General features: G+C 50.2%; 10 protein-coding genes and 1 non-coding gene across 28 annotated transcripts in view; 8 read left to right on the top strand and 3 right to left on the bottom strand.

The window, feature by feature from the left end:
• Nucleotides 1-8,654, bottom strand: part of LOC147221924 (voltage-dependent calcium channel subunit alpha-2/delta-3-like) — a 24,205-nt gene extending 15,551 nt beyond the window's left edge. Inside the window, exons 1-5 of one of the 2 annotated variants that reach the window (XR_015107823.1) lie at nt 7,675-7,884; nt 7,392-7,473; nt 4,409-4,630; nt 2,635-2,751; nt 2,038-2,097 (exon numbers count right to left, since the gene is read on the bottom strand). Coding sequence is in view for 1 of the 2 variants with exons in the window: in XM_086169061.1 (XP_086025187.1) it covers nt 2,038-2,097; nt 2,635-2,751; nt 4,409-4,630; nt 7,392-7,473; nt 8,432-8,580 (630 nt within the window). In the remaining variant the exon portion in view is untranslated. Of the gene's footprint in view, nt 1-2,037; nt 2,098-2,634; nt 2,752-4,408; nt 4,631-7,391; nt 7,474-7,674; nt 7,885-8,431 lie in introns of those variants that run through there. The other variant, XM_086169061.1, reaches the window with a different exon arrangement.
• A 3,742-nt stretch (nt 8,655-12,396) lies between these two features.
• Nucleotides 12,397-14,834, top strand: LOC147221923 (parapinopsin-like). The gene is made up of 4 exons (XM_086169060.1): nt 12,397-12,727; nt 12,798-13,126; nt 13,778-14,020; nt 14,705-14,834. Exons 1-4 carry the CDS (start codon nt 12,412-12,414, stop codon nt 14,819-14,821), a joined length of 1,005 nt encoding a protein of 334 aa, XP_086025186.1. The 5' UTR covers nt 12,397-12,411; the 3' UTR covers nt 14,822-14,834.
• A 119-nt stretch (nt 14,835-14,953) lies between these two features.
• On the bottom strand, nt 14,954-63,309 carry cacna1da (calcium channel, voltage-dependent, L type, alpha 1D subunit, a). 7 transcript variants are annotated; one of them, XM_086169056.1, is made up of 48 exons: nt 62,424-63,309; nt 61,733-62,132; nt 61,094-61,199; nt 50,752-50,891; nt 48,681-48,850; nt 48,439-48,591; nt 48,169-48,365; nt 47,922-48,025; nt 47,034-47,203; nt 43,180-43,267; nt 43,049-43,075; nt 41,925-42,085; nt 40,741-40,966; nt 40,454-40,661; nt 40,254-40,374; nt 39,061-39,148; nt 38,951-38,981; nt 38,710-38,864; nt 38,499-38,628; nt 35,486-35,545; nt 35,347-35,406; nt 33,903-34,009; nt 33,737-33,824; nt 33,535-33,642; nt 33,393-33,445; nt 33,172-33,318; nt 32,898-33,099; nt 32,666-32,824; nt 32,485-32,595; nt 30,699-30,782; nt 28,336-28,368; nt 27,646-27,774; nt 27,502-27,567; nt 26,859-26,950; nt 26,629-26,788; nt 24,644-24,771; nt 24,469-24,565; nt 24,289-24,391; nt 22,532-22,633; nt 21,978-22,111; nt 19,461-19,577; nt 18,951-19,351; nt 18,721-18,747; nt 18,213-18,341; nt 18,001-18,140; nt 17,805-17,911; nt 17,411-17,728; nt 14,954-17,339 (listed from the first exon to the last, which is right to left on the bottom strand). In XM_086169056.1, the coding sequence occupies exons 2-48, from the start codon at nt 62,014-62,016 to the stop codon at nt 17,046-17,048; spliced, it is 6,315 nt and encodes a 2,104-aa protein (XP_086025182.1). In that variant the 5' UTR covers nt 62,017-62,132; nt 62,424-63,309; the 3' UTR covers nt 14,954-17,045. The 7 variants fall into 7 exon arrangements, with proteins under 7 accessions (XP_086025182.1, XP_086025183.1, XP_086025184.1 ...); XM_086169057.1 differs by lacking the exon at nt 28,336-28,368; XM_086169058.1 differs by lacking the exon at nt 35,486-35,545.
• A 4,596-nt stretch (nt 63,310-67,905) lies between these two features.
• LOC147221921 (transketolase-like) lies at nt 67,906-73,586 on the top strand. Its single transcript, XM_086169051.1, has 14 exons — nt 67,906-68,227; nt 68,702-68,819; nt 68,900-69,007; nt 69,114-69,211; nt 69,494-69,685; nt 69,754-69,872; nt 69,949-70,145; nt 70,221-70,385; nt 70,873-71,029; nt 71,318-71,448; nt 71,522-71,605; nt 71,796-71,889; nt 71,964-72,086; nt 72,551-73,586. The coding sequence occupies exons 1-14, from the start codon at nt 68,121-68,123 to the stop codon at nt 72,736-72,738; spliced, it is 1,881 nt and encodes a 626-aa protein (XP_086025177.1). The 5' UTR covers nt 67,906-68,120; the 3' UTR covers nt 72,739-73,586.
• A 2,065-nt stretch (nt 73,587-75,651) lies between these two features.
• bicd2b (BICD cargo adaptor 2b) lies at nt 75,652-81,026 on the top strand. The gene is made up of 8 exons (XM_086168799.1): nt 75,652-76,155; nt 76,796-77,008; nt 77,089-77,241; nt 77,312-77,770; nt 78,806-79,798; nt 79,860-80,011; nt 80,095-80,320; nt 80,401-81,026. The coding sequence occupies exons 1-8, from the start codon at nt 75,913-75,915 to the stop codon at nt 80,401-80,403; spliced, it is 2,442 nt and encodes an 813-aa protein (XP_086024925.1). The 5' UTR covers nt 75,652-75,912; the 3' UTR covers nt 80,404-81,026.
• A 204-nt stretch (nt 81,027-81,230) lies between these two features.
• On the top strand, nt 81,231-86,613 carry card19 (caspase recruitment domain family, member 19). The gene is made up of 6 exons (XM_086168804.1): nt 81,231-81,279; nt 81,710-81,849; nt 83,954-84,110; nt 84,188-84,241; nt 84,355-84,420; nt 84,499-86,613. The coding sequence occupies exons 1-6, from the start codon at nt 81,273-81,275 to the stop codon at nt 84,606-84,608; spliced, it is 534 nt and encodes a 177-aa protein (XP_086024930.1). The 5' UTR covers nt 81,231-81,272; the 3' UTR covers nt 84,609-86,613.
• Nucleotides 85,550-85,677, top strand: LOC147221919 (U6atac minor spliceosomal RNA). The gene has a single exon (XR_015107827.1). It is a non-coding gene; the product is annotated as a U6atac minor spliceosomal RNA (small nuclear RNA).
• Nucleotide 86,614: 1 nt separating the features above from the next.
• Nucleotides 86,615-93,781, bottom strand: ninj1 (ninjurin 1). The gene is made up of 3 exons (XM_086168805.1): nt 93,400-93,781; nt 89,418-89,646; nt 86,615-87,560 (listed from the first exon to the last, which is right to left on the bottom strand). Exons 1-3 carry the CDS (start codon nt 93,454-93,456, stop codon nt 87,388-87,390), a joined length of 459 nt encoding a protein of 152 aa, XP_086024931.1. The 5' UTR covers nt 93,457-93,781; the 3' UTR covers nt 86,615-87,387.
• A 4,886-nt stretch (nt 93,782-98,667) lies between these two features.
• On the top strand, nt 98,668-116,759 carry wnk2 (WNK lysine deficient protein kinase 2). Of its 9 annotated transcripts, none has more exons than XM_086168789.1 (29): nt 98,668-99,804; nt 101,088-101,260; nt 102,497-102,717; nt 102,792-102,949; nt 104,757-104,845; nt 104,956-105,175; nt 105,392-105,671; nt 105,781-106,058; nt 106,160-106,735; nt 106,954-107,076; nt 107,864-107,962; nt 108,061-108,306; nt 108,378-108,767; nt 109,035-109,114; nt 109,197-109,359; nt 110,576-110,692; nt 110,757-110,927; nt 111,007-111,049; nt 111,122-111,280; nt 111,359-112,203; nt 112,275-112,332; nt 112,408-112,472; nt 112,574-113,187; nt 113,265-113,491; nt 113,580-113,792; nt 113,941-114,039; nt 114,464-114,505; nt 114,589-114,878; nt 115,443-116,759. In XM_086168789.1, the coding sequence occupies exons 1-29, from the start codon at nt 99,262-99,264 to the stop codon at nt 115,698-115,700; spliced, it is 6,840 nt and encodes a 2,279-aa protein (XP_086024915.1). In that variant the 5' UTR covers nt 98,668-99,261; the 3' UTR covers nt 115,701-116,759. The 9 variants fall into 9 exon arrangements, 8 of the variants coding, with proteins under 8 accessions (XP_086024915.1, XP_086024912.1, XP_086024911.1 ...); XM_086168786.1 differs by having other exon boundaries at nt 108,378-108,935; XR_015107808.1 differs by having other exon boundaries at nt 108,378-109,114; nt 113,941-114,301.
• Nucleotides 116,760-116,981: 222 nt separating this feature from the next.
• Nucleotides 116,982-125,616, top strand: itih3b.2 (inter-alpha-trypsin inhibitor heavy chain 3b, tandem duplicate 2). The gene is made up of 22 exons (XM_086168797.1): nt 116,982-117,111; nt 117,775-117,935; nt 118,099-118,203; nt 118,284-118,446; nt 118,525-118,635; nt 118,704-118,832; nt 118,929-119,045; nt 119,140-119,308; nt 119,379-119,489; nt 119,653-119,834; nt 119,896-120,075; nt 120,169-120,290; nt 121,027-121,232; nt 121,310-121,333; nt 123,367-123,498; nt 123,717-123,773; nt 123,868-123,933; nt 124,526-124,630; nt 124,756-124,924; nt 125,038-125,186; nt 125,259-125,343; nt 125,410-125,616. Exons 1-22 carry the CDS (start codon nt 117,040-117,042, stop codon nt 125,522-125,524), a joined length of 2,730 nt encoding a protein of 909 aa, XP_086024923.1. The 5' UTR covers nt 116,982-117,039; the 3' UTR covers nt 125,525-125,616.
• Nucleotides 125,617-128,390: 2,774 nt separating this feature from the next.
• The window catches only part of il17rc (interleukin 17 receptor C), a 7,428-nt gene continuing 3,386 nt past the window's right edge, over nt 128,391-132,432 (top strand). For 2 of the 3 annotated variants that reach the window (XM_086168802.1, XM_086168801.1), the window contains exons 1-5: nt 129,040-129,387; nt 130,147-130,366; nt 130,486-130,586; nt 130,662-130,773; nt 130,855-130,896. In XM_086168802.1, coding sequence (XP_086024928.1) covers nt 129,280-129,387; nt 130,147-130,366; nt 130,486-130,586; nt 130,662-130,773; nt 130,855-130,896 — 583 coding nt within the window. In that variant the 5' untranslated portion in view covers nt 129,040-129,279. Of the gene's footprint in view, nt 129,008-129,039; nt 129,388-130,146; nt 130,367-130,485; nt 130,587-130,661; nt 130,774-130,854; nt 130,897-132,432 lie in introns of those variants that run through there. The other variant, XM_086168800.1, reaches the window with a different exon arrangement.

Raw genomic sequence — 132,432 nt, 5'->3', positions numbered from 1 at the left:
ACGTGAGGGATGAACGTTGCGTTCTGGTCGCCCCCTCCTGCGGCTTCGCGGGGGAAACCTTGAGGAGCTGGCAGTAATAAAACAAAAAAAAAAAAAAAAAAAAAAAAAAAGAAGGGCTGACAGCCCTCTTGCCCCGTCCTTCACCGCCGAAGAAGAAGAAGTGGCTCATCGAGGCCTCGCCGCGGCCTCCGGTCCTCATTGTCTGCAGCCGGGGTGAAAAAGTGTGTGTGTGTGTGTGTGTGTGGAGGGGGTTCGGGGTGGGGTGGGAGCACGCGGGCATCGCCATCAAGCAGCTCCTGACAGCTCATACCACGCCTGAGCGGCTCTCTGACGAGGTGCAGCGGGGCGGGGCTGCAGAACTGTGGAAAGGTGGGGGTCGGGTGGGTGGGAGTGGGTGGGTGGAGTGGGGAGCGCTCCCTCAGCAGAAGCGATAGCGGCGGCGTAGAGAGGCGGGTTAACCAGCGGGGTTATTGCTGTCGAGCGGGCCACGGGACACTGCAGCGCTCCGACACTTTTACACCACTGCAGTCTGTGGGCTGCAGGCCCCACTGCAGAACACACACCCACAGCGGCGGGCCTTCGCTGCATGAGCACCAACACCTGCAGGGGGCCGCCTCCCGATTCCAGTCAGTTTAAGGACAAAATATATTTACAAAATTCAACGCTGAGTCATTTGGATTGGTTTTTAAGGAATTTACATCCGTCGTGTGTTTTCACACTTTAAAATCCCAATCCAGACCTCCATGGGTTTGATTTACGTTGATCGGCACATTCAACTATGTAAACCACAAAGTATTTCCTACAAATATTTCAGATCTGGGATGTGTTATTTTACTGTTCCCTTTATTTTTTATTTTTGGAGCAGTGTACACACATGATGAAAAGCAGCAGGGCACTAAAATATATTAAAAACATATCTATAAATATGCAGGCCTTGTAAAGGCAGCTGTTAACATTTGAATTTTCATTCTAAAAAAAAATAGAAATTAAAAAAAATTCTGTATTAAACATTTTTATGATAAGTGTAAGAGCTGGATGATAGATAACTGGAATTTTTTTTTTTTTAGTTAAATAATCATTAAATTCTCCTGTTTTTTTTTTAAGCGTGGACATGGATGTGGAGGGAAGTCCTCCTCCTCCTCCTCCTCCTCCGCGGTGAAGGAGCCCGGCTGTCCGGACCCCAGATAAGCGCTTATCTCGGGCGCCGCTGGCGTGGAAAAATGCGCGGCGTCAGCTTCACCCTGACGGGTGGATGCTCGCCTCGGATCTCCGCACCTCCACCTCCTCCTGGGATGAAGTATGGGCCTGCCCGGTGCGCGTCAGGAGGAAAATAAAAAAAAAAAAAAAAAAAAAAAGCCGCCTGTTTTGTTTTTTGTTATCAGTGACATCCCATAATATTACAGGAGAATTGGACTTTTTTTTTTTTTATTTATATCTGTCGGTTTATTTATTTATAAATAACAAATCACCCATTTGAAAACCCCGTTTGGACAATTTCATTTAATAAAAGCTCGTCTCTTTGCGCCTGCGCAGTAGCACGGAATACCTGCTCCGGTTCAGTAAACGCTCCCGTTAACCGTAAATTACCGACGCGCGGCTGCACGCCCGCGTTTCCAATCCGGAATCACGACAGTGAGACAACCGTGCAAAAGACTTTCATTTGTCTTTGTCCTCTGGAGGAGGAGGAGGGAGAAGGTGGAGGAGGAAGAGGAGGAGGAGGAGGGGAAGAAACGACCGAAGCGCTGCATCCTCACTGCGGACTGAGGAGCATCAGCAAGGCCCGGACACCAGAGGAGGAGGTGGAGATGGGGGTGGAGGTGCAGGAGATGAAGGTGGAGGTGCAGGAGATGAAGGTGGAGGTGCAGGAGATGAAGGTGGAGGTGCAGAAAGTGGAGCAACAAACGTCAGAAGCCCTGCATCCTCACTGCGGACGGACATGCAGCCTCCTCTTCAAGGTGCGGAAGACGGTGTTTGACCGTCACACACACACACACACACACACACACACAACTTCTTACCCTGTTTTCCCGCGCTCACCTGCAGCTCTGGGTTCTCCTCGTGCTGATGGTGCGCCTCCTCCGCCGCCTCCACCAGCCGCTGCGGGCGGAGAGGAGAGTTAGATCCCCCCGCAGCAACGGACACGCGTGGAACCCCCACTACCACCACCACCACCACCACCACGACATTTATATTTTTCCACGGTTGGACACACACAATCACACACACACACACCTCTGCAGCCTAAGCAGATAATTAGCATCTGTCACGTTTGTCAAACTTGCCGCGAGGGAGACGCGGAAACCTGCTGACAATAATAAAAAAAATACATTACATTTTTTAAACAAATGCATAAAAAAATAGAAGGATAGCAAAAGCCTATTTTTGTTGTAATTATCAGTGATGAGTATGACTATTATGGTGATTATTTATCATTATTGTAATTGTTATATCTATATCTGCGGGAATGACCGCATTTATGTGATTTCCACGATAACTCCCGTGGGAGTGGAATTACTCCCCGAGGTGTCGCAGATAAAACCTTATCATTCCCCCGCAGTGAGCGGCCCCCGCGGATCCCATCTGCGGGGTCCCTGACCGACCTGTTCGGAGAAGAAGAAGAAGAAGACGACCCACCCTGGTGGCCTCCGCCTTCCTCCGGAACATCTCCTCCATCTTCACCGCCAGGTTCTTCACCAGTTTCACCCCGTCGATCTCCTCCACACGCACGGACTTCTCCTGCTCCTTGTATTTCTGCGGGAGGAAAAAAAATCAGGAATACAAACAAAAAAAAAAAGATAACAAAAAAAAAAAAACAGCAGCAAAAATTAATAACAACAAAAAACAACAGCAATAAAAAAGCAACAACAATTAATAACAACAAAAAACAACACCAGCAACAAAAATAATAGCAACAAAAATTAATAACAAAAACAACAGTAACAAAAACAACAGCAAAAACAATAACAAGAAACAGCAACAAAAATAATAACAAAAACAACAGCAAAAACAAAAAGAAACAACAGCAACAAAAATAATAGCAACTAAAATTGATAACAGAAAACAACAGTAACACAAAATAATAACAAAAACAACAACAAAAAACAACGACAGCAACAAATATAATAACAAAAACAACAGCAAAAACAATAACAAAAATCAACAACAACAGCAACAAAAATTAATAACAAAACACAACAGTAACAAAAATAATAACAAAAACAGCAGCAAAAATTATAACAAAAAACAACAACAGCAACAAATATAATAACAACAACAAAAACAACAGCAACAAAAATAATAACAAATATAACACCACAAAATTAACAACAACAACAACAAAACATAACAAAAGCAACAATAACAAAAACAACAACAACAAATATAATAACAACAAAAACAACTGCAACAAAAATAATAACACAAAATTAACAACAACCACAACAAGACATAACAAAAACAACAACAACAAAAGCAACAATAACAAACAACAACAACAACAACAAACAGTATGGCGGCTGAGAGGGACAACGCACGCGCTCTGCTACGTTTGTTTTGGTTCCGTGTTCCGCGCATGCGGGTTCATAACCAGGGCGCGCGGCTCTCCCCCGCTCGATGATTGGTCGAAAGAGGGCGGGGAGGGACGAGGCCCCACGCGCGTGGCTTCGGAGCGTAATTGAAAGGGAGATAATGGCGCGTGTCAGGCTTCAGCGCTTCCGGATAATGAACTCCCGCGCAGCTTTTTAAATTTATTTTATATATTTTTTTCTTTTGTGTGTGTGTGTGTGTGTGTGTGTGTGTGTGTGTGTGTGTGTTACTCCCAAAACACATTTTTGTGTATATATTTGTTAATAAAAAAATTAAATTAAACTTAGAAAAAAAACCACCGGGACCGGTGACGGCGGTGACGTACACACGGGACCGCTCACACGCACGGACGCGCACGCAAGTACATGAGGCGACAAATTACCTCTTGAAAGGAAGAGTGTGGGCCTGCAGCCGAGCGGAACACTTCATTTCACGCCTATCCTGCTCGCCGCTGCACCCCGAGAGCCCCCCACTCCACGCCAAGCACACACACACACACACACACACACACACACACACAGTCATCAAGCGGAGGTCGAGCCCCATCCATCAGTGGAACTGATAGAACTGATCACGACTATTGATTAGATTCATCATCCATGCGGGGAGGGAGGAGTACCTGCAAGGGCCCCCCCCACACAAACACACACACACACACACACACACACACACACACACCAATCCGATTCGCCACAGAAAGCATCTAATGACAAGCCCAGATGTCCGTCTCGCTCACGGCCGGCTGCTTTGCGCTGACTCGCCCTCCTCGCCGGAGTGCTAACGCACGCACAAAAACCCGAGCGTTCCCAACTTCGGGGGTCACCTCGGGGCAGGGGGGCCCCAGGCTCGGGCCCTGGAGGCGCCTCCGCAGGGCCGTTTGGACGCTTTCTCCGTGTTTGCGCGGGGGGCCGCGGGCGCCGCCCTCCCAGCCTCCCGGGCACGCCGCCGATATCTTGGAACCCGGTCTTCCGCCGCCTTTGGCCGGGGTCGTGCCCTCGGAGCTGGAGTTGCCCCCCGGCCTCGGCGCCGTGATGCCCCACAGCTCCTGGAAGGCAGACGGAGGAACGGTTAATTCACTTCCTGGTAGATGTGGAGGTTTGTTGGGTCGCTTTTTCACGAGACTTCTACGTTTTCTCAGCGAGCGCGAGGGGTTTTTTCTCACGCCGAACCCTTCAGGAAGTTGTTTGCGGCGCCGGCGGGAGCGTCGATTCGCTGATTCACAGCCACATTTTTGCATGAAATGGGCTGAATCATCACATTTTCACCGGTTCATCATATCTCTCTCTCTCTCTCACACACACACACACACACACACACACATACACACACACACACACCCCGGACACTGATTTAATTTGTCTCCTTGTCGCCTTCATATCCAGAGGTTGGAGCTCTGGACTCCAGAGAGTTAGCAGGAGGGATGAGAGAGGAATCAGAGCTGGGGTTAATGGGCCGTATCAGGAGCACACACACACACACACACACACACACGCAAACACTGACACACTCACTGTCGAACACACACACACACACACACACACACACAAACGCAAACACTCACACACACACACACACACACACACACACACACACACACAAATACACTGACACGCATACACACACACGCACACTGACACACACACATACACACACACATATGTAGGCACACATTCTGACACACGCATACACATTCACACATGCACATACACACACAGACTGACACGCATACACGCACACACACAATGCCACATGTACACGGGAACTCACTGACACAACACACATATATAGATACACACACACAGACATGTACACACAATGACGGATGCACACACACACACACACACAGACACACACACAGACTGACAGATGCATTCACAGACACATACAATGACACACTCACTCATTCACATACACACACAAACACACACACACACATTTTCACCGACAACCAGCACATACACACATTCACCTCTCACTGACACACACATACACAAATAAACACATTACATGCAAACACATACACCCAAATACACAGAAACACAGCGCACACACACAGATGGAAACCCAGAGACAAACACACTTGCACAATTGCACACACGCACGTTGTCAGTGATACACACATATTTTGTGAGACACAAAGACGAACGTTTTCATTGAAAACCAGCACACACACTCTCACTGATGCACACATACTGAATACAGGCAGACCCACACATACAAGTAGACACATACATGCACCCAAAAACACACACATACTCACACACTCACTCACTGACACACAAATACATGCAGACACACATACGGAAAACCAAAGTTGAATACACTTGCACAAATACACACACACACACACTCTCACACACACACACATACACACACACACACACACACACACACAGACATAAAGAAAATTTTTCATTGACAATCAGCACAAGCATTCTCATGACACACACACACGTTTTAACCAATAAGCAGTATACACATTCTCACTAACACACACACACACACACACAAAGAAACTCAATGATACACTCAAAAATACACACACACATATTCACTGACAACCAGCATACATATTTTCACAGACACACACACACATGCGGATACACACAAACATGCACATGCACACACACATTCAAACACATAAACTCACACTCTCACGTACACACCCACATATATGAACATATATGCATACATGAAGGCATACAGATACACACAAACACACTGAAACACATACATTCAGTGACATATATACATGCACAGAAACACACAGACACACACACACACACACACACACACACACATACACATACATGCAGACACAGGTTCACTGGCACACACTTTCACAGACAGAAAGCGGACACATTCTCACACACACACATACACAAACACACACATTGACTAACATACACACACACGCACACACAAACACACACACACTCAAACACTGATAAACATACACATAAACACTAGCAGCCAAACACTTGAACACACACGCACACACACATACAAATGCACATCGTACACGCATACATTCATTCACATACACACATGCACGGCAGACACACACTTGGATAGATGTACGTGCGTGCACACACACACACTCATGTTTTTGCAGTGTGTGTGTGTATGTGTGTGTGTGTGTTCTGTTGTGACAGCAAGTGTTATTTAACTGAGGGCACTTTTCTTGGTTTTAATCTGTTCCTTGATTACGTGTGTGTGTGTGTGTGTGTGTGTGTGTGTGTGTGTGTCCTGGACATGTAACACAAACACACCCGCAGGAATCCTTTTTAAAATGTTATATAAGCAGGCTTTTAAAAAGACAAGTGTTTGTTGAATAAGGTTTCTCTTCCTGTGGCCTTTTTCTCAGCCCAGATCCAAACACTGTTTGTCACTGTAACCCTCAACCACACACACACACACACACACACACACACACACACCGAGTCTTAGCAATCATTCACATTGCGGGTTCCTGCTTAAAAAAACGGCAAAAGGAAGCAGATCTGCAGCTCCACAAAATAGGGTAATATCTGTCACACACACACACACACACACACACACACACACACACCTGGGTCTCCTCCAACATAACACATCAGCATTCAGCAGAGACACAAATGTCTCTGCAGCCATTGGGGGGGTTGCAGCATTACATCGCACAAAGTGTGTCACCACGTGAACATCAGACAAAAGACTGAAAGACTGGAGGCCTTTGTTTTTATGAAATGCACAGAAATAAAAATAATGACAATAATATATTATAATAATGAAAATAATGATAACAATAATAATGATAATAATAATACCTTTTGCAGGAGCTGAGATCCGGAGTATTTTGCAGAAATGGATTTTATTTCTCCGCCGAAAGCCGAAGCCCAGAGCTTCACACTGAAACACACACACACACACACACACGCACGTACAAATAAATGTTTATATTTAATGAACAACCATCACAAAATCAATTTACACAAAAGGTGAGGGACCAACAACACAGAAGGGAAAGGAGATTCAACGTTAGATATTGTCCTGCAGCTGTTTAAACTATCACACACACACACACACACACACACACACACGCATACATACACACACACGGGTGCAGGACCTGATCTTCGCTCGACCCAGGTGTTGTGAGCTGCGGTCTCACCGGGAGCCGAAAAGTCATAAAAACTACAAATATGGACGCCTTTGTGGAAATCTGACGATACGAGTCCTTTTCTGTCCTCCGCAAGAAAACACTGCTTCATTAATGAAACCGCTTGTTTTATTTAATCTCAGATTAAAATGTATTTTCTATTCCTCTTCACCAATACGATGATAATTATTACTTTTTGGTGAATAACTTTGAATCCGTTTGCATCGCGAGTCGCAGGGAGTTAAATAATCTAGACTCAAACATAAACATCGGATTTTAAATGAACATCTTAATTCTCTGTTTTCCGCTTTTACAAATAAACGGCAAATAAAACGCAAACAAAACAAGACTATGTCGGATTAGGATTTAAAAGTGTTGATATGGATTAGAAGAGCGGATAATCCGGGTCCTCCGCGGCGGCCCCGGTGTCCGCAGCCCGTCAGCCCGGATCCCGTCAGGTCTCCGCCGGGGGGGAGGAGAAGGAGAAGCCGCTCCCCAGATGTTCCTCCTCTCCGGCGGATTAAGGAGTTCCGACAACCCTCCCCCCCTCCGGAGGAGGAGCCCGCGTTTGCGTCTCCCCTCCCCGGGATCGGGCTTCCATCTCCGGGATAGTCGCGCCGCGGACGCCCCGGTGGCTCCGGAGCGTCCCGCAGAAAGAAAAAAAAAAAAAAAAAAAAAAAAGTTGCGGGGCGGCTCGTAAAAACTCACACCGACAGCGGGATTCCCTGCGGGGAGCCCGCCACGCAGGAGGAGGTCCACAGGAGGAGGAGGAGGAGGCCCACGCTGCGGGGGCGCCGCGGCGAAACCCGCATCTTCGACCGGCAGGATGGATCCCGCACCCCGCCGCGCTCCCGCATCCCGGTGCACCGGGGAGGACGGCGAGCAGCCCGCTGTTATAGACCCCCCACACCCCACGAGAGTGGGAGGGAGTGTGGGGTGGAGGAGTGTGTGTGTGGGAGTGTGTGTGTGTGTGCGTGTGTGTGTGTGTGCTGGAGAAAATAAACCCACTTTTATTTATCTTTTCTTTTTATTCACGTGTTTTTGCCCCGTGGGTTTTGCGGCGGGACGGTGTTTTTTTTTTGCGTGGAAACGCCCCCCCCCCCCCACCAACCCCTTTACACGCACACACACACATCGGATTTCTCCGCCGCAGTGCACCTCTCACGCACGGAGGCGCGCGTTCACATCTGGGCAGCGCGTGGAGTCGCTGCGGCGCGTCCACGGAGAAACACGCGTGTTTTTTTTTTTGTTTACGTGTGCTCGCGGTCGGGATGATCACGCGTATCGGGGGGAAAAAGCCGCGCGAAGTTTTGACGCTTAGGTGGAAATTAAAAAAAAAAAAAGCTTTCCACGAGGCTTTCCACGCACGTCGGTGCCCCCGCGTGGAATTGAAGCGGGAGGACAAAGCGCGTTTTTCTTTAGATATGTTCCGTGGGGCAGAAGGGGGGAACGTCCAACCCCCACCCCCACGCCATCAACCCACAACTCACCACCCCACCCCACGCTGGCCCCCCCCCCCACGCAGCCCCACCAGCCGCCGCCATGTTTCCACTTGAGGGTTTTATTAGTCCGGTAATTACATCATACATCACGGCCGTGAGGAGCCGCAGCGCCTGGCACGAGCTGATAAGGACGCGGGACAAAATCACCCCCCTCCCCCCCGTGACCACCCCACGCACTCTCAACCGCCCTCCCCGCCCGCTCCACAGCCTTCAACCCACCCACCCACCGCCTCCCACGGGTGGGACGTGCCCTTGAGCAAGGCGTCTCTGGGAACCCACCCCCTCCACGCGACCGTGACAAGTTCTTTCTCGTGACGTCACGACCCACGCAAGGTTTGGAAGATGTCCAATGAAGGTTTTTTTTTTGTTTGTTTTTTTTTATTTCACATCCCGCATTATGAAGAACTTAGATAGTATCTGTAGTACTGCAAAGAAGATACAAGAAGCTACAGTCCAGAGAAGGATCAGGAACGAGTCCATCAGAGGAACATGGTAGATGTTTTGGAGACATTGGAGGTCCAGAGGACGACCAGAGAGAAGGTTGATGGACGTCGTGAGAGAAGATATAAAGTTAGTTGGTGTGAATCCAGAGAATAGGGTTAATGGAGAAGGTTGATTCACTGTGGAGGTCCCTGAAGGGACAGAAGAAGAGATGACATAGAGTACAAGGAGTACACAGAGTACACAGAGTACACAAATACATGAAGTATGTGGAGTAGACGGAGTATGCAGACCCGGAGCAAGACGGTTGTAATCTGCGTCTCCACTTAATTGGACATAAACCTCTTAGAGGGTCAAACAGCGGACATCTGTTGTGACAGCGTCTGTGGTTAATCCCTTGGATTAACACCTCACCCCCCCACTCTCTCTCACACACACACACACACACATATATACAAGTGGCTAATTCAACTGAAAGCGCCAACTTTTCCACATCTCCTCCATCGACTATGTTTACCAGTGAGGTTCATGAGGCAGCAGCACTGCGTGCCTCACTTGGTGGATCTTTGCAGCTGTTTTCTGATCGCTCAGCACAAGAAACTGGAAACACACATGCGGATGTTGACAAACTGGAATTATAGTTCATCCAGCTAAAGTGATTAAACATTTTAATAGCGATGTACAGAGACAGCAATCCGGTCTTAGCGCATAGCATCAACGGGGAATCTACGTTGAGGCTCGACAGTCGGCTGCCTCACCGCACGTCTCTTCTCAGTATTTGAACAGTGCATGCTAAATCCAGCCATTTTGAATAAAAAACAATCTAAAACCGGGGGTGTGAAATGAAAGATACCTTTATTGGGCAAATGACTGATCCTTTTTTTCATTTGACATTTTTTTCTTTCCAAGATTGGCAGGTGAGGCACAGCGTCTTCTGCCTCCCCTGACTGTACCTCGCTGCTTTATACATATAAATACATACATATTTACATTTTGTCTTCCCTGCCCTCCCTCTCTCTATCACTCTGTCCTCCCTCCCTCCATCCATCCCTCCCTCCATCACCCTGTAACCCCAATTAAAGAACCTTCTTTGCAGTAACTAAACTCTACCTCCCCTTTGCTGCAGGTCAAAGGTCACCCCGTCCTCCAGGGCACCTCCTAGAGCAGGGGTGTCAAACTCAAATACAAAGTCACAGGCCAACATTGATATTCATTGAAAAAAAAATCTCCCTCCATATAAAACATTTGCTTCAAGCCTGACTATGGAACAAGCAAAGCTTCATTCAATAATAAACCAATAAACTAATACTAATATCCTGCCCATGTCTTGGAGTAGCAAGAAAAAGTGCATAAAGAAAAGGCTAAACATTGCTCAGTTTGATCTTTTCTGATCTTCTGCCTTTCTTTTTACCATTTTTCTAAGGGGTAGCATTAGCGCCAGTATTAGCATAAGGTCGCTATGACTGCTGTCAGCAGAGGAGACGGCGTTTCTGGGTCCAAAACACCAGCAAAGCATTCTGGGATTTGTAATCGGCTCTAATAATCATTTGGTACAGCTTTGCGGGCCGGCGGGCCAACGAGAATGTCTTAAAACTTCAGATTTTTCTTCAAATACGTAAATCAAACGCGTAAACGACATTTCCCACAATTCATGTTACCCGTGACTTAGATCGCAGTGAATCCACATCAATGCTATTTCAACAAGTGGAATTGGGAAATGCAAAAAAGATCCCTAAATGTCCACAAAGACAAAGGTTGATGCAGATAGAAGGCTGTTTCAGCGCTAGTATTAGCATAAGGTCGCTAGGAGTACTGTATATGCTAAAGAACACAAGTGTCAACCTCTGGTCCGCGGGCCAAATGTGGCCCGCAGGGTGGTTCTGTTTGGCCCGCGAAGCCACACCAAGACTATTACAGCTGGCGAGCTGGAATTCTAGCCTGCATGTACCGCTAATACTACAACTTCCAGAGTACTCTGCTGGTGTTTTGGACCCAGAAACGCCGTCAGCAGTCGACGGCAGTCGTAGCGACCTTATGCTAACACTGGCGCTAATGCTACCCCTCCGAAAAACGGGGAAAATAAAAGGCAGAAGATCAAACTGAGCGATAATTAACCTTTTCTTCATGCACTTTTTCTTGCTACTCCAAGACATAGGCAGGATACGAGTATTAGTTCATTAGTTTATGATTGTATTTTTATTTTTACATTTATTATTAGCTTTCATAATTCAGAAGTCTGCAAATAAGAAGAGGCACATGATTTTTATGACACTTTTATTTAAAAAAAAAAATGAATGCCATTTTTTCATTTGAATTGCATGTGTGCAATACGAAGTTATATTGTATAATATGAAGCTTCGCTTGTTCTATATTCAGTTTTTAAGCGTCCACTCGGAAAGGTTGGTTGTTACATCTGGATTTTTTTCACTAAATATCAGCGTCGTTCCCGCGACTTTGTCCCGGTTTTGAATTTTGTCCCGCTGCGTATTTGAGCTCTAGAAGATCGTAGATTTCCCTCCACGGGTTCTCGGTCATCTTGTCTTGTAACTTCTTATCTAAAGCGGCGGATTCATCCTGTTAGAGTGCTTCCATAATCAATCCGAAGGTGAGGGTTGAGGGATCTTCCTCCGGGGTGATTACGCTCAAATCCAGATCCCGGGGATTTATTTAGACCCCGGAGGCTTAAATTTGTCCAGTTGACCCGGGACGCCGGCGCGAGAAGATCCAGGAGCACCTCGGCGTCCCATGCAGCGCTCGGCTCTCGACCCCAACACCTCCTCCTCCTCCGGCCCGTTGCCGCGGGGGGGGTTCGTGGCGCTCTCCGTCGTCATGGCGCTCTTCACCGGGCCGGCCATCGTGCTCAACGCGGCGGTGATCGTCGTCACCGTCCGGCACAAGCAGCTGCGGCAGCCGCTCAACTACGCCCTGGTCAACATGGCGGCGGCGGATCTGGGCACCGCCATGACGGGAGGGGTGCTCGCCGTCGTCAACAACGCGCTGGGCTACTTCTCCCTGGGGAGGACCGGCTGCGTGATGGAAGGTTTCGCAGTTTCCCTTTTCGGTGAGTGATCGAGCGGAGGGAGGATGCTTCTTGATTGACAGGCGTGGGTGTGACGGCGCCGTGTCCCCAGGCATCACGTCGCTGTGCACGGTGGCGCTGATCGCGGCGGAGCGGATGCTGGTGGTGTGCCGGCCCCTGGGGGCCTTCGCTTTCCAGCGGCACCACGCGCTGCTCGGCGTGGCGCTGTCCTGGCTCTGGTCGCTCGTCTGGAACCTGCCGCCGCTCTTCGGCTGGGGCGATTACGCCCCCGAGGGCGTGGGGACGTCCTGCGGGCCGGACTGGAACGGCCGCCAACCCGGGAACGCCTCCTACATCCTGGTGTACTTCGCCGTTTGCTTCGCCGCGCCCTTCGCCGTCATCCTGGCCTCCTACGGCCGCCTCATGTGGACGCTGCACCAGGTGACCACCCGGCGTCGCCACGGCAACGCATCACAAACCAGGGGTTTTATACCAAGCAAGGGAATCTCGACTTTGGAGTTTTCCAAGCCGCGAGGCGTCGCTCTGTCGGTTTCTTGCTTTGTGATCCGAGATTTGGCGTTTTAAGACAGCGTTACGCGCCGCCGCCGCGACCTAGCATTGAGAAACACGGACGGACGAGGAAGAGTCGTAGAACGCGTTCAAAGCGGTTTGATGAATTTAAAAAGATTTGCGTCTTAACTCCGTCCGTAAAAGGAGTTTAAACATAAAGTGTAGCAGAAGCTACATTTAGCATAGCATTGTAGCATTCAAGGTGTAGCCGGTAAGATCTTTGTCTGATCTTCCAGTTATTTACATTTTCTATCATGTATTATTTGTTTTACACTAATTGTTGTTTTATACACTAATTCCTGTTGAAATATTCTTGTCGTGGAAACTGGACTTGAATTTTTTCACTTCTTAACAAGAATATTCAACTGTTATACATAAAGTACAATTTTCTAATCTAAAAGCATGTAAGAAAACCCCCTAAGTGAAGGTATTTCTGAATTAATATGCATTTTTAGCAACCGATTTGTGTGTGTGCTTGCTCAGCTGAAAGTAATCTCACCTGAGAGGTTTGAAATCCGGCAGGTGACGCGGATGGCGTGCGTGGAGGACGGCGCCGTGGCCAAAGGCGAGGTGAGGGTGGCCTGCATGGTGGTGCTGATGGTCGTGACCTTTCTGCTCAGCTGGATGCCCTACACCGTCCTGGCCCTGCTGGTGGTCCACGACCCGGAAGTGGAGCTCCACCCGCTGGTCGCCGCGGTTCCCGTGTATCTCGCCAAGAGCAGCACCGCCTACAACCCCATCATCTACATCTACTTCAACAAGCAGGTCCTACAAGCAGATCTTTTGGAGGGGAGGAAACAGCGCCATCTAGTGGCGGATTAGCGGAAGTGCAAGTTGGAAACAAGACAAGCGTTTTCATGCATTTTAACTCCTTAAAATGAACCAAATTACAAGCAGGTCCTACAAGCAGATCTTTTGGAGGGCGGAACAGCGCCATCTAGTGGCGGATTAGCGGAAGTACAACTTGGAAACCAGACCAGCGTTTTCACGCATTTTAACTCCTGAAAATGAACCAAATTGCAGATCTTTTGGAGGGGAGAAAACAGCGCCATCTAGTGGCGGATTAACGGAATTACAAGTTGGAAACCAGACAAGCGTTTTCATGCATTTTAACTCCTTGAAATGAACCAAATTAGCCGTCAAGTGTAATTTACGACTTATCGATCCTCAATTCTAATCGGATGCATTATTGATTGCACCCCCCTGCCTCGGGAGGACGGCAGCTATAAGCCTCCGAACGTCTTGATCCAGAATTAACATTCAGCATGTTAAATAATATCACTTAAAAGGTAAACAGGGGTGCATTACGTGTATATATTTATATTTACGCGTTTGCATTTTTTCCCCCTTTCGCATCCGACCGTGACCTTTGACCTGCGACACCTGCGGCGGATCGGACGAATCCCCTCCGCCGGACTGACTTTTCCTTTTTCCTTCCCTCTGTTGCAGTTCCGCAAATACGCCGTTCCCTTCCTGCTCTGCGGGCGGACGCCGTGGCCGGAGGAGGACGAGGCCTCGGAGGCCGTGACCACCGTGGAGACGGCCAACAGGGTGACCCCGAGCTGAAACACGTTCTCGCCGCTGTATCTCGAAAAAAAAAACAAAACCGTGTGTTTGTGTGCAGACACCTTTCTGGAATAAAACAAACAAACAAACAAAAAAAAAAACGTCTTTTCCACCAGGAGACACACCACCACGATAAGTCGGCATACCTTTATTGAACGGTGATTGATAGAAAAAAAAAAAAAAACGCCGGCGCGACGGCTCAAACAAGAGCCGAGGCCCGGAAAGTCAAATAAATATTTTTTTTTTTAAAAAAAAAGAAGGTATTACTAGACCCCCCTCCCCCCCGGGGGGGTTGTAAAGCATCTGCTACCAGGAGGAAAGAGGTGAAAGAACAGCAAAAGAGCAAATATCAAGACTTTTCAAGTGGAGGACGTCACCACGGGGTCTCATCTGTACATATGTTACAAGATCTTCTACTTTGACACCAGAACACCGACGGCTGTAATAAGTAACCGGAACAATATGAAGGAATCTATAGAAATGCTCAAAACGGGGCGCGTTTCTCCGCGTACGGCGCACCTCAAATGCATATACACATATATATATATGCATATAAATATATATGACCCGATCTTTCCCGGCGTTGCGAGGTGAGAATGACACACATCAGCGTCCACTGAACCATACGCACGGTCACAAAGAGTACAAAAACTCGTCTCACCTCGATACACAAAAAAAGGTCTTTTTAGAAAAAAGGGGGGAAAGTAAAGGAAAAGCACTGAAACACTCGGGGAGGAAGAAGGAAGGAAGGAAGGGAAAGGGGTTGTTGTGCAAAGACAAAAAACAGCTAACGTGTGCTAATATTTAAATACCACTGGAATCCGCGTGTTTTTTTTTTTTTTTTTTTTATATATATATATTTTTTTTTTTTCTGGGACCCCTGCAGGAGCTCCCGGACGTGAGGTAAGTTCTTCTCAGCCGAACGCGACCTTTAAATTTTTTTTTTTTGTTCTTAAAAGTGTTTTAGAAAAAGAATGCATATCTTCAGTTCAAGAAGGAGGGGAAGAAGAAGAAGAAGGGGGGTTGCTACAAAGAGGAAGGGCGTGGAGGAGGAGGAAGAAGAAGAAGAAGAAGAAGAAGAGGAGGCGGCGACGTCGGTCACCAGCAGCAGGACGACAGCGTTTTTTTTCCAAACGCGCAAACGTGTCGAAGAGCCCTTTCGGTGTGCACACAAAGTGGGAAACCCATGGCGTCCACATAGAAAATGTGTCTTCTTTTTTTTTTTTTTTTTTTTTGTAGTCGCTCCGATCCAGACGCTCCGCCACGGGATGGGACGACGAGACGATGATATGTCGGCGCCTCGTTGGCGAGGAGGGTTTAAGGGGACGTATTGCTTAGCCTTTCTCAGGAGACGGGCGTCTCCTGCCTCCTGGGAAGGCCCGTCTTCTGTCCGTCGGCGGCGAGGAAAACCGAAAAAAAAAAAAAAAAAGGCGAACCGTGAAAAGATGTGGGGTGGAAAAAAAACAAGTGCATATATTAGCAAAACACACACACACACACACACACACACACGCAGGAAAAGGCGGACGTGGCTCCTCAGAGAAGAATGCTAGCTAGCTCCGGCGGCGCAGCAGGAGTCCCGGCGGACCGTAAATGTATTGCTGATCTTCTCGAACGAGATTAGAAAATATAGATTTATCTCTTTACAAAGGGCGGAGGAGAGGGGGGCTGAAAAACCGGGCTTGCGTTTGGCTCGGCGGTCGTCACGGCGATCTGCTGAAAGGGGGGTCGAACGACGACTACGGGGGGAGGAGGAAGAGGAGGAGATATGCCTTTTCTATGCTTGCATTGAAAACTTGCATGATATGCCAACCCTTAGTAAAGTGACTGAGGTCATGACATCGTGCAGCTGATTGTCATCACCCCGAGGAGGATCTGCCCCCCGTCCTGGTCTCGGATCCAGGACAAGCCCTTGGACAGGAGGGTCAGGTCTGTCCCCCTGTGCTCAGATGGGAGCCGGATCTCGGCTACGACCCCCAAACCCTCCCTCCCTCCCCGAGAGAATCCAGGAAATAGACGGCGCCGAAGAGCCTCCCCTTCCCTTCCCTTCCCTTCCCTTCCCTTCCCTTCCCTTCCCGCGTGCCTTTTTCTCTCCGGCGTAAAAAAAGGCACTTCTTTTGGTCGGATCTGTTTTTTTTTTTTGTTGTTGTTGTTCTGATTGATTGACCGCAGCCGGACGGAGTCGGGTTCTGCCGGCCGATGGAGGCGTCCCTTCCAGCCGCCGCTATAAAGTCGTGATGCAGATCATCTCGTCGGCCAGGTCCTCCTCGTACGGAGCCCCGGGTTCGGCGTCCGGCTCCTCGTCGCTGTAGCTCGCCGCCGTGTCCTGCAGCTCGTAGTCCCTCGGCGCCAGCAGGGGGAAGACGCTGACCCCGTTGATGCCGCCGTTCAGCAGGTGGCTCGCCGCGCTCTCCATCTCGTCGATGGTCATCTCGCAGGCGTCCGCGATCTCGTGCTTGGTCGCGGCGACGAACTTGGGGTCCTTGGCGTACCTCCCGAGGCCCTCCGATATCAAAACCTGCGCGGGCGGGGAAGACACCGGTTGACTAGCGGCTCTACCTGGGCGACTCGCCGGCGCCCAAAACTCACCGCCTCCACCAAGCTAGTAGCGCTGCCTCTCTTCTGGTGGTACTGGTTGTGGTACTCCAGCGGCACCTGCAGGTGAACCGGCGAGTAGGACCTCTGGGAGAAGTCGGGGTCGTCGGTGTACCAGGAGCTCTTGCGCACCGACACCTGGCTGCTGGCGGCGCTGCCCCGGTGCGGCCGGTCCACGCGGATGAGCGGGGTGTAGTACGGCGACTGGTCCTTACTGGCCGGCGTGGCCGGCGGCGTAGCCCAGGAGCGGGTGGAGCGGGTCGGGGAGAGGCGGTGGGCTCGGCTGGAGTCCAGACCCGCCACGGCCATCACCTGGGAGGGGGAAGGCGCGAGTCAGAACCGCGTCGGACGTCGACGTGCGGGGGAGGTGAGCGGGTTCGGGGGTTACCTGGTGCTGCATGAGGTGCAGGGGAAGGGCGGTGCGCTGGTGCGGGAGCTCGTCTTGGCTACTCTGTCGGCGCAGACACTCGAAGTTGAATGACGGTCGCCTGTGACCTGGACAAGCCGGGGTGCGGACGGCGTGAGTGATCGTCGTCGGCGTGCGCATGCGTGCTCTGGTGCGAGGCGACCGGGCGGCGACCGACCTTGAGGCGTGGCGGGAAGCAGCCGTCTCTTGGGCGACCTCCTGGAGTTGCGGTACAGCGGCTGCTCGTCGTCCTCGTAGCAGCTGTCCGGGTGATGGTAGCCTTTGGGCGTCTCGTACTCGGCGTCGCTGTTCTGGTACCTTGGCAGGGGAGGCGGGGTAAGAACCGGCGTGTCGCACGGGGGTCGACTTCAACGGCGGCGGGACTCTCACCTGTCGCCCGATAGCATGCTGTCGTCCTCGTAGAACTCCTCGCCGCTGTAGTACTCCCCAGAGAGGCGGTCGTCGTCGAACTCCTCCTCCCGGCGGATGGTGGGGTGGCGGCGTTCCCCTCCGTGGGACCTGGCGTGGAAGGAATGGCGTTCAGGGAACGGCTCGGCGAGGGGGTCGCCATCCCGGGGCCATGCGGCGCCATGCAGATGCAAGCCGAGGGGTGTCGCGGCCGCGAGGCAAAACCGAAACCCGGCGTCGTCGTCGTCGTCGCCGCGGCGGCATTCTCCGGAAGCTTCCCGCGAGGGAGGAGCGTGTCGGGAAGGGGGTTCTGAAGCCATCGGCATCATCTCCAGAGCAGGCACTCGGGGGGGGGACGCATGCAGGGAAGCAGCGCCGCGATGCTGGCCAATCACAGAAGGGGGGCGGGAGCAGCGACGCCACAGGACAAACAAACAAACAAACGAAAGTCCGTCCGCGAGCCGCCGAGCCAAACCTAGAAAGGACGTACCTAACATAGGTCTCATAGTAGCGCCTTCTGTCCAAGAGAGCGGGAAGGTTGGGGGGTCAAGAGAGAGCAAGTTGGTTAGGACGGAGTAAAGGGGTAGTAAAGGGGTAGTTAGTTAAGGACGGGTCGGCGGAGGCGCGACTGCTGGCGCGGAGGGCGTCCCCTTCAGGCGCCGCTGGGGAATTCAAGTTATTTCATTTCCAGCCAGACGTTCCCCCTCGGGAAACACGTACCTTTGACCTTGCGGCGTGCGCGCCTTTTCGTAGTCGTAGTAGGCGCCGCGGAGCCCCGGGTAGCCGTTGGGCGGCGCGTGATCGTAGTAGCGGCGGTGGCCGCCGTTGGGGAGGCTGGACGCGTTGGCGTTGTTGAGGTTGATGTTGGTGGATTTGGGCGACTTGGCGTAGGAGTTGTGGTGGCGGCGGTGGTGGTGATGGTGGTGGTGGTGGTGGCGGTGGTGGTGGTTGGCGTGCGACATGGCGTTGGCTCGGGATAGACGCCCCACCGGCTGCTCCATGTGGGCGTAGTGCGGCGGCGGCTGCACCTGGAGCGGCCGCTGCGTGGCGTTGGTCTGGCGGCCGTCGGAGCGCCGGTGGCCGCCGTTCATCAGGTGGTTGCCGAAGAGGCCGCCGTTGCGCTGCGGGACGGGAAAGCGGGGAAAGCGGGGTCGTGAAACGGCGCTTTTTTTTTGGGCGACGGCGCCCGGAAACGAGAGAAAACGTCTCCGGCGGACGGGAGTCGGTTACCCGGTAGATTTCCTCGTCCTCCTCGGGGATGAAGTCCACCAGCTCGTCGTCCTGCAGGTCACATGATATGGCTCGGCGAATCTCCGGCCCGATATCATGCAGGGTGCGGAGGCCGGCCTGTAACCATGACGACAGAGAGGCTAAGCGGCGGGGCGAACACACACACACACACGCACACACACACACCAAGATGGCGGCTTTTTAGGGTTATTTTATCGCCCTCCGCCTCCTCTAAAATAAGCTTTTATTCACAAACACCCTCTTTTTCCATTTATTTTTATTACTTTATCCATTACAAAATGTTTGCGTCTTTTTTTTATACGCCCCTCCTGCCGGACGTCACGATTGAATTATGTAGATCGAAAATATAAACTCTTATAATAAATGAAATAAAAGTTTAATTTTACTAAAATAAAACCAGTTCCGAGGGGTGAGAGTTAAAAAGAAAAAGTAAAAAAAAAAAATCACAAACAGTGTTGAGGACACAAATCTGGTGAAAACATAAACATTTAAAATAAATACAATTTTAAAAAGCTTTTTAAAATTTAAATTCATAAAAATTTAATATAAAAAATTAAAATTATAATAAAAACAGCTTTGAGGGAGTGAGGTAGTGAGGTTAACATTAAAAAAAAAATCACAAACTGAAATGGTGCTGAGGACACAGACAGACAGACACACACACACACACACACACACACACATACACACACACACCAAGATGTTTTTCCCCCCCTGATGATCACACACCCTCCATCTGGAATGTGTCAATGGTCAAAAACGTTAAAAAATAAAAAGAACATTTAAAATAAATAGAATAAAAGCATTGTTTTACTAAAATAAACACAGCTCAGAGGCAGTAAGGGTTTAAAAAAAAATTAAAAATAATCACATGAAATAAACTAAAATGGTGCAGACACACACACACACACACACACACACACACACACACACACCTAAGATGGCGCCTCTTTTCGATTTTTTTTTTCTCCCCCCTTTTTTTCCCCTCTTAATAATCACACACCCTCCACCTGGATTATATCGATTGGTCGAAAACATAAACATTCAAAATAAATAAAATAAAAACATTATTTTACTAAAATAAAAACAAGTCAGAGGGAGTGAGGTTTAAAAAAGATTTTAAAAGAAAAACAAACACATGGAATAAACTAAAAAGCTAAAAGACACACACAAAAAAAGGTGGCGGCTTTTTATGCTTTTTTTTAACCCTCTTAATAATTTAACTACTTAATAATTTTACTAAAATAAAAACAACGCTCTGAGGCAGTGAGGTTTAAAAAACATTAAAAAAAAAAAAAACCACAGGGATTAAACCGAAAAATCTAAATTACACACACATAAAATATGGCGGCTTTTTATGCTTTTTTTACCTCTTAATAATTTTACGAAAATAAAAAAAACGCTCAGAGGGAGTGAGGGTTTAAAAAAACATTAAAAAAAAACAACAAAACACATGGAATAAACCGAAAAATCTAAAAGACACACACAAAAAAAAAGATGGTGGCTTTTTATGCTTTTTTTTACCTTTTAATAATTTTACTAAAATAAAAACAAGTCAGAGGAAGTGAGGGTTTAAAAAACATTTAAAAAAAAAACCACATGGAATAAACTAGAAAACTAGAGGACACACACAAAAGATGGCGGCTTTTTATGCTTTTTATACCCTCTTAATAATTTTACTAAAATAAAAACAGCTCAGAGGAAGTGATGTTTAAAAAACATTTAAAAAAGAACAAAACACAGGGAATAAACCGAAAAATCTAAGACACACACAAAAAACGATGGCGGCTTTTTATGCTTTTTTTTACCCTCTTAATATAATTTTACTAAAATAAAAACAGCTCCAAGGGAGTGAGGCTTTAAAAAACATTGAAAAAAAAACAAAACACATGGAATAAACCAAAAAAACTAAAAGACACACACAAAAAAAAAGATGGCGGCTTTTTATGCTTTTGTTTACCTCTTAATAATTTTACTAAAATAAAAACAGCTCAGAGGAAGTGATGTTTAAAAAAACATTTAAAAAAGAACAAAACACAGGGAATAAACCAAAAAATCTAAATTACACACAAAAAAAAAAGACGGCGGCTTTTTATGCTTTTTTTACCCTCTTAATAATTTTACAAAAATAAAAACAAGTCAGAGGGAGTAAGGTTTAAAAAACATTAAAAAAAAAACAAAACACATGGAATAAACTTAAAAAAATCTAAGACACACACACAAAAAAAAAGATGGCGGCTTTTTATGCTTTATTTAACCCTCTTAATAATTTTACTTAAATAAAAACAAGTCAGAGGGAGTAAGGTTTAAAAAACATTAAAAAAAAAAAAACCACATGGAATAAACTTAAAAAAATCTAAGACACAGACAAAAAAAAAAGATGGCGGCTTTTTATGCTTTATTTAACCCTCTTAATAATTTTACTAAAATTAAAAAAAAAAAAAAATTAAAAATCCCATGCATGAACACACACACACACTCGGCGCGGCGTCTCACCTGCAGGGCGACGGCGGTGTTGTTTTGCGAGGGATGCGCGCCCACCAGGCCCTCCTCCTTACGTTTCTTGAATTTCCTAAAGTAGTCCTGTATCAGGAAGGTGGCATAGAACTTCCCCACGGTTACCTCATCATCTGAGTGAACAGACCACACACACGCCTCCGCTGTCAGCAGCTCAGCCACCTCCACCCTCCACCTCCTCCGGTGCGAGCGAGACACATTCTGAAGCAGAGGTCTGAGTCACTTTGAACAAAAGCGCTGGGGATAGAGGTCACCAAGGAAGAAGCAGGAAGAGAAAGAGAAAGAGAAAGAGGCAACACCAGTTCCATGCCACCACCCTAAAACAGAACTGCTTCAGAATATTCTGAAGTGCTTCGGAAACACATATATATATTTAAAAAAAAAAAAAAAAAAAAAACGAAAAGGCGGACGGCTCGGAGAAGGTGGGCGAGAGACATAGAAAGACAGATTAGTGAGAGTGCGCACGGTCGTACGAGCGGGATGGGGAAATCAAATCGGATAAAAAATAAAAATAAAACGTGGGTTCCACTGACCGCCAGCAGGGGGCACCACTTGATCCAGCAGCTTCATGCTGGTTCTCTTCCAGATCTTCTTGATGACGGCGCGTAGCTCCTCGTTCGCCTGCTCCAGGTTGCCTAAAGGCGCGAGAGAGACGCCGCCGTCAAGCACTTCCTGTTTACCTTTTTTTTTTTACCCGTTTTCCTTTTCTTTTATCCGTTAATAATTGGATAACTATCGTCCAATTTCCACCCTTCAACTGAAGTGCTTTCTTTCAAGCTACTCCATTCTTAGTCCTCATCGATCCGGATTTAGACCTAACCACAGCACCATCACTGCCAGCACACTAGTAACCAATGATATTGCCAATGATAAGCGTTTGACACTGTAGACCACCGCTTGCTTTTGAGAAAGCTGTCTGAAATTGGTTTGGATGCCGCCGGCAACCATAAAAACCTATCTTTAACCTAAAAAAAACAAACAAAAAAAAACTGTGCAATATTTCATTTCACTGTGCAATATTCAGAAACTGTGCAATATTTCATATTTCATCTCATAACAGCTACACTACAATTTTCCCTTCTATCATACTATTGTGCACTCCTTACCTCAATTGTTACTAAGACACTTTATAGTTTATTTTTATTTCTAATTCTACCTTTTCTTTTATATTTATTACTGTTATATTTTCTGTAACTCCGGCACAGCAATTTCCTTCGGGATTAATAAAGTTGTTCTTATTCTTATTCTTATGCGCGTGCCTGCGCATGATTACCTATCCTCCAGGCGACAGTGCATTAAATCTTCGCGTGGAAATTCAGATTTTATAAAAATAGATAAAGGTGTCCCGCAGGGCTCAGTACTGGGTCCTGTACTCTTTACCATCTACACTGCTCAAAAAAATAAAGGGAACACTTAAAAAACACATCCTAGATCTAAATGAATGAAATATTCTTATGAAATACTTTGCTCTTTACACAGTTGAATGTGCTGACAACAAAATCACACAAAAATAATCAATGGAAATCAATTGTATCAACCCATGGAGGTCTGGATTAGGAATCACACTCCAAATTAAAGTGTAAAAACAAACTCCAGGCTGATCCAACTTTGATGTAATGTCCTTAAAACAAGTCCAAATGAATCTGCGTTGCTTCCTGAGTGGACACTATGATTTCACACAAGTGGGATTGACTTGGAGTTACATTGTGTTGTTCAAGTGTTCCCTTTATTTTTTTGAGCAGTATATATTAATGAACTTGTCTCTTCACTTACCGGTTGCCACGCCCACCTTTATGCTGATGATACTATCCTCTACTGTATTGCTAACTCCCCCCAGGCTGCTACCGTCAAAATGCAGCTAACATTTGCACCTGTTTTTAGTTTATCTACTGTTTTTTATCTCCTGTGCAATATTTCATCTCATCTCATAACAGCTACACAACAAGTTTCTCTTCTATCATACTATTGTGCACTCCTTACCTCACTTGTTACTAAGACACTTTATAGTTTCACTGAGACACTTTATAGTTTATTTTATTTCTAATTCTGCCTTTTCTTTTATTATTTATTACTGTTATATTTTCTGTAACTCCGGCACAGCAATTTCCTTCGGGATTAATAAAGTTGTTCTTATTCTTTTTTAATTTGATCTCATTTTATTGTTGTGCTGTGCTCTGCTTTGCTTGTAAACTTGTCGACCCTGAAAATGAGGGGGACCTCAGTGGTCTTACGAGTATAAATAAAGGTTATTATTATTATCATTATTATTATTATCCGTTTTTGTTTTTACCTTCCGTCTTGATCTTCAGCGCCGTTCGCACCAGAGCGAACAGGGTGGCGTTGAACATCACCGTGCCGTCGCTGTTCAGAGGCATGTTCATGGCTACCAGCCTCTGGAAGCGGGAGGAGAGACGGGTAAACATCCGTCCGTCTGGTTTTTCCGACCTTCCTCGGAAACGAGACGGCCGACCTTGCAGGCGACCCTGTGCGGGCACAGCTTCCCGAAACCGAGGGGAGGCTGGATCCGCCGCAGGAGCGTCACCACGTCCAGGTGCTTGATCCTCCCTCTGGCGGCCGGACGGAAAACACAAGTGAGTCGGACGGAAAGGCGGGAGTCGGGGGAAGAACCGCGGAGGACGTCGTACTTGGCCTCGGGGTCGTACTCGGACCAGATCCTCTTGAACTCGTCCAGGTGGTGCGGGCCCAGGATGGACCAATCGCGCGTCAGGTAGTCGAAGTTGTCCATGATGACCGCCACGAAGAGATTGATGATCTGGAGGAGCGGAAGAGGTTTACCAGACACTGGTGTCCATCTGTTTGGTGCAGATAATGGACATACTCCATGTCTGATATCCACCGTATGGCCAAAACAGTGGTTCTTAACCTTGTCGGAGGTACTGAACCCCACCTGTTTTACATGCGCGTTCACCGAACCCTTCTTTATTGGATGGAGGATCGGTTCGTCGATGGGTACAAAGAACAGGCGGAGTAGCCTTTTCATGGAATCTGGCTCCCTTCACCTTGAATCCAGCAAGCGCTATGTTCTTGGAGTTCCCATCTCCATGCAGCTGAAGGAAGCCTTCCCTTAGTTTTGCCGGTGCCGGACTAGAATTGCTCATCTTGTCATTCCAAATCATGCGGTTAGGACATCGATTCCAATCACGTTCCGTCATACATGTGAATCTTCTTCTTTTTTTGCCCGACATAATTAGTATGAAGGGATTGAAATATTAAGAAAGAAATCACATGACGTACCATCACGACAGTCACAAGTTACTACAACTGATCGCGCCGAAATCCCCGCAGCACGGATAGGCTAAGCTATGTAGCGTGATCACCTGCGGCCAGTGATGTCATCACCAATGTGTGTCTTGACCTCCGCCGAACCCCTGGGGTTCCATCGAACCCAGGTTAAGAACCACCGGGCCAAAAGTATCGTCTCAACCAACCAAATCACGGGAATCAGTCGTTCCAACCACTTCCGGGGCCACGGGTGTCTAAAATCAAGCACCTCGGCATGCAGATGGTTTTTCTGCTGAGTCATTGGCTCCAGACCTCCAAACTTCCTGAACATACCGTATATACTGCTTATCCAATACATACTGTAGACACTGCATATTCTGTATATACTGCATATAATAAATATAATGTAGACACTATATGCTGTACACCCTGCACATACTGTGTATATCATTGACACTGTACATGTATGATACACATGTGTATATGCTATATATACCGTAGACACTATATATACTGCACTTTCAATACATACTGAATTTTCAGCACATACTGTAAATACTCCAACTACTGTGCTCTGTAAATACTGTATGTACTGAACACAATGTCAACACTGTATATCTTGTGCATATTATACACACACACACACACACACACACACATATATATGTATACAATAAATACATTTATATATGTGTATACTGTGCTGTGGACATTGTATATCCTCTGCATATTACATATATACTCTGATTAGTACATATATAAATACACACACATCTATACATGTATAAATACTATATACAGCCTAAATATATATATTATTGTATATCCTGTGCAGACTATACACACACACACACACACATATATATATATATATACACACATATATATACACACACACACACATACATACACATTTATATACGCATATACTGTGGACATTGTATATCTCTGCATACTGTATATATACATACACGCACACACACATAAATACACACATCTATATATATATATTATATCTATATAGATGGTAGACACTGTATATCCAGGAGATATTGTTTATCCTCTGCAAACTATAAAAATATATTCACAAATATATACAAATATATAGTAGACACTTTATCCTGTACAAACTATATATCAATGTATATATGTTATAGACTGTGTGTATAGTGTGGACATTGTATATCCTCTGCATACTGTACATATACATAAACACACACACACACACACACATATATATATAAACACACACACACACACTGTTTATTGTGCTCCTGTTAGATGCAATCCTGCATTTTCTTATGCATGTTCTGCACATGTATGTTTGTAACAGGAATAAAGTTGTCGGCGTTTAATGAGGTATATAAAATGTGAGTGTGTTTTATACCAGGAAGGCGCAGAGCATGTAGAAGGTGATGAAGTAGACGATGGCGAATCCGCTGCCGCAGGTCATCTCCTCGCCGGGGTTGTAGTCGGACTCGGCGTCGCACAGTTTCCCCGGCATGCAGGCCAGCATGATCTCCTGCCAGGCCTCCCCGGTAGCGCACCTGCGGGGGCGGGATTAGCGTTAGCTTAGCATCAGGCGCGGGCGTCACGGAGCCGACGGCGCCCACGCACCTGAAGAGGAGGAGCACGGCCTGGGGGAAGGTCTGGAAGTTGTTGTTGCGGTTGATGTGCGTGCCGTCCACCATCGCGATCTTCCCGAACACCTGAAGGGGGACGCCGGTTAACACGTGTGTGTGTGTGTGTGTGTGTGTGTGTGTGAGTGAGACTGAGGATGGCAATACACATTAGCATATTATCTTACTGTTAGCGCAATGTTTGTGTTCTATTAGATGTAATTGTAGCTTTATTGAGTGTGTGTGTGTGTGTGTGTGTGTGTGTGTGTGTGTGTGTGTGTGTGTGTGTGTGTGTGTGTGTGAGTGAGACTGAGGATTGCAATAGACATTAGCATATTATCTTACTGTTAGCGCAGTGTTTGTGTTCTATTAGATGTAATTGTAGCTTTATTGAGTGTGTGTGTGTGTGTGTGTGTAAGTGTGTGTGTGTGTGTATGTGTGTGTGTGTGTGTGTGTGAGTGAGTGAGACTGAGGATTGCAATACACATTAGCATATTATCTTACTGTTAGCGCAGTGTTTGTGTTCTATTAGATGTAATTGTAGCTTTATTGAGTGTGTGTGTGTGTGTGTAAGTGTGTGTGTGTGTGTGTGTGTGTGTGTGTGTGTGTGTGTGTGTGTGGAGGAGAGACGGCCCACGGACCTGCATCCCGATGACGGCGTAGATGAAGAACAGCATGGCTATCAGAAGAGCTACATAGGGGAGCGCCTTAGAGCGAAAGGTAGAAACGGTTAGCATCGCGCTCTTGAAGCTCCGCCCCCGACCTCCACCTGGACTCCACCTCACCTGGAAGGACTTGATGAACGTCCACAGCAGGGTGCGGATGCCCTCCCCCCTGCTGAGAAGCTTGACCAACCTCATGACGCGAAACAGACGGAAGAAGGTGATGGAGATGCGGGCGCTGTCCTCCGTGTTCTGAGAAGGACGGAGAAGAAGGACGCCGCCGGTTAGCGGAAAAAGCCTCGAGCCAACAAGAGAAAGATCTCAGCGCCCGAGACATATGAGCTGAGCCGCTAGCCATGTCGGGAGTGAAACGCAGCTGCAGCAGATATGTTCACCGAGCACCACCTAGCAGACCGTCACACTGCAAGGACCTACAGGGGCGGGGAAGGGAAGGAGGCGAGCATGCTGGAGGAAAACCTCGCCATCACTTGACAAGCATGGCCGCCTCGGTCCAAACATGCGGAGTCACAGTGGCGCCGACCCCCGGAGAGGAGGAGGAGGAGGAGGAGGGTCGGCCGCGAGGTTCTCAGGTCAGAAGGATGGGTGACCTGGTCCAAAGGGGGGGGGGAAGGTTTTCCGGAGACGCGGCGTCACGTTTCGGGTGACGCGCTTTTTCTCCGAGAAGAAGCGGAACATGGAGGACGAACGAGGAAGGTGGAGGGGGGCAAACAGGGAGGCGGGGCTTAGCTAGAGGAACTACAAAGATGGCCGATGTGGGAAGGGGTTTTAGGGGGGGGGGGGCGAGTTTCTTACCCCCAATTCATCCACCTGAGGAGTCTCCGTCGGCTTTAAAATCAAAAACCTGCGTTAATGTTCGGACCAGAAACCCCTCCAGTCTCACAGAGAAAATGGAGACACACTCAACATCACACTGGGGGGGAATAATAATAATAATACTTATAATAATACTTATAATAATAATAAGACACGGACAGGAGGAAAGAGTCTCTACGTGCATGTAAACACGGGTCAGGACGAGCACACAACTTTATCCCCCCTCCCTCCGGGGACGGACGGGATCCCGAAGGAGGTCCGACAGTTAGGGACGTCGAGGAAACCCCATACACCGCGTGTGTGTGTGTGTGTGTGTGTGTGAGACGCGACGGCGATGCAATGTCGCCCCCTTCTGGCAGACCGTGGAATCCGAGCGCAGCGTCTTGAATGGGAGGACGAACTAAACGGACGGGTGGAAGTGTTTGAAGTCGAACACACACACACGCACACACACACGCACACGCACGCACACACACACACATCATCGACATGAAGGGTAAACAATCAGCGTTGCGTTCAGGAACTCGGCGGTTTGGATTGTGCGATGCAATGCGTTTTTTTTTTTTTTTTTTTTTTTTGGTTCGTCATGGCAAAACCACACAGGGGCGACGTCGGGCGGCAGGAGGTCAAAGGTCAGAGGTCGGAGGGGACCCCTCCGTCCGTGCACGAGGCGCAGAACCAGCAGGGATGGCGGAATGCGGGTGGCGGTGGGGAGGGGTTAGCTTCGAGAGGTTCTTTGGCTCATCTGCGGCCACGGCGCCCATTGAGCATGCGTTCTGCATTGCCACGCTGCTGGGGGGTGGGAGGGGGCACACACACGCAAGGGGGGATGTGTGTGTGTGTGTGTGTGTGTGTGTGTGTGTGTGTGTGTCGGTGAGAGGGGGGGGGGGGGGTCGGTGCAGTCATAGCAATGCGGCCACTCATGCACATCAGCGGTGCCCTGCGGCAGGAACGGCCATGACGGGGCGCCCTCGCAACCGGATGCAGAGAAAGGAGGAGGACGAGGAAGAAGAGGAGGAAGAAGAAGAGGTGGACGTAGAAGAAGAAGAGGAGGAGGAACCAAGACTGGAAGGTGGGGAGGGGCAGTTGGTGGAGAAAACGCTCATGCACCTGACTGGGTTTCTACACACCTGCGCTACACATGAGCTCCAACCCTGAGCTTTAAGAGCTCACTACGGGAAGACAGAACAGACAGACAGTCACTCACATGGACAGACAAGATATCAAAGAACCTCGGACGCCGCCGGACGGGGGGGCGGACGGGGGGACGGACGGGGGGACGGACGGGGAGGACGGACGGGGAGGACGCCGCTGGACAAACGCGCTCTTACCTTCATCTACCGCGTGGAGAAATAAAAAGTTATAGACGTGTTTTGTTTTTTGCTCTGAGCTCCAGGGCCGTTCTGTCTGGAGGGGAGGATGCACACACACACATTTGTGTGTGTGTGTGTGTGTGTGTGTGTGTGTGTGTGTGTGTGTGGGAGGGGAGGGGAGGGGGGGGGGACTGACCGGAGGAGAATGGAGCGGGTGGCCGAGTGCCATCTGCAAGAGGCGGGACATGGGAGAGATGTTAAGCTAATAATGCTAATGTTGCTTCCCGGCATGCATCGGGAGGAGGCTGCTCGCAAACACACACACACACACACACACACACGCGCGCGCAAACATGCACACACACACGTGAGAATGTGCACGTGAATGATCACGTGCACGAGCGCCTCCGCTGCAGGCGTGACAGGAAATGGGAGGCGAAGCAGCAGCAGCAGCAGCAGCATGCAGGGATGGATGAAGGTCACACACACACACACACACACACACACACGTTTGAATCACCACGCATGCATTGAGCACCAGGTCACACACACACACACACACACACACACACGCTGGGAAAGCACGTGGATCTCCAGAGAAACAGCACTGCAGCTCAGAAGAAACCAGAACACTCAGGCGACGGTGCGTTCAGGTTCGCTCCGGGAAAAACCATTTCACGTCCCTGCGCCCCGAAAACGGGGAAAAAGGGGGGGTTCGGACCGGTTCGCCGCTGGAAAGGGGGTTCGGGGGGGGTGGGGGGGGTCCGCATGGATAAAGTTGTTGCGGAGGACGGGGTTCACACACAGACACGTTCGCTGCCATACTTGCCTCTACAAGTTTCTACGGAAACAAAAACAAACAAAACAAAAAAAAACAAAACAAACGGACAAGAGTGAGAGTTAGACAGTGCGGGCGGATCTTCACCCAGACGCCCCAAAAAACCCGAAATCGAGAGGAAACCAGAGCGGCGAACTCGGGCTTGTGGTGAAAAAAGAAGAAGAAGAAAAAGAAGAAGAAGAAGTACTTACGTTGACTTCGGTGATAGCGATATCGACGACGCTACCCACAACTATTAAGGCGTCAAACGTGTTCCAAGCGTCGGCGAAATAGTGCTGCGGTCGGAGGACGGCGAGGGGTTAGAGGTGTGTGAGGAGAGGAAAGCGGACGGATGATGGGATGGAATGAGGGAAAAGAAGAAGAAGAAGAAGAGGCGTTAAGGGGGATCAGACAAAGAGGTGTCTGGCGAGAGGTCAGAGGTCAGAGGTCGGAGGTCGGACGTCCCTTTTTCTACTTACGTCGATCTCACTGAGAACAATGTCTACTATGCTGCCGATCACGACCAGGGCGTCGAACACGTTCCAGGGGTCCCCGAAGTAGCCCTGGGTGAGGGCGGGGGGGCGATCGATAGCGTGAGCGCAAAAACGGGGAGGTTTTCTATTCTAGATCTGCGTCACGAGCGTCCACACACACACACACACACACTTTTTTGCTAGTTGGCACTGCACACCACGCCGTGTCTTACTAGCATCCTGTCCTTCTTGGCGACGCACAGCTTCAGCAGCGTTGAGGGGAAAAACGAGGGGGGTCTTGGGTTATTAAATAGCCGGGGGGGGGGGCGAACAGGAAGTAGCCGTTGATTGGCTGGGGGGGCAAACAGGAAGTAGCCGTTGATTGGCTGATGGTCCTAGCAGTGCTACGCTCGCTGCGGTCCATTATCACCATCAATAGCTCCAATAGCTCACCATCTCCAAAATGGCCGACTGTGTTCATGATACTTGTATACAGCGGTACCTTAAGGTACCGATCTAATTCCTTTCAAAAGTGGGTTGGTATGTTGATTTTTTTTGTGTCTTAAATGAATTTAACAAATTAATTAGTTCCAACCCCCACACCCAAAAGTCAAATTGCGATTATATGATATGGGTCACATGTACACCATGTTCGTGCTTAATTTCCATAGAAAGCATCTTCTTCTTGGGTTCACCTCTTGCTTTTTCAGGGCCAAACTTCTTCTTCTTTTCCTTTGGGCCTTTCCCTTCAGGGGTCACCACAGCAAATCTACCTTCTCCATCTAACCCTATTCTCTGTATCTTCTATGTCCATAAATCTTCTCTTTGGTCAAATCCAGCATCCGTCTACCAACATCATCACTCTCCCTCCTCTGTACATGACCCAACCATCAATGACCTTCTCGACAAAACATCTAACATGTGCTGTCCCTCTTCATCTCTGCCACCTCCAGCTCTGCTTCCTGTCTTTTCTTGGATGCCACTGTCTCCAAACCACACAGCATCGCTGGTCTCACCACTGTCTCGCAGCGATCATACATGTCCTGCACCGGTCTAACATACTTCTCTGCCTCTCCAGACTTCCTCAGTCAATACCAGAGTTCCTCTCTCGGCACCCTGTTGTATGCTTTTTCTAGGTCTACAAAAGCGCAATGCAGCTCCATCTGACCTTCTCTTTAGTTCCCTATGATGAAATGATGGCACAAAAGAAGCTATGCGTACAAACTACCCGGACCAAGTGGTCAAGGGATGCCGTAAGGCAACAAGGCGACAGCGATGATGTCATGACGCGTACTCGAGTTGTATGAGCTTGCTTGGCGCATATTTTGATTTTCTCGCTGAAAATTCGTGTCTTATGGGGCCGCTGTACTTCAAATACAAAGTACGTAACCCATGTTGGAAAGTATTTTCCACTTGCAAATATTGGTACTTGTACAACGTGGATGGGGCCCAGTCGCACTCCCTGAGGAACGTCCATGTTCTGGTTGAGCTGTGTGTGTGTGTGTAAGTGTGTGTGAGGTCTCACCCTGGGCTTGAACGCGATGAGTTTGAGGACCATCTCCACGGTGAAGACGGTGGTGAAGACCATGTTGAGGATGTCCATCACGTAGTTGAAGAGCGCCGACTGGCCGTAGTGCTGCAAAGAGGCCGATTTGTTAGACAAGAAGAAGAAGCAGAAGAAGTTCCTCGGTTCCTCGGTTCCTCACCTGGACGGCCAGGCAGAGGGTGTTGAGCATGATGAGCACGAACATGATGTACTCGAAGCCGGTGGAGTTCACCACGTACCAGAACTTGTACTGGTACGGGTTCTTGGGGATGTACCTCCTCAGTGGACGGGCCTTCAGGGCGTACTCCACGCACTGCCGCTGCACACACACACACACACACGGGTTTTAATGAGACACACACACACACATGTACCCCCACACACACACACACCTGGTTTTTATCCAGCTCGCAGTTCTTGTACTCCTTCTCCCCTTGCTCTTGGAAGGTGACGATCACGAATCCGACGAAGATGTTCATCATGAAGAAGGCGATGATGATGATATAGATGATGAAGAAGATGGAGATCTCCACGCGGTAGTTGTAGATGGGACCCAGGTTCTCCCGGTTGGAGTCGATGGCCTTGTACAGCAGCCTGCGACGGAAACCACCTTTAGCGTCCCCGGCGTCCGATTGGCTGCGGGGGGAGAAAAGGGGCGGGGCTTACGCTGGCCAGCCCTCGAAGGTGGACACGGTGAACAGGGCCATCATGGCCATGAGGACGTTGTCGAAGTTGAAGTCGCTGTTGTGCCACAGGCGCTTGTGCACGGTGGGCTGGTTCACGTCCCCGTCCTTGTAGAGGATGTAGGTTCCCCTACGGAGGAAGGGGGGCGGCTTTGGTCCAGAACCCGGATACCTTCGGCGTTCCGGTTCCGGACCAGGACTTACTTGCACTCCTCCGGGCTGGACTTGGCCTCGTCCGTGCAGCGGTAGAACTTTCCCTGTGGAGTGGGAGTGGGGAGTGGGGAGTGGGGTGAGGGTTCGAGCATCCGCATAGAGTTGCCATGGTAACAACCCCCTCGCCGCTGACCTTGAAGAGCTGCACGCCGATGCAAGCGAACATGAACTGGAGCAGCGTGGTGACGATCATGATGTTACCGATGGTCCTGATGGCCACGAACACGCATTGCACCACGTGCTGCAACACACACACACACACACACACACATGCGCCGTCAGAGATCGCCGTTTCGTTCCCGCACGGCTGCGGCGTCACCCGGCCACCCGCCGACCTTCAGGCCCTTGGCTCTGTTGATGGCCCTCAGGGGACGCAACACACGGAGAACCCTGAGGATCTTCACCACGGAGATGGCGGAGGACCTGAGGAGGGAAATCGTGCTAGGTGTTAGCGAGAAACCGGCAGGGTCAAGGGTCAGAGGTCAGGGGTCAGCGACTCACTGTATGCCGAAGGAGACGAGGGAAACCCCGACCACCAGCAGGTCCAGCAAGTTGAAATAATTCCTGCAGAAGGCTCCTTTGTGGAGAAACGCTCCATAGGTGGTCATCTGAGGAGAAGCCGGACAGCGTCAGCAGAGGAGCGGCGCGCCGCCAGAAAACACACACACACACACACACACTCACTCACACACACTCAATAAAGCTATAATTACATCCAATAGAACACAAACACTGCGCTAACAGTAAGATAATATGCTAATATGTATTGCAATCCTCAGTCTCACTCACACACACACACACATACACACACATATATATATAAATATATATATAAACGCGCGCACACGTTTCCACACTCTTGTAGATCACTCTTTTTCGGGGTGGCGAGCCCGGAGCGGTGAAACAGGAGGCTAAAAAATCTACCCTCGCCACCCCCACGGCCCTGAAGCACATGAATGTAGTAGTAAGTCATTCATTTCGCAATCGCCTGACGGGATGAGGCAATAAAACATGCATTTTGTTGCCATGGCGCCGGGGAGGGAAGGGGAGGGTGTGTGTGTGTGTTTACTACCTGCTCGAGAACTCTGGCGGCGGCGATTGGAAAGTGAACGCGGCCTTACTGTCACATTCATGTGGGCCGTTTTTAATCTCAAAGCAAATTCCGTCGTGTTCTTTAACAGCTCGGAATCGGGGGGGTCGGGGAGGAGGGTGGCTTCCGCTTCCCGCGGATCGGTTAAAAACGAAAATAATAACTAAAATAAGAAAACAGCAGCCAGGATCACTCTTCTCTAAAATCACAGATTTCGGGGTGCACCCCGGAAAAAAAAGCAGATGAGCCATGCGTCGGCCCGCGGCATGGTCGGTTATTTTCGCCCCCTCTTTTTATCGATTTCATTTTATTTATTTTTTTACCAGGAAGTAAAAAAAGGTCAAAGGTCGGCCCTGGAGTTTTTTTTTTTTTGACTTCCCGCCCTCCCGGACCACCGCCACCTCAAACCCAACTCCGGACCAAACCGCGTTGGAAACAGCCCGCCATGAAAAGAAAAAAAAAAAAAAAAGGGAAGTGCAAAGTGTTGGCGGCGTGCCGTGTGTGTGTTATGTGTGTGTGTGTGTGTGTGTGTGTGTGTGTGAGGGGTCCCCGCGCGTCCATCGGCGTCCCAATGAGGTGACACCCAAGTGATGCGATGCTGATGCCATGTTTCCTTCCCCCCAACTTTCATCACTACTGCCGTTTGGCACAAAATGGCGGCGTGTCAATTCAACCCTCCCCCAGTTTCAACAAGATTTTGATTTTTTTGTTTTTCTCAAAAGAGGTGCCATGAAGATATAAAGAAAAATAGAAGAGAAAGGAAACAAACAAGCCAGGTTGTGCTGAGAGTGGCGGGTGACACACAACGGGAGAGAAATGCAGCAAGGCTCTCGTTTGTGCTATTTGAGGGGTTACCTTCAATATGATCTCAAATGTAAACATACTAGTGAAGACATAATCTGCATAGCCTAGGACCTGGAAGGCAACGAGACGTTCGGAGTGTTAACTGGGGTGTGGTTAGTCACAGCACGGACAGGGGACACAGGACATTTACCTTCAAAACGATCTCAACAGTAAAGATAGCCGTGAAAGCATAGTCAAAGTAACCAAGTATCTGCAAGAAGGCAACGTACATGTTTAACAAAGACAGTTCAGCTTGTCAACATCATTGTGAAATACAAAGTGGGGGGTGGGGGGGTGGGGGGAGAAGAGGGGAGAACATTTCTCTGGAGAGCAAAAACAGTACAGGTCATACGGAGAGGTTTGACGTCTGGCGTCGCACCCGACGGATGGAATTTTGGTTTTCTAGAACAGCCTTTCTCAACTCTGGCTCTCTCTAGTGGTGGAAAGAGGACGAAGCCAATTAAATGGAAATGCGAAACATACAGCGGTTCCTGAAGATACCAATTTAACGCCTTCCAGAAACCTTTATTTTTTTACATCCTACATCAATTTTCACCATTTAAAATAACAGGAAACCGATTGATTCGCTGCGACCCCGCCCCAAAAAACGGGGTCACATGTACACCACGTTCGTGCCTAATTTGCACAGACTGCATCTTCTTTCTGGGTTTGCCACTTGCTTTTTTGGTAGCCATCTCGTTCTCATTCTTCTTCTTCTTCTTCTTCTTCTTCTTCTTTGGGCTTTGTCCCTTGAGGGGCCTCCACAGTGAATCCACCTTCTCCATTGAACCCTATTCTCTGGATCCTCCTCTCTCACACCAGCGAAGTTCATATCCTCTCCACTACGTCCATCGATCTTCTCTTTGGTCTTCCAATTCTATCAACTGCCAACCAATATATTCACTCTCCCTCCTCTGTCCATAACCCAACCATCTCTGACCTTCTCTCCAAAACATCTACATGTGCTGTCCCTCTCATGGACTCATTCCTGATCCTGTCCATCCTGGTCACTCCCAAAGAGAACCTCCTCATCTTCATCTCTGTCTTTTCTTCAATGCCACTGTCTCCAAACCACACAGCATTGCTGATGTCACCACTGTCTCGCAGCGAGCATACATGTCCTGCGCCATACAATACCAGAGTTCTCTGCACCCTGTCGTATGCTTTTTCTAGGCCTACAAAAGTGCAATGGGGCTTCCTCTGACCTTCTCAGTTCTTCTCTATTAGCATTAGGGCCCATAATGATTATAAAAAAAAAGACAAAATAAGCACAAAGTTATAAAATGATGCCATACAAGAGATAGCAGATATGCATGCTGGACAACCTGCGAGGCTGCGTGGCGTTCTTCAAGGCGAGAGCGGCGCCATGAAGCGCATTTAACTATTGGAATTTTGATTTTCTTGCTCTTGTATTCATGTCATGAATTTTTTTTTACAGATTTCAAGCATAAAATTTGCACGAATCGCATTTCATATCTTAAAAAAAAATCCAAAAGAAAGCGGTTGGTATCTAAAGGGGCCGCTGTATTACAGTGGAGGATCGACTTTGGAGTTTTCTGAGATCCGAGCCCAACGCTAGCTAGCCCAGACAATCATGGAAAAACACAAGCGTGTTGTGAACTCGTCAAAGTTGCTGTGGGTGAGATACGGTGGCGGAGAGACGTAAAGTGTAGCATAAGTTACTTTTAGCATAGCATTGTAGCTTTAAGTGCGTAGCCGGTAAGCTAAGGATGGAGGAACAAATAAAAAACTTTTCCCATCTCCACCACAGAAGCCGGCATTTTCATCCCATCCTTCAGGTAAGTACACTAATCTCTTTTAATCTGCATTATAATATTTTTAAATTATAGTACAGTATTTGTTCTTTATAGAGTATTCTTATTCAAAAGCAGGCAACAAAACAAGGAGGCTGGAATAGATTAACAGCATTTCAATTCTTTTTAATAGACAAAACATTTTTTTATATGCGAGCAAACTGAGTTCCAAGCTCGGTCAAGATCCACTGTATTATTATTATTATTGTTGTGGTTATACTTATCATTATTATTGTGATTGTTGTTGTTGTTATATTAATTATTATCATTATTATTTTATCATTTATTATAATTATTATTGTTATATTACTCATTATTATTATCATCATTATTCTTGTTGTTATATTATTCATCATAATGACCATTATTATTGTTGTTGTTACATTATTACTATTATTATTATCATTATTATTATTGTTTTTGTTATAATATTTAGTTATTATTCTTATTGTTATATTATCATTATTATTATCATCATTATTCTTGTTGTTATATTATTCATCATAATGACCATTATTATTGTTGTTGTTACATTATTACTATTATTATTATCATATTATTATTGTTTTTGTTATAATATTCATTTATTATTCTTATTGTTATATTATCATTATTATTATTTCATTATTCTTGTTATTATATTATTCATCATAGTGACCATTATTATTGTTGTTGTTACATTATTACTATTATTATTATCATTATTATTATTGTTTTTGTTATAATATTTAGTTATTATTCTTATTGTTATATTATCATTATTATTATTTAATTATTCTTGTTATATTATTCATCATAGTGATCATTATTATTGTTGTTGTTACATTATTATTATTATTATTATTATTATTATTATTATTATCATTATTATTATTGTTTTTATTATAATATTTATTTATTATTCTTATTGTTATATTATCTTTATTATTATTTCTGGTTTTGTTATATTATCTATTATTTTTATCATTATGATTATAGTTGTTATATTTGTTATCATCATTATTATTATTGTTGTTGTTGTTCTAAGGGCACAGATATGTATACCGTCATTTATGGACTATAATCCGTGACTATTTTCCCGACGCTTTGAACACTGCGGCTAAAACAACCATGCGGCTAATTTGTGGATTTTTGGGCGGCTAATGAGCTTAGCCTCAATACTCCAGAAAATACGATATTTCCTGATCACGTGGCGTCCTAGAGTTGGAGAACTGCTGTTCTAGAACGCTGGTTTCCGAAAAAAATCTAAAAAAAAACAACGAGTACACGGTCTGATGAATGCTAAGCTAACGTTAGGAATGCTAATCAATCGGCTAAAGGTTTTCTACGTGTGTGGTGGGCGGGACTTACAATGTTGCGAGCGGAGAAGTTCCGGATGGGGTCCTCGGCGGCGAGCGAGACGGAGCTGAGCATGATGAAGACCAGGATGAGGTTGGTGAAGATGTGGTGGTTGATGAGCTTGTGGCAGAAGACGCGGAACCTGCGGAGAACCGCAGCTTGTTCACACACACTCCGGTGTGTGTGTGTGTGTGTGTGTGTGTGTGTGCGGGCGTTGTCTTACGGGTTGGTGTTGCTGAAGATGAAAAAGGCACTTCCCTCAGGGATGGGGGTGATCTTCTCCTTCTTGACCAGATCGGAGATGGCCGGCCGTGGTCCAGAAGGCACCTCCGGATCTTCTTCATCGCCCGCCGTGTCCTCGTTGTCCTCGTCTTCCTCCTGACGGCGTCCGGCGGAGACGGGAGCGGTGGATTCGTGACCCGACGTGATCTTCTGATCTCCGTTCACGGACGGACGCGGCTTACCTTCTCGTCTTTGTCGTCGTCCTTCTTGTCCCTGTCGGGAGAAGATGTTCGGACGAAGGTTTAGGTCCGAGCAGACGCTCTGAAGGTTACCACGGCGACCCAACTCTCACCCTTTCTTGTCTCCTTCATCCGTGTTGAGAGACTCGGCGTCGGCCAGGTTGTCCACGGCGATGGCCAAGAAGACGTTCAGCAGGATGTCTGAGGAGAAGGACCGCTGAGGAAAACTCAGGGGGGCGGAGCCATTCCTAGGAGGCGGGGCTTAACAACCTGGATTGGTCAGCTGTCCATTTCATTCAAACCCACGGACAATTTAGAGTCTCCAATGGACCTCCTGACTGTTTTTGGACTGGAGAGGGAGAATATGGCGAGGACCAAAGCAGGAGAACATGAAGAGGACCAAGGTGCAAGAACATGGAAAGGACCACGGTAGGAGAACATGGAGAGGAGCAAGGTAAGATAACATGGAGAGTTCCAAGGTGCAAGAACATGGAGATAGCGAAGGCTGGAGAACATGGAGATCACCAAGGTAGGAGAACATGGAGAGGAGCAAGGAACAAGACCGAGGTGCAAGCCAAGGTGCAAGAACATGGAAAGGGCCAAGGTGCAAGAACATGGAGATAGCTAAGGCTGGAGAACATGGAGTAGACCAAGGCTAGAGAACATGGGGAGGAGCAAGGAGCAAGAACATGGAAAGGGCCAAGGTGCAAGAACATGGAGATAGCTAAGGCTGGAGAACATGGAGTGGACCAAGGTAGGAGAACATGGAGAGGAGCAAGGAACAAGAGCGAGGAGATAGCCAAGGCTGGAGAACATGGAGAGGACCAAGGTGCAAGAACATGGAAAGGGCCAAGGTGCAAGAACATGGAGATAGCTAAGGCTGGAGAACATGGAGTGGACCAAGGTAGGAGAACATGGAGAGGAGCAAGGAACAAGAGCGAGGAGATAGCCAAGGCTGGAGAACATGGAGAGGACCAAGGTGCAAGAACATGGAAAGGGCCAAGGTGCAAGAACATGGAGATAGCTAAGGCTGGAGAACATGGAGACTGCCAAGGTAGGAGAACATGGAGAACATGGAAAGGGCCAAGGTGCAAGAACATGGAGATAGCTAAGGGTGGAGAACATGGAGTGGACCAAGGTAGGAGAACATGGAGAGGAGCATGGAGCAAGAGCAAGGAGATAGCCAAGGCTGGAGAACATGGAGAGATCACAAGCAGGTAACCATGGAGAGAAGCTTGGCAGGAGAGCATGTGGAGCTCCCTGGTGACTGAAGAGAACTTTCTTTGTGATGCCGAGTGTAGGATACAGTTTCCGCAGATGAAGAGGATGATGAAGTAGAAGCACACGATCATGCCGGAAGAGGAGGGCCCTCCGTACGCCATGATCCCGTCGTACATCACGGCGTTCCAGTCTTCTCCGGTCAGGATCTGCAGGACCACCGATGTGGGTCAGTCGCCCGGCGCTGTCGGACCGGCCGACCCCCCCCGGACCGGCGCCGGCACCTACCTGGAAGACGGTGAGCAGTGCCTGGGGGAAGTTGTCGAAGGTGCTCCTCTTGGTCTGCGTCTCGTCGAAGTTGAACTTCCCGCCGAACACCTGCATGCCCAGCAGGGAGAAGATGATGATGAAGAGGAAGAGCAGCAGCAGCAGGGAGGCGATGGACTTCATGGAGTTGAGCAGAGACGCCACCAGGTTGCTTAGCGACTGCCAGTGACTGACAAGGAGGAGAGAGAAGACAGTTGGATCAAGGGAAGTCCTCATATAAGCAAACGTGAGCTTGCAGGTGGTCCTACCGCGTGACCTTGAAGATCCTCAGCAGGCGGACGCAGCGGAACACGGAGATACCGAGCGGGGACATGATCTCCAGCTCCACCAGGATGGTCTCGGTGATGCCCCCGCAGACCACGAAGCAGTCGAAGCGGTTGAAGAGCGATACGAAGTAGGCCTGCAGGCCGAGGCTGTACATCTTCACCAGCATCTCGCAGGTGAAGAGCGCCAGCAGCACCTTGTTGGCCACGTCTGGAGACCAAAGGGGGGAAGTGGAAGCAAAGCAAAGTGAAAACCAAACGGACACAGTGAAACCTAGAAGGCTTCAAGGAACTCTTCTTCTTTTCCTTTGGGGAGCGACCTTCATGAGCCACAGCCAATCATCTGCCTCCACCTAACATCATGTCCTCTTTCCTTCCATCCATAAATCCCCTCTCTGAGCTTCCTCTAGACCTTCTGCCAGGGAGTTCCTACTGTACCTTGTACCTTGTCCATCTCCAGAACATCCACCATCCCCATCTTCCTCACTCCCAAAGAGAAGCCTCTACATCTTCATCTCTGTTTCCTGTCTTCTCCTCAGTGTCTCTAAACCAGACACCATGGCTGCTCTCACCTCTGTCTTCTCCAACTTTCTTTCCATACCCCTTTATTACCCCAGACACTTTTCTCCACTTGTTCCAACCTGATCACACACATCTCGCCACCTCTTCTCCACCCTCCCCATTGTTCTGACCCTCAGCACTTAAAACCCTCTACCTTCTTTACCTCCACTCCCACTCCAACTCCACTCGGCTTCCACTCCTGCCTGGACTCTCATTCCTCTCCTTTCCAGGTGCGTTCCTCCACCCCTCTAGATGTTCCTCCACGTGTTCCTTACTGTCACTAGGGATCACAATGTCATCTGCAAACATGACGATTCCTGTCTGGCCTCATGTGTCTGCCTGTCCATCCACGTAGCAAACAAGAAGGGGTCCAGAGTTGATCCCAGATGTAGTCCCACCTCCACCTTTGACTTGTCTGTCACACCAGCGTCTCAACCTACCACATTCTCACAACGTGCATACATGTCCTGCACCAATCAAACATACTTCTCTGCCACTCCAGACCTCCTCATACAACCGCAGTTCCTCTCTTGGGACCCTGCGGTATGCCTTTTCCAGATCTACCGAGGAACAGAGTAGCTCCTCCGACCTTCTCCGCGGGCACGTACCCTGCACTTGCGTCAGCCACAGCGGCTGGTTGTAGTGCTCCGACGAGATGGTGAGGGTGTTGAGGAACACCAGGATGATGACCAGCCAATAGAACGGCACCGATTTCACCGCCAGCCGGCACTTCCTGCGGCAAAATCGGTTCCAGCGGCGCCAGCGCCGACTACAGGCAAGGGAAGGAAGGACAGCGGTTAAGACTCTACAGCAAAGGAGTACTTTAAATAAGTAGTATGACAGCAGGCCACTACTTCTGTACTAGTATTACTGTACAACAACTGATATTCCCTTGGACTACCTTGTAGTATTTGTGTTCTACAGTAGAACTTTGGCTTATTCGAATTTAATTCAACCGAAATGTTTGCAAACCCGATCAATGTTTCCCGTTAAAACCAATTTAAACCCCATCGATACGTTCTCCAGTCCCCAAAAACATATTGTGCTCTTGATACCTCTTGATACCCTCGCTAACGCTATCTCCAGCGAGCTGTCTTTCATTAATCCAAGCTAACAATCACTTTCCTTCTTCTTCTAAGTCTTGAGACCTTTCCTACATTAACGTAGCCGCCACTTTAGCCACATCAGCCGTCTTTAGCTCATCTTTGTCCTTCAAGATGGTACAGATAGTTGACTTGGCCGTGTCCGAGTACTTGAATATTGTACTTGTTTCCTTCGGTAAATCAGCAAATGCAGAGCCTTCTCATGTACAAGCCCCATGCTAATGCTAATGCTATCTCCAGCTCAAGCGCTTTCCTTGGTTAATGTAGCCTTCCCTTTAGCCACATCAGCCGTCTTTGGCTCATCTTTGTCCTTCAGGATCGTACCTATGATTGACTTAGCTCTCCTAATGCTAAGTGAGATCAGTAACACCAACACCGCTTTCACGTTTAGCTAATGTTTCCTTCTTTATATCAACTGGAATTCTTAAGGTCGTCTTAGCACCACTAGCACTAGCATGTTTAACTTATTTTGGGAGCCATAATGAAGCTAGCTTACTGGAAAAAAAGCACAAAAAGCATCAGTACATTACAATAAACAATGTAAACAATGTAGCAGGCTATGCTACACCACACACACACACACACACACACACACACACACACACACACACACACACACAAATACTGACCTGAACTTTGATTTGGAAATCTTTTGACTGAAAGAGAGAAGAAGCGTTATAAAGTCAGGAGAAGGGTCATACCGGTTCAGAGACTTTGTGTGTGTGTGTGTGTGTGTGTGTGTGTGTGTGTGTGTCCTAACCACAGCGGGCCGCAGCACGGCGTCTTTTCGTCCTCGCCGTTTTGATTCTCCGTGTTGACCGACTCGGTCTCGCTGGCCGGGACGCTGGCTACAGGCAGACACAAAACACACACTTTTTTAAAAAACACAACTCCTGGAACACCTGGAAACAAAAAAAAGCGCACGTTATTTCGCACACGTGTCAGAAGCAATGAGGTTTGCAGAAAAACGTGCATGAGGAGAACATCTGGCAGAAAGACGGGGTACAACGATAATAATGCAGAATAAGAAAAAATAGAGGATATTATATCATGATAAATATCATGGAATAATAATAATAATAATGATGATATATCATAGAATGATGAAATAATTTAATATGGAATAAAAGAATGATTAAGAATTTAATCTTGATAACGAATAATAATATAATATATTATTGATTGATAGAATAATAATGTAGAAAATTATTATAATAAATTATGATGTATATAATTATAATATACATTTTACATATCAGAATAATAGAGTACTAAAATGGAAAAATTCAACACAGAGCAATAATAAATTATATTAAATAGTTATGTAGAATAATACTATATTGTATGAAATCATTGTGTAGAGTAATAGAATATAATAATCTAATTATGCAGAATAACAGAATATAGAATTATTCATCGTATGGAATAATTGTAAAGTCTATAGAGCAATAGAGTATAACCATATATATTATATATAGATATTAGATTATGCAGAATAATTTTAAAAAAATTAAAAATAATTGAAAAAAATCTGGAATGATCATATCATCAAATAAAGAATAATGATCTAAAATAATCAAATTAAATATAAATATTAAATGATATTATATAGAATGTATCCAATGGAACGATGATAAAAAATTAATAATGGAGAATAGAATATAAAATTATATTTACATAGAATTACAATATAGACTAGAGAAAGACAATATATCAAATAGAATAACAAAATAGAAGAATTCCAGATTTATCAGGTGACGAACGGCAAAGTTTCCAGCATCGCTGAAGAGCTGATGCCGTCCTAGAGGTAGAAGAAGAAGAAGAAGAAGAAGAAGAAGAAGAAGAAGAAGAAGAAGAAGAAGAAGAAGAAGGAGGAGGACAGGGCTCTTAAAGCTGCCTCTGAAATGAAACAGTCCTGCCAGCGCTTCTGAGGAGCGTCAGACGGATGGTGATTAACTGCATGAGGTGTCTCAGCGCTTTCACTCGCCATGTGTGTGTGTGTGTGTGTGTGTGTGTTGACGGTGCACGCCGCTGAGCTCCTGTCGACGCGCCGGGCTTTATGCCGGGGAAGCTTCGGGCCCCGGGAGCCGCGCTGATTGGCGGGCCGGTGATCCGGGTTTAGCCCTGTTTCCTGAATTCATGGCGAACCCCGCGGGGAAATGGGGGAGCGGGAGGGGGGTCCCACTTAACGGAGGCTTATTTAAGGAGAAAATGACAGGTTAGGTGGTGCTCGGGACCTCCAGGTGGATTTGAAAAGGGTTATTTTCCTCAATCGGCGGCGTAGCGGGCTTAAATAATGCCAAACGAACAGCGAAAGACTCCGAAAAGAGTCGTGGAAAACGTCTGCTCGCGTCTAAAGACTAGTTTTAAGTCACGGCCTGAGACGAGGAATCATATTTACATCGTATTTACGACCACAAATGCATTCTGGGAGACGTTTTTCTCAGCTTGCAATGTTCAAACATCGGAGCTCACCGATTGGTCGGTGACATCAGGACGGCTCAGATTAGCACCTTATAATTAGCCTCCGAGCTAACGGGAGCGCGCTAACTCCACTAAGACACTGAAAATCTCCTTCCGAGTTTCAGTTCTCCAAGTTTCTGCTGTGTCACGTTGTTCTCACAGGAGATGGTCTTCTCGTGGTTTCAAGCTTCACTGGAAGCTCTGGAAAGCGACCATGGATGATTGACAGGCGGATAAACCCCGCCTCTCAACTCAGCGACAACTCCGATTGGCTGCGGAGCCTGAACGCACAAACCAATGCAATGTCGTTTTCCTCCTCCACCGAAGACCTTTAGATGTTTCCTTCATACTCAGAGAAGACACGTGCACGCCGTGCAGATTCAGGTGGCGCCTTATACTTAGCGACCAAGCTAACAGGAGCACGCTAACTCCAGTAGAGACAAATAAAGGTGGACGAAAACTCCTAAAATGTCCGTCTGACTTCCAGTTTTTAGTCTGCGAGTGTGAAAATGTTTGGTTAAGAGAGACGGCGAAGCCTGCAAGGTATCATCACACACACACACACACACACACACACACATATAGACAAAGAAAGGTGGGAAAAGCGGTGCGGGATTTACCATGAGTGTCGGACGACTGGCTGAACCACCCAAACCTTCCTTTCTTCTTCTCGGTGAGGTCAGCCAGAGTCACCCCTTCATGCGTGACGCATGCAAGCCCATGCATTGTCACACAGCGGCATGTGTGTGTGTGTGTGTGTGTGTGTGTGTGGGGAGGATAAAGGGGAGGGGGGGGGGGGGGAGAACGGGCTGCTATCAAAATGGGGTCAGAGCAGACAGGCGCCACAGGACAGCCACAACAAATAGTCAAAAACATTGATTATCCAATAACGACAAGAGCGGCGGTGGCCAGCAGGGGGCGCTGCAGACGCTGAGGAGAGCAGAACATGGAGAGGCGTTAGTCACAGGAAGTGCCTGCAGGGGGGGGGGGGGGGGGGGGGTTACTAGCATGCTGCAGGGCAGTTTGACGCATTTCATGTTCGGGAAGCGACTGAGACAGCGAAAGAAGGGATGGGAAGGTTGCCATGGTAACGGGATAAGGTGGGGACGAACCCTTTGTGTGTGTGTGTGTGTGTGTGTGTGTGTGTTTCCGCTACTATTTTTTTTTTTTTCCATTGCACAAAGAGGATTGGGATCGGGATCCGCACTGCTCGCTTCTCGCTTCTCCACCGGCGGTCCCGGCCTGCTCCACTTTCCTCTGACATAGATTTTAGCGAGGCGGGAGAAGGAAACAGGCCGTTCCCTCGGAGAAGAACTTTTCTCCAAACGTTCATCACAATAACATGTGTCACCACCAGTGCAAGGCCTTCTCTGCTGGCCTAAAAAATATCTGAACAACAGGCTGATTTTAATTATATTCTGTCCGTGAATACTTTTTAAATAATGCCGAATGGTCTGTCCGCTTCTTTTCATAGCTTTTTCCTCGGCTGTGCTGCGTCCAGACATATATTTTCACGCTAAAGCATTAAACCAATCACATTTCAGCCATTATTTGTTGCCAGGCAGGGTCAAAGAATCAGATTCACAGGCGCTCTCGCAAAAAATAGGGGTCAATGAAACTTCAACCAATTAGATTTTGAGTTGTGACACCAAGGCCTTCTAGAAGGCTGCGTTAACGTCTGCGTGTCACACGCCCTTAGATTGGATATTCAGAGAGCGTTGATATAATAGCTATTTTGTCAACCCATGACGGCTGAAGGAAGAGAAGAAAGAGAAGTGGCTCCAGATTTATTGTCAAGACCATTTTCAAGATGGACGTTTCAAGAAAAGCCGGACATGGCTAAGAAAGGTCGGGCAATGCCGAAGCTAGCTAGCCCGTTGCAGCGAGGGAAAAGACTGGTCTGTCACTTTCAGTCCGCTAACTTCAAAAAAGATGGGTTTTATAGCAGTTATTGAGGGGCGGATTGATGAATGTAGCACTACTGAAGGCCTACTTTGTAGATGTTTACCTGCTTCCTGTCCGCCAGACAATCACAAATGTCTGACTTGATGGAGCAGTTGACGGCACGGCTTCGTTGTCATGGAAACAAACCGTGTGTGTGTGTGTGTGTGTGTGTGGAGGAGGCGGGCGGTGAGATCTGGAGCTTCTTACGGTTGCGTTTGCACTCCTCCTCGGCCTCGTCCTCGTTGTCGGGGTCGATGTCCTCGGCCTGGGTGATCCAGTCCAGGTAGCCCTTCAGGTCCTCCTCCAGCTGCTGCTTCTCCCGCAGCTTCTGGAAGTCACCGCGAGCCTTGGCCTTCTCCCTCTCCTTGGAGAACTCTCTGAGGGTCACCGACACAAGGGGAGGACGGTGAGTCCGCGGTGACCGCGACCACGATGCAATTCCATCTCCGACCACCAGGGGGCGACATATCCCTCCGAGAGAAACCCCCCGGACTATATTTAGAGCGCCGCCGGTGCCGCAGTGTTTCCTTTCAAGAGAGCATCTTTAATCGAGGAGAAAAGGCCGTTTGTTTTTTGTTTTTTTTTTTCCTCCTGGGTCGACGGATGTTTTTGTTTTTTTTTTTTTTGTTTCCGTGACACACGCGAAGCCGGCGCACGATCCCGATCCACGGATTACGTAAAGCGAGAGGAAGCGGCAGTGTGACGGCGAACCCTGCGAAAACCAGGGAGGTCGTCTCGGACGGTCCCTTCCCCCCTGTTCCGACTTCACGGAGAAAAATAAAGCGGGGTTGAGGGAGCTTTAGGAGAGTGAAGGGCGAGGAACGAGATTAGTTTCCCTTCCAGGAGGGGCGGGAGTTTGCCGTGAGGGTCGGGAACAGCTAGCAAGGAGTAGCCACAGCTAACGGCGGCGGCGTTGGCGGTGGCGCGCGACGACCCGCGGCGCCTCTTACCCGCTGAGGACACCCAGCACCAGGTTCAGCACGAAAAAGGAGCCCAGTATGATCAGGCTCACAAAATAAATCCAAGGAGTTTCCCAGCCGATGGCGTCGTTCACCTGGAGGGGCAGATGTAGCGGGTTAGCGTACGTGAGCTTACCCGCTAAGAACACCCAGAACCAGGTTGAGAACGAAAAAGGAGCCGAAGATCACGAGGCTGACAAAGTAGACCCACGGAAGCTCAAAGCCCATAGCGTCGTTCATCTGGAGGAGGAACGGGAGAAGGTCCGCGGAAGGAGAAGGAGCAGGTAGAAGGAACACTCAGTAGCAGAAGGTAGCAGAAGGTAGCCTAAGATCAGGAGAAGAGGCGCAAGACGGGTCGGACGGTACCGGCGCCGGACGCTCACCCAGTACAGCACGTCGGTCCAGCCCTCCATGGTGATGCACTGGAAGACGGTCAGCATGGCGAACAGGAAGTTGTCGAAGTTGGTGATGCCGCCGTTGGGACCCTGCCAGCCCTCCCGGCACTCGCTGCCGTTGATGGGGCATTGGCGCCCGTGCCCTGAGATCGCGCATGGAGCCGGTTCCTCCTCGGCTAACATGTCTGGCAGAAGACAAGGAAGACGACGGCGTCTGGCCGGGAACTCGGACCGCGACGAGAAGAATCCGGCGCCCACCTGTGCCGGGGATGTAGCAGGTGGCGTGCATCTTCCCGATGAAAAGCTCCAGTCCGATGATGGCGTAGATGATGATGACGAAGAGGACGAGCAGGGCGATGTGCAGGAGGGGAACCATAGCTTTGATGATGGAGTTCAACACCACCTGTAAACCTGCGCCACGAGGGAGGAGGACGCAAATATCTTCAAGGTTGGACCGGGAACATCCTGGACGAACCCGCTGGAGATACCGGATCACTTACTGGGGACTCCTGAGACCAGCCGCAGGGGTCGCAGCACACGGAACGCTCGCAGGGCCTTCACGTCGAAACCGCCCGGCTTGCCGCCGTGGCCGTGCATCGTCGGGTGGTCGTCTTCTTCGCCGTCCCCCTTCTCATCTTTGGTCAGAATCTCCAGGACCACGCTGAAGAGCCTGGAGGTGGAAACAACGGCAGCTGAGGAGGAGGAGTCAACCAGGAGGGCAAGAACCGGTACGGGAACCCCAAACATCTGGACCCACACTCATGGGTCAGAGCCCAGGCTGGAGATCGTGGACAACATGAGGGAGAACCCTGGAGAACATGAGGGAGAACCCTGGAGAGCATACAGGGGCAACCCAGGAGAACATGAAGAACATGAGAGAGAACCCAGGAGAACATGAGGGAGAACCCGGGAGAACATGAGGGAGAACCCTGGAGGGCATGAGGGAGAACCCTGGAGAGCATGAGAGAGAACCCTGGAGAACATACAGGGGCAACCCAGGAGAACATGAAGAACATGAGGGAGAACCCAGGAGAACATGAGGGAGAACCCTGGAGAGCATGAGGGAGAACCCTGGAGAGCATGAGAGAGAACCCTGGAGAACATGAGGGAGAACCCTGGAGAACATGAGGGAGAACCCTGGAGAGCATGAGGGAGAACCCTGGAGAACATGAGGGAGAACCCTGGAGAGCATGAGAGAGAACCCTGGAGAGCATGAGGGAGAACCCTGGAGAGCATGAGAGAGAACCCTAGAGAACATGAGGAAGAACCCTGGAGAGCATGAGGGAGAACCCTGGAGAACATGAGGGAGACCCCAGGAGAACATGAGGGAGAACCCAGGAGAACATGAGGGCGACCCCAGGAGAACATGAGGGAGAACCCTGGAGAACATAGCGAAGACACAAGGAGAACCCAAGAAGAGAACATGGAGAGCATGACAGAGAACCCAGGAGAACATGGAGAACATGAGGGAGAACCCAGGAGAACCTGAAGGAGAACCCAGGAGAACATAGAGAAGACACAAGGAGAACCCAAGAAGAGAACATGGAGAGCATGACAGAGAACCCTGCAGAACATGGAGAACATACAGGGGGAACCCAGGAGAACATGGAGAACCTGAGGGAGAACCCAGGAGAACATGAGGGAGAACCCAGGAGAACATGAGGGAGAACCTAGGAGAACATGAGGGAGAACCCTGAAGAACATGGAAGGACTATGGAGTCCATGGAGGGTTGAGGCAGGAGAACATGAAGGGAACCCAGAGAGGAGAACATCCATGGAGAACCTGGAGGCTCCACACTGACCCACCACATGGACCAGTAGATTAGAAACCTTCTTCTGAAACCATCATTTTGCCTTGCAGGCACACACACACACACACACACACACACACACACACACACACACACACACACACACACTGCGGCCATGGAGGACGTCTGGACGTTCCTGCCGGCTCCTTCCGTCCAGCGAGCGTCAGGCGCCGCTCTTCATGGCGGCGGCGGCGGCGACCCGGCGGCCACGTGCACAGACACGTGCACTGACCCAGCTACTCAGTGGACTGTGCACGTCGGAGGAGAACGAGGGAGGGGGTCGAGGTTTGGCGTGAAGCTCCACCATGGAGGAGAAGAAGGAGGAGGAGGAGGAGATGGTGACTCATTCCAGTGGTGGCGAAGCTCTGATTTATTCTCTCTGTCTTTTCTGGGTCATATACTTGCAGGGAGTGTGTGTGTGTGTGTGTGTGTGTGTGTGTGTGTGTGTGTGTGTGTGTTAACGCTTTGCATCTAAAGCTCAGGCGAGCGAGCTGCACAGACCTGTCCGTCACACAGGCTCCGCCCCCTGACGAGCTGCTCCGGCGTGCTATGCTAACGCTAGTTGAAACATGGCGGACGCCATCCTGGTAACCATGACGACCATGACCTCCCCCCCTGCTCCCCTGGTGCAGGTGGGAAGGTGCCATCTTCAAGTTCACCACTAGTGGTCACCTGTTTCCACACACCCTTGTGGGATCGCTGACCCCGTGTGTGTGTGTGTGTGTGTGTGTGTGTGTGTGTGTGAGGGGGCGGGGCTTACCCGATGACAACAATGACGAAGTCCAGCATGTTCCAACCGTTCCTCACGTAGGCGTTCTGATGCATGACCAGGCCGTAGGCGATGATCTTCAGGAAGGTCTCAATTGTGAAGATGATGAGGAAGGCATACTCGACTGTTTCCTGACGACACACACACACACACACACACACACACACACACACACACACACACACACACACACACACACCAAGGAGAGGATTGAGGATGTTCTTCTACTTCGTCACCAATGTTGGGACATCCAGGGACATCCAGGCCGTGAAACTTTAGCCAATCACGGCACCCCTTTTATTCACGTTCCATGATAATAATTCATAAACACTGTTCATCATTGGCTGAGAGGCGGGTTCACTCTGGACCAATCACAGGTCACAGAGCGACAGCTGAACACACGCTGATGAACGCTTTCAATCACCGACACACTCGTCTAAACAGAGTTTATTGTTCAATTTTGAGCGGAGCTGCTAACGAGCCTCGATGCACGTAGCTTAGCGTAGCCGTGCATAGCTTAGCGTAGCTGTGCGTGCTACTCCGCGTTGTTTACATCATTCATTGTTGTGCTCTACAAACGGGCCAACCAAAAGACTTTATGATTAAATTTTGAGCGGATGCTAACAATCCTCGGTGCACATAGCGTAGCGTAGCCGTGCATAGCGTAGCTGTGGTGCTACTCCGCGTGGTTTACTTTATTCACCGTTTTGTTCTACAAATGGGCCGAACGACAGAGCTTACAATTACATTGCTAACGAGCCTCAGTGCACATAGTGTAGCGTAGCCATGCATAGCATTGCCGTGCATAGTTTAGCTTTGGCCGTGCGTGCTACTCCACGTTGTTTACATCATTCATTGTTGTGTTCTAGAAATGGGCCGAACGACAGAGTTTACGATTAAATTTTGAGCTGCGCTGCTGACGAACCTCGGTGCACGTAGTGTAGCCATGCTTAGCGTAGCCATGTCTGCTACTCCACGGTGTTTACATCATTCATCGTTATGTTCTACAAATGGGCCGACCGACTGAGTTTACAATTAAATTGAGCAGAGCTGCTAATGAGCCTCGCTGCACCAACACACAAACACACAAACTTCCTGCGTTGTGGCATTATAGCATAGCGTAGCTGTGTCTGCTACTCCACGGTGTTCACATCATTCCTCGTTGTGTTCTACTGTTTTTGTGCTTTTTCATGTCAGCTAGCCATCAATATTGGTCCCAAAAAGGTTAAAATGCTAGCGCTAGTGGTGCTAAGAGGAAGCTAAAAGTTACAGTCAACCTGAAGAAGCAAATATTAGCTAAATGTTAGAGTGGTGTTGGGGTTACAGGTCTCTCCAAGCACTTGGACACAGCTAAGTCAACCATCTGCACCATCCTGAAGGACAAAGATGAGCTAAAGACATGGCTAAAGGGGTGAATACGTTAGCGAAGGAAAGTGACTCAATGAAAGACCGCTAGCTGGAGATAGCGTTAGCACTAGGCTTTACTTTTGCTGATTTAGCGAAGGTACCGGCACAAGTGCTGGGAAGAAGAGACAAAACACAAGAAACAGAGCAATAATTAAGGTTAGCTGTGTTTTTTTCCCAAAATAAACCCATAAAAAGGTTTTAAAGAGTGCACAGTAATAACAGTTATAAAGGGGTTATTACAATATAACAACCCTAACAGCTGTGTTGGTTCTCTCCCCTGGCAACCATTGTTCACAGGACACACGACACCGGAGATCTTCTTCATGCTTTATGCATGGCGGGTATCAGCACGTCAACTCCACATAGTACTCATTTTCATTTTTTTGTTATCGCACTTAATGCCACGTCCCTTCGTGTCAACGGCTGCGTTTTCCCAGCAGTAAACCACAGGGCTGCGAGAAGCACTTAGCCTGCAATAAAAGCCCTTTTTTTGTTGTGGCTGCCGTTTCTGAGATGTGCTCAGGCCCCCCCGAGGCGAGGAGGTGGAAGGGGCGGCGGCGGCGGCGGCGGCATTCATTCAAGAATAGCAAAAGGATTCAAAAGCCTGCAGTTTAGAGGCATTTAGTGGCGAAAGGGAACTCGCTGCCAAGCACTTAGTGGCCTCCGAGCCCCTAGGGGGCGCTAGAGTTTCCATAATGGACGCCGCCCAACCTTAGCTGGGAAACAGCCCACGGAAAAACAGCTGCTAACCTGTCTTTTTCAGATAGCTTATAGTTAGCATTAGCATTGTCTCATGATGCTTCCTCTCCTTTCTCGTCCCTTCATCGTTGCAATGAGATCTTCTCTCATTGGCCGGCTTCCCAGGGGGCGGGGCTTGATCTACTGGGCGTCCCTGCAGGAATCCACCACTCTTTTATGAATATTACAGCTATAATGATATCATCGTCCCAGCTATTAGCGTGTAACTGTTACTTCTACCGGTGTTATCCGTCCCCTCTCGGACTAAATGTCGTGTTTTTGTAGATCTTAAAGATCCGTGGTCCAGACCTGCGCCGCGATTTAACGTCTTGTAAATAAAACCGATATGAATAAAACCTGACTTGACAAAGGTTGCAGCGCAGAAATGGTGCGCAGTGTTTAAAACCCGTGGGGAAACACACCGCCGCTCTAAACTCCTGACTGTTACTACGTGTGAGTGTGTGTGTGTGTGTGTGTGAAATGCACGTCCGAGTGTGTATCGGCGAGCCCCCTCAGTGTGGTGAGTCACAGTTAACATCATGCATGTTTGATATCGGTGTGTGTGTGTGACCTGGACGCTAACAAGCGACGCAAACGGTAGGCAAAACATATGTGAGGCGGCAGACGGCAAACACACACACACACACACACACACACTCATACACACACACACACACCACGTGAGGTGGCAGCACACCCCACCGTTTGTCCTAGAAGCTTCCAGATCCATCGCTCACTGCGCCGAAGCATTAGCACCCGCCGTTCTTCCACGATATCCACGCCACAAATAGAATTTTCCCCGAACAAATTGGACGACCAACAGAGTTTACGAACAAAGTTTGAGCGGAGCTGCGAACGAGCATCGGTGCACGAACACCGAGAACAAGAGTAACTATCCGTGTTGTAGCGTAGCGTAGCTGTGTGTGCTACTTTGCCATGTTTATCGTTGTATTCTCCTGTTGAAACGCTTTTTGTGCCGTTTTTTTCAGTAAGCTAGCCCTCATTGTAGCTCCCAAAAAGTGCTAGCGGGACTAAGAAGAAGGTACAGTCAATCCAAAGATGGAAATATTAGCTAAAAGTGAACACAGTGTTGGTGTTACAACATGGCTAATGTTAGCTTGGATGAATGAAAGACAGCTAGCTGGTGATTGCGTTAGCATTAGCGAGGCAGGAAGGCTTTACGAGTACAAGTACTGGCAGGAAGTGAAAGGGCAGCATAAACACGGCAATAATTATGGTTAGCTTTTACTCTTTACTGTTGTTTTACCACAAATAAACTCATAAAAAGGTTTTCAAAGAGTGCCATTTATTTTTGTTGCTGACCAAGTTGTCATTGGTTTCAATGGAAAACATGGATTGGGTTTGCAAACAGAGTCAAAGAACAAGTTAAATTCAAAAAGCTGAGATTCTCCTGCACTCAAACATCAAAATTAAACATTAAATTAAACATCCTCCATGTTCTTGCGTGTTTGCGTGGGGTTCCTCCGGGTTCCTCACACAGTCCAAACCCATGCAAGAGGTTCATGGAGACCCTACGCCAACATAATGGCTGGCCTCAAAGAGCCACATGCTAAGGCAACAGTATAAATGTAACTACATGTAATGTAAAATAATAGCAACTACTCCTTAATGTTAAATAACTCAATCAAATCCAAATATTACACATGTATTTGCATAGATGTAAAAAAAATGATGTTTCCTGGTTGCTCTGCTACAAAGCTAGCTTACACTGTCGCAGCGTTTTTGGATGTGAACACATTCTGCTGCCATTTCTTAAACAAGCGTTTGACTTATTTACTTTAAGACGATCCGACCTTTTAAGACATTCTAGCGACCCGCAAAAAATGACCTGCGTTGTCCAGACATGTGAATGAGAGGATGAATGGTTGAATGTGACCTTCTGCAACCCTCATGCAGCAGATGAATGAATGAATGAATGAATAAATAAATGAATAAATGAATGAATGAGTGAATATGTAACACTTAATGGATTCAAAAGGCAACGATAGAACCATGTATGTTCTGCTGTTGTTCATCTCTCTGGCTGCGCTTCCACACAACCATTCACTGATCTCTCTCACACACACACACACACACACACACACACACACACACACATATGCAGGGGACACACTCGAGATAACGAACGGCGACAGCGCGAGTGCGAGCCACAAATGAGCAGTTGCGATAAATGACTAAACACATACTTCTAACATCGACTCCGAGGGGGGTCCAACAGTCCAGACATCGCTGCTGCCCGTGCCAGCAACACACACACACACACACACACACACACACATACACACACACACACAGACACACACTCTGGAAGTCTCCCATCAGCCCTGGATCTTCCACAGAAGCCCAGCTGGTTGAAAAGCAGCCACACGTGTTCACCTGTGTAAGTGTGTGTGTGTGTGTGTGTGTGTGTGTGTGTGTGTGTGTGTGTGTGTGTGTGTGTGTGTATGTGTGTGTGTGTGTGTGTGTGTGTGTGCACGCGCCAGAATGACAAAAAAGAACCTGGCATTCACCTGTGTGAGCTTCAGGTGACCACCGGTGACGGAGCCGTGCGTGGACAAAACACCATATGATGGTGTGTGTTAGCAGGTGTGTGTGTATCAGGATCGGACCGGTCCCCCCGAACACACACACACACACACACACACACACACACACACACACACACACACACACACACCTGCTAACCCTCCCCCTCCACCCGGTCCCGGCCCAGCAGCACTTCAGCAAGGCGAGTTCTTCCAGATCTGGAAGAACTCTTTTGTCAGAGTCCTCGTCTCATCCATCCTGAGCAGCGAGCATCGCCATGGCAACCAAACCACGGTTGAACCCATCCGAGACACGTGACCGTCAATCTAACTTGTTTTAACCCCCAAGATATCCCCGCTGCCTCTCCAGGCGGTTTACATGTGTGTGTGTGTGTGTGTGTGTGTGATTAAAATTCGTTATTCTCCTGGATGATGTGATGAAGATCATTAGGTAACGGACCTTGAAATGCGACCACTTTGTTCACGGCCTGTGAAGAAGACGCTCCTGACGTGGCGTGTGTGACGGCGAGCGTGCATGTGTGTGTGTGTGTGTGTGTGTGTTACGTCCATCATCCCCTCCGCACGCGGCGGCGGGTTCAAACCGCCTCCGTCAAAGTGACCCCCTTCCCCTCCCTGGCGGTCTCGATGTGTTTTGTGTCCTTTTTGTCCCTGGTAAAAATAAATAGCTCTGCAGCTCCGCCGTTATGCAATCGCAGCGATACGGGCGAAGGCTGCATGATACCAGGCGCCGCTCGCCGCTCGCCGCTCGCCACCGAGGATGAGACGCCTGAATCATATCTGCCATGAAAAGGTCACTCCTTTGCTCAGCTACCTTCGGCAGGAGCTGCCCGGAGTGTCCAGTCTTGGACTGATAAGTCAGAAATGACCTTACAGCGAAGGCGGGGTGTGTGTGTGTGTGTGTGTGTGTGTGTGCAGGCTCTCCGTCTGTCCCCCCCGAGAAGATGGATGCGGAGGAGAGAGGCGGTCACGTGCACGACGGGGCTACGTGTGTGCGCTTCGTACTATTGCGGCGAGATGACTCAAGGAAGGAGGAGGGAGAGGAGCGCTGAAGAAAGGACTGTGTGTGTGTGTGTGTGTGTGTGTGTGTGTGTGTGTGTGTGAGGACCCTCAAACTCTTGCCCACAACTCCTGGAGCTTCAGGGCAGCCCGTGATGAGATGCTGCATTTAGCACGTTAGCCCATGCAAATGCATTGCAACAGAAGGTGCAGGCCGGAGCCTTTGTGACTCCAGAGCTCGCCGCCGCCGCCGCCGCCGCCGCCGCCGCTATTCCCCCCTCGCAGCAGCTGCAAGATTCCTTAATGCACTAAAGTGCAAACAGTCCCGACACCTGTGTTCTCCGGAAATCTCCCCATTGCCTCATCTCATGGTTTCCTGTCAGTGTGAGCTAGCTGGCGACGGCGCGAGCTAGACGGCAATAGTACAAGCTAGACGGAAATAGTGCGAGCTAGCTGGCAATAGCACAAGCTAGCTGGCAACGGCGTGGGCTAGAAGGTGACGGCGCGAGCTAGACGGCAATAGTACGAGCTAGCTGGCAACAGCGTGAGCTAGCCGGCAATAGCGCAAGCTCGCTGGAAATACCGCGAGCTAGCTGGCGACAGCGTGAGCTCTCTGGCAATAGTGCGAGCAAGCTGGCGACAGCGTGAGCTAGACGGCGATAGCACGAGCTCTCTGGCAATACCGCGAGCTAGCTGGCGACAGCGTGAGCTAGACGGCAATAGTACAAGCTAGACGGAAATAGTGCGAGCTAGCTGGCAATAGCACGAGCTAGCTGGCAACGGCGTGGGCTAGAAGGCGACGGCACGAACTAGACGGCAATAGTACGAGCTAGACGGCAATAGTACGAGCTAGCTGGCAACAGCGTGAGCTAGCCGGCAATAGCGCAAGCTCGCTGGAAATACCGCGAGCTAGCTGGCGACAGCGTGGGCTAGACGGCGATAGCGCAAGCTCTCTGGCAATACCACGAGCTAGCTGGCGACATCGTGAGCTAGACGGACATCGCTTAGCCTAAAGTGCTGCGCCGCCGATGGGCTTCCCTGCAGGACGCAGATGTCCACCTTTGCGCCAAACCTTCTTGCTGGAGACAAACCTTCACTGGATCTACATCCTACTCCCTGCTGAGGTCCATCCCGGGACAAATCAATATTCAGTAGCCGGACTCGGGATGTTTGCTCTGCAACGTCTGTTTTCAAACACCAGGAGTCGACACTGGGATTTTGGGACGAACTCAAAAATTCGCAAAAATTCTGCAAAAACTGTTGCAACACAATAACGAAGATGGGTATGAAGGCGGGTGTAAAACATCAACCATGCTAAGTAATCGAGTAGTCCAGAAGTTTAATTCCTGCTCCAAGAGTATGTAGACCGGGGATCATGCTAGCCAGAGAGTTCCATTAGCTGCTAACGGACACAAAAGTTCCAGGAAGTAGCCTCCTCCAGGGGAACCTTCAGTCCCACAGGTGGTGAGGGACCACAGTCAGGACCTTACGCTCCACAACAAACCAGCAAAGAAGAAGAAGAAGACATGGACACCACGGAGGTGAAGCTGCCACAGCGTTCATGGAATAACAACCATGGACTAGCAGATGGTTGGAGCGTTTGTATCTTCTCCCTGCACTGCTTCACCATGTGAAGAACCCCGTTAGCCATTAGCTAACACCAAATAGTCCAAAATGTTGATGTTCCTCTGCGAGCCCTGGAAGCCCCTCTGAGATGCAGCAGCCCAGAAGAGCTTGGACCTCCTCATTGCTCCATTTCGTCGCAAGAAAACATCTAACCAGGGACCAGGGAAAAGTATCTGCTAATGGCTTCTAGAAGGTCCACTAGCCAAATACACCAAGAAACAGCCTCCTGCGGCGCGCATGCTCGCTCTCCGAGTGTTGTCATCTTGTCTCCATGGCAACAAAGGTGTTTTCATATCTCCTGGTTTCCGCGTTGTTACGTTTTTAAGTCGGCAACCGAAGCGTGACAACGCACGCATTAACATACAAAGCCTTTTCAACGCGACCGCTGCACAACAACTCGCTCATTAGCATAACGACGCCCCGCCCGAACCCACCACAGGCTCCCAGGAGTCTGCGAGGGATGAACAACGTCTGGGATGAGAGGAGGAAGACTTTTGTGTCAAGCCGTCAGCAGGCTTAGTTGCGAGTCAACGCTAACTTACACACACACACACCAGCTGCTGACGAGGAGATTTAACGTCTCGGGGAAAATGGTCGGCATCTCGCTTTCAGCAGGTAGAACTTAAAATGGTATGCTTAGCATGGAAGCAACATGTCAAACACAGATGTCTTAGAACATATGTGTGTGTGAGAGTGTGTGTGAATCCTAATGTAGCCTATGTTGACGCATCTTTCAGCAGACAGTGCACCCTCCTCCCTGAACGGATCCAGAGATCGTAATTTTGGAGAAACCTGCTGCTGGGACGCAGGAAGGGTTGAGTTACTGCCCCCTACAGGCGGGGCAGATAATATCCCCCTATTTCTTTTACCCGTCTCTGTCTGACTTCACCTTTGGGTTCAGTCAAGTTTGGGGATTTATGCTAACGTTACTTCCCATTGGCACTCTATGTCGCCACTGCTGTGAAGCAACACGTCCACTAGGGGGCAGTATCGAGTTCAGTGTGCCAATTTAAGTTCTGTTTCAGAAAGTGACAAATATGGCGCTGGCGGAGGAGCTGGTGATAATATATGTTCTGAGAAAGAGGCAGCGCAATGGGTGGCGCTGTCTTGACGGTATGCTTGACGGTATGCCCAAGTGCATCGGACACTTGAGCATACCGTGCAACACCGCCCCCCACAAACTCCGGCGATACTGCTCCGTTTGTTGACTTTGGCTCCTGCTGTACTTCCGTAACACCATATGGGAAGCGCTGATGGAATTTTTATGACGTGCAGCCTTTAAGAATCAAGCCACTTCCTGTTCCGGACACCCAGGCTTCTCGTCGCCGATTCACCAGCTCGTGAATTCCTTCCACGCCGAGACAAACCAGCGCGCAACTCGAGGCTCATTTATGCTCAATGTTAGCATGTTATGCTCCAATGTTATGATCCGGGTGTGAATGGAGTCTTCTGTTTGTCCTCTGCCTTCATTTCCTGTACGTTCTTGGGGAGCTTGTAGCCAAACAGAGCAGTGCCACCGGAACAGCTAATTCCAATTTTGTTGTAAATGAAATCCATTCGCCTATCCTTCTTGGCAAACATTTCTATGACTTTGGTTTAAAAGTCCTTCTAATCTTCATTTAGTTTTAAGAGTCTCTCAGTTTCAATACATAGGAAAGCCACCCTTGGTTAGTCCAACTCCGGCTATATGGTATATACGCACTATTCTGTTTGAAGCAAATCATTTAGCTCCCGTGTCGCTCTTCCATTATTTATCACTTCCACTTTTGACTGAAAGTCCAGTTTTAAAAACTTGAAGCAAATGGACTGACGCGGCGCACTTGACCTTCTCTACTTGACTACTGTTTTGGCTAGCATCTTACCCACAATACTTTTTATCTGTCATCCCTGATAAAGTACAGTAGCAGGAGACGCGCCCCCTTCAGTGAGGCAGAGGTACTGCCTGCCTCCCCTCCTGCTTTTTCACCGCACCGTTTTGTCAGATGAGCAAAACTAATATGTTCTGCACATGCGCGAAATACATGACCTCGACGATGGGATGTGAGGACATATATTATTAAAAGGGTGTACAAACATTACATTGCGGACATACAGAGAGATCACTTGCATGTGCTCAATGGGAGTACCCAGTTTGTGAGGGATTGCTGCCTCAATTAGCGTTTTTCCACCATATTTGAACAGGAAAATACACAAGTTAGTCGACAAGAAAATCAATGGAATGATTGGAATCATACAATAATAATATTTCTATCACAGATCAGTGGGCAAATATTAGCATATTTATTTTTTAGGATGACACAGGGGAGGCACTGCTTCCCCTGCCTCCCTTGACTGCACGTCACTGCACCGGAAGTCATAGAAGGGCAGTGTTGTGCAGTTTGCCCAAGTACAGCCAGAAGATGAAGAAGACAATACGAGGTCGGCATAACCGGGGCGAGAATTCCTGCTACGTGTTTGATGGATGCAAAGACCACCACCGTCCACTGCACAGCCCTTTTCCTTATCATCAGCTCCTCTGCCATTGCCACATTTGAAACGGGACGCAACTTAGAACCTGGAAGTGAACTCCGCACTGCCCTCGAATGGATGTAGTGCTCGATAACTATTGCGACATTGAAAGGGACGTGCTAACGTACAAACGTTAGCAGAAATAAGTCCTTAGGAAGCATACCCAGTGGCACTGCGGTCATCTGACATAAAAATCCATCATGCAAACCGGCTTTCTAAGCCTACCCTGCAGGAGGCGGCCCTGCTGGAGGCCACCTTGCAGGGACATCAGCTGTCTGCGGACAGGTCTGAGCTCTGAGGACGGGGAGCATAAATCATGGAGAACAACGCAGGAGTCAACTATTTAAAGAACCCCTCCCAGGCAGGAGAGCGTGGGGAGAACCCGCAGAGAGAACCCGGTCGACCCGTCAAATTTACCCCAAGAACCCTGATCCATCTAGTCACACGGTGGCGGCGCCAGAAGAACTTGACGGAACCCCCGGTGGACTTACCAGGTCGTGGTTGATGGAGTTGGAATCATCTTCGGGAAAGGGGACGTAGACAGCTAAGGCCATACAGTTGGCAAAAATAGCAATTAATATAAAGATATCGAATGGCCTGGAAGGGGCGGAGTTAAGGAAAGGGTGCAGAGGATGGATGGCGGCACAGAAGAACCAATCGGCCTCTTGAGTAAACCCCCCCCCCAAAAAAAGTGAACATTTGGATCACTTCAGGTATCTGCTGGATAAACAACTGGATACCTTGCAAGTTGTCACAGATTTCGGCGTAAGTCAGTCCCCTGCAAGGCCTTCAGCTGACGGCCATACATTCCCTCCCGGACATACCGAACCTTCAACCCGCCAGAACTACCACGAGGCCTCCTTAACCCTTCCCCAGATTCAATCGACCAATCGGACGTACCGTCCAAAACCGTGCTATAAGGTAACTCCGGCGGTATTGGTCGGCTGTAGTCCAATCCCCCAAAACCCGTCTGAGGCTCGCAGGTGAGCGACACCACCGACCCCCTAACCCCCTTCTGCTTCCCGCACATCAACCTAGCATGATGGCAAACAAGGGCTGCCGCGCTCCTTTCCTGTCGACCACGACCGCACAAACGCCGTCTGACAGCGAGTCAACGAGGTAAAGGATACTTCCACTCCACCAGGCTGATGCAGGCCCTGCGTATGGGGTTGTTGAGGTTGAGGCAGAACAGCGCCCTCGGCGGCCTGCTGTTGGCGTTACTGCCCTGCTTCTTGCTCTTGGCATACTGCTGCCGCTTCTTCTGTGCTAGCGCGCCCACCGGTATGGTGGAGGGCGCCGGGGCCGGCGCTGACGGGGGAGCGGGAGGGGCCGCCGGCGCCGGAGCTGGGGCAGCGGCAGGCGGGGCTTCTGGGGCCTTGGGGGCCGGGTCGGGGGCGGGCCCGTTGGAGCTCATGGTGCCGTTGCGGCTCTGTGACGGGCATCCAGAGGGTGGGCCGGGGGGGGCGTCTGAGCGAGGAGCTGGTGGGTCACCAGGGGGCGACGCTCTGGTGCTGCTGGCATACTTTGCCTCTGAAACACAAGAAAGACCAACGTTAGAAAAGGTACATACCTTTTCCCTTCCTGTAAGAAGTGACACTTTGGGAGCTGAGGAAGTCCTTGCAGTTCCTAGAACTGGTTTCTTTCAGCGGAGGAACCAGGCAGCTTGGATCTCAGCTCCAAGTGTCGAGGTGCTTGTCAGTTGCCCTTTGGGAGCGGGTAGACTAGATGTACACCAGTCCCTTTTCGCGCCTTGAGGAACTTTCTAGGACCTTTTCTGGAACCAAACCGTTTAGCTCCAACTCCGAGGCGAGGTATGCTTACAGATCCATGGGAGCTCAAAGGTGATCGGTGGACTTCGGAAGCCACGCCCGTCACCAGATACTTCATGTGGGACGCGGAGCCTACTCTGAGGTCACGGGTCCTCAAGAGCGACCAGAAGGTCCGGGCTCTTCCGGGGAGAAGAATGCTTCAAACCGTCTGATAGTCCATCATTCCTGGAACGCCGTGACACCTTCAACCCCCGTGTTGTCCATGTGGTCCTCCTCTTCTTCTCAGCGGTTTGCTTTTGAGTGAAGCTCTGAAGGTGCACCTCGGTTCCCCTGGAAGAAGCTACTTCCTGGAAGCAGGAACGAGTCCAATCAGAAGACGCGTCTTTCGGTAAACCACCTGCAAGACCACGCCGGGTATCTTGGTCCAATGTTTTGGTTGCACCGGCTCACACACACACATGCGCGCGCGCACACACGGGCAGGTGTGTGTGTGTTAAAGGATGAGGGGATCTTCTGTGATGAAGAAACCCAACCAGCGCGTTGGGCCTCTTAAAAACTACAACCGTGATGGCTGCCGTCGTCAAACGGTCTCCTCAACCTGGTACCCCCCCCCCCCCCCAAAAAAAAAAAAAAAAAAAAAACGCGTGACGAGAAAACACGCACGCGTCTTTGTGCAACTATGCGTGGAAAATTCAGGAGGTCACGTCACCGCGTGGAAGTCCTTGAGCCGTGCACCCCCGCGAAGAGGAGACGCGGGAAAGGTCACGACAACTGCGGTGTGCGCGTCACCGTGAATGCATGCGCTCGCGTCGGGCCGCGGGCGTGCGCGTCAAAAATAAAAATGAAATTAAAAAAAAAAAAAAAAAAAAAAAGGACTAATTTCTCTGCGGCAGCGTCTCCTTCCGCCGTATCAACGCGCGGCGTCCTCGCGGTTCTCCTTGGACACACACACACACACACACACACACACACACGCATGAACGTACCGGGAGCGGATCCGGTTGCGGGGTCCCCCTGCACCGGAGAACGCGGCTAATGCTAAGCGGCTACACCGGGAGCTCCGCCGGTACCTTCCGCCGCAGACAGCCGCGGTGCCGCCGGTCCGGTGCGGCGCAGGGCGGGGGGTGCGGGTCCGCTCTCGCGGGGTTCTGCGGGATTCATCGGCTCCGTGCACCGGGAAGAGCGTGGGGGGAGGAGGAGGGGGGGGAGGGGGACGCGCTCATTGGACGCGGAGATCCACGGTGAGAGATGCCGTGCGTGATGCGCCACGCAACATCTCCTCCTCCTCGACCCACAACCTGGACCCGGATTGACCCGAACCCGGACCTCCTGCTGAAGGTCACCGCTGGAGATAATCAATAACCACACACACACACACACACACACACACACACACTAGGGAGTGGAAAACAGTGAGGAGCTTCTAGATGCTCCTCCAGGTTCTCCTCAGACCTTCATCCCAGACCAGAAGCAGCAGAGGAGCATGTTCTCCTCTGGAGGCTGCAGCCAATCACAGGTGGGCTTTAGGTCGAGGGGGCGGGGCTTAACCTGGACGGGTCGCCTGTCCATCATCCATGGTTCATCTCATTCACACCTACAAGCAATTCGGAGTCTTCTGGTTTTGGAAGGAGGAGGGAGAACATGGAGGTCCAAGGCTGGAGAACATGCTGGAGAACCTGGAGACGCCACACCTGCTCACCTTCACCCTCCTCTGGGAGCAGGAGAGGAGAAGGTGGAGAGCGATCACCTTACACAATGGCTCCTTCTAGAATCCCACTGAATTATTCACCTGAGTGTGTGTGTGTGTGTGTGTGTGTGTGTGTGTGTGTGTCCAGGACCTCCTCAGTGTCGTGCAGGAGGTTCTGGAACGTGTGTGTCCTGCAGTCATGGTGGAGGGGAATCATCTCCTGTGACTGCACATGTATGTATTTATATACATACATATATATGTGTGTGTGTGTGTGTGTGTGTCTGTGTGTGTGTGTGTGCGTGCATAAAACCTGCTTAGCGTTGCGGCAGCAGCAGCGCATCATGTGCACTGATGCAACACTCAGTGGTTTTGCATGTTTATACCGCATGCATGCGTGTCTTTGTGTGTGTGCATGTGTGTATGTGTGTGTATGTGTGTGTGTGTGTGTGTGTGTGTGTGTGTGTGTGTGTCGGCAGCGCTGCTTGAAGGAGAGCAGTGGTGATGGAGCCTGAAAGCCCTGCAGCGCAGCTGTTCTCCCAGCGCATCGTCAACTTCACCGCTTCACACACACACACACACACACACACACACACACACACACACTCGCCCCCCCCTTTCAGTTGCCTCTGTTAGCTCCTCACCCAGAGCTCCACGTTTCTTCTCCCTGCTCCACTCCTCAAGTGATGCAGATCCAGGGTGGAGGTGTGTGTGTGTGTGTGTGTGTGTGTGTGTGTGTGTGTGTGTGTGTGTGTGTGTGTGTGTTTTGGCTCCGCCTCCTTCATGGTTGATTGACAGCTCGGAGATGGGTGTCAAAGGAGTGATGAACAAGGGAGCTCCTGTTTTTTTTTTTTTACTTTTGGCGTGCACGTGACCCACCGCGCACGTGACCCCCAGGCCTCCTGTCAATCACTCCCCGCTATGTTTTTAGCGATGCTAGCTAGCATCTTTTCCTCATCACTACTATTTTTTTTTTTTTTTTTTGCTTTTTCTTGCCAGGGATTAAAAATAGAATCGGCGGAGTGTACTTTCCCCTCCAGGAAGTGTGCAGCGGCGCGAGGGCCGCCATTGGCCGGGGCGCCGTCACGTGGCGCCGCAGCGCCGCGCCGCCATTGGCCCCGGCACCTGTGGGGCCTCGGTGAAGAGAAGCTCTTCTGACAGAAGCCGGGGGCCCGGAGGAGCCGCCGGAGACCGGGAGAAGGACATAACGTGGATGGAACCAGGAGATGCAGGAAGTGAGGGGGGGGGGGAGATGCTGTCAGCGCAGAGGTGGAGGTCATGTGACCCGCCCTGAAGCTCCGCCCACTTTCCATCCAATCATCTGTCATGCAACGGCGGCGAAGAAGTAAAGATGGTGGCCTAAATCCTAAGAATAACCCACAGCAGGAGGTCATGCTGGCATTTTTCTCCTTCTTCTTCTTTTGTGCGAGTGACAGTTTCAAATCTTTAAGAAAATCCTAAAATGAGATAAAGCCAAAAATAATCCTAATTTAATTGATTTAAAAATGATGTTGCTCACTTGCCTCCCCCATCCAGAATAATAGTGATGGTCTCAACCACGGTGAAACAGCGCCATCTAGTGGTGAAAGTTGAGATTACAGCTTCTGCTTGACGATTCCAAACAAAGAAAGTGTTTCGTTAAAATATTCTTACATTTCAGGGTGGAATCGGTGTTATCGATTTTTTATTGTCAATATATTTCAACCTCACGTGTGAGGTGAAGTAAATTGGATCAAGAAGGTCATTGGACAGGTCGATGTAACCCCTCATCCAGTCCAATGGAGGATTCCGGACTGTACCACTTCGGTTTGAGGGGGGACACGTCCATCAAATGGGAGCATCTGTCTCTGCTCAACATCTCCACAGGAGGCAAGAGAACCCCCACACCCACACACCCTGGTTTATTATTATTATTATTATTATTATTATTATTATTATTATCATCAACGAGTATACACATATCTATATTTAATATTATTGTCAATATCTTTTCCATCCATCCATCCATCCATTTTTTAATGCACAACCTGCAATAACGGATATCATTATTATAAAAAAAAAAATGAAATTAAAATTGCAATAATATTGTAAAATATATATTTTTTAAAATAATAATGATTACTTTAATTTTTTTACTATCGTTATTAATGCTTTTCCATTCATACTTATCCTGCTTATTATTACAATTACGATAATAATATTTTTCCCATCCTTACACCATTTGCCTATTTTGCACTCAGGTTCTCGGGTAATATGTTTCTATGAAAACAACAACAAAAATAAAAATGATGATTTCATGTACTACCCATCCTGGACTGACTTATGTTATTATTGCTTTTTATTAAATTACACTTACAATAATATTTTAATATAAAATAATGATTATCAATAATAACAATAAGGATTATTATATTTTTACCATCAACAATGCATGACCTAGACCACTCATCCTGCACTCACAGATATTATTACCTATATATGAATTTATTATCTATATTTAATTTTAGCATCAATAAATTTTCCATCCATCCACCAATTATATATACTGCTCATCCTGCACTCACAGGTATTCTTTTTTTTTTTTACATTGTTATTATTATTATTATTATTATACACTATTATTCTATACAAGTATACACATATCTATATCTTAATGTTATTATCAATACTTTTTCCATCCACCAATTGTATATACTGCTCATCCTGCACACATGGATATAATTTTTTACTACATTACAATCATATTTAAAAATAAAATAATGTTGAATCATAACAATAATGATAATTATATATTTTTAACTTTTGTTCTATATCTATTATTCTTACTTTTTCTTTCAACCATACATTACCCATAACGTTTATCCGGCACCGTCCTCTGGATGGCTGGCCAGTCCCGCGGCGGAGGTCGTCACGCCTGGGAAAATCCCCCCAACTGGGATGAATTCCAGTCAAACCAGATTGAGATTAGGATTATTTCACACCAGATGCGACAAAATAGTCCGTTAGATGTTTTGTGGGATAAACAAAGCAGCAGGCGTGTACAGTATCTGGAGTGATTTCCTGCAGAACCAATCAGCCAATACTACTGAGAAGTTGGTTTTACTTAAATCACCTCCAGTCCTTCCATTTAATTTGTAAAAATAAAGTAAATAATTTATAAATCCACTTCCACAGTTTTATGACAGATGTGTTGTAATTCCAACAATGTCCACAAGGTGGCGCTGTTGCACCGCAGCCGGAAAGAGACCGGAAGTAGATTCGTGCCTTTTCAAAATAAAATAAACATGTTAAAGGCGTCAAACATCATGGAATTAAATCTTCTTCCTGTTAAAATGTAATCTGTTTATCTCTTCTTTCTTTTAATCCGGGCGATCTGCATTTAATTTAGATTTGTTTCATTCGGATGTGATCAGTATTTACAAATACTTTCTGAATTAAACAGGAAGTAACAGGAATAACCCCCCCCCCCCCCCCCACACACACACACACACACACTGTACACACACACACACACACACACACACACACAGAGAGGGTTTATTTCCATTATTTTACTGTTTATGGGTGAGAAAACAACAAAAGAACGATCATTGGCTAAATTTGACGGATGAGTTTTGACAGGGGAGTCAAAGTCAATCAGGGTGAAACGCGTCAACCTCCCCCTCGCCCCAATTGCCCCTCCCTTCACACACACACACACACACACACACACACACATTTCGTGCATGCACGGCTGTGGCACACCTCCACCCTCCCCGCCGCCCTGCAGCCAATGGCGTGAGAGCGAGCGGATTTTAGCAGCAGCGCCCGGCCCACGTCAGCCCGCCTCCCCCGCCCGCCCGTGTGTGTGTGTGTGTGTGTGTGTGTGTGTGTGTTCAGTGTGTCCCTGTGCATCTATGCGTCCACATACCTGATAAATCGCGCTTCATCTCCGTCCCCTCTCTCTTTTCTCTCTCTCACACCCGCAGAGCTTCTCGCTCGCCCTCTCGCCCCCCCCATCGACACCGACGCTCTCCGGGCCGCCGCCGCCGCCGCCGAACCCGACCTTTACTAGCCGCCTCCATGGAGGATTACCACAAACCTGACCAGCAGACGGTGCAGGCGCTCAGGAACATCGCCAACCGCCTGCGGATCAACTCCATCAAGGCGACGACGGCCGCGGGATGCGGGTGAGTAACCCCGACCCCCTCGTGCAGAAAAAAAACAAAAAAAACATGTTTTACTTGTGAGAAACTGCGGTATTTTAATACGCTTTCTCCGACACACACACACACACACACACACATGCATGCACGCGCGTGAGCGAGCGACGCGGCGAAGGAACAACATGTCCTGCCCTTTGTTCTCCCGACGCCGACCCCGAACGACCCCCACGTTTCACACGCTTTTTCCATACGATTCGGAAGGCGAGGGCCGGACGAAGGAAAAGGCGATTGGAATTTAACCGTTTCATCCGAAAAAAAATAAAATTATTAAAATTATTATTGGACGTCGGATGCGATTCTGTCCAACGGATGGAGCCTCCACCTCCTGGGTGGATGGAGGAGCTCCATCCATGAAGATCCGTGAGAAAGGCTGCACGCTGAGGTAACAACCTCGCATCCCTGTGTGTGTGTGTGTGTGTGTGTGTGTGTGTGTGTCAGGCACCCAACATCATGCTGCAGCGTGGCAGAAATCATGTCGGTGCTCTTCTTCCACACCATGAAGTACCGCCCTGAGGACCCCAGGAACTTCCACAGTGACCGCTTCATCATGTCCAAGGTGAGGGTGACCTCCGACCCCTGACCTTTGACCCTCCCGCGAATGCAGGGGCTTCTCCGAACCCTTCTGCTCCTCTGCAGGACCACGCCGCTCCGGCGCTGTACTCCATGTGGGTGGAGACGGGCTTCCTGAAGGAGAGCGAGATGCTCAGCATGTGTCAGGCCGACCCGGAGGTCCATCCAGCGCCGGTAAGCCGGGACGAGGCGAGACGGCGGCGGCGGCGGCGGCGATGGATGTTATTGGTGGGAAGCGTTGGAGATCCTCGCTCACGTCACCTGATCTGTGTCGCCGCAGAGGCAGCAGTTCGTGGACGTGACCACCGGCTCCCTGGGCCAGGGGCTCGGCGTGGCCTGCGGGATGGCCTACTCCGGGAAGTACTTTGACAAGTCCAGGTGACCGCCTTCCGACGACCCGAATAGCGCGGCTACGCTAACGATGCTATCGGCGCTCCGCTCTTACAATTCTTCCGCCCCAATAACCGCGTCTCCGCCGCCGGATCCTCGTCCCCTGGTTCCAGTTTCCGCAAATCCCTTTTTTTTTTTTTTCCCGCAGAGCGGCGCCGGAGTTGGGGGAGGGGAGGTTTAAACATGTCGCAGCTGGTCGCTATTCTGGAAACAAACCACACACACACACATATGGCGAGACAATTAATTACGCCGCCAATCATTTCGCAGCTACCGCGTCTACTGCCTGCTGGGCGACGGGGAAATGTCAGAGGGCGCCGTCTGGGAGGCCATGTCCTTCGCCTCGTACTACCAGCTGGACAACCTGGTGGCCGTCATGGACGTCAACCGCCTCGGCCAGAGCGACGACACGCCGCTGCAGCACCACGTGGAGAAATACCAAAAACGCTGCGAAGCCTTCGGGTAAGGGACGCCACGCCGTTCGTCCGCCACGCCGTCCGCCCCTTCTAACCCCGCCTCCGCCGGCGCAGGTGGCACGCCATCATCGTGGACGGCCACAGCGTGGAGGAGCTCTGCAAGGCTCTCAGCCAGCCGCGCCACCAGCCCACCGCCATCATCGCTAAGACCGTCAAGGGAAAAGGCATCCCGGGTAACGACGTCGATCCGAGAGGCTCCGCCTCCTTTTTGAGCGCGCTCAAAAAGGAGGCGGGACGCTGTCGTTTCAGCCGCCGAGGACAAGCTGGGCTGGCACGCCAAACCCCTCCCTAAGGACATGGCGGAGATGGTGATGAAGGATCTGCAGAGCCGGGTGATGAGCAGCAGCAAGCACCTGTACCCGCCCGCCCCCGTGGAGGACTCGCCGCCCGTCAGCCTGAGGAACGTCAGGATGCCGAGCGCGCCCGGATACAAGGCGGGAGAGAAGGTCAGAACCCCCTCTTCGGAGCCCCCCCCCTTTCCCGGATCGCGGTTGACCCCCCACTTTCCCGTCTGGCTGAAGATCTCCACCCGCAAGGCGTACGGGACGGCGCTGGCTAAGCTAGGCCGCTACAACGAGCGCGTGGTGGCCCTGGACGGAGACACCAACAACCTCACCTACTCGGAGATCTTCAAGAACGAGCACCCCAACCGCTTCGTGGAGTGTTACATCGCCCAGCAGAACATGGTACGTAGGTTCAGACGGGGAGCGATAAAATATGAAATATCGCACGACCATCTGGCTCACCGCGGGAGAACGGAGAACCGATTTCTAATTGGATGATCGACGGAAGAACGGGCCATCCTTATTGGCAGATGTTCCGGCGGCTTTTAAATGAAATAGTTTCATCTGGTTTTTTTCGGGGAGGGGGAAGGAGGCCCCCGCTCGGATTCGGCACACATGGGAGAAAAGCTCGGCGGCTTCCAGAGGAGCTCAAAGTCCTCGCGGGTTCAAAGAGGAGCTCGGCGCCGCAGATGTCCACGCCTCTGGGCTTCTGCCTTCTCCCATGTGTGTGTGTTTGAAGCGCGCGCATAGATGGGATGCTTGGATAAGCCGAGGCGGCGCCGCGCGGACCGGTATGTCTCCGTGGTAACGGGTACCCCAGGCGATCTCGGCTTGGATCGCCCCCTTAGCGCAGGATTAGCGGCGCGGCTAACAAATAGCTATCCCGCAGGTCAGCGTCGCCATGGGCTGCGCCGCCCGCGAGAGGAACGTGGTGTTCGCCAGCACGCTGGCGTCCTTCTTCACGCGCGCTTACGACCAGCTGCGCATGGCGGCGCTCTCCGACAGCAACATCAACCTGTGCGGCTCCCACTGCGGACTCTCCACCGGTGAGCCCCTTTCCTCGCCGCGTCCCTCGCCACCTCGCGTCTTGGTTTTTTTTCTTCTCGCCCCTGCACCCGCGTCCTTCGCCTTCTAATCCTGTGATTTCCTCACCCGTCTCACCCCCCCAGCTAGCGCCTAGCCCTTCCCCTTCTCCCCCCTCCTGGAGGCTTTCAGGGTTCCTCAGGTACACTGCACGCTAATCTCACCTTCCGCGCACCCCTGCACGCTCACGCTAACGCCCCGGCTAGCCGTCGACCGCCGCGCGGGTTTTCACCCTGAGGTTGTGTTTGCAGGGGAGGAAGGTCCCGCCTGGATGGGGCTGGAGGACATGGCCATGTTCAGGGCGCTTCCCACCGCCACCATCTTCTACCCGAGTGACGCCGTGTCGACGGAGAAGGCGGTGGAACTGGCCGCCTCCACGAAGGTGAGGCCTCGCGACGCGTCCGGAGACGCGCCGGCGTTTAAAAGTCTGATAGCCTTCTCGCCGTTTCTCCAAGGGCGTCTGCTACATCCGGACCAGCCGCCAGGACAGCGCCGTCGTCTACAGCAGCAACGAGGACTTCCACGTCGGGCAGGCGAAGGTACGAGGACGGAGACCGGATACGAAAACGAGGGGTTTCTCCGGGGACGACAAAGAGGATGCTACTAGCGTTTAGCAACTAGCATGTCAAAGCTAATAGGAAAGTGGGTTGAGTGGGACCCTGACGCTGATTGGCTGAGGAGGCAGGACACACACCTGCGTCCAGGTGACTCCTCCCCCCTCTGCCTCAGGTGGTTTACCAGAACAAGGACGACCAGGTGACGGTGGTGGCCGCTGGCGTCAACCTCCACGAGGCTCTCGCCGCCGCCGAGCATCTCAAGAAAGGTAACCCCGCTTTTTTTTTTTTTCTTTAGCAGCTTCCGCCATCTTTGCTCCGAATCACAAACCTCTCCCCGCAGAGAGGATCTCCGTCAGGGTCATCGACCCCTTCACCGTCAAGCCGCTGGACGTGAAAACCATCATGGACCACACGCGGGCCACCAGGGGCCGGGTCCTGACCGTGGAGGACCACTACTACGAAGGTGGGCTCCGCTCCTCCATCTTACGCGGAGGGGAAAACCCGCTAAGCTACTATTTTTTTTTTTTCACTTCACCGCCGAGCACCGGAGCGTGAAGCTCGCCGTCATCGGTGCGCATCATCGGCCTGCACGGGTGGCGCGATTTCATTGGCCGGGGCGGAAGGAGGAGGAGGGGGGGGGGGGGGGCGACTTTCACCGCCACTCGTGGCAGACGGGGTTTTTTTTTTTTTTTTTTTTTTTTTTTCTCGTGCACTTACCAAATGCGAAAGCGCTGTCAGCTTTCCTTAACTGAGTGTGTGCCCGTGGGGAAGCGGGTGACCTAGATAGCTCAGACAGCCGCCCCCAAACGCCCCGCCCCCGCCCGGCAAGACGGCGATATATCGGTCATTTCTCACAAAGGCCGGGGTGTGTTTTTTGTTTGGTTTTTTTCAAATAAACCAACGCGCCGTCCGACGCGTCTCTTCCAGGCGGCCTCGGCGAGGCGGTGTGCTCGGCCATGGTCAACGAATCCGGCTTCAGCCTGCACCGCCTGGCCGTATCCCACGTCCCGCGCGGCGGGAAACCGCACGAGCTGCACAAGATCTGCGGCATCGACCGCGACGCCATCGCCCAGGCCGTCCGCAAGATGCTCAGCAGCTCCACCAACGCCAAGTAACTTTGGTTCCTCCCACCGCCGACAAACGTATAGGTCACTCCTCATGCCTGCCGGTGAAGATAAACAGTCCAGTTTGTGTTTGCTTCTTCTTCTTCTTCTTCTTCTTCTTCTTCTTCTTCCCACCGTGTGTTTGATAAAGTCATGTGATTTTGTGTCGTTTACACTTTCTACACTAGAATTAATTGTTCTGTCACGTGTCCACAACATCACCTCACGCTAAAGACGCCAATCAGCGGAAGCCCCGCCCCCCCCGACACCCCCACCCCCCCCACGATCGGTTGTCACGGTAACTGACGTTGCGGACGGCTGTTTCCAAAACCAAAACAAAAAAAAAACCCCTAGTTCGATGTTCAGCGTACGTAGGACGTGATCCGGTGTTTTTTTTATACTTTTTCGACGAACCTCAATTACGGCATTTTTTTAAAACGAAAAAAAAAAAAAAGATCCTGTAGTTCTTTTAGCCTAGTGTTAAAGTAGTTGTCATGGCAACAGTGTCATACAGGAGCGGAGCTGCTGTCAGTAGAGCCTAGTGGAGAAATAGTAAAAAAAAATAGGAAAAAAAGAAAAATCAAACAAATGTAGGAAGGTCAAAGTTGTTCCGCGTCTCCCCGTCACCGCTTTTATTTTGCTAACCCGGTTTCTATCGACCCGAACGCCAAGGAGACGCCAGCGGCGTGACGACGGCCGCCGCCGACGCAGGACGTGCTTGCCGGCGTGCCGTGGGAGAGGAGTTCCACGCCGCCCGTGGAACCGAGAACACACACGCACACACACACACACCTATTTTCGGCTTGAATGAGATTTTGTATGCACCCGAGCTCTGGTGTAATAAAGCCCACTGCATTTGACTACGGACTTGCTGTTTGTTCCGATCCCGACATGCATCCAATTCCGATATCGAAAGGAAAATTAAGAGAGTTTCTCCTTCGCCTGTTCGACAAATAAGGTGTTTACCGTTTTTCACAGATGTTTTACGTCCCGGCCGGGTGCAGTACCTCCTCCCACCACAGGGGGCGCTGTTGCTCCCTCAGCATCCTGCCAAAGGGATATTCAAAGCCAGATGGAGGAAGGTGGAAAACTAAAATAGAAAAACTAAAAAACACTTACCTTAAGCAGCTGTATTTCGGCGAAAGCCGTAAGACAGCGTGACGACTGCGATGGAGAACGGATGAATAGCATCTCGGGAGGGGGATGGACGTTAGCACCCGGCGGCCACGAATATCGCGACGTAGAACCCCCAGCAGACGTCTGAGGAGCGTAGAAATAGATGAAAACATAGTCGACGCCTTCTCGACAAACAGCTCGAGGTGAAGACACGTTTTGCAAAGTGCTATTGTCAATTTACATACGCTTACAGAAGCGTCAATTGATAAAAATAACATTTTTACGTGCAATTTACAAATAACTAATAAATGCAAAAAAAATAAAAATCTGAAATACAACATGGATACCCTGACGAGGACAGGAAAATGCGGTAATTAAGTGACTAAATAATAATAGTGATGTATTATAATTCTTCCACAGAGAGCGAGCAGGTGATTTTAAATTTGTAGTAATATTGATTGGGCTTTACATTTGAAGCAATGTGAGCTTTTTACATTTTGGCAGATGATCATAAACATGGAATAATATTGAAGGGGAACTTTTACCAATCACCCCTGTTAGCATTAACCTACCTCGGCTAAATAGCATTCCGGTCGCGCGGTTTTTACGGGAAGGCTCGGCATCTTCTGGTGTGAGCCGGGAGCTCTGAGGGCAAAAACACTTTGGGATGAGGACGAAGAGGCGAACAGGGAAGAATAAGTCAACAAAAAAAGGGCCATTTCCCCTTTCCGAAGATGTCACTTTTGGTCTCATTTTGCCGGCTTGTGGGTTTCGATGTTAGCGTTCATGTATCACATGACCAAGACCAGCGTCATTTGGATGTTTTAGTTTTCACAGAAACGCAACAGTTGGTGGATTTGAGATTTGAAGAAGGTCCGAGCAAGGGTGCAATATTTGCTGTACACCTAAATTATATAAATAATTACATAGGGCTAGTGAATGTGCTGCTCAAAAACACAAAATGTCCACTCGTTTTAAGGACATTACATCAACGCTGGATCAGCCTGGAGTATATATTGGTTGATGGTTAAGGCAGGAAGTCCAGAAGGCGACCAAGAGAAGATTTAGAGTGAAAGAGAACATGAAGTTAGATGTTGTGAGAGAAGAGGTCAGGGCAGACCTGGGCATTTTTTCCGGCCCGCTGAACTATTTTCTTTGAATATTTGAAAAAGTATTTTCAATCGATATTGAATTTAGAAATTTTTTCCCTTTTAGATTTTTTTTTTCCCCCAAATTAATGTCAGGTGGTACATTTTTATTACTATTAATGATTTTAAAATTGAAATAAAATGCCAAAAAATTACGTAGTTAAATTGCAGTTTTCATTTTGTTCACCTAGTTATCCTGTTCATAAAAATTAAATCAGAAATGTGGCCCGCCGGCCAAAATAATTGCTCACCTCTGGGTTAGGGGAATGGGGTTTGATGAAGGAGTGATTCGCTGCGGGGGGAAAATCCAGAAGGAGAAGAAAAAATGTAGCTTGTGACTTGCCACATGAGGAGTCAGAGAATTGATTCATTCAGTTATTGATCCATTCATTAATGATCATTAATGAATGATTAATTCATCGATGCCAATGAATCGGAGTCATAATAAACGCGGATGGGTGCAGTTCCACATATGTCTGCTAGATGGCGCTATTTCGCGCCTGTCATCGGCGCCCGTCTCCACCAGCGCAATGCATGCCGGTCCTTGTAGTCCAACAAACAGCCACGGTGCGTTGCCCGCATCGAAGCTCCGCGGCTTGGAAAACTACATTTCCCTCCTCCGTCGGCCGTTTGAATGTCACGCCGAGCTAGGCTTCGATGATTTCGCCCCAAGTTCTCCACGAAAACGAAAAGTCCCGGTGACTGTCGGACGCCGGGGGGGGGGAAGAACCGGCGCGGCGGGGGAGGGAACCGCAACGCCGGCCGTGGGCTCAGCGATGCCGCGGACGGAACGGAGGAGGCGGTGATTCGAAAAGTCTCGCCGCTTCTTCTTTTTTTTTTTTCCCCCCTCTCTGCCGCTAAAGAAGGGCTTGGTCCCGTTACGGCAGCGAGTCGGCGGCTCGCCAACTGCGCCGAGACGTCCATGGAGGACCGGGGGGAACCGGAGTATGCCGAGGCGGTGCTGGTCACCGAGGCCGGGCCGCAGTGGCTCCGGGCCGAGGTGGAGCGCCTCGGCCGGGAGCTCCGGGAGACCACCCGGGAGAAGATCCAGGCGGCGGAGTACGGGCTGGCGGTGCTGGAGGAGAAGCAGCAGCTGAAGCAGCGCTTCGACGAGATGGAGGCGGAATACGAGGCGGCCCGGCAGGAGCTGGACCAGCTCAAGGAGGTGAGCCGGGTCACGGGAGTCCGGCCCCGGGTCACGGGAGCCCGTCCCCGGGTCCAGAATCAACCGACACCCCGGGGAGGGAGCGGAGGAGGGAGGAGGGGGGTCAGTGTTCTGTTTTCCAACGGACTTGAACGCCTCACGCCGACTTGGGGAATCTTCTAGAAACACAAATGTAAACAATAACATAAACAAAGATTTTTTTTTATTTTTTTTATTTGGATATAATTCCGTGTTTTGAGGTGTCAGGTTACCCAGGGAAGCCCACCCCCCCCCTCCCCGCAGGACCGTGCACGTCAGCAGCGCGTCCACGTCAGGGCTAAAATAAAATCGTATGTTAAAGCACTTCCAGTGAACTGTAGTATTTCCCATGTCCAAGTTGCAGCGTCTCTCAGGCTGCAGATGTTGGACCACAAACCCAGCTCCTCCCCTGGGCTCCAGAGATCCTGAGATGTTTGGGTGTTTACGTTCATCGCCTCATCCACGTTGTCACGGCGATTTAAAAAGAAAAATGGGTTCTCCGCGGGTTTGGGAGGGAGCAGGACGACACCTTAACGCGACCCGATGGAACAGTCGTCCAACGGCGAAGTCGTCCAACTCTGTCTCCGGGCGTTCGCCCTGATGTTTGCCCTCCCGCCCGCAGGCCTTCGGGCAGGCCCACTCCGCCCACAGGAAGGTGGCGGCGGACGGGGAGAGCCGCGAGGAATCGCTCATCATGGAGTCGGCCAGCAAGGAGGCCCTCTACCAGCAGAAGGTCCTGGAGCTGCAGAACGAGCTGCGGCAGGCGAAAGCCTCCATCGCCAGCGCGCAGGCGGAGAACGAGCGGCTGTCGTCCATCGCTCTGGAGATGAGAGAGGTGACGCCCGAAGCCGAAATGTTTTTGTTTCAAATAGACGGCGTTGCAAAGCGGGTACGGGTACCTCCGTTTGTGTGCAGAGCTCGGAGCTGGCGGAGCTACAGCGCGGTCAGCTGCGCGACGACATCCGGGAGTACAAGGTGCGGGAGGCGCGCCTGCTGCAGGACTACAGCGAGCTGGAGGAGGAGAACATCTCCCTGCAGAAGCAGGGGTTGGTGCTCAGGCAGAACCAGGTGAGTCGGGCTTCGTCACGGAGGGGCGACCCGCCGGAAGGAAGCGCTGAGCGACCGCCTCTTTATCCAGGTGGAATTCGAAGGCCTGAAACACGAGATCCGCCGCCTGGAGGAGGACACGCAGTGCCTCCACAGCCAGCTGGAGGACGCCATGCGCCTGAGGGAGATCGCCGAGCGCCAGCTGACCGAGGCCTTGGAGACCATCAAGACGGAGCGCGAGCAGAAGGCCTCCATACGCAAGGAGCTGTCGCATTACATGACCATCGGGGGCTCGTTGTACAACAGCTCCTTCAACGTCTCCTTCGACAACCTGAAAGCCCACGACGACCCCTCGGCCGCCGGCGAGCCCGACAACGACGATCTCATCCGGGGCTTCGAGAACGGCCTGCTGAAAACGGGCGACGACGACGGCAAGTCGGCGGCGCTCAAGAGAGGGGAGTCCTTCAAGCCGGCGCCCAGCTTGGTGGACGACCTGCTGAGCGAGCTCAACATCTCGGAGATCCAGAAGCTGAAGCAGCAGCTTCTCCAGGTAGGAAACCGCGGCCGCGGGGGTCGGACGTGAAATGCGGTCGACTCGGGATCGCCATTGTTTCCCTGCTCAGAAGTAAAAATGCTCAAATATTACTTGAATTAAATGTTCTCGTTAAAATGAATCTTAAACACCGTCGTTTCTGGACTATTGAGCGCACCTGAATATAAGCCGTACCAACTAAAAATAATAAAATATACATATGTGTACATATTAAGGCCGCACTTGTCTGTAAGACGCACGTTGTAACATAGGCTATTTACACAGAAACATTTCAACTTTTAAGTAAATACAAACTAGAAATGCTCTTTCCCAAACAGTGGCTGTGACACAGCTGAGTAAAAAGATGAAAAATAAGTAAGACAGGGAAAAGTCCATCCACGCATCCATTTTCTATCCTCTTCTTTGGCGTCGGTGTTTCATCGGCCCGATGTGACCGGGCTAAACGTTTTGAATCTCGTCAGCACCAAAATAAATCCATAAATTAGCCGCATCGTTGTTAAAGCCGCAGCGTTCAAAGCGCAGGAAAAAAGTAGCGGCTTAAAGTCCGGAAATGATGGTTCCAGTACCGGTTTTGTGGCGTGGATTTTAAATATGAAAAATGTACGTTTATAAACAACAAATACCATAGAGACGGTACCGCATGATACAAGAGAATATAAAGAAATAATATTTTAGTTCTAGAAGCGTTTGAACCTCGAAGAGTTTTTCATTCGTTCCTCTGTCCTGAACTTACCGGCGACTCGCTTGATGCTACAATGCTATGCTAAACATAGCTTATGGCTAAATTAAAACCATCACGCACCTCGCTCTGTGATTCTCTCCGGGCTCGCTAGTCGTGCGTGGCGCGTCCCACTGTCTCCGAACGCCACTTCCAGCCGGCGGCGGCCATGTTGGTGTTGAACAAAACAAAAACAAAAAAATCCACTCGTAAAACTCGGAAGTCAAGGTTCATCCGCACCTCCGTAGAAATCCAGTCGCTTCCGATTCTCTCGTCCGACTTTGAGGCGAAACCGACAGAACGTCTCCCGTCAGGTGGAGCGCGAGAAGGCGGCCCTCATCGGCTCGCTGCAGGAGAGCCAGAAGCAGCTGGAGCAGGCCTACGGGACGGTGTCGGAGCAGAAGGAGACGGTCAGCAGGCTCACGGAGAACCTGAGCGCCATGAGGAAGCTCCAGGCCAGTAAGGAGCGTCAATCGGCGCTGGACAGCGAGAAGGACCGGGACAGCCACGACGACGGGGAGTACTACGAGCTGGACATCAACGGGCCGGAGATCCTGCAGTGCAAGTACACGGTGGCCGTGTCGGAGGCCGGCGAGCTGAGGCAGGAGCTGAAGACCCTGCGGGCGCAGTACGACGAGTGCCGGGTCCAGTACGAGGAGGAGCGGGCGCGGCTGGAGGCCGACGTCCAGGAGCTGAGGGCCGGCCTGGCGCTGCTGGAGAAGGTCAGCCAGACGGACAAGCTGGAGATCGTCCGGCTGGAGAAGGAGCTGCGGCTGGTGAGCGAGGCGGCCGGCGAGTCGCTGGGCAGCCTGAACGTGGCCCAGGACGAGCTGATCTCCTTCAGCGAGGAGCTCGCCAACCTCTACAACCACGTGTGCATGTGCAACAACGAAACCCCCAACCGGGTCATGCTGGACTACTACAAGGAAGGCAAGGCCTTGGTGAGGAGAGGCCAAGACGGCAAGGAGCTCCAGTCCTCCGTGCTGCTGACCAACGGGTTGATCACCGAGTCCGACCCCGCCGCGTCGGACCCGCCGCCGCCGCCGCCTCCGCCGGAGCACCGCCCCGAACCCATGAACATCTACAACCTCATCGCCATCGTCCGGGACCAGATCCGCCACCTGCAGCAGGCGGTGGACCGCACCACCGAGCTGTCGCGCCAGCGTCTGGCCAACCTGGAGCTGAGCAGCGTGGCCGACAAGGACAAGGAGGCCTGCATGGAGGAGATCCTCAAGCTCAAGTCCCTGCTGAGCACCAAACGGGAGCAGATCGCCACCCTGCGCGCCGTCCTGAAGGCCAACAAGCAGGTACGGCCTCCGCCGTCCCCTCCTCTTTGACCCCCGGCTGACGAGCTTTCCCTCCCCGCAGACGGCCGAGGTGGCGCTCGCCAACCTGAAGAGCAAGTACGACAGCGAGAAGGCCATGGTGACGGAGACCATGATGAAGCTCCGCAACGAGCTCAAGGCTCTGAAGGAAGACGCCGCCACCTTCTCCTCCCTCAGGGCCATGTTCGCCACAAGGTAAGGACCTCGGGCGACGTCCGAGACGCGACGTCCGGACCGCCGCGGCGTTCACCTCCCCCCCCCCCGCCGCTCCTCCGCAGGTGCGACGAGTACGTGACCCAGCTGGACGACATGCAGAGGCAGCTCGCCGCCGCCGAGGACGAGAAGAAGACCCTCAACTCGCTGCTGCGCATGGCCATCCAGCAGAAGCTGGCGCTGACGCAGCGCCTGGAGGACTTGGAGTTCGACCACGAGCAGGCGCGTCGCAACAGCGTCACCGCCGTGGCGGGCAAGGGGAAAGCCAAGGGCAGGGGCGCCACCCACCGCGTAAGCTCCGCCTCCACACGCCAGCGTCGCCGTCCTGCCATCCGAGTCGCGTAACCTCTCCATTTCCTGTCTCCTCGCAGTAACCCCTCCAGGACGACGCGCGGGAACGCCCGCCGGTCACCTGACCCCCCCTAAGCCCCGCCCACAAAGTGCAACCACTACGATGCCTGTTACCCTGACGAGCACTTTGTTTTTTTTTTTGTTTTTTTAATCTGATTATCGTGTCACCTTGTGCTTTTTGTTCTTAACGGAGGGAAAGAAAAGACGGACCGACCCGCTTTCCGCGGGATTTGATTTTAGATGTTGATCCGGAGGTCGTTCCGGAGGAAGGGGGCGGAGCTTATTTAACAATTTAAACCGGACGTCGGATGTTTATAGTTTTAAATGTATTTGCCTTTGCGACGCTGTCCTCCACCGGCTACCAGCCGCCGCCATTTTTCTTCTCGCCCGTGTCGACAAGTGCAATTTTGTGAGCGTGGCTAAAAAACAAACTCCGCCCCCACACACACGTTTCATTTCTCATCCCTTTTATATGATTTTAATACGAGTGCATTTATATTTATTTGCTACTACTCGGACTTCGGGATGTTTTCGTCCGTCGTGTTTCATAAGGGAGTTTTATTTGGAGGAAGACGAGGAAGGATCCGGCGCGGAAGAGGAAAACTGCTGTGTTATAAATAAATAAATCTAACTTTTTGTCATTTTCCCTCTGGTGTCTGTGGTGTTTGTAAACGCGGGTTCTTCAAAAGCAGAAAAATCCACCAAAATCAGAGATAAAACGGAAAAAATCTCCAAATAAACGAATTTCCGGTCCCATTTCCGGTGTAGACATTTTTTTTTTTTCTTTATGGAACATGAGCTCGTGGAAGACGCCCGCGTACGCCCCCTGACGTCACCGCGTGACGTCACACAGGGGGCGTGGCCTGGAGGAAGGGCAGAGAGGGACTCCACAATGGGAGGTCGGTGTTGTTTCCACCTTTTTCATTCTTTCTATGTTTCCTTTCCCGAGTAGAAACGAAGCCAATTCGAAAACTCGTCTTTATAAAGCTAACTTCGCAAAGTAACTAACTAACTAACTTAAAGGGAAGTCTCGCGATAAAACAAGTCGCGGCGTCTCCGTCCGGAGTGGGAAGAAAACCCGGGAGAAAAGTTTGCCCTGATCGCTGCCTGCAGGCGGAGAACCGGATTTATATGTTTGTTTTGTTTTTGTTTCCCCCCCGCTTTGTTTACCATTATTCCACTTGTCGCCGTCACATTCACGACTTCCGTCGTCCTGGGAGGTGGAGAAGGTGGAGGTGGAAGGGGGGGAAACCGTGCACGTCGGGCCGCCGGTGTGGTCCTGCAGATGCTTCCCGCTGATTGTTTGTTTACTTTTCGTTTTGTTGACAGACAGCTTCCGGGAGCAGCTGATGGAGGACGGCGCATTCCTCCGCGCCGACCGCAGGCTGGATGCCGAGCTGGTGGATAAAGTCATCCTGCAGCTGAACCGCATCTACCCGCAGATCCTCAACGACAAGGAGGCCACCAAGGTGAGGGGAACCAGGGGCCTGCAGAGGTCCGGTGATGCCCCAAACACCCGAGATGCACTGAGAAAAGAAAACATTTTGAATTAATGCCCTGTGACGTGGAAGACCTCACATATGTTTTTATTCATTTCGGTTTTGACGCACAGATCCTCTCAAAAGAGTCGTAAGCTGCAGTCGTTCTAGAGCTGAGAAGAACTAAAAGAACTCATCCAGATGCACAAAAAGCTGAAGAAACGAGGAGTTATGACTGGAACTGCCTCTGCAAGGCGGCACGCTTACAGAAATTGATTTATCGCAGCTGAAATTTTAAAATTATTATACACACACACCACCCTGGTCAAAACTTGAACCTACCAAACCTACCTATTTGTTTTCCCAACCGTGTTACATATCACGTATGCCGACGACACTGTCGTATACCTGTCTGGACAACCTCTCCGGATGGCGCAGCTTTGAAATGTCTGCCGCGTCACGGCGGCTTCAACATCGTCATATGACCGTAGGAAGACGGGATGCGCTTCTTAATAAAGAGAGAAGTCTGGAGTAGAGCATTTCGGACACATTTCGAGTTTGAGAGGCTTTGTGCAGCCGTCCAAACCGAGAGAAACGTTTTTGTCCGATCGACCTGAAGGCGGCGCTGCGCTGTTTTCCCATTCTTCATGACGTATAACCAGGGTGCTGTAGATTATCTTTAGCTAGCGTGCTTCAGCTAGCTCGTACGAAATCACTCTTGATGCGCTCGTCCCTTTCCGATAAGTGTCTCAAACACGATGACACAAGACGTCCACCTTTATCTCAGCTCTTCTTATCTTAGCCTAGCCCAGGAACCAAAGCTAAAGTGCCAGGCTAACACGGACCAGTATTATGGCCTCCGGTGTGTAAACAGTGCGACGTTCTTACTGTTTGTAGTAAATAGTTTGTCACGGTTGGAGAATCGATGTCATGTAGTTGTGGGAAAGAGAGGTGGAGACTAGTCTTGAGGGAAGAGGGGAGCGCACGTGAGTAGAAGTATGGCTTCATGGCAAGAAAGAGTACCACATGTGCAGTATTGCACATGTGAGTAAGAATGTTGATGTAATAAGAAGGTCACTGGAGCCGCACTGCATTCTGTAGATCCAGAGAAAGCATACGACAGGGTCCCAAGAGAGGAGCTGTGGTTGCATAAAGAGGTCGTGAGGGGCAGAGAAGTATGTTACAGGGGTGCAGGACTTGTATGCAAGCTGTGGAATAGTGGTGAGTTGATGTAGCACAAGAGTACCACATGTGCAGGATTTGCTTTAAGAGTGTTGATGTAATAAGAAGGTCACTGGAGCCGCACTGTGATTCTGTAGATCTAGAGAAAGCATACGACAGGGTCCCAAGAGAGGAGCTGTGGTTGCATAAGCAGGCCTTGAAGGGCAGAGAAGTATGTTACAGGGGTGCAGGACTTGTATGCAAGCTATGGGATAGTGGTGAGGTGATGTAGATGTGATGGAGGAGCACAATGTGGAGGTAGGTGAGCATTTGGGAGCAACTCTGAAGAGAGAAGCTGTGGTTGCATCAAGAGGTCATGAGGGGCAGAGAAGTATGTTACAGGGTGCCAGGGTGCAGGACTTGGATGCAAGCTTTGGGATAGTGGTGAGGTGATGATGGAGGAGCACAATGTGGAGGTGGGTGAGCATTAGGGAGCAACTCTGAACCCCTTCTAGTTTGCTACGGTGATGGAAAAGCTGACGGATGAGGTTAGACAGGAACCTCTGTGTTTGCAGATGACATTGTGATCTGGAGTGAAAGCAGGGAGTAGCTGGAAGTATGCTCTGGAAAGGAGATGAGTGAAGGTTTGTCACTGCAAGACAGAGTACATGTGTGCTAATGAGAGGGTCCTAGTGGAACAGTGAGGGTACATGGAGTGGAGATGAAGAAGAACATGGAGGACTTTAAGGGTGGAGAAGAAAGAAGCAAAGAGCAGCCATGTTGTCTGGTTTGGAAACTTTGAGGAGACAGAAGGCAGCAGAGATGAAGATGTGGAGGTTCTCTTTGGTAGCTGCGTTCAGAAAATGAACTGAAGCATACCGAGGCTGGAGGCCTGGAGGAACTAGACGCCGGGATCATCTCTGCTGTTTTCCAGTTCCGGAACCTGGACGTTCCCACCGGCGTTCGGCTGGGCGAGCTCCTGGCCCACCTGAGGGAGAAGGGCGAGGAGGCCTGCAGGGAGTTTTACCGGGCTCTTCACCTGCACGTGGAGGAGGTTTATTACAGCTTACCGACACGCCTGCGCCTCAGAGGTCCGTCCCTCGAGTCCCCTTCGTATGGCGTCAGTGAGTTCTCTTGATGTCTCCATTAAACTGTCTGGCGTCCACAGACCCGCTGACGTATCCACGCCTCCACCAGCAGAAGCACGACCTGAACGACAGAGGTGAGATGTTTGAATGCAAAGTCTCGACAGGACTGGACGTGCATCGATAGGAAGGGTCGATGGTAGAAGGTATCAGAAGATCCTTTTTGACCTTCTTGCGCTTCCGTGTTTAGGTCCCTTCTTCTTCCTCGGCTGCTTCGGCGTGGCGTTCGGAGTGGCGCTCCTCTACTATTACAGCGGTGAGTTCGGATCTTCTGCGCCGCTGCAACGCCGCCATGTTCCTGACGCTCTTTTAAGAGCTGCCTTTTGCTCCGCAGAGGCTAAAGTGCTGGGAGGAAGTCGGACTCTGGGCTTGGCGGCCCTGGGTCTGACAAGGAAAGCCCGGGAGGTCCTGATATGGTACGCCGAAGGGAGCCTTGCCGACTGAGGAGGCCGAACCTTCGCGCCCCGTCACCAAGATAAACCGTCTGTACCAAAGCACAGCCTCTCAGGGGCCCCTCAGTACACATATTTCAAATGATTTCTAATTCCTACAAGGAAACATCAAGCTCATTTGGGGCTTCTTCTTAAAAAAGAAAAAAAAAACTCTCACCGTGATACTTTATAATTTAAGGGGAAAGGGTTCGGATCTGGTTTTCCAACATTTATAATAATTGAGTGACGATACTTGAAGCGACGAGAAGTGATCTTCTGACAGCTGCACTAAAACAAGACCCTCCTCTTTATTTTTAAGATTTCGCTTTTTTTGCACAAAGGATGTGAGTAGCAGCTGAACAAGGGAGGGGTTCTTTTTCTTCTTTTGAATCGATTATATTATCCATATAGGAAGAAGGAAACTAAATCCTTTTTCCTCCGCGTTAAATCAACTTCTGCTGGAGGGCCGCGCCTGCCCGGCGCTCTACCGCCCCCTTGTGGCCAAACGAGGAACTACAACTTCAAACCCGAATGCTTTCTTTTGCCGAAACGCCTTTATTTTCCCTTTTTCTTCGGAAAAAAGGAGGTAGAAAAGACGGCGTTGCCGCCGTTTGTTTGCTCCGGAATTAGCCTTCAAACATTTTATTGCCCCGCGGAGGTCAAAAACAATGCGGTGACCTCTACTTCCGCGATCACATGGGTGATTCCGACCAATCAGGACGCCGGACGGGCGCGGTGCTTTGTGGGGGGAAATTGTTTACAAAGCAACAAAACCGAACCGAGCGGAAAGGAGAATCGTAACACTAGCAGCGAGAAAATGGGAATATTAAAGTAAACTCCTGCGGTTTGTGTGCAACGAATGCACAACTGACAAATTCGATATTAGATGCACCGAAGGCGAGACTGACACGCAAGTACAGACGTATAAATTAGAAAGGCGGTCCGTTCAAGGGCGTGTTGTATGAAAGGAGAGAAGGTTAGCACTCCCCTTGACAAGGATGGAATTGGCCCTTGTGGCCTGCAACACATATACGGTTAAGGCATTGCCACCTACTTAGTGGCATCTCTAACCAAGTTTTTTTCCTTATTAAACAATGTCCTTTACTTCATTTTAACCCTGCAGACGCCCCCCCCTAAATGATGTGACTTATCTGCAACAACCCACGCCTTACTTCAGCCCGTCTTCCTCTTTCTGATTCCACACGGTCGTCTCAGGAAGAGCCTTCCCTGGCAGTTTGGCAGAGTTAACTTCGGTTTCCGGTTTATAAGCCCCTTCCTCCCCCTGCCACTGACTCACGGACGCAAAACAAAGAGAGCGGGACGTTTACGGCTTCATTCTGTCCATTTCTTTCCTGGATGTACCGTTTGTGCCTGAATGTTGTAATCACATTTCTAAATGTGTATGTCTCATATACAGGAACCGTCTCAGAAAATTAGAATATTGTGATAAAGAACTTCATCTTCTGGAGTGCAATTAGAAAAAAATAATCAAAAAATAAAAACCTTTGATGATATTCTAATATTTTAAATAAGAATAATTATTTAAGAATTATTTATCCCGAAGGAAAAAAAAAAGTTGTTCTTATTGTTCATGATATTCTAATATTTTTAGATAGGATTTATGAGTTTTCTTAAGATGTAATCAGCCTTAATCAGCAATATTAAAATAATAAAAGGCTTGCAATGTGTCAGTTGATTTGTAATGAATCCAGAATGTAGGACATTTTTGTTTTTTTTAATTGCATTACTGAAGATAAAGAATTTTATCACAATATTCTAATTTTCTGAGACAGTCCTGTATACATATATATATATATATATATGTGTGTATTCTGGGATGGAATATCCGTTGACGCCTTCCGACATCTTGTCATGTAAAAGTGCCACAGCTTTGACTTGTAAACAATAAACAAACATTGTAAGGACGAGGCGGTGGGCCGGACTCGCTGCGTCTATTTACAAAACTGCAAGGGGGTTTACAGTGTGGAGTAATTCAAGATTAATAAAAATAAAAAACAGAGATTTTTGGTCCATTTATGCATATATATATATATATATATCAAGAAAAGGCTTCAGTGTCAGTGTCTGAACATAACATACATTATATTTCAACGTTACATATCTGGATGTTGCATAACAGGAGGAAACAATACTGGAAAGTCCGTCAGCGTTTCGATGTTGACGGGTGTTTATCCGTGGAGGTCGTTGGGTAATCTGGGGTTTCGTGCGAAACAGCAGGTGGCGAAATGTGCGTGATAGAGCGTTTAGAAATGTCTCCTACTTATGGAGGGCTGGAAAAAAAATAACAAAAGAAAAAAATGTCTTTCTGGAATGGAGAGATAAAGCAGCGACAGGGGGAATCAGTAGGTGGAGGAACATCTAGAGAGGTGAGGAAAGTGGAATTGAATACTTGGTTAACATTCCAGAGCAATGACGAAACCAGATACCAGAAGGTTGGAAAGGCGGAGAAGGTGGTGAGATCAGAAGAGCTGAAGATGTGGAGGTTCTTTAAGGCAGCGAGGAGGATGGAAACAAAAATAAAAGAAGACCACTTGTGATTTTGGTAGGACCGTATTCCTCTTCTGCTCAAGATGTGTTCATAAATAAAGGCATGTCTTGATTTTGCACCCATAACCTGAGTTTGATATGAAGGTCTGAGCAGGTAAACAGCAGCAGTAAAACAAAAGACCACATAGAAATCATTCACAGTGGTCAGGGGAAGCCCCGTAACACACACACACACACACACACACACACAGTACTTCACACAGTCTCTTGGTCCTCAGATGTGTTCAACCTGGGGGTTGGAACGAGGGACTTCCTGAGGAGGCGGCGGCCGGCCGCTGGACGCCGAAAGCCGTGATGAAGACGTTGACGACGACGATGATGAAGACGAAGGCCGTGGTGAGGTTCTCCATGATGTTCAGCTTGCTGTGCATCCGCTGGTCGTTCAGGTTCCACTTGACTGGAAAGAAGAGGAGAAAGCGGAGAAAGAGTTTGGATTAGCGGCTTGGTGAGGCAGGAGAAGCCGTGCCTCACCTGACAATCTTTGAAAGACAAAAATCATTTTCCCAATAAAGGTATTTTTCATTTCCCTTCACCGGCTTTATATTGTTGTTTATTCAAAACGGCTGCATTTTCACATTAATGTTCAAATACCGAGTAGACGTGCGGTGAGGCTGCCGACTGTTGAAGCTCAATGTAGCTTGCGCAATGACTGCTGACTGCTAGCATGCTCTGCGCTAAGACCGGATTGCTGCCTCGCTGTGCGTCGCTATCAAACTATTTAATGATGAACTACGTTTCCAATTTATCAATTTGTAAGTGTGTCACTAGTTTCTTGTGCTGAGCGATCAGAAAAACGCTGCAGAGAGCCACGAGGTGAGGCAGCCAGTTCTCCTGCCTCATAGTAGGCTTGCCTCACCAGCCATGAAGAAGGTGATTGGTTGGAAGCCTCTCTGATGTTTGATTGTTTTCCTTCATGCATTAGAAACCATTTCAAATCATTGAATTGATTTTGTCAAAATTAAAGCCTTAAATGGCATTAAAAAGCAATAAATTCCACTTAAATACACTTGATTAGTCTATATAAATGCACAATAATAAGATATATTTTTGAATCTTTGTTATCACTTCATTCTCACTCTGCTTATCCAATTTTTCACGTTTTTTGTTTTTAATCTGTTTTTCATCCTTGCTGTTGTTGTTGTCACTTTTTTGTCTCTTCTATTTCATATTTAAATTCATATTATTGATACGGTTATTGTTGCGCTGCTGTGACAATGAATTTCAAACGTACGCATCTACTACTGCGGCAAATCTATACCGGATGTAAATAATTGACATTATTATAAATAATCCTATAAACACGGGCATTCCATTTCTTCACAGTGGCATTAAATTAGACAAAACCTGCAGAAACCCTGAAGGAGAGAGTGAATAATTGTGAATTTGCACGTGTTTCCTGGATTCCAGACGTTCACCTCTGCAAAAATATCCAATGTACCAGTGATGTGTTCTTAAAAAAATGCGGTTCGTCTCCATGGCGATGAAATGCCACGTATGCTTCGTCCTTTCCGTTGGCATTACATCGGGTTGTTTCCACCCAGGGTTTCACTTTCTTTGGGAATTTTTGTATATTTTGTAACCATGACAACGGAAGGGAGGCTGGAGGGAAGTGAGCTGCCGGGTGGAGGGAACACATGATGGGAACTAGGAAACTATCCGTTGTCTTGCTGACTGTTATGGATTTTATCCAATAAAGTACCGTCATTTCCAAACTGTAAGCCGCTACTTTTTTCCGTTCATGCTTTAAATGAACGCTGCCGCTTAAAACAACGATGCCGCTATTTTATGGATTTTTTTTTTTTAGCTAACGAGCTTCACGCCGCCTAAAAACATTCAGCCTCGTCACATCGGACCGATGAAATTAAATTTTGAAGCTGTTCAACTCTGTAAATATCTCATGCTCGGTTCATGGACAAGTGTGGCCTTTATATGTATGCATATATTTATTTTGTTATTTTTAGCCAGTGCGTCTTATATTCAGGTGCGCCCAATAGTCCAGAAATGACGGTGTTTAAGATGGGTGGCATGGTGGCGCAGCGTTAGCGCTCCCGCCCCACAGTTACAGGTTCTCCTTGTGTTTGTATAGGGTTCCTCAAGGTTCTCCTGGTTCCTCGCACGGTCCAAACACATGCAGGAGGTTCATGGAGACCCGATATTGTCCAGAGGGTGAAGGGTTAAAACGCTCCACCCGGCAGAAGGTCGAGTTTCCTGACCGTGTAGCTAACGGCTACGGCTAACGACGATATAGTCTCACCGATGAAGATGAGCATGACCCCCACCATGATCTGCAGCACGAGGGAGATGCTGATGAGGACGATGAGCGGCACGTAGAAGGTGAAGTCCGAGCCCTGCTCCATGACGGCCTTCAGCTGCGAGGCGTTGGCCATCAGCAGCGCCACGTCCAGCATGCTCTCCGCCGCGCTCTTCTTGTTGGCGTAGTGGTTCATGTTCAGCGGCCTCCTGGTCGAACCTCGAGGCACCACCTGCACGGTCAGAAACGCCAGCATTATCCTTATTATTTATTTTAAACTGACCAAAAATATAGCGGTCGATCACCTTTTCGCGGAGTCACTGTATCATGGATTTATTTTCAGAGTCAAAAAAGCATCAATGTGCCATTGCTACTCGTAGCATAGAGTGAGTTTTTAACTTATTTCCACCCTTGCTAAGACGCCCGAACATTCTGAAGCTAAGGGGCAGAAGAAGATGCTAACCATAGCGGAAAAAGTGCAACTTCTCGCCGTGTTAAAGCAAAGGTTACATCCTTCGATGTGAAGAAGGACAAAAGAACATCAGGACAGCAGCAGCGTCTCTGAACGAAGCTGCAAAGAAATAACAGGAAAGATGGACTCTGCAATGTGGCCCAATTATGTATGCTTACCATATTTTTCGCACTATAAGGCGCACTTAAAACCCTTATATTATTTCAAAAAGCGTCCGGTGCGCCTTATGTATGAATTCTAGTTGTGCTTACCGCCGACACTTTTTATAAAACCGCTACGTACTGCGCAGCTTTTACGAGACGTGCTTACGAAGCGGGATTCAAACTCAGCTCAGACACCGATGACGAAGAATTTGATGGAAGACGGACGACGATTTGTTACAAACGGACTGTTTTGTTTGGTTTTATAAACCATATGTTTTATCATGCACCTTATGCTCCACAAAATAGGTGAGTGTTTCCAGGAGTACAAGCCACTTTAAAGCAGCAGAATAGGAAGACTTAGCGGTTAGCAGTTAGCACAACTCTAGAAACCGGGAACTGAAAGTGAACCAGAGGCAGGATTTGTTTATCCATTCCAAATCATCCAGGAACAAAAACCGCAGAAGGTCACAGGATGACTTCGGTCGAACAAACGTAACTTCCGCGATCCAGGAGTTAAATGACCGGGTCAGGGAGAGCCGAGCGGCTCCCCGCCCCCCCAGGAGGGGCCGTGGGCGGGGGAAGGGGCCGCTGGCAGCGTCCAGGGGATGTTTGACTGACGTTTAAATGCCTGGAAGAAACAGGAAGTGGCCGACACCCGCAGAACTTCCTCGATTTATGTAGAACCGCGTTTTCTGACCATGTTGGGGAAGCATCAGAAACCCCCTCCCCTCGCTGGGTTTTCCTTCTCCACCCCCGGCAGGAAAAACACCACGTGTCAGTCAAAAAATACATGTAGATGTCATTATAAAAATGATTAAAAACTATATTTTACAATATTTAGGGGAAATGTATTTAACATAACCATGACATTTTCATGCTATGTATATGAAGCAAAACATACACAAAACAACAGTACATACCAAACACTCACATCTACATATACTATTTATATTTATATTTTATTGTATTCCTTATTCTCCCTCCTTCCTGCTATTATCTATTATTGTTATGAATGCTTGAAACTCCGGCACAACAATTTCCTTCGGGATAAATAAAGTTGTTCTCATCTTATCTCTCATTTACTTACATAATTCATTTTCTATAAATAATAGATAAAATTATCATGTATGCATTATGTATATTCTTTATAATTTGGTAGTATCGACTGAATAAAGGTTTGAAAAAAATGCTCCAAAAATACGATATTTTACATAAAGTTCAGAAAGTGTATTAAAGCATAACCTTCCTCAGATTCTTACCAAAATATGTTTAACAAACATGTTATTATTATTATGTACCTGTTGTTGGATATATCATAGCATACATACAGAGATGGAACAAAATGGAATAAATAATAATAATAACAACAACAACAACAACAACAACAACAATAATAATAATAATAACAATAATAATAATAATAATAATAAATAATAACAACATATCTGTCACATTTGCACATTTGGGTCAGGAAGGGCGTACAGGAAGTATTTAATTGAAGTGTATTTTATTTGTGTCAGTTCCCTTTTTGTAATGCTAGTTCTGAATTGGAAGATTACGGTGGTCTTAAAATATTAGAATAAAATTACATTTATTATTTTTCGACGCTCAGAATAAACGTCACACTCGCGGAAGGCGATACAGCCCCGATTTGCAGATGCTGTGCGCATTAACCAGGTTAAAAAAAATATTTAGGAAGATATTTTGCAAATATTTATTTTTTATTGTCTACTGACACAGCCATTTTTTTTCCCGATTTATTTTTAGAATTCAGGTCAAGGCTCTGCTACACGCTCTGAAAGCCCAAAATGTTTTCATTACAAAAATAAAATTTAATTTTCTCTTTAGCACTTGGTGGATTTCAGAAGCAACACACTTGTGTTATGCAAAGTGTGAAAGTAACAAAAAGCAATATATACAGTGGTGCCTTTATTTTTAGACGTCAAATAGTAATTGCGGCTCCCAGTGTTGAAACGTCATGCTATAATATATTTTCTGCACTCTATGTAAAATTAATTATTTTTGCAGCACTCTTGATTTGTGCATTTTTTTTTTACAAATTTTTATTATGTATAAATGATATTTGAATATATTCACTAGAGCAACATGAAATATATTTCGATGTAACTGCACTTGCTATCACCGCTATCACTTTTTTTTCCTTTCACTTTCTCTTTGTTTTTTTTCCTAAAATCTCAAACCCTACAATATCTACCTCAGTATCACTTGTTATTGTTCTGTGTGACAAATTATTTCTATTTTTTTTCCACCATAGGTCTTAGAGTAACGCTATTTCAATACAGAATGAACGATAAAATACACTTTGTTTTTTCAAAACATACCAAACATTTTGGGTAGCACTAAATGGAATACATTTATATAGCAGCAATTTTGTTTTTCATATTCAATGTAAAACAACACCGACAAATATTTCATTATTTTTATTCCCTTTTTATTTCACATCAAATGTCATATATACAACAGTAATATGCGCTAAGTTAAATATACAGATATGATTATCTACTTATACTAAAATAATGAGATGAGATCACCTTCAAGAATAATAATAATAATAATAATATTTATTTATCCCGAAGGAAATTGTTGATAAAGTTGTTCTTATTCTTATTCTTATCATTAAAGGTGATTTCATCTCATCATTTTAGTGTAAGTATATAATCATATCTGTATATTCAAGTTAGCACATAATACTTTTTAATGATATAGTCTTATGTATTATATCTATCTGATATCGATCATATTTATAATAATGTTTACTCTACGGAGTTTCAGTGTATAAAGAAACACGTTTTCACACTGTGAAAATAAACACTTTGAAACTTTATGTAATCATCTGAATTAGTTAAATTTCAGACTTCAAAAAAATAACTCATCCATTTACTGTAAATTGTAATAATTTATCTGTATATATGTGGATAACTGTTCATAACAGCTACATGTACAATATTTTTTCATACTCTTGTCCACTTCTTATCTTTCACTTGTTACTTTAGAGACTTTAGAGTTTATTTGTATTTCTTATACTCCCTTTTTTTTTACTGTTTATACTATTTTCTACTATTATCTATTGTTATATTTTTCTTGTAACTCTGGCACAACAATTTCCTTCGAGATAAATAAAGTTGTTCTTTACATTTATAGTATATACGTATATATAATTCAAAATTAATGATTTTATATCTATTTTACATAAACAATAATGCAGTGACCATTTATTCATAATATATATCTTTTCTATTTTGGAACATGATAAGTAAATGCTGAACGCGAGTCCGTGAGAACCCGGATGTGCGGTGCCAACCCCCCCGCCCCCGCAAGACCCCGCACCCGGTCCCCGCAACCGCCGTACCTCAGCCTCCCCGTTCCGGTGAGCGCCGCCGGTCATCGCCACGCTTTCGTCCTCCATCTTCCGGTGAGGCGGCTCGGTTTCCCGGTTCGGCTTTCGGCCGCGACGTCGCCGTGAGAGTCGGCGCTTCTGCGGGGGTTTGCGGGGGTTGCGGAGGGCTGCGGGGCGGGGAAGCTGCGGGATGAGTCAGCCGCGCTGATTCGCCCGTGGAAGAAGAGGAGGGAAGCAAAAAAAGGATCGCTTTTGTCCGGAACCGACAAAGGAACGGCGTTCCGTCCCACCGCTTGCGGGACCCGGACCCGCTCCCTGCCGCCCCCCTGCGGGAGGGAGCGGGGCTGCGCGGCCGGGAGGCGCCCGGCCGCTAGGGGGCGCTGTTTCACCCCTGACGCGTCTGCTCGAGGTGACGTCATAGCAACAGTGTGGGGTTCCTGCCTTCCATCCATCCATTCTTCCATTCATTCATCCTTCCATCCATCCATCCATCCATCTATCTATCTATCCTCCCTTCCATCCATTCTTTCATTCATCCATCCAGAAAGTCATCCTTCCATCCATCCCTCCATCATCCATCCATCCATCCATCCATACATTCATCTATCCTCCTTTCCATCCATCTATTCTTCCATTCATCCATCTGTCCATCCATCTATCTAAAAAGTCATCAATTCATCCATCCATCCATCCTTCCTTCCATCCTTCCATCATCCATCCATCCATTTTTCTGTACATCCATCGTTCCATCCATCCATTCATATTTCCTTCCTTCCATCCATCCATCCATCCATCCATCCATCCATCCCTCCATCATCCATCCATCCTTCCATACATTCATCTATCCTCCTTTCCATCCATCTATTCTTCCATCCATCCATCCATCCATCTATCCTCCTTTCCATCCATCCATCCATCCATCCATCCATCTATCCTCCTTTCCATCCATCCATCCATCCATCCATCCATCCATCCATCCATCCATCCTTCAGTTCATCCATTCATCCTTCCATCCATCTATCTATCCTCCCTTCCATCCTTCCTTCAACCCATTCTTCCATTCATTCGTCCATCTATTCCTCCATTCATCCATCTGTCCATCCATCCATCCATCCATCCATCCATCCAGAAAGTCATCCTTCCATCCATCCATCCATCCTTCCATACATTCATCTATCCTCCTTTCCAGCCATCCCTCCTTCTATTCATCCATCCATCCATCTATCTAAAAAGTCATCAGTTCATCCATCCATCCATCCTTCCATCATCCATCCATCTTTCCATCTATTCTTTCTCCATTCATCCATCCTTCATAAATTCATCTATCCTCCCTTCCATCCATCCATCCTTCCATCCATTCTTCAATTCACCCATCCATCCATCCATATTCCATCCTTCCTTCCTTCCATCCATCCATCCATCATCCCTCCATCCTTCCTTCCTTCCATAGATTCATCCATCCATCCATCCATCCAACATTCCTTCCATACATTCATCTATCCTCCCTTCCATCATCCCTCCATCCATCCTCGGGCACTAAAGATCTGACCTCAGTCATTGTTATTTAAAGTTCTTCACGCACAAACACAGAATGCAAAAATGTCGCCCAAATTTACCTTCATTCAAAACGATTTGAAATGGTCTAAAATAATCTTAAAAATATACCGTATTCAGAATGCTATTCCTTGAGATCCATTGATCTAAATCCATCTTGTATTACCTTTGCCACCTTTTTCCCCCTCAAATTATACATTTCTCACAGGCCTTTACTTTTGTTTACTCTTTCTCTAATTGATTGTATACAAAATAAGTGTCCTTATGTTTATGTTATTGATGTACAATTGAATTTAGACATGTGTATTTATTTATATTTTCAATAAAGTTCAATAAAGCTTAAAAAAAACATCCACCCACCCATCCATCCATTATGCATGTGTATTTGTAAATAAATGAAAAAAAAACACAAAGACAGAAATAAAAGACAAACGGATAAATGAGATGAACACATCATCAAATTTTGTTGTATTTTTACAAATTAATGTCTTCATTTTATAAATAAACTTAATAAAGACAGCTGCACTTTTATTATTTTTTCATTTTTCACTCCTTATTTTTAGCCTGTCTTCTTCTTCTTCTTCTTCTTTCGGCTTTTCCCGTTAGGGGTCGCCACAGCGAGTCAACTTTCTCCATCTAACCCTATTCTCTGTATCTTCCTCTCTCACACCAGCTACTTTCATATCCTCTCTCACTACGTCCATAAATCTTCTCTTTGGTCTTCCTCGAGACCTCTTGCCTGGCAGCTCCAATTCCAGCATCCGTCTACCAATATATTCACTATCTCTTCTCTGTACATGACCGAACCATCTCAGTCTGGCTTCTCTGACCTTCTCTCCAAAACATCGAACATGTGCCGTCCCTCTGATAGATTCATTCCTGATCCTATCCATCCTGGTCACTCCCAAAGAGAACCTCAACATCTTCATCTCTGCAACCTCTAGTTCTGCCTGCTGTCTTTTGGTCATTGTAACAGTTTCTAGTCCATACATCATCGCTGGTCTCACCACTGTCTTGTACACCTTTCCTTTTATTCTGGCCGATAGTCTTCTATCACATAGTACCCCTGACACTTTTCTCCACCCATTCCAACCTGCTTGGACCCGTCTCTTCACCTCTTTTCCGCACTCTCCGTTGCTCTGGACTGTTGACCCTAAGTACCTGAAATCCTCCAGCTTCTTGATCTCCATTCCCTGTAGCCTCACCGCTCCACCCGAGTTCCTCTCATTCACACACATATATTCTGTCTTGCTGCGACTAACTTTCATTCCTCTCCTTTCCAGAGCATACCTCCACCTCTCTAGATTTTCCTCTACCTGTTGTCTGCTCTCACTACAGATCACAATGTCATCCGCAAACATCATGGTCCATGGGGATTCCTGTCTAACCTCATCTGTCAGCCTATCCATCACCATTGCGAACAAGAAGGGGCTCAGTGCTGATCCCTGATGGAGTCCCACCTCCACCTTGAACTTCTCTGTTACCCCTACAGCACACCGTACCAGTGTCTCACAGCTAGCATACATGTCCTGCACCAGTCCAACATACTTCTCTGCCACTCCAGACTTCCTCATACAATACCAGAGCTCCTCTCTTGGCACCCTGTCATATGCTTTTTCTAGGTCTACAAAAACGCAGTGCAACTCCCTCTGGCCTTCTCTGTACTTTTCTATTAGCATTCTCAACGCAAATACTGCATCTGTAGTACTCTTCCTAGGCATGAAGCCATACTGCTGTTCACAAATGCTGACTTCTGCTCTCAGTCTAGTTTCCACTACTCTTTCCCATAACTTCATCACTCTATTTCTTATCTATGGCACTGTATTTGGAGACCAAATGATTAAAAAATGAACTAAATCAGAAAAAATGTTTAGAAAATATTCTTTGCACATTTTTATCAAATTACCTTTTTGTGATAGAAATAAAAAGCTATACCTTAGACAGATTGACAGTATTACTTTATTATATCATAAAAATGAAACAATCATAAACTAATAGAGTGCATCCTATTATTTTATCATTAAAAATAGAGGTTATTTGTTTTAAATTACTTTAGCATTGTATAAACAAAAGGTTTTGACATGTAGATTCATTATATGAAATAATATGAATAAAAAGTTGACATATACATACATATTTACGTTTAGAATAATTACATCATTTTTATCTTATACCTTAGAGCTGTCTGAACATGATTTCATTTTACATTTCTGTTTTTAAAATGTTATTGTGTTCTTATTTACACACACAAGCATATTTATATTGTAATTAATTTTGAAATTCAATTCGATTTTTTTTCTTGATCTACTTCTCATTTCAACATTTCACTTTGCTGTTTTATTCAGTTAAATTTTAATGTGTTTTCATCATATATCAACTTCCCATAGTTATTATGATCATAATATTTATAAAAAGAATGTCTTGCTTTTTTAAAACTTAACATATACACATATATATAAATTTTATTCTCTTTAAAAATTTATTGTGCTCACAATTTGGATGCTCTTGTAACTCCCAATTTCCCTCGGGGACAAATAAAGTTTTTCTGATTCTGTCTGATTCTGATTTTCGCTTTATATTCTTATTTATCGTCTGCTCACTTCATCTTTTCTATTTCCTTTAATCCGAAAATGAAATAACAAACATATGACTTAATAATTAGATGAATATACATACAGACAAATGTGCTTCCACAATTCATTCCCTCATTGTTATATTTTCCCAACAGAAAACACTTCTAATCCAAGCTAATCTGTTATTATCTATAGATTCTGTGCCATCAGGGGTTTTAAATTTATCATGACAAAATTTAAAAACAGATAACTGACAGATTAATCTTTTTTTTTTTCAATTAGATATAATTCCATGATATTATTCAATCACTTTGCAATTATGAATTTATTTTCATCCTTCTATATATGTCTTTGCTTGAGTTTTACTCACTATTTAATCAATATATTGAATATATCAATGGCTGGAATGAAAAAACTCCTCTCTGCAAATTCTTCGATTTTGTGTTTTTGCATTGAATGGTGAGAAATAGGATGGCTTTACATTTTCAGTCTTTCTGCAAGATAATCCCGCCCTTTCTTTTCACATAAATGTCACATGACAAAACTCCTATGTGCACAATGAAGCAGAGAAAAAATTAGGAAAAAAAACACTTATCTGCATTGTCAGTGGTAAAAATACAAGCTATGTATTTTTAAATCATAACATAGAAATATAGTCTGGAGACAATAGAATATTCTTGAATATCTTTAACAAATAATCAAATTAAACGTTTTTTCACCTCCTGAAAAAAGTGTTTTTTTTTCAGATAGGAGTTTTTGCATTCCAGCCATCGATATTTATATACACACATATATACATATATATCTGTGATACATTTATCGGCCGGCTTCTACCGTGACCGGAAGTTGGGGGACTTCCGGTGTCGGATCCGGGCCAATGAGAAAACGGCATTTCATCTCGGACAGGTAACTCAGAATTGAAGTAATCCTCTTTATATGGCTTTTTGATAATTTGTGTCAACTCTAGCCAAACAGGTGTGTTTTGTTTATATTTGTGAATTAAAAAACAAAACAAACGGTAACTCAGAACGGGCCTGACGTCACGTCCGGTCAAGCGGCCGTCCCTTGAACGCAAACGGAAACCCCGCCTCCGGTTGCCCACGGCAACCGCGGCAAGCCCCTAACGTGGGGATCACACCACGACACACACACACACACACGACACACACACTTTCACGCGTGCGATCGATCGTGGGCTCCGACCGCGGATCCACGTGGTTGCGACGCGCGTAAACACGAGGTAACCGCCCGCGTCCTCCCATTGCCCGGACACCGGATGGCGTCACGGCGCGGGGCTCCGCCTCCTCCGCCCGACGCCGTGTCACCTATTCCGGCCGTGGACGGGACGCCCTGTTGCCACGGGCGGACACGCAGGGGCGTGGACGTCGACCTCCCCGGCGGTGACATTCGAAGATCCTCCGCGCAGGCGCAGTGAGAAGAACCCCCCTCCCTTGCTCGCCACCATCAACATCTCCACGCAGCATCTCCACGCAGAGGAGCGCTCCTCACCGGAGGAGCTATGCGGAGATGAGATCGACCCCCCCGGGGAGCCGAGCGGGGGTCCGGCGGCCCGCTCCCGCGGAGATGCCGTGAAACGCGGTGACATCACCGCTGCGGCGGCGTGCGGGGGTGCGAGAAACGGTTACCGGAGATGCTGCGCGTCCCGCACGGCGGCTGAACAACCCGCACCAACTGCGTCACTGCACCTCCTCCTCCTCCTCCTCCTCCTCCTGAGCCTCCGTGCGGGATGGATTCCGCGGACGAGCCGCTGCTGGGATCGACCTTCTCGTCGGTGCCGAACCTGGACGCGGACGTGAACGCCGGCGCGCCGGTACGCGGGACCGGGACGGAGCGGGATGCCGCCGCCGCCGCGGCCGCGCTGCGCGGGGCCAGCGACCCCTCCGCGGAGTACCGGGGCCGCCAGCGCTTCATCCGCCGGAACCTGTGGGTGTCGGATTCGGACGAGACGCCGGCGGACGCGGCGGAGTCCGCTCCGGCGCTCGCCATCGACCTGCGCTCCATCGTGAACCGGAACCGGGCTCTGCGTCCCCCGGAGCCGGAGCGACCCACGCCGGCCCCGGCCCCCGCCGCGGAGGTGGCGTCCTGCGACGTGACGGGGAAGGCGGGCAGCGACGAGAACGAAGAGGAGCCCGGGATGAAGGCGGTGTCCACGTCGCCCGGCGGACGCTTCCTCAAGTTCGACATCGAACTGGGGAGGGGCTCCTTCAAGACGGTCTACAAGGGCCTGGACACCGACACCTGGGTGGAGGTGGCCTGGTGCGAGCTGCAGGTAGGTCCTCCTGACCCCCCCGTCCTTCCACCCGTACCCCGTCTTTCGGCGTTCATCCCCGGATTATGGGATTACGGGTCATCGCCCCGCTTCCGGGGGAAACCGCCACCGCCACCGCCACCGCCACCGCCCGACCGGCACTTTCCAGACCTCGGCTTACGATCTAATCGGAAGAACCCGTCCGAAGGTTCCGCCAAAACAGAATTCTCCACCCGCCGATGCTTCATATCGCTCCCGGCGCGTCGCTAATCCCGGCGCGGTAATCTGAGGCGGTAATCGGGTTCAATGAGATCCAGGTGATATGCAGATTAGGACCCGCGTGCCCTCCAGGCGCTCGACGGCGTCGCCTCCACGCAGAAGGTCCGCGACACGGCGCCGTTACCTTTCGGGTGTGAACGCTAATCCGGCCTAATCTCGCCGCCGCCGCATCATCTTCATCCCCTCCCCGAGAGGTCCGAGACCTCGGGCGAACCCGCCGGACGAATGGAAACCCTCCGTGACATACCGCACCTGGAGGAAGTTCTAGAGGTGATCCACCTCGGTTGCCCTTCACGGACCTCCAGCTGGAACGTCCTACATCTCCAACGTAGCTTCACCCCCTCCATCTTACCCCCCTGGTGACATTTCGGCGCAGATTTGTCTGGCCGGTATCTTGCTGATGCAGCCCTCTGCAGCAGGACGAGGTGTGTGTGTGTGTGTGTGTGTGTGTGTGTGTGGGGTTCATCTGAGGATACAGGGAGGAACCCGCTGAAACTCGACCCCCCCCCCCGCCCGTCATCGACCGCGCTTTCGCGCCAAACCAAGGGTAAAGATGCCGATCTGCCTCGCAAAGGGAAGGGTACCTCCTAGCCGTGGCAAGGAGGTACCCTTCCCTTTGCGAAGGGTACCTCCTAGCCGTGGCAAGGAGGTACCCTTCCCTTTGCGAAGGGTACCTCCTAGCCGTGGCTCTTCGCCCCTTCCCCCGATGTTGCACAACGGTTAGATCGCGTGAACCCGTCGCCGCGTCGCTATTTATACAACAACCGGGTCGGGAGTGCGTATTGACCCACCATGCACTTGTTTTCCGCTTGTCCCGTCGCAAGAAACAAAATAGGAGTGTCTCCGACCCCCATGTTTACCCTCTGGAAAGGCCACGGCGGCGTTTGTTGACTCCACACAGCGGCCAAAGGGGGTTTCGCTCCTTAGCCTAGCGCTAACGCTCGCTAACCCACGGCTAGCAGATGCTATTATCGTTCTAACATTATCACAACACGACTCATGGCGGTTCCTGTTTCCCCCCAAAGGAGCGCAAGCTGTCCAAGGCCGAGCGGCAGCGCTTCAAGGAGGAGGCGGAGATGCTAAAGGGCCTCCAGCATCCCAACATCGTTCGCTTCTACGACTTCTGGGAATCGCCGGTGAAAGGCAGGAAGTGCATCGTCCTGGTGACGGAGCTGATGACCTCCGGGACGCTGAAGACGTGAGTCAGTTATGTGACGGACGTCGCGTTATTATTTACGGAGCGGCGGGATAATTTACTCTGCTGATTTGGGTGGAAATGTGTCGGGGGAGGAAGGGGGTCCGGCAGACTCTCCGCTCCCAGGATTTGTAAAATAAGCCAGAAACCCTTCATCCGGCTGCAGGAACGCAGCAGTCAGCAGCTTTTACCTGCAGCGGATTCAGATCAGCCGCGTCATTCCTTTGCAGGAAACAAGGGTATCTCGCTCTCTCGCTCTCTTTCTTTTAATTCAATCATCGATTCTTGCGTTTCCCCCCCCGAGGAATCAACCCTGACTTCTCAGTGGCGATGGAAACTGGATTCTTACTACGGCCTCTAAATTAAACGGATCATACACCGAAGTGAATCGTGTTTTCGAGTCATTTGAGTCACTGAGTCGGATTCGTTTGCTAAGTTTGGTTTTGGGAGCGGTCAGGTGTGCTCTGAGCTGCCGATTGATTTGTTTGTCGAGTTACTTCGAGAGTCGCCCGTTTTGTGAGCGGCTACTGAGCCGTTCGTTTGTTGAGTCTTTTGGGAGCAACTGAGTGATTCGTTCGACGGGTTAATGAGCGAGTCGTTCGTTCTCGTTCCGAAACGAGTGACCGATTGGTTCATTGAGTTGTGTTGAGCGTGTCGCTCCTCTTGTCGGTGGGGCCGTGAGCTTCTGAGCGTTTCATTCGTCGTTGGTTTTGCGGATGTGAAGGTCCACTCTGAACTACCTGAACCCGTGCGTTACCGAGTGACTTGTTAGTCTTGTGAGTGGGAACAGCTACTGTTAGCTAGTGAGAGATTCTTTTTGTGGAGTTAACAAATTTGTTTTATGATTTGGGAGAGCACTGTAAGACGTTCTTCTCTCACAGCTAATAGCAGGGAGGGGGAGGTGGACTAACCCTAACAAGAAACCAGAGCTCTTGCTCCTCCAACAGGGGCTCATACAGATATTGACTTGATATATTTATAAATATGCATTTACAATGGCAATCACACAATAGGGACACACTGTCAAGTTTCTGACTTGCAGTTAGCTAGCTACCTGTAGCAGGGACGACTTTCCCGGCGTGACATGTATGCTCGATTCACCTCTGCAGGAGATGGACAGGTGTAGCAGGTCGGCTCCGATTGGCTCCCGGACACCCTGTGGGAGAGTGGAAATGACCAGAGTGATCTTTTCTGTGTTTTAGGTTAAAACTTAATAATAATACATCCCCCCCCACCCAGGTATCTAAAACGCTTCAAGGTAATGAAACCCAAAGTGCTGCGGAGCTGGTGCAGGCAGATCCTCAAAGGCCTCCACTTCCTGCACACCCGGACGCCGCCCATCATCCACCGGGACCTCAAGTGCGACAACATCTTCATCACCGGTCCCACGGGCTCGGTCAAAATAGGGGACCTGGGCCTGGCGACGCTGAAGAGGGCCTCCTTCGCCAAAAGCGTCATCGGTCGGTCCACATCCCGTTAGCAAGGCCCGCGCCGATATTTGAGCGCGCTAACTAATCCGACGGTGACCCCGCAGGCACCCCGGAGTTCATGGCCCCGGAGATGTACGAGGAGCACTACGACGAGGCCGTGGACGTCTACGCCTTCGGGATGTGCATGCTGGAGATGGCCACCTCCGAGTACCCGTACTCCGAGTGCCAGAACGCCGCCCAGATCTACCGCAAAGTCACCAGCGTGAGTTCAGCCGAAGAAGCGTCACGATCACGGTAACGGATACGGAAGTTAATGTTAGCGATGGTCTGGGTTAGCATGGGCACGGAAACAGCAAAGATAAAGCCGCCCGTTCCCTCGTTTCTGCCCTTGACTGACGTCTCCATTAGTCTGACGCAGATTCCTTCCTTTTGTGGGAGCGGTCTACCGCCCGGAGGGCAGCCGCTGAAGCTGCTTCCGTCAGGAGTCATGAGCTAGTCTACATTTCTTTGGACTGCGTCTACATTCTGGAAAGGACCAGTCGCATAGCCCACAAATTCAACTTTGCGTCTCACTTTTTTTTTCTGTTCCTGTTCCTGTTCCTCCTCTTCCACTTCTTCTTCCCCTTCTTCTTCTTCCTCTTCTTCTTCTTGCCTCTCCTTCACTTCTTCCACTTCTTCTTATTCCCTCTCCTTCACCTTCTTCTTCCTCTCCTTCTTCTTCTTCTTCTTCTTCCTCTTCCACTTCTTCTTCTTCCCTCTCCTTCACTTCTTCTTCCTCCTCCACTTCTTCTTCTTCCACTTCTTCTTCTTGCCTCTCCTTCACTTCTTCCACTTCTTCTTATTCCCTCTCCTTCACCTTCTTCTTCTCCTTCTTCTTCTTCTTCTTCCTCTTCCACTTCTTCTTCCTCTTCTTCTTCTTGCCTCTCTTTCACTTCTTCCACTTCTTATTCCCTCTCCTTCACCTTCTTCTTCTCCTTCTTCTTCTTCTTCCCTCTCCTTCACTTCTTCTTCCTCCTCCACTTCTTCTTCTTCCACTTCTTCTTCTTCATCTTCTTCCTCCTCTTTTTCTTCTTCATTCTCCTCTTCTTCTTCGTATTCATCTTTCTTCTTATTATTATTCATCTTCTTCTTCTTCTTCTCTTTCTTCTTCTTCCTCTTCAACTTCTTCTTCTACTTCTTCTTCTTCCCTCTCCTTCACTTCTTCCACTTCTTCTTTTTCTTCTTCCCTCTCCTCCACTTTCTTCTTCTTCTTCCTCTTCCACTTCTTCTTCTTCCTCCACTTCTTCCTCTTCTTCATCTTCTTCCTCCTCTTTTTCTTCTTCTTCTTCTTCATTCTCCTCTTCTTCTTCTTCTTCTTCTTCATTCTCCTCTTCTTCTTCTTCTTCTTCTTCTTCATTCTCCTCTTCTTCTTCTTCTTCTTCTTCTTCTTCTTCTTCTTCTCACCCGTCAATGAGTCCCGAGATGGACCGATTTAGTGATGGGAAACTCGATTTCCTTCTAATGAACAGCGCGCACTGAGTCGGTCGCCCATTTTCTCAGCAAGGGCGGCTGCTCTGAACCGTTGAACGATTCATTTGCTGAGCGAACGAGCGAGCCGTTCGTTTTGCGAGTGGCTCGGGCTACTCTGAACCTCAGAGCCATTCATCTGCCGAATTTCCGAGCGAATCGTTCGTTTTGTTCGCCGCGGGGCGACACCGTGGGCTACTGAGCGGTTCGTTCAACGCGCTACTGAGTGAGTCATTCATCTTGCGAGCGGGGAGGGCTACGGTGAGCACTCTGATTCTTCATTCACAGCTCGTAGCAGGGAAGAAAAAGGGAACGCGAGTTGAAACACGAAACCAGAGCAGTTGCTCCTCCCACAGAGCTAATACAGTCGATATATCTACACAAATGTGGCCAGAGTTGCGGTCGTACATCTAGCTGTAGATGAGGGCGAGTTGGGGAAACGAATCAAGACCCACGAGTCAGTGAAATGACTCCCGTTTGAACGATTCGTTCACCAATCGCACCTCGAAGTGCATCCCCGTGGCTGATCTCTCGCTCGCTTCTTCGCTGTGCTTTTCCTCCAGGGGGTGAAACCCGCCAGTTACAGTAAAGTAAGCGACCCGGAGATAAAGGAGATCATCGGGGAATGTATCTGCCACAGGTGGGAGGAGAGGTGAGCGATCTGGACGTTTGAGGCGCGAGATCGGAGGCGCCTCATCCGGGGTTCGTTTCGGTTTTTTAATACCGCCGCTAAGACCTTTTAAGAGGGCGCCTCTCCGGCAGGTACTCCATCAAGGACCTCCTGAATCACGCCTTCTTCGCCGAGGACACGGGCGTGAGGGTGGAGCTCAACGAGGAGGACGACGGGAAGAAGTCCTCCATCGCGCTGAAGCTGTGGGTGGAGGACGCCAAGAAGCTGAAGGGGAAGTACAAGGACACCGGCGCCATCGAGTTCACCTTCAGTCTGCCGGACGAGGTCCCCGAGGTCGTCGCCCAGGAGATGGTGAGTCGGTGTTTCCCTCAAAACGCTCGCTCCCGATTCGTCGATCGTTAACCCCGCCCTCCCTTTCTGCCCGGCCGAGGATAAGCTGGCGTATCGTGTGTCCGATTAGGATTTAATCCTCCTCCACCTGGGACGCCGCTGGATCCTGTCTGAGAGGCGGATCAGCTGGAGGAGACGGACAGAACGTGACTTTTTTTTTTCCCCCGCGTCTCGCAGGTGGAGTCGGGCTTCTTCTTGGACTGCGACGTGAAGATCGTCGCCAAGTCCATCCGGGACCGGGTGGCGCTGATCAAATGGCGGCGGGAGCGGACCGTCTCGCCGGGCGGCGGAGGCGAGGCCAAGAAGATGCAGCAGCATCTCCTGCAAGTGCCGGGCGGCGGCGGCGGCGGCGGCGCGCCGCAGGGACATGCGCTAGCGACGGCGGCGGATCTGGACGACCAGGAGATGGAGCAGCAGCTGCTGGTCTGCGCCGTGCCCGCCGTCATCCCCGCCACATGTAAGCTCACGGAAACACACACTTTCTCAGTTATGACTCAGCACCGACATCTGTAAACAAGTCGGCGCCGCCGGTGACGGCGGTTGTTTTTTTTTTCCCCCCCCGCCAGCGGAAAGCGTCCTAAGCTCCACGGCGCAGTTGGACGACCCCCCGCAGAACCTCCCCTACCAGTCCCTTCCGGAGCTCATTTCCGCGGCGCAGACGGTCTACAGCCCCCCCGCGCAGCCCGAACCCTCGATCCGGCACCCGCCGGCGCCGCCGCCGCCGCCCACCCGTGACGCGTACAAGCAGGCGTCCACGCAGCTGCAGCAGGGAGCCTACCAGCTGCACCCGGGGGCCTTTGCACCAGCGGCGCAGCTCCACCAGGGGGCCTACCAGTCCCAGACAGTGAGCTCACTCTCCTCCCGCCGTCCGAGCCGGAAGGTTCTCTCTTTCCAAAAAAAAAAGTAATTTCATTTTCCTTCCCTCCCGGAACGACCCCCGGCCAGCGGCGCAGCGCCCCCTGCATGTGCTGTCTCAGGTGTGGGAGCGCCTCCCTGGTGGAGGTTTCACCCCACGAGTGTTCAGAAGTCGCCGCCGAAGGCGACGCCCCCTCGCCACGCGCCCTTTCCGGTACCCCGACTCCGCAGCGCCAGCCGGGGCGCCGCCCGAGCGCCCCTCGCAGCCCGCTGCCCCGGCGGCCCTGCAAGGCCTGCGTGTCGCTGCTCCTGGCGGATACTTCCGGAAGCGGGGGATCTCTTGGTCACCCCCAGATAAACGTCTCCACGCCGGGCTCGCCCACGTGGCCCCGCCGCACGCCGTCTCCCCTTTTCGCGCCGCCGTCCTCGACGGCGCCGAACGGCGGCCCCGTCCCCGCCGCCCCCAGGGCTCGCTACGAGAGCGGGGATCTCAGCTTCCTCGATCAGTGTCTCCACCGCATCGTCGGGCGGCGGACGAGCTCCCCCGCCCTGGGCGAGAGGGGAGCCGCCGGATCCCTCCGGTTTCCGTGCAGGCGCTCGTCCGCCGCCGTGGTCGAGCGCGCGTTCGGAGTCCCGGATTGGACGCCGCCGCCGCCGACCGCAGCGGTAGGTTCGAGATAAAACCGCCTAGGTAGCAGCTCGCCGCACTTTCCCAGCGCCTCAGACGTCCGCTGCTTCTTGACCCCCCCGGTAAAGTCGTCACGTAGCGCTGAACGCCCGGTAGATTCGCGCCGCCGCGTAAAACGTCCCGCTCCGCTGACCTCCATCACCCGCCATCACTCGCTTCCCCTGCGTGGCTTCAGCTTCTCACCTGTGTCCCGCAGACGGTCTCCGCCCCGGCAACGCCAGCCGCCGCCGCCGCCGCCGCGCAGCAAAGCAGGCCGACGGCGCACAGCTTCCCCGCCGCCGGACCCTGCCTTCAGGCGCAGCCCGCCGGCCACGAGCAGGTACTTCGCTTTCCAGACCTTCCAAGGGATGGAGGAAACGCCGTTAGCCACAGGTTAGCTGGGCTAGCATTAGCAGCTAGCGATAAGATTACATTACATTTGGCAGACGCTTTTATCCAAAGCGACTTACAATAGAGGACATAAGGACTGCAGATACACTTGCAAATTCAAGATGCACAGGAAATATACAGAACAGTAAGCTGGGGTTAGTTTTTTTTTTTGGACAAAGACGTACATAAACGTACACACACACACACACTGCATAGCCTAACTTGCTGCCTAACCTGATCTGGAGCATCAGCGCAGTAAAAAGTCCTGAAAGGGAACAGTTTTGACCTGTTTCTTGAAGGTTGAGAGAGATGATGCTAGTCTTGTTGCTTCCGGAAGTTTGTTCCACCACTGAGGTCGTAGAACCGAGAACAGTTTTGCCTGAGAATCGCTGAGAGCGAGCAGAAGGTACTGCTAGTAGGTTTAGATCGTAGGTAAGATAAAACATATCGAAGGAACCCGGCACAACGGTTTCCTTATCTTGTTTTACGGTAACGTCGTAAGCTCACGGCTAATGCTAACCAGCGGCTAACGCTAGCTCGGAGACGGAATTCAATTTTTAAGCCCGCCAGCCTCGGCGCCGCTCGGAGGAGCCATTAGCTCCGGTTACTCTCTCCCATCGGCTCCGTAGCATCCCGTACAAACTCCCATGAATAATTAACCGCCCTCCCGCCGGCCGATTCTATTTTCGGACGGATCCCGACGGGGCGGCGGCTGATTTCTTCTCCTTCTCCTCTAGATGTTACCTGCCGACCGGCCGTCCCACCTGAGCCCGCCGGACATTCCCGCCTGCTTCCCGCCGCCGCCCGCCCTCCCGCCCCTGCAAATGGGCACACAGGTGCGTCTCTTGAAGCGACCCCTGACCTCTGACCCCTGACCCCGGAGGAAACCTTCAACCGGACGTTTGTCTGTTTCATCTACCTTTCTCTTCCCCAGTTCCCCCGCGAGCCCCGTGCCTTCTCCCCGGCGCCGCCGCCGCCGCCACCCGCCGCCTCCTACCGCTCAGCCTCGCCTCGCCGCCCCGCCCTCCCCCTGACCCCTCACCCCGTCCCGTCGCTTCACGGCGGCTCGCCTCCATCGCACCCCAACATCGGTAGCTTACATTCCACCCGTCCCCCCCCCCTCCCCCAGGTGCAGCTCGCCCCCCGGCCCGAGGCCACGCTGGCCGAGCAGCCCGTCCAGGTGAGCACGCCGCTCCGGGCGCCGTTTGTTTACGCTCGGCGCCGAATCTGAGCGGGGGTTTGTCTCCGCAGGGCCCCGTCGTCGTGGGAACGCTACCCGACGTTCTGCCCTCGCTACGCCCCGTCACTGTGCCCGACATGACTGTGACGCCGGCGGTTCAAGCCGCGCCTTTGTCTTTGGCGCCGCCGGACTCCGACGACACGGCGGCGCCGTGGACCCGGGAACCGGCGCCGCGCCCCTCCTCGACCCCGGAGGCGGCACCAGAACTCTCGGTGCGAGGGGGCGGCGCCGCCTCCGCCGCCGTCATACCGCCGGCTCACCCCGCAGCCCCCGCTCTCGTTACAGCTAGCGCTTCCCCCGCTTCAGCCCCGCCGCCGCCGCCGCCGCCAGCGGCGCCCGAGGGTGCCGACCCGGACGGGACGACGGCGCCCGGCGCCTCGCAGCAGGAGTCCTGCGTGGAGGTAGGGGCGGCGCCTGTGGGCTCTGTAGACGGTGCTCTACATTTCATTCTCCTCCAGATGTTTCCAGCTGCAGGGGCACCGCCTGCATTCGTCCCGTTATCTAACCAGCCAGCTGTCGACTACATGAGCGCCCTCAAGGTCAAAAACAAGCCTCGGGCTAAAATTAAAGTTATGTCACTCTGCCGCAATCCCGTCTCTTATCGCCTCTGGAAGCTTCTCCACCAAATGCCAGAATGTTTTTCCACCGTGACGTTTGTCCGTCTCCAGGACCGGCCCCAGGAGAGACCCGTGTCGTTGCCCAACTGCGGAGGCGGCGGCGGCGGCGGCGGCGGCGGCGGCGGCGACAGGTCTGCGCCCGCCTTCGCCCGGATACCCGCCGCCGAGCCGCTCGCCATCCATCATCTCCCTGTTCTTCGTGTCTCCGCCCAGCGTGACCTCCGACGTGGCGTCGGGAAAGGAGGCGAGCGACGGCTACGAGAGCCTGGCCGGCGGCTCGAAGGGCGACGGAAAGCACCGGAAGCACCATCGCAAGTCGGCCCGCGCACGCTCTCGCCAGGAGAAGACCAGCAAACCCAAACTGAGCATGCTCAATGTGAGGAGCTTCTTCCACTTCTTCTACCATTTCTTCTTCTTCCTCTTCTTCTTCCACTTCCTCCTCTTTCACTTCCACTTCTTCTTATTCTTCTTCTTCCTCTTTCACTTCTTCTTCCACTTCCACTTCCTCCTCTACTTATTCTTCTTCTTCCTCCTCTTCCACTTCCACCTCTCCTTCCACTTCCACTTCTTCCTCTTTCACTTCCTCTTTCTCTTCCACTTCTTCCACCTTCACCTTCACCTTCTTCTTCTTTTTTCCTTTTTCTTCTTCTTCTTCCACTTCTTCCTCCTCTTCCTCTCTTCTTCCTCCTCTTCCACTTCTTCTTCTTCCTATTCTTCTTCTCTTCTTCCTCTTCTTCTTCTTCTCCTCCTCCTCTACTTATTATTCTTCTTCCTCCTCTTCCACTTCCACCTCTCCTTCCACTTCCACTTCTTCTTCTTCCACCTTCACCTTCACCTTCTTCTTCTTCTTCTTCTTCTTTTTTCCTTTTTCTTCTTCTTCTTCTTCCTCTTCTTCTTCCACTTCTTCCTCCTCTTCCTCTCTTTTTCTTCCTCTTCCACTTCTTCTTCCACTTCTTCCTCTTCCACTTCTTCTTCTTCCATTTCTTCTTCTTCTTCCTCTTCTTCTCCCTCTTCCTCTTCCTCTTCAACTTCCTCTTCTTCTTCCTCTTCCACTTCTTCTTCCTATTCTTCTTCTTCTTCCTCTTCTTCTTCTTCTTCCACTTCTTCTTCCTCTTCCATTTCTTCTTCTTCTTCCTCTTCTTCTTCCTCTTCCTCTTCTTCTTCTTCTTCCTCTTCTTCTTCCTCTTCTTCTTCTTCTTCTTCTTCCACTTCTTCTTCCACTTCTTCCTCTTCCATTTCTTCTTCTTCTTCCTCTTCTTCTTCCTCTTCCTCTTCTTCTTCTTCTTCTTCTTCCTCTTCTTCTTCCTCTTCCTCTTCTTCTTCTTCTTCCACTTCTTCCTCTTCCATTTCTTCTTCTTCTTCCTCTTCTTCTTCCTCTTCCTCTTCTTCTTCTTCTTCCTCTTCTTCTTCCTCTTCCTCTTCTTCTTCTTCTTCTTCTTCCACTTCTTCCTCTTCCTCTTCTTCTTCTTCCTCTTCTTCTTCCCCTTCCACTTCCTCTTCCTCTTCTTCTTCCTCTTCTTCTTCCTCTTCCACTTCTTCTTCCTATTCTTCTTCTTCTTCCTCCGCCTCACACGGCACCTTCAACCCCGCAGGTTTGCAACACCGGTGACAAGATGGTGGAATGTCAGCTGGAGACGCACAACCACAAAATGGTGACCTTCAAATTTGACCTGGACGGAGACGCTCCGGAGGAGATCGCCACCTACATGGTGGGTGCGCCTCCGAACTCGGGCGCCAGATCCGGCGCAGTCACCCTGACCGGGATCCCCGCAGGTGGAGAACGGCTTCATCCTGATGCTGGAGAAGGAGATGTTCATCGACCAGCTGAAGGACATCGTGGACAAAGCGGAGGACATGCTGCACGACGACGTGGAGGGCGAGATGGCGTCCGCCTCGAGCTGCAGTCCACAGCAAGGACAGATACTGGAGGGTCAACCTGGAGAGGTGAGGAGACCCGGTCGGAGGTCGGCGGCGCAAAAGGTAACCGAGGAGGCACCTCGCTGACTTGTATGCTCTTCCACAGAACCAGCAGCGTGGAGTTCCTCAGCCGGTCTACCAGCAGAACGGTACGGCGGCATCTCACCGACGCGCCGAAGCAGATGAACGAATCTCCGGCTGACGTGTCTGACCTTCCTCAGTTCTCCACACGGGGAAGAGGTGGTTCATCATCTGCCCGGTGGAGGAGACGTCCAGCCAGGAGACGCCGTCGTCCGAGGCGACGACAACGCAGTCGCCGGGGAGCTCGGCCGCCGCCCAGCCCGCGGACGGCGCCGCGGCCAGACCCTCCACGTCCCGAGGTGAGCCAACCTCGCGGGCGACGGCGCCCGTGGTTCTCTTACGGTCACCTTCTCCAAAACGTGTCCTTACGTCCTCAGAGGACGGCTCGTCTTCCACCATGTCCGGCAGCAGCGGCGGCGGCTTCGTCTTCGACGTCTACGGATTCTGCAGCCCGCCCATCATGTCCAACACCGACCCGCTCCTCCTCGCCACCTTGTCCCCGCCGGTTTCCGCGCCGCCGACCTTGCAGGGCGCGCCGTCGGCGGAGGCGGCGGGCGGCGCCGTGCGCCAGGCACAACCGACGCGGGCGCAAACCCTGCCGCCGTCGTCGTCGCCGCACGCCGCCTTCCAGATAGACGAGTCGCAGACGTCACCGGGAGGCCACGGGTCGCCGGTCCACGCCGCTCAGCAAGCGGCGGACATGCCGTGCCCGGTGATGGTGGAAGAGGTTCCCTGCTGCCCTCTGGTCATGCCGCTTTCTCTGGACGTGAGCGGCGCGCAGGTGGCGCCCCTCGCCCCCCTGCCACTCAAGGAAACCGGCTCGCTGAAGGAGCCGTTCGCCGCCGCCGTCCGCGAGTGTCCGCAGCAGCCCGTGGTTCTACACCAGCCCTTCTCCAGCATGGCGGGCGGCAAAGTCCCCTCGCTGCCGCAGAGCCCGGCGCCGTCCCAGCACGGCGGCGCGCCCGGCGAATCCGACGCCGACGTCCGCCTCGGTCGCGGGGGCTTCGTGGACAGCACCATAAAAACCCTGGATGAGAAGCTGAGGAACCTGCTCTACCAGGAGTACGCGCCCATGTACCCGTCGGGCAGCGCCGCCGAGACGCCGGGTTCCTGCACAGAGTACATCCAGTCGCCCCCCGGGCCGGACAGCGCCACCGGCGGGTCGGGGAACAGCACCCCGGGGCCGATGGAGGACGGGCGCTACCGGGGCGGGGAACAACTGGCGAGTACAACCGACCCTGCTGGCGAGACGAGGAGTCGCTTCTCGGGTTGATGGTTTCATTTCTCCCGCAGCCGCAAATCCCGGAGAGGATGGACAGTCTCAGCACCCTCAGCGATTCGGCCGTCTGCGGTACGTCACCCTCCGCCCTCCGCCACCGCTGGGTTCCATCCGGTTCCCCACGCTGATTACCAAATATCTCCGCAGCTTCCCAGTCCAGAAGACACGTGTCCCATTCCACCTCCTGCTCCGGGGCGAGAGGCCGATTCAAGGTGCGCTAGAAGCCGAGCGGCCGGACGCTTCTTCGGATGCTTCTCGTAGAAGTCCGTCGTGATTTCCCGAGTTGCCCGCTGTGTCCTTTCGCTTTCGGCAGATCATTTCCGTCCCTCCGGAAGTGGCCAACCGGCGGGATGTGAAGCAGAGAAGCTGGAGCGGCGCCGCCTCGCCGGCTCACCCCGCGGGCTACGGCGGAAGCCACGTCCAGGAGGTCATGAGGACCTCCACCACCATCGGCCGCTTCTCCGTGGTCAGCGCCGAGGACGACGTCACGCAGAGGACGCGCTGCAGCCGCTACTCGGCGCCGCCCGACTTCTACCTGGACACGCCTCCTTCCAGCAGCAAGCAGGGCTCGCTGCCGCGGGCCGTCACCTCCGCCTCCGTCCCCGTGGACGTCACCGTGCGCGCCCGTTTCCTCTCCTCCGACTCGGGGGCGGAGAGCAGCCCCGCCAAGCTGGCCGCCGCCGCCGCCGCCGCCGCCGCCCCCGCCGCCACCCCGTCGCACCACCCGCGCAGCGACCGCAGAGGTAGCGACCTCATGAAGAGGGCGGTGGCCTTCCTCCGCCGCTCGGGTCGCAGCGGCAGCCTCCAGAGCTCCGACTCGCCCGGTCGGCACGGCGGCGTGCACGGCTCGGCCTACGCCAGCAGCGACAACGACTCCGAGATGGAGGACTCGGACATGAAGAAGGAGCTGCAGCGGCTCCGGGAGAAGTAAGACCTTCCGCCTTTTTCCTTTTTCGCCCCCCCGTCTTCGGTCGCCTAGCTGACGCGCCGCCGCTTCCTCCCAGGCATCTGCGCGAGATCTCCGAGCTGCAGGCGCACCAGCGAGGGGAGGTGGAGCTGCTGTACCGCCGCCTCGGAAAAGTGCCGCCGTCCGGGCTGACCTTCCCGCACGCCGCGCACGGCCGGCGCAAGAGATCCAGCAAGCACCGGCTGAAACCCGGGAAGCTCCTCAGCCCGCTGGTGCAGCAGTTCCGCCACGTCACCACCAAAAGCAGCGACCCCGGCAGATCCGGTTAGCAAAAAGAAAACCTCCAAAGAGTTGCACCCGGGGGGGCGGGGGGCGGGGGGGAACCGAAGCTGACCCCGGTTTCTGTTGGCAGGCGAGCCGGCGGTCAGTTTGAACGGATCCCCGGCCAGGGGGTCCTTCCAGACCCACGGCAGGCCTCGCTCGCGCACCAGCCACCTGCCCAGCTCCGCCTCGGAGCCGGTGCAGACCCAGCAGCCCTGCTCCCTCAAGGGCTCCCTGTCCTCGGACAACATCTACGCGGGCCTCTACGGAGACGGCGCCTCCACGCGACCCCCGCCGGGACAAGGTGACCCCTCCTCCCCGCGGCTAAACCGCTAAACGCCACAGCGCTAAACAGATGTAGCCGGGAGCCAGCGGCGGGCGGTTTGTGGCCTTCTCCTTCTTCAAGACCTCGTTCTTCTCAACCCTGCTGTCTTCTCCTTTTGCCCCTACAGGCTGGTCTAATTACCCCCAGCCGTCCGAGAGAGTGACCTATAAGTCGAGTAGCAAGCCGAGAGCTAGATTTCTCAGTGGGCCAGTGTCTTTGTCCATCTGTTTGTATCTCCTCTCCTTCTCTTCCCCGTCATCTTCCCTTCCATGTTCCTCCCTGGCAGCGCCGGGCGTTCGGCCGGAGGCGCCGCAGTTCCCGAGGAAAACGAAGCGGAAGCTTGGTTTTCGCCGAGGGTTCCCCGACTCCTCCGAGTGTCCGCCGCCGCCCGCCTGCCGCTTCTGCAAACGCATCGATTCGTTCTACCTTTTCTTTACCGACCGCTCGAACGCAGCATGGACGGATCGCGTCGCATTTCCCGTTTGTCCGTCAGTCCCGTCACGCCATCTTGCACGATCCTCCCATTCCAACCCCCTTTTTGGTTTTCGCGCCTCGTATGCTTGACCCCCCCCCCCGACCCCTTTCTTACCGTACCATCCGTCCGTACCAGCCGGAGGGGTTTTTGGTGTAAAGTGTGTTTTGTCTCGCAGGGGCGACTCTGAAGCGACTGTGCCTCGGCAAAGATCGCGGCAGTACGTTGACTCCCTTCGTCTCAACGTTCGTCCGAGCCGCGCCGAACCCGTCGCGCTCGCTAACCGCGCCGCCCTTCTTCCAGGGTCCGCTGCCGGATCGGGCGCCTGCGGACAGTCGCAGCAGCCGCCCGCCGGGAACACGCCGCCCCCTCGCCAGCCGGTGCTCGGACTGGCGCAGGCTCAAGCCAACAACAGCAACAATAAGACGAATACGTACGGCGGGGCTTCGGTGAGCGGCGGCGACGTCTGCCTGCCCGAAGACCTCCAGCAGCTGATGGCCGACTGGGCTCGCGAGGTTCTGATCGTCACGCACAGGCCGCGGACCAACTCCCTGAGCATCAGCGGCCGGCGCCTTCGCCATCAAGACGCCGACGTGAGTCCACCGACATCAGAACCCCGCGACGCTTTCAATCCAGAGTACCGGAGTCCCCCCACGGCAGCGTTCTGGAGCCTCTTTTATTTATCATCTCCACGCTTCTCCTCTGCCCGGTATTCCGTTAACGCCATATCAGCTTTCAACGTTATGCAGACTGCACCCTGCTCTATAGCGCCGCCCCTCCTTTTCCGACCGCCTCGCCGAGATCAAATCACGGTTCTACGCCGACGTTCCCAAACTTAACGGCAACAAATCTCACTTTCAAATCTCGTAGCTTCTCAACAACAACATTGGCAGCTTCCCCGTCCTTCCCTCCACTCAGGGTGTCGCCTAAGACGGTATGCTCCTTAGGGTAGCCTATCTCTGTCTACATTACCAATAGGCTCCGCCCCTTTCTTGCTCCGCCTTCCTACTCCAAGTCCATTCTCCCCAACAAATCCCTTCACCATCTCCTTCAGAATTCTGCGGGAGGCACCTTGGGTTTGGAACGGCGCTCACAAATAAAAGCGCTCGCGCTGCAGTACAGAAGGCTAATGCTGTTTTTGTCAACCCTCCCCTCAGGTGTCCTCTTGGACGGCCCCGGGTCCAGAGGGCTGCTGCCTCCCGGTGTCCTGGCCCGAAAGCCCGTCCCCGGAACCCGGCCCGGGTTTCCGGCGCCGCTCCTCGGCTCCGCTCCGGACCACCTTGCCCTCGCCTCCGTCCGGTGGAGAATCCCCAGGGTCCCTCTTCGACCTCCCCTCCTGCTTGTTCGCCGCCCCGGATCGGGACGCCCCCCCCGGCCCCGCCGGCCCGCCGGACCCGAAAGCAAGGACTCTCTGAGCCGAAAAGAAGCAGCCGCGGTCCGTCCGGCGGCTCCTGTGCATATTTAACCAGCATGTGTTCGACCACGTCCTCGGTTCTGCTCCTCTGCTTCCGTTTGTTTTGCATCGACATACCTCATTTACATATCCGAGTACAACCAGTGCCGTGCAATAGTAGACGTAGTCCATTTACAACCGAGTAATAACAAGCCTGCTGGGGCTTACAAAAAAAAAAAAAAAAGCTGATTTTTATTTTTTATTTTGTTTTTTGTTTTTTTTTTTTAAATTGCCATGGCTTGTTTTTTCCGCACCTTACCTCGAGTGGAATGTCCAGAATGCCGAGTGTGTAGATAAAGCCTCGGCGGCGTGTACAGCTAGCAGTAGATAATCCACGGCGGCGCCCGGCGCCCCCTGGTGGGCGGGGGCTTCACGGCCTCCTCCGTCCCCGGCAACGCTTCCAGCACAAGAGCTTCAACATATTCTACCTTCAGGTGGAGGCAAAAAAAAAAAAAGATTAAAAAATAAACAAATCACCCGTGAGCGTGCCTTGAGCTGCAGCTTCAGTCGAGGTCCGGAAGGGACGCCTCGATCCGGCGGCGGATAGACGACGCATTTGATGACGTAATCCAAGATGGCGGCTCTTATCGCGAGATTGTAAAGAAACGCCGTTCGGTTTGTCGTCCGCCGACGCGCCGATACTCTGAATGTGCGGAAGGTTCACCTCCGACCCCGATGCAACCTGTAGCTTTACACATGACGCTGCCTTCGTAGCTTCTTTTTGTTTTTGTAAAGATGATCACTGTGCGGGGAACGCCGAGGGTCAGAAAGGTGGCGCTGCAGGCGGGGGTTTTATTATTTCTCTTCATCGGACGTTCGCCTCCTCACCTCATCCGTGACGGAATCTCTCGGACGGGACCTTCTCGGATCGGACTTCCTTGTCCCTCCGCCGTCTCTCGGACGGGACCTTCTCGGATCGGACTTCCTTGTCCCTCCGCCGTCCTTCACCCCGCTCGGCCCGCTGTCCTCCCACAGATGCTGTACATACTTGAAGACAATAAATGCTTTTTCTTTTCTTTCCCCCCTCGTTTCCCTTTTTTTTTTTTTTTTTTTACTTGAATCGCCGTAAAACGACAAAGACGGGGAATCGAACCGCCGGCTTTTTCGACCGGAAAGGGTTCTAACTGTCCAAGAGGGAAAGACAAAACAAATAATCCCCGACTGCGCAGGCAGAACAAACAACACGTGGGTGTATATTTGAAGAGTAAATCCACACACACACACACACACACACACACACACACACACAGGGCTGCGGTTTAAAAGTCGGCTTCACGTGCTCCGGCTTCATTCTGACGATCATGGAAGGAGTTACGGTGCGGACGGCCGTCTTGGGACTCCTGCTGGGGCTGGTCGGAGCGCTGCCCGACAAGGTGAGGCCCGACGGGGAGCTTTTCGATTCACTTCGGATGCATTCCTGGATGGAAATCTACCAACCGTGTGTGTGTGTGTGTGTCGTACACGAGTGTGTTTCTTCAGCTGCCGCCTCTGTTGCGACGCTGAACTCTTCGGCAAACGGCGGTTCAACGACCGGCCTGCTGTTACTCGTCTTTTCTCTCCAGACGCTTTAAAACGTCTGTTTTCACGAATTCGAAGGCATCAAAAATACAGCAAAGGGTGTATCGAGGGTACAAGGTACTGCTGGAAGTGAAGTACTCGAGTTCTTTGGCGCCGTAAAAGCGGTGTCGATTCTAAATCATCTTGGAGTTTCATATATATTCTGTTTAAAAACTACATAAAGAAAAAGACGGGTTCACTTTAAGGGCACTTGCTACTCGGGGTGGCGTTGGTTGATTTTTGGCGACGGTTCACCGGAGTTCACTTCCGATTGACGCAAGTTAGCAGAAGCGAGTGGACGCAGCACGTCGGGGGCCGAAGGACGCAATAAAGTAAGTAGGGTGTTCTAACGACCGGACCAATCAGGTTCCACCGAAGGACCCGGTTGACGGTGTTTGACCAGCGTCGGACCTTCGCCCCGCTGGCCTCCCGCCCGCTCTCTCCTCTCCGTCAAAATACTATCCCGTTTGTTTGCGCAGGACGACTGGCAGATCTACAGCTTCAACATCAACTCCACTGTGATCGGCCGCTACGCCACCACTGTCATCACCAGCCGCGTGGTCAACCGCAGGGATGAGTCCAAGGAGGTGGAGTTCGAGGTCCAGATCCCCAAGAACGCCTTCATCACTAAGTTCAGGATGTGAGTGTCCCGTGTCCCGGGCAGGACTACCATCCGGAAGCTCGCAGGGAGTCCCTGCTCCAGGGGACACTTGGAAGTGCTTGCGACAGTTGGCTTAAAACCAGGAAACCACAAGGAGGTGCCCAACATGACCCTGAGCTTGTTTCCCCGGCGTCCCCCCCAGGTTCATGGAGGACCAGGTGTACGACGGCTTGGTGAAGGCCAAGAAGCAGGCGGAGGAGCAGTACAGCGGCGCCGTGGCCCGCGGCGAAAGCGCCGGCATAGTCAGGTATGTTCGTCTCCGGCTGGTTCCGCGTGATCGGGCGGTCGGCCGCCAAACACGGCAACTGTCCTCCACCTCCGCTGTAGCTCCGTGGGGAGAACCCTGGAAAAGTTCAAGACCTCGGTCAACGTGGCGGCCCTGAAAAAGGTGACCTTCGAGTTGACGTACGAGGAGCTGCTGAAACGCCGGCTCGGCAAGTACGAGTTGCTGATCCACGCCCGGCCCCTGCAACCCGTCAGAGACTTCAAGGTGGGTTTTTTCCGTCCGCTGGCTCGCATCCGCGATAGACGCCTCTCATCGCGACCTTGTGTTCCCTCCCGATGGCAGGTGGACGTCACTCTGGAGGAGGACGTGAGCATCAGCTTCCTGGAGGTGAAGGGCAGGTTCGCCAAGGGCGCCCTGGCCAGCGCCGTCACCAAAACGCATGAGGACAAAAAGGTAGACGTTAGAGGTCCCGTCCCCCGGGTGAAGTCAACCCATTAACCCCCTGGTTCACCCACCTGCAGGCCTGGGTTCACTTCTACCCCACGGAGGAGCAGCAGAAAGCCTGTGACGGATGTGGGGAGCAGGGCCTGAACGGCGATCTGGTGGTGGTGTACGACGTGCAAAGGGACAACAACCTGGGCGACATCACGGTGAAGCAAAGGCCATCGGGGGCGGCGGCATGAGGCTGAGCGCCACCTCCCGTTCCACTGATCGGTATTCTCTCTTGCATGTGCTCTCCACCCAAGACGTCCGAAGGGTACTTTGTCCATCACTTTGCCCCCTTTGGTCTTCCTTCCCTTCCGAAGAACGTGGTCTTCATGATCGATCGGAGCGGTTCCATGTCCGGCACGAAAATAGAGCAGGTAGAGCGCTTCCCGGTTCACTTGCGAGCCACGTCGCCGGTCAAATATGGACGTCACGCAGGAGGTGACTGACCTCGACTCTGACTCCACTCAGACCCGGCGAGCGCTCGTCCACATCTTGAGCGACCTGTCGAAGGACGACTTCTTCGGTCTCATCACCTTCAACTCCAGGATCTTCCACTGGAAGCCCGAGCTTGTCCAGGCCAACGACGAAAACCTGGAGAGCGCCAAGACCTTTGCGCGGAACATCGAAGACGGCGGCGGTGGGGGTTCCACTCGCTGCGTGAGGAGGTGTGAGCCACTGAAAACCAAACACCCTTTCGCCCATTTCAGGCACGGACATTAACACCGCGGTGCTGGCGGGAGCAGAGATGCTGAAGGACCACACCAGGGATGGTTCCGCTTCCTTCCTCGTCCTCCTCACCGATGGAGACCCAACCTCAGGTGACTAGAAGACCCCTTCCTGACGTTGTTTTCCTCCCTCCCTACAACCGTTTTTGGATGTGCTCAGATGTAGACTACTGCGAGGACGACGCCTGGGAAAAAACAAAACAAGGCCAGAAGTTAACATTTTTGGCAACAGTCACTGTGACTTGTGTCTCCGCAGGGGAGACGAACCTCGAGGCGATCCTGTCCAACGTCAGGAAGGCCATCAACAAAAAATTCCCGCTCTACTGCCTCGGTTTCGGCTTCGACGTCAACTTCAACTTCCTGGAGAAGATGTCGCTGCAGAACGACGGCATCGCCCGCCGCATCTACGAAGACTCCGATGCCGATTTGCAGCTGAAGGTACTTTGCGGGCGTCATCTCTGGATCCGCCTCCTTCCTCTCAACTGCCCGATCTCCGCAGGGTTTCTACGAGGAGGTGGCCACTCCTCTGCTGACCAACGTGCTGCTCATCTACAACGGCGGGTCCAATCTGACTCAGACCAACTTCAGCCAGTACTACAACGGCTCCGAGATCGTGGTGGCCGGGCAGATCACCGACAACAACGTCGAAACCTTCTCCCCCGAAGTCCTAGCCATTTCGGTAGGACTCCCCTCTCCTTGCACACCTTCAACCGTTGGCAACCTCTCACGAGAGTGTCTTTGTGTGTGCGCTAACCGGTTTGGCTAACAATAGAACAAAGCAAACATCCAGTTTGTCCCCACCCGTCGTGGCGAGGGCTCCTTCAGTAGACGTCCGGATGGCCTCCTCCAGAGAATCTGGGCCTACCTGACCGTCAAAAACCTCCTGGAGAAAGAGTGAGTTGTGGCGCCGACCGCACCCCACATCCCTTCCACTGCGCCAATCCAACCATCACGTTCACTCAGGATGGAAATCCTTGTGTCCTTTTTTGTTCTTACTGGTGACCCATGTGTCAATCATACCAAAGAGCTTCACTGTAGATGCATACGTATATAGGCGTGCACAGGGGCAGCTCAACTTGCGCCAGAATTCTGTTCTACAGGGCGACGTAATGCGATTTTTGTACATTTATGATATAAACTCACATTCTGTCGGAAGTACCCGTGTCGTTCACCTATGGTGACACCCTGGTAAAATCATAGTCCAAGTATTGTACAGTAAAAAGAAGGACTAAACAAAAAAAGACTTCCGCTTGGGAGCCGTAACGAAGGGCAAACCGTTTCCAAAAAATACAACACAAGTGAAAGAAAGCGAATGTAGCGCAATCCAACATGGCATACAACGTAAACGAAGCGGCCTTCCCTGTGGAGCGCAGCTCAGCAACTGATAGCGGCGCGAAATTTGCTTCGTCGGATTTACGGAACAAGACTTTCTCAATAAATGTACAGGAGGTGGCGAAGACCTCGTGAAATGAGGACCGGCTGATATATCTATCGTATACACAGATACCTTGACGTACCCTAGGAGCTCTTTGAGCAGAAACAAATAGAGTAGACTAAGGTTGGGGTGTGTGTTGCTTAAAGAATACTTCGAGGTATGGATGTTATATTGGAATAAAATGTGGTGATACAGGCTGCTGTCGTCTGGAGATGAAAAGGAGAGGGTGGTGAACGAGACCCTGCGGCTCTCGCTGAAGTATGGCTTTGTGACACCACTCACGTCCATGGTGGTCACCAAACCGCCCGGGGACGACGCAGACGTGCTTCACAAGCCCAAGGAAGGAAAACCGGCCCCCGTGGGTACCTCATCATCACGTTCGATGATGTACCAATTTTCCGGTGAGCAACGTAAAAATGACACGCCACACAGAGGTCTGGGTGAGTCTTAATCTTCTTGGCCCTCTCCTCCCTCACAGGCACCGCCAGGGGAGGATATGGAGGTAGATGTCGCAACCCCGATTGCTTACTTTCTCAGACATACCGATCCATTTTGCGCCGCTTGTCTTGGGTCACGGAGACGCAGATGTCCCTCTCCCCGGTTGCCCCTTTTAGCTATGTTGGGATCTTTTGGGCAAATCCAGCTCTTTGCGCCCTCTGGGTAACCTAACTCCGATCTCAAGGGGAAAGCCTCAGACACCCTGCTGGCGGAAACTCATTTCGGCCACTCGTGTATTCGGTCACTACCCACTACCGACTCACGTGCAATAATCAGAAACAATTCAACCCCTCCAAATTTTCAAGGGTTCATAAATCTAAGTTGAACAACCAAAAAAAGGAATGTGGAATGCAAACAGATGGGACCGTCACAATGGCAACCAGGACCAAACTAAAGTTAGCCGTACAAAACATCTGGATACCCTGGTTTGTACCAACGTCAACCCCCTCCCAGATACTCGGGGCAGCCCGGCTGACATGGAGGCGTCTATGACTGTGAAAAAGAGGTCCACTTGAAGTCCAAACTTTAGTGTGCTCAGTTGCCCTGTATGGCACTGAACATTGCCCCGCAAGAGGCAAACACGAATAGGCGTTGCATGCGGTGGAGATGTTGTTGGGGGCTTTGCCCCACATTTTTGGTCACGCCAAGAGCGAAGATGTGCTGGAAGTGGCACCAATAGAAAAACAATTTGATGAGGCTTATGGCGGTATGGCCAGTTGGTGTAGAGTAATGACACATCAGTGGCCAGGACCACCCTGGGATCTGAGCCTGGATGGACACCGGCCCCCCAGATGTCCCAAGAAGCTCAGTTGCCTTCAACAGGAAAGGCGACTTGCAAATGTCACCCTTGACAACGCTCATGATGCAAGAAGAGGAGATCACTGCGATGAGTGCCAGGAAAATGATCGTTAAGTTTAAGTGTTTTCAAAGAGCAAGATTGTAGTTTGGGGACTTCTTCATGTGGTACATAAAGTCACCACAGAAGATACATGATGTTTGTGAGTAACAGTATATTTTTGTTTCGATAGATAATAATCGTTTAGCTCGTATATAATGTTTTTAAAGCTTTCTAGACATTTTTAATGACCTTAAGTGGAGTTGAAACTCGATGAAACCTCTGGTAACTCCGTAATGATCCATCATTTGCTCCTGCTGTGAAACACAAACCAAAGCCGTGAAGGTGAGTTGCCATCACGGGAAAGACAAAGGAGTTTTCACAAAAGCTGAGCGAGGAGATTATTTGATCACTCCTGCGGGACCTTGGTGATGTTTACAAAACCATGTTTCAACATTCCAAGAGAACCCACAGGGAGCATCATAAAGAAGTTTCAAACTTATGGAACATTCGCAAACCTGCACGGCGGAGGAAGAAAGCCCAAAATGTCATCCAGGACCTGGGATAACGTAGTCAGGACAACTAAGGGTACCTACTGGGTGTGACCAGATGAAGGCTAGACAAGAATACAGAGTTTTGGGAAGCACTTCTGTAGACCGATTAAAGCAAACCGAAACTGGTCGGGCAAATGGACCAGCGATACAAAAGGCCAGGCTGATGTCAGAGGAATACCATACCCAGCGCAGAGCATGGAGTCAGGTCTCTGATGATGTGGAGCTGCTGCAGGAACTAGCAATCTTGGTCACGTGCCTGGAGTCACGGACTCCCGGAAACACAAGGCCATTGTCAAGAGGAAAGAGATGCCTTTTGTCAACACATTAAACCTTGGTGATTGTCGTACTTTCCAGCGAATGACCCCAAGCGGACTTCCAAGTCGAGCAACCGAAGGCAGTTGCAGCCATCAGACATCACACTTTGCACAGGAAATACAGGCAGAGATTTTATGGAGAGTGGAAAGAGGCTTGTACCCAAAACTGATGTTGGAAGTTGCAAGAGCTAAAAGATTCCCCACCAAGCTGAGACCATTCATTTGACCCTAAAGCTACGTCGCAAAGTTTCAGTGCAACCGGCTTTAAATGACATGAGTCGATTTTTGGGAAAGCATTAACTTCCAGTGACCCCCCCCCCCCTCTCTCTTTAAGGGTATTCAAGGAAAGGACATAGGGGACCACCAGGTCTTTCGTTAACAGATTCATCACTTGGAAGTGGTTACCCTGTACGTTTTCGGAAGATAGGACTTGGTGCTGCACCTCCTGCTATGGCGACAATCATAGGTATTGCTGCACACACACACACACACACACTTTCACAACCGTCTAGCCTGTACAGCACCATACTGCTACCTCATTGGATACTGACGACAGAGTGAGTATTGAAATGTGTAACATGAGCAAGCTTGGGATTTTCCTAAGGGTTCCCAGGGTGTTTTAAAGTTGGCCTAAATCAAACATGGCTGCCTTGTCATGTGACTGCTGTGATTTTCTTTGCCCAGATCAAGGAGTTGAAAACAGCCTGCGGGGGGGACCACCACCCTCGGGTGGTAGATATGGTAGGCAAAACTAGAGTTCAGCAGTGCACAAGGAGTGCTGGAGCCTTAATCAATATCATATACACAGAAACGCCACTTCCTTTTTTCTTTTTAGCGGTGGACTTGTCCCTGACTGCAGATGATCTGATGACCTTGACCACAGAACGACCACCGGTTACCGGTAGAGTACTGCATCCTAGACATAGTCCTTGTGCTGTAAGTTTCATGTACCGAGGAAAATCTTTCCCAGTTTTAGTGGCAGGAAGGGCGAGTGGAACTAATGAAGGTGCGAGTTAAAAAAGGGCCGATGGTTGCGGCCCATGACCACCCAGGACTCCACCCAGCTTCTTGTGCTCTTGCTCCCTGACGTTGCCACCATTTGGGAATGCTACATCCACCACTTGTCCAGAACCATTATGTCCACTAGCTGGTCCTTCTGGAACTAGATGTCCTACCTTGTCTCGATCACTCTGGATTACCTTCAGAGGTGTCTTCCAACTTGATCCCGAGACCTATGGCCTGTGCATGGTGCCAGCAAGATGGTTCTGATACTGGTCTAACTGGATGGCTGCTGGTGAAGCTGTGGACATCAGCACAGGAGAACATAATCCAAAAACATATGGTAGACAAGTGGAGGAGGTGTACCTCAAAGGTGTTCCAAAAAGATCTCTGGAGTGGTGAAGAAGTTGACGTGCTGAGATTAGACCAGATCAGGCCTAGGAAGTGACCCAGGATTTGGTGTTTGTGTCTCACCGCTCTCTATCTTCCTGCAGTTTTATCTTCAAATTTCCTGCTGGGCGTCCAGAATGAGACAGTCCCGCTCTGCCCTTCCCTTCCCATCAACAAGAATTTGAAACTACTCCACCTCGCCAGTGGAGGTCAGTGTTGTAGAAGGCAGCATTCAAAACTCCCAATAGCCGAGTGGGTGAGCCCTCTCCTGGCTGAGAGTCTTGGGCTTGGCGGTGGCGTCGGGAGCGAAATGTTCATGTCGGCTCTCCCTCAGGTCTGCAAATCAACGGCAAGATGGACCCGATAACGTTGGCGGGGTTCGAGACGATCATGGTCCACCTCGGACCGAATCACTACATCGACCTGACCCCCGACTATATCTACATAAAGCAAGGGTCTAACATGCAGCTCTACATGGGGCAGAACCCCTTCGTTGTCAAAAAGTGAGACGGGCGGAGCGGGGAACATAACCCGACTCTCCACAGGAGGGTGTCGGTGGGGAAACATTTCTTTTTTGGGGCGTACAGCTCTTTGACCAGAGGCTTCGTTCCCCCAGCGCGACGCTGACACGACAGGGCAGACAGGTGGACATCGCCGTCGGAGAAGTCCACATCCGCATCATGGTCCAGGAGATGGATGGCAACAAGTTCTTGTGGCCCGTCTTGATGAAGAGGCCGTCGGACGATGCCGCAGAGGGACTCTTGGGTGAGCGAAAGTGGCCTTTAGCAATGGGGCTACTGTGAGCGGGAGGGTTGTGACACTTTGCTGGTTTCGCAGCTCTTGAGACGCTCTACATGGGTATCCTGCCAACCAATGGATTGATGAACGTCAAGATCAAGGACAGACAGTATCTTGCCGCCAGGTGAGTCCTGCCGCCATTGTCGCCGTACCAACGCACTCCCGGAAACATTTTCCTGTCCCCCGGCAGAGTGAAGACCATGGACTACGGCACCATCCCTGCCGCCGAAGTGCCGTGCTGGAAAATCTCTGTGAATATACACGCGTCGAACCCATGGGGCGAGTTCGTCGTCGCTGTAATATAATAACACGGAACAAAAACAGCGGCCAGACAATCAGTTCATAATGAAAGACGGAGATGATGAACCGCGGCTGAAATAAAGGAGAAATTAATCACTTTCTTGTTTCAAACTTCCTTCCTGAGACAACCCGCCCCAGTGCAGGCAAGGATGTATACCTCTGCGAAAGTTTATCGAAATAGATTACTCATTTATTATCCAAATCCCTGATCCCGCCTTTGGGGTTGCAGGGTGGCGATTGGTCGAGTTCAGGGTGTGAAGCTCCTGCATGTGTTCGGATTGTGGTGATTTCTTGTCGCGACAACTGGACTTCCTCAGTTCTGATGACCTGCGGGGAGTTTCCAAATATACCTTCCAGGGTTTGGACGAGTCTAGATTGTGATGGTTTAATGTGCAAATGGAAGAGTTCTTCTTCTTTCCCTTTGGGCTTTTCCCTTCAGGGGCTTCACAGCGAATCAACCCTCTCCATCTAACACTATTCTCTAACTGAGATGGTCTTCTATCTTATGGTGCCTCTGACACTTTTCTCCAACCATTCCAACCTGCTTGAACCTGTTTCTTAAATTCTTTTCCACACTCTCCTACACTCTGGACCGTTGACCCTGAGTACCGCATTTTCTGCACTATAAGGTGCACCGCATTATAAGGCGCATATAATAGAAGCTACAGTAGTGGCAGGGGTTGTGTTATGCATACACTAATTGGAGCTGCGCTAAAGGGAATGTCAACAAAACAGTCAGAGAAGTCAGTCAAACTTTATTTATAGAATACAAACCAACGTTCTGACAACTCCGTTCACTCCCAAAACAAGTTAGTGCATTCTCAATACGGTACCGTACGAAGCTTCTCCCGGTATTTGCGCCGCCTTCGTTGAAAACAATGTATTACCAACTCCATTTGTCACGGCTCAAAATGTTTCATAAAACGAAAGCACCAAGAAGGACCACCTCTAAATTCATTGACGTTCATGTCGCTAGCTAGCTAGCGCTGTTGCCTCCATTCCAATAGTGATTGTAGAGACACTTCTACTTGCTGCTCTCTGTTCAACAACCCACTGTTCCAGTTTGTCCTCTAACTGCAGCCATCTCCCTTTGTTCCCTTGGAAACTCTGTTTAGTCTACTTTACTCGGCGCTGGTCATCTTGTGGCTTCCTCCACTTCCGTACCATTGATTCGTTAACTTTGAATTCTCTCGCTGCTGCTCTATTCCAGTGTTCCACTGCGTGACTGATCGCCTTGAGTTTAACTCTGCACCATTTTTTACCGCCGGCTACTTTGCCGATGCGCGCTCACACACACAAATGGAAATGAATATGCACACTTCGCTCAGTCATATATCCCAGAGTGCATCTCACGCTACTTCTTCTAGGGGAGAAAATAGAGTCGGCGGCTGCTTCTTGTGGTTGCTCAATATTGATCCATATACGGTATTTTCAAGACCATAAGGCGCACCGCACTAAAAGGCGCAGTCTCAGTTATGTGTGCCATTACTGTATATAAGGCGCACCTGATTATAGGGCGCGGGTTTTATATACAATCCACGCCCACACTTCCCCCTTCAACATTCTCATGGTGTCCTCTACTACGTCCGCCTTACAACAACAACACACACACAAGCATACAAGTGTGTGTATTCAAAATAGAACGGGAGCAAAACTGAGTTTGGTTTTCACATTTTTTCACCGGTAATCGTCATCAATCGAACCCACGGAAGTCCTCATCCTCTGTTTCTGATTTGAACAGCTGCGCTAAATCACCATCAAACACGCCAGGTTCACCTTCTTCACTGTCAGAGTCACTTTCCGTGCAGCTCCTCAGAAATGTTGCCATTTTCAAGGTTGTTAAAATAACGATGTTCTTCATGATGCACATACCCGTTCTTTTATATACAATCAACATCCAACACTTCCCCCGTTAACATTCTCATGATGTTCTCTACTGCGTCCGCCTTACAACAACAACACACACAGGGCGCACTGCACTATAGGGCGCGCTGCGCATTTTGAAGAAAATCTAAGACTTTTATGTGCGCCTTATAGTTGTGAAAATACGGTATAAGGCAAACCGCATTATAAGGCGCACTGTAGGTTTTTGAGAAGATTAAGGCTTATAGGTGAGCCTTATACTGCAGAAATTAGGTCTAAGGGGGTTTTCATGCTAATGGGGTTTGTTGCTCTTCACAAAAAGAGCCACCATAACCTGGACCCCAGGTATATCCAGAAACTCCCCAAAGGTCAGCAGGACTGAAGAAGCCTCCAGAATGAGGGCTGGAACGTCTTCAAGTGAACAAATTCAAGTCCAGTTGCCACGGCAAGAAGATTTGGACAAGAACCCTGAGGATCCCCATGCCAAGCAACTGGAGACTCCACACAGAAAGTGTGGGAATCCAACCAGGGACCTTCTTGCTGTGAGGTGGAGGCACTAACTGCTGCACCGCTGTCCTGCCCAAATATTAACTACACACAAGCAATCAATTAAAGAGTTCTGCGTGGTTGTGCTGTGCGTTTCCAGCAGCAGAGCCGGGCCTGTCGCGACTTGCAGACATAAATCCGTTCGAAAGCCGGCAGACAAAGACTCCCTAAGCCTAACCCTAACCGGGGTCGTTGGTCCACATGGTGACCTTTGGAGTACTTTGTGTTGTTTCCGAGCGTTGGCGTTTGCTAGCTGCTACCTGCTAGCTGCACGGAGGTGGTGGTGCCGCAGATGTCTGGGGAGGGTGGAGCTCTGGCTGGATCCAGCTTTTTGATTACTTTCCCTGAGGCACAGAAGAAGAATGTTGTAGTGGGTGGGAGGCGGACTATGTCGCGTGGGCTAACTTCAGGTAAGTGCCTGTAGGGCCACACCTTCTATCTGTTTTGTTGCTGTTTATTTTTCTAACCATCCGGTTATCTCGATGATGTAGCAGAAATAACAACCCCTCCGCTCAGACGGCAACTTGTAGCGCAACAAATCACCCGGATGTTGCATCCGGCTTCAACAAACCATCTGAACATCAACTAGATACCATTGCGACTGCCGGAGGGACTTTTTAAGCTTTTTAAACTTTTTAATTCTTAATCCCGCAGCAATGTAATCACTGATAAATAGCAAAGTCAGCTCTGCAGACACACTGAACCTTAGGATTCTCCATATTTTCAAACAGGCAGTGGCCCCCGCCGGAGCCTTCCTCCTTTTTTTGGGCAATCAGGGAGGCATGCCGTCGGACCGGTCGGACAGCCGCTGACTGACGCCGCGGCTTCCGAGGTATTTGTTTTTATCAAACGGAATTGTAAACCGTATTTTAAGCTGTCGGGAGTTCAGAGTCCAACGTGACGGAGGTTTCAGGGAGGCAGCTGGGCGGGGAATCTAATGGGTCGGATTAGCGTCACGCTGTGTTGCGCAAACCTGTCAGGTAACCGACCCGTTCTGGGATCACTTTGGCCAAAACAGCCGAGCTAGGCGGACTTGCCTGCGCAAGACCGAGCCAGGAAGAGAGCCGCTGGACGGGCAGGTGAGATTTATCCCCATGTCGTTTGTGTCGCCGGGTTAATCTGTAGCTATCGCTCAACCGGTGAGTCTTATCTCCCGTGGTTCTCGCCCTGAACAGCTGCCGCCTTGAACCGAAAGGATTTAACCTCCGCCCGAGGGCTGGAAAGAGTTGAAACCCGTCCGACGTCCACCTCACGCCGCAAAGGTCATCCTAATTCACGGGCTGGGCGAGCGTCCCGGCCCGGAGCCATGCCGGAGAGAAGGATTCCGTCAGCTTGACCTTGCCGAAGCGAGATGTTTCTTCTCAGATGGCCCGGCGGCTGCCTCCTCCTCGCCTATTTCACGCCGGCCTGGAGTCTGGAGACCCTTGGACACGACGTCCCTGAGGTCACCTGCTCGCAGGTAAGGAGGTGAAACCTGACGCAGAGATTAACAAATCCACGGGAAGAGTTTACACCTTATTTCGATAGCTAGCCAAAATGATTTGACGAGAGTCAGACCGGGGAACCTCGAGTCTGAGGGGCTTCCGACTGCGAGATACCTGTCGTTGCTAATCTCGCCCTGATAACCGGCGTCCTGTCAAGACTCCAAGCGATATCCAAACCCTGAGCCAGATATGGAATCTGGTCTTGCGGCAAATAATTACAAGCCGTATAAAAATGTCAGATCGGCGTAGCTCGTTCGCACGGACGCCTTGAAGCGTACGATGAGGCAACAATGGGAATATCATAACAGAGACGGCAACCGGCGAAGGAGGAGGCGTGTGAACTCCAGGCAAACATTAAGCCGATGAATCATATCATACACGTTAACAAGTTTCGCAGACAACAGCACCTGGCAGGGTGACGTTAAGGTCAGGTTAGGGTACTTTTTTGTTGCCGGGGAAACCCAGTGCTTCCACCAGAGGTGACGGGACTTACTGTGGTCAGCTTGGGCTCCGCAGGGTGGGGTTTTGCGGTGGCGTTGTACCTTCCCTTTTTTTGGCCGCCGGTTTTTGGTCAGCACCAGTGAGACGGACGGGTCGTCTCTTGGCGTCCGGCACCTGTCTGGAGTTCGGTAGGGTCCAAACTCCAGGCTCCTCGCGCACATGCTAGCAAAAACTTGCGGTGAAGGGGTCTGAGCAAACGGTTGAGGAATTGAACCTCTGCACCTTCACCCCAGGGTCTGTCGGGGTGCACGGTGCAGGACGAGCTGCCCATCTCCATCTCAGGGAGCAGGGCGTTGGACGTCCAAAACCTGAACGCCCGTTTTGGGGTCTGCTGCCGGGACGGCGCGGAGTGCTCGCTGTGCCTCGCCGTCGACGCCGAGCTGCGCATCCCCCCAGGCGACGAGCCGGAGACGGGTCTCCACCACATCCGGGAGCACGGAGAAAACTCCCAAGGTGTGTAAACTCAGGATCTGTCGCCCCCCCACTTAGGAAAACATGGGGCTGGTTACTTCCTGGAACCTGAAGGTGACAGAGTTCCAGGCGTGTTTTCACTCTCCCCTCCGCCCCGATAGCGTCCGTGACGGTGTGCTACCAATTTCCCCTGGCCCTGGCCGCCTGCAAGAGGTGGAAGTTCACCATCAACCGTACGGATATCGTGCACGACCGGGCGCAGGTAGGAGATACTCCGTCCACATGGGGTCTCCAGGTTTTGGGATGCAGTGCTCATGATGGACGGGGATTTCAACAGGTATCCATGGTGATCCGGGAGCTGGACGTTTCCTTCGGCAGCCAAGTCCTGGTCTACCCCTCTTGGTCGCCCCATCAAGCGAAGGAAATCCTGGCTCCCTCCTTGACGGACGGTAAGGTCTCCCTTCCGCGAGGTGAAACCAACCCCCGAAGCGGCAACCACCTTCACCAGGCTGCGTTTTTCTTCTCCCCAGTTTGTTCCCACCGCCTGCTGAAGCACGTCAAAGACTGCGGGGGTGAGTTGGTTTTCCTGACGTATGCAGAAGTTCCACAGGTTCACAGCGGTGGCAACTCCGAAGAGGATCTTATTACCTGTTTAATTGCCAACATGCAGATTGACTTCTGGGAAAGTGTCAAACACACATTCTTTGATAGCATCAAGTCACAAAGGATAAGGCAAATGCACTCTGCGCCCTCCCTTCTTAACAATTCATGCATGTTTTAAACAAACATTAGGATAACTAAGTCTCATTTTGACCCTTCACTTGTTTGCTAACAAGGAAGCAAATAATGAATCACTTTAAGTCAATTTTTAAACCTCTTAAGGTCATTTAAAGTGAAACCTTGACTGCAGAGGGCATCGACTTTGGTGTTTACCGAGATTGTGGCCTGGTCACGGTATTGCTTTGTGATCAGACCCCAGATCTGAGTTAGGAGCGAGATGGACGCTGTCCGTGAAGTGGCAGTTTAAGCGCCGCCATTTTTGGTCTTACCTTTATGTGTTCTCCACTCGAGGCTCTGTCACCTTGTCGTCCCCCTTATTTTCCTTCAGCTTTAAAAAGTCTCTCGGTCTTAACAGAGACAATGACCACGTTTTCCGGGTTTACCGCTCCACTTGCAAAGAGTTATCTTCTGTCCCGTAGCTCAAGGAAACCCCTTCTGCTCCGGCATTGGTCTCCTGTCGGTTATCACCTTCAGTATGACCGAGAGTCCAGTTTCGAGACGTTGTGTAGCTTCGTTCTATCACCCTCCGTCTGGGGAGTTGTATTGTACACGTTGTCAGTGAAGAACCTGGCGTCGTTGGGTGTTTTTCGGGTCTTATCTACAGTCACCTTCTTCAAGGCGACAGGCCCCAAATTGTGTCCAGGTAGCTAACTGCGCCACTCGTCACCCCTCCTGATCCCAAGCCAGCGGGAACATTTTTTGGCTGTTCTTGGTGGCTCGTCATCTCTGCTGCCCACAGATTCTTAAAGAGTCCCAGCACCCGCTGTAATGGATGCCCTCGAAATGCCCTGCAGCCTTCAACAGGCTCACAGCAGGCCTTCCACCCCTGCCTCCGATACTCGGCTACCAGAGGCGCGTTTTTGGCCCTCTTTGTCCGTTGCCCCTCTTCCATCCTTTCTTCCCAGTGGACAGTCAGTTCCAGCAACACCCCTTGAGGGGTTGCCTCAGACCAGGTCAGGCCTGAGCCTGGTTGATGGAATTGTGTCTGGGAACTTCAACTGTTTTCCTAAGTCAACCAAGAATTAAAAGTCTTCGGCACTTGCGAGAAGTCCTCCCTGGGCCTTTGGACAAGGTTGAGGCTTCTCTCCAAGTGCTGTTAACTCTTGCTAGTGCTGATGCAAGTATCTGTTACTGCTCGCAGGACTTGGTCAAGACACCACCAGCACCACCCCTCTCGTCAAGCAAAGCAGAGAATAGAAATGTACAAGCTTAGCGCACTTGACTTGCTGATGTTAGCTAGCGTTGACGCAGAGCAGCAATTGCCTACAGGAGGACGGCAGCAACAGGCGGCCGCTAGTACTGTTTGCCTCACCTTGGAACTGATCTCT

Source organism: Fistularia commersonii, chromosome 21, assembly GCF_037954325.1.
Source record: "Fistularia commersonii isolate RoL2024-O1a breed Wild chromosome 21, RoL_Fcom_v1.0, whole genome shotgun sequence".
Lineage (NCBI taxonomy): Eukaryota > Metazoa > Chordata > Actinopteri > Syngnathiformes > Fistulariidae > Fistularia > Fistularia commersonii.
The sequence above is the reverse complement of the archived record's forward strand: the minus strand, read 5'-3'. Positions and strand labels throughout refer to the sequence as shown.

Excerpts from the sequence above, each read along its gene's own strand:
- LOC147221923 (XM_086169060.1), top strand. The coding sequence starts at position 12,412 with ATGCAGCGCTCGGCTCTCGACCCCAACACCTCCTCCTCCTCCGGCCCG. Across the intron at positions 12,728-12,797 it reads TTTCGCAGTTTCCCTTTTCG|GCATCACGTCGCTGTGCACG; the intron begins GTGAGTGATCGA and ends CCGTGTCCCCAG. Across the intron at positions 13,127-13,777 it reads TCATGTGGACGCTGCACCAG|GTGACGCGGATGGCGTGCGT; the intron begins GTGACCACCCGG and ends GAAATCCGGCAG.
- cacna1da (XM_086169056.1), bottom strand. The coding sequence starts at position 62,016 with ATGAGCTCCAACGGGCCCGCCCCCGACCCGGCCCCCAAGGCCCCAGAA. Across the intron at positions 33,319-33,392 it reads TCCAGCCCGGAGGAGTGCAA|GGGAACCTACATCCTCTACA; the intron begins GTAAGTCCTGGT and ends CTTCCTCCGTAG. Across the intron at positions 17,340-17,410 it reads CTACTAGCTTGGTGGAGGCG|GTTTTGATATCGGAGGGCCT; the intron begins GTGAGTTTTGGG and ends CCGCCCGCGCAG.
- LOC147221921 (XM_086169051.1), top strand. The coding sequence starts at position 68,121 with ATGGAGGATTACCACAAACCTGACCAGCAGACGGTGCAGGCGCTCAGG. Across the intron at positions 68,820-68,899 it reads ACCGCTTCATCATGTCCAAG|GACCACGCCGCTCCGGCGCT; the intron begins GTGAGGGTGACC and ends GCTCCTCTGCAG. Across the intron at positions 69,686-69,753 it reads AAACGCTGCGAAGCCTTCGG|GTGGCACGCCATCATCGTGG; the intron begins GTAAGGGACGCC and ends CCGCCGGCGCAG.
- bicd2b (XM_086168799.1), top strand. The coding sequence starts at position 75,913 with ATGGAGGACCGGGGGGAACCGGAGTATGCCGAGGCGGTGCTGGTCACC. Across the intron at positions 77,009-77,088 it reads TCGCTCTGGAGATGAGAGAG|AGCTCGGAGCTGGCGGAGCT; the intron begins GTGACGCCCGAA and ends GTTTGTGTGCAG. Across the intron at positions 80,012-80,094 it reads AGGGCCATGTTCGCCACAAG|GTGCGACGAGTACGTGACCC; the intron begins GTAAGGACCTCG and ends GCTCCTCCGCAG.
- card19 (XM_086168804.1), top strand. Across the intron at positions 81,850-83,953 it reads ACGACAAGGAGGCCACCAAG|TTCCGGAACCTGGACGTTCC; the intron begins GTGAGGGGAACC and ends GCTGTTTTCCAG. Across the intron at positions 84,111-84,187 it reads GACACGCCTGCGCCTCAGAG|ACCCGCTGACGTATCCACGC; the intron begins GTCCGTCCCTCG and ends TGGCGTCCACAG.
- ninj1 (XM_086168805.1), bottom strand. The coding sequence starts at position 93,456 with ATGGAGGACGAAAGCGTGGCGATGACCGGCGGCGCTCACCGGAACGGG. Across the intron at positions 89,647-93,399 it reads ACCGGAACGGGGAGGCTGAG|GTGGTGCCTCGAGGTTCGAC; the intron begins GTACGGCGGTTG and ends CTGACCGTGCAG. Across the intron at positions 87,561-89,417 it reads GGTCATGCTCATCTTCATCG|TCAAGTGGAACCTGAACGAC; the intron begins GTGAGACTATAT and ends TCTTCTTTCCAG.
- wnk2 (XM_086168784.1), top strand. The coding sequence starts at position 99,262 with ATGGATTCCGCGGACGAGCCGCTGCTGGGATCGACCTTCTCGTCGGTG. Across the intron at positions 106,736-106,953 it reads CGCCGCCGCCGACCGCAGCG|ACGGTCTCCGCCCCGGCAAC; the intron begins GTAGGTTCGAGA and ends TGTGTCCCGCAG. Across the intron at positions 109,360-110,575 it reads CCAAACTGAGCATGCTCAAT|GTTTGCAACACCGGTGACAA; the intron begins GTGAGGAGCTTC and ends TCAACCCCGCAG.
- itih3b.2 (XM_086168797.1), top strand. The coding sequence starts at position 117,040 with ATGGAAGGAGTTACGGTGCGGACGGCCGTCTTGGGACTCCTGCTGGGG. Across the intron at positions 120,291-121,026 it reads AAAAACCTCCTGGAGAAAGA|GCTGCTGTCGTCTGGAGATG; the intron begins GTGAGTTGTGGC and ends GTGGTGATACAG. Across the intron at positions 121,334-123,366 it reads CGCCAGGGGAGGATATGGAG|GGTATTCAAGGAAAGGACAT; the intron begins GTAGATGTCGCA and ends TCTCTCTTTAAG.